This window comes from Lissotriton helveticus, chromosome 4_1 (genome assembly GCF_964261635.1).
Source record: "Lissotriton helveticus chromosome 4_1, aLisHel1.1, whole genome shotgun sequence".
Lineage (NCBI taxonomy): Eukaryota > Metazoa > Chordata > Amphibia > Caudata > Salamandridae > Lissotriton > Lissotriton helveticus.
Window position 1 is genome coordinate 399414059 of NC_136063.1, and position 144179 is coordinate 399558237.

Here is a 144179-nt window from a genome sequence, read left to right on the forward strand (position 1 = left end):
TGTCTCAATAGTATCTTAATGAGTAACTACATATGTTTTAATCTAGTATATGTCAGTATTGATGTATATAAGTGATTATATATGACAGTGACAGATTGGAAGAGTTGCTGTATAAATAAGTATGTGTTTCTATACCTGATTGTTTAAGAGAGTAAGTATGTGAACGTTTCTGTAGAAATAAGTGTAGTGGTGTGTGTAGACCTGTATATGCAAGTAAATGGATATTTGATAGTTTATTCCCATGTGTGAGTATGTGTGTGAATAACTCTATGTATAAGTGTAGGTGTGTAACAGGATGTATACGTGTATGAGTACATATGATGAGTGAGTACATGTATGAGTGACTATATACAACTACTGCTGAATGAGTGAATGTCTATGTAGATGCTGGAATTACTAAATAAGTTGCTCTAACTGGTATTAGTATCTCAAATTTTTTGAAAATGTTAGTTCCTATTTTTGAATGTGTGTATCAAAGGTAATATTAGGGTGAGAGGAGGTCTGTCACTCAGTGATGTCATCAGTGATGTCATTTGATATGTAATCAGCGATACAAAAGGGGAACCCAGATCAGTTGACTGGGGGTGAGTGTTTGATTTGTTCAAACGCTCCGTCCATCATCCCCTTTTGTATCGCTTTGTTCGCCCTAAGTGTGGCAGGGTATGCTCAGACATGAGTCCCTTGTTCACTTGGCCACTGGATTCAAGATAGCCTGGCTGATGAGGATTATGAATCCGAAACCAGTCCCAGGATGCTTGTTTCCGGTCCAGGGAAGACATGGCTTGGCAGTTCGGGCTGGACTGTTCCCATAAGGCACAGGGTCAGACTGATTTGCATATAGCCATGTCTGAACTGGGGTGGCTGAGTGAACTAAAGAATGGTGATGGATTAAACCCAGATCAGTTGACTGGGGGTGAGTGTTTGATTTGTTCAAACGCTCCGTCCATCATCCCCTTTTGTATCGCTTTGTTTGCCCTAAGTGTGGCAGGGTATGCTCAGACGTGAGTCCCTTGTTCACTTGGCCACTGGATTCAAGATAGCCTGGCTGATGAGGATTATGAATCCGAAACTGGTCCCAGGATGCTTGTTTCCGGTCCAGGCAAGACATGGCTTGGCAGTTTGGGCTGGACTGTTCCCATAAGGCACAGGGTCAGACTGATTTGCATATAGCCATGTCTGAACTGGGGTGGCTGAGTGAACTAAAGAATGGTGATGGATTTAACCCAGATCAGTTGACTGGGGGTGAGTGTTTGATTTGTTCAAACGCTCCGTCCATCATCCCCTTTTGTATCGCTTTGTTCGCCCTAAGTGTGGAAGGGTATGCTCAGACGTGAGTCCCTTGTTCAATTGGCCACTGGATTTAAGATAGCCTGGCTGATGAGGATTATGAATCCGAAACCGGTCCCAGGATGCTTGCTTCCGGTCCAGGGAAGACATGGCTTGGCAGTTCGGGCTGGACTGTTCCCATAAGGCACAGGGTCAGACTGATTTGCATATAGCCATGTCTGAACTGGGGTGGCTGAGTGAACTAAAGAATTGTGATGGATTAAACCCAGATCAGTTGACTGGGGGTGAGTGTTTGATTTGTTCAAACGCTCCGTCCATCATCCCCTTTTGTATCGCTTTGTTCGCCCTAAGTGTGGCAGGGTATGCTCAGACGTGAGTCCCTTGTTCACTTGGCCACTGGATTCAAGATAGCCTGGCTGATGAGGATTATGAATCCGAAACCGGTCCCAGGATGCTTGTTTCCGGTCCAGGGAAGACATGGCTTGGCAGTTCGGGCTGGACTGTTCCCATAAGGCACAGGGTCAGACTGATTTGCATATAGCCATGTCTGAACTGGGGTGGCTGAGTGAACTAAAGAATGGTGATGGATTAAACCCAGATCAGTTGACTGGGGGTGAGTGTTTGATTTGTTCAAACGCTCCGTCCATCATCCCCGTTTGTATCGCTTTGTTCGCCCTAAGTGTGGCAGGGTATGCTCAGACGTGAGTCCCTTGTTCACTTGGCCACTGGATTCAAGATAGCCTGGCTGATGAGGATTATGAATCCGAAACCGGTCCCAGGATGCTTGTTTCCGGTCCAGGGAAGACATGGCTTGGCAGTTCGGGCTGGACTGTTCCCATAAGGCACAGGGTCTGACTGATTTGCATATAGCCATGTCTGAACTGGGGTGGCTGAGTGAACTAAAGAATGGTGATGGATTAAACCCAGATCAGTTGACTGGGGGTGAGTGTTTGATTTGTTCAAACGCTCCGTCCATCATCCCCTTTTGTATCGCTTTGTTCGCCCTAAGTGTGGCAGGGTATGCTCAGACGTGAGTCCCTTGCTCACTTGGCCACTGGATTCAAGATAGCCTGGCTGATGAGGATTATGAATCCGAAACCGGTCCCAGGATGCTTGTTTCCGGTCCAGGGAAGACATGGCTTGGCAGTTCGGGCCGGACTGTTCCCATAAGGCACAGGGTCAGACTGATTTGCATATAGCCATGTCTGAACTGGGGTGGCTGAGTGAACTAAAGAATGGTGATGGATGAAACCCAGATCAGTTGACTGGGGGTGAGTGTTTGATTTGTTCAAACGCTCCGTCCATCATCCCCTTTTGTATCGCTTTGTTCGCCCTAAGTGTGGCAGGGTATGCTCAGACGTGAGTCCCTTGCTCACTTGGCCACTGGATTCAAGATAGCCTGGCTGATGAGGATTATGAATCCGAAACCGGTCCCAGGATGCTTGTTTCCGGTCCAGGGAAGACATGGCTTGGCAGTTCGGGCCGGACTGTTCCCATAAGGCACAGGGTCAGACTGATTTGCATATAGCCATGTCTGAACTGGGGTGGCTGAGTGAACTAAAGAATGGTGATGGATTAAACCCAGATCAGTTGACTGGGGGTGAGTGTTTGATTTGTTCAAACACTCCGTCCATCATCCCCTTTTGTATCGCTTTGTTCGCCCTAAGTGTGGCAGGGTATGCTCAGACGTGAGTCCCTTGTTCACTTGGCCACTGGATTGAAGATAGCCTGGCTGATGAGGATTATGAATCCGAAACCGGTCCCAGGATGCTTGTTTCCGGTCCAGGGAAGACATGGCTTGGCAGTTCGGGCTGGACTGTTCCCATAAGGCACAGGGTCAGACTGATTTGCATATAGCCATGTCTGAACTGGGGTGGCTGGGTGAACTAAAGAATGGTGATGGATTAAACCCAGATCAGTTGACTGGGGGTGAGTGTTTGATTTGTTCAAACGCTCCGTCCATCATCCCCTTTTGTATCGCTTTGTTCGCCCTAAGTGTGGCAGGGTATGCTCAGACGTGAGTCCCTTGTTCACTTGGCCACTGGATTCAAGATAGCCTGGCTGATGAGGATTATGAATCTGAAACCGGTCCCAGGATGCTTGTTTCCGGTCCAGGGAAGACATGGCTTGGCAGTTCGGGCTGGACTGTTCCCATAAGGCACAGGGTCAGACTGATTTGCATATAGCCATGTCTGAACTGGGGTGGCTGAGTGAACTAAAGAATGGTGATGGATTTAACCCAGATCAGTTGACTGGGGGTGAGTGTTTGATTTGTTCAAACGCTCCGTCCATCATCCCCTTTTGTATCGTTTCTGAGGGACTTAGTTTCCCTCCCTATCTCGACTCCACCGAAGCCCCTTTTTCATGACATGGGCAAATGCTCGATTTCAGACATAGTTCGCCTCCGCCCTTTGCTGTTCTGGGTGCGCCTGAGAAGGACAGCAGAACTGGCAAAGTACGCCTTGGTGATGGACGAATTGATCATTCTGAATAGTGCAAATAAGATACAGTGGCTTAACAAATTAAGGCAGCTGGTCATGAAGTTGGGATTGGCTGAATTTTGGATCTCCCAGTCCCCACCTCCCAAGCAAGTTGTTAAAAAAATCTATTGGGAGTGGGTTCAAGGCGAGGAACTAAAGAGCACAAAGTGGGGAACTCTAACCACTCAATTTTTGGAACATAAGCCCACTAGGAAGCTTGAACCATTCTTAGATTTCATCCAAACTCCTAAAGATAGATCACTTTTCCTGAAAATGAGATATGGGACACTCCCTCTTAATAAATTTACGGAGGGCTGGAAAGGAACGCGGGTTCCACACTCTACCTGCCCTAGCTGCTCATGTGTGACTGAATCCTTACCGCACTTTTTGTTCGCCTGTAAAGCATACAAGAGGGCTAGATCAAGATGGTTAAAACCAGTATGCAGGGAGCTGGGAGTTAGTGACTGTAGGGTTGCCCTACGCATCCTCTCATCAGATACAACATCTCTGTTTATTGTATGTGGGGTTGCAAAGTATTTAACAAGTGCCTGGCTCACACGTACTATGCTGATAAATAAAAACAAAGCCTAGATTTTGCCTGCATTGAAAGTCCATATGTATACCACTGCCGTTGCATTTTAATTCCTGCTATCAGGTTTTTAAAATTGTATATAATACTTTTATATTTGTGAATTGGATACATCATTTTAAAAGCGATTTTAGGTTTGAAATATATGTACTTTTATGATATAAAAATATCGAATAAAGTAATTCATAAAAAAAAAATAAGATGTTCTAACTGGTATTGGTATCTCAATTTTTTTGAAAATGTTAGTTCCTATTTTTGAATGTGTGTATCAAAGGTAATATTAGGGTGAGAGGAGGTCTGCCACTCTTTCACAAGGCTCATGTCATCAGTGATGTCATAAGTGATGTCATTTGATATGTAATCAGTGATGTCATGAGTGATGTCACTGACCATGTCATGAGTGATGTAATATGTGATGTCATCAGCAGTGCATTGCGGGTGCGCGAGTTATAGTTGGCTGAACTAACTATAACGGGGGAATTTCAATGGTTTTGTATGAGAGACATGTCCAGCTAACTATAACATGGGTGAAGCCTATGGTTTTTTCAGTGAATTTCTAAGGTTTTTTAAATGCTAATTCCTAACTATAACATGTGTGAAACCTATGGTTTTTTTCAGTGAATTTCTAAGGTTTTTTAAATGCTTATTCCTAACTATAACGTGGCTGAAACCTATGGTTTTTTTCAGTGAATTTCTAAAGTTTTTTAGGTGCAAATTCCTGACTATAACGTGCCTGAAACCTATGGTTTTTTCAGTGAATATATATATGCACTGGAAAACTAAACACCCACTTCCTTTTCAAAGAAATGGAAAGTTTGCATCTCTACAACCTCTCTAATTTTTCAAGTTTTTCATCTTCCACTCAATCTACACATCATCCACACATACACACATCTAATTGCTGCATTCCTTAACTGTGATTATCAACTATTCTTCTATTTTATATTCATATTCAAAGTGCAAGCCCTTTATCGAGCCTTGTTGTTGTAAATACTGTTCCAGGAATTCTGCTCATACACAGAACTGTGCATAAAGACTTAGGACCTCAGTGAATGACGGTGTTCCAAAACCCACCTTACTACACAAACAACCTACCAGACTTGCAATCAGTGACTCATTGGTTCTTCGCCTTAGAGCTGTGTTTCCCAAACTGTGGTCCGCGGACCCCCATGAGTCCCTCACACATTCCCAAGGGGTCCGCAGGCAGCAGTTTTAAAAGCACTGCAAAGTATCTTGTTTAATTAGCAGTTTTCAAAGAACAATAAAAATGTCAAGATAACAACAGTGATTGATTTCCCTGCTGGAGAGACATGAGAGTTTTGTCCAGTGACAGCTGTGACTGAACTAATGTAACACAGAGGGTTAATATGCCTACTGCAAAGAAGTGTACCATACATTTTAAAAAACAGTATTGAATATGCATCGGTCAGTGGGTTACTGCTTTTGTCACACAGATTCTTTTGTTACACTGCAGTTCATAAGTGACAATCGTAATCTAGCACAGTGACCAAAACACTGTCATCAAACAACTGCTTGCAAACTGCAAGGTACAGTTAGTGACATGCTTTTTTTCAGTCTTTCAGTATCCTGATGCTTCTAAAGAGGTTTCTTTGGGTGGAAATACATTTTTATTGTTAAAGTCAATGCTAACCACTGTGTTATGTTCTGAATCCTGAGTTTGTGCTTCTCCAGACCAGCACTCCTTTATTTTGTGCTTCTCCAGACCAGCCTCCTTGGCTTAACAACACACTCTACTACTTCAGAAGCGCAAGGCTGCACCATATTTACAAGAATATGGTGCAGCCCTGTCGCTACATTTAGTTGGGGAAGATTGTTTATGTGCAGGAAGCTCCCCCTTCCTGCACATAAACAATATTGAAATGTCATTTTGTCACTTCTATGTGTACTGCTTAATGCATCACACATAGAAGTTACAAAATGTCTTTTTTTTTTTTAAAGATTGTTTATGTGCAGGAAGGGTCACCTTCCTGAACATAAACAATCCAAGGCGTTTTACAAAAACGAGGAGAAATGAAGCATTTCTCATTGTTTCGCCAAGTTAAGACCAGGTTTTCCCTGGCCTTAATTTTGGCGCTGCTTCCCATTTACGCTGCTCTTGTAAATAGGCGGCAGCGTCAAAATCAATGGATGTCGCAGAGGAAACGCCCACCACAACACGCACTGCCCACCGCTTTCACGCTAAGCATTGTGTCAAAGGGAGTCTTATTTACAAGGGACCGTTAAGCCACGTTAAGTGGCTTAACGTTGCCTTGTAAATAAGGCAAAGCCCCTATCGCCACAGAAAACTCTCAGAAAGTGATGTTCCCATGGTGATAGGGGCTTGTAAATATGCCACTAAAATCATTAGTAATTTGAGTATTTGTTTTGTGCGCACATATGTGTTAATTTTTTCCGAATTACGGTTTTAATGTTTGAAATTTAAATCCTACAAATTGCTTGGGGGTCCCCAGCTTCCAGTGGTGACTCTATGGGGGGTCCTCAGGAGTCAAAAGTTTGGGAACCACTGCCCTACAACAAAAACACCAATGACTAGTCAACCCAGAACATGCCACTTAGATTACATAAAGTAACGTGGATAACAATAGCACTCTTTCATTATAGTCTTACACCAGTCCAATACAAGATGTAAATAAAGAAACGTGCAACTTTGAAATGTTTATTTCTAACGCCAAAATCTCATGCACAGTACCTTAGATATTACAACCAAACATATTATCACAAACAAGATTCTCAGCATTGTTACTATTCTATAAGATACAAACGGAAAAAGCATCCTATAATACTAAAGGTAAACAAATTTAAAATATACCTACATTTCACCCTCCCTACCTAGCAGATTAGTTTATAACTACAGAAAGTCTCATAGGATTACATGGTCAGACCCATACCTCTGGTACTCAGCAGTAATAGATCACATTCAGTGCTCCACAAACTATCAAGTTATGAATGTTCTCCAACTGTGTGTAACTTTGCCTCCACAATGCATTATGAAAAGCGCAAGTATCAAAGGTGGACACAACTACATATGTATTATGGCTCGAACTTCTGAGGATCATTCTGAACAGACACAGTATTCAAGATAACTTTGATGTTCCATGCTCTCACTATACACACAAAACTAGCCAGGCACTTTACAAATCTAGCATACCAAATTATTCTCATATAAAACAAAATACTCAGCCTTCTCTAAACAATATCACAAGTATGTGTCATGTGAAAAGCAGAGCAGGAAAGCAAAAATAGCGTGTAAGCTTCTAATAAACCCATGCTAACTTAACAGGGTGTCAGTGTAAGCCTCTGCCCCACGGCACCCTTTCTTCATCAAAGCATGTGATATAAACGTGTGCCACTTAGAAACGCACACTCCAAGACTAAAAACCAGAGTCAAGTTCACATTTCCAAAAAAAGTTATTCGCTCTTTGATGGAAAGCAGTAGCTAAAAAATAAAGAATACACAGAAAAATTAAAGAGTCTTAATCCAACAGCGTGTAAGCACAGTATGTAGCAACATTCTCCAACAGGATGTCATTGTTCTCATCTGAAAACATTTCAACCATCCAATTCAATAGTGAGAATGAACATACATGTTCCTCAACGACCGGAGCCTCTATCACCATCGGAGTAAAACTCGGGTCATCTTCAATGTACCTGCGTGCCAATAACTCATGCGCCGCTACAAAAACATTCCAACGTCCCATTATTCTATGTGTCGCTGCTAAGGCCATAATCCCTCCGCCAAAACAGAGAACGTCATGAACCACTAAAGGACTCATCAACTGGTCGTAATCTGCGTTGGGAGACACCGTACTGCAGACACAAATCCAGGGCCTAGTCGAAATCACAGCTCAGGCAATGGAAGACAGGCTGAACGCATGTGAAAAAGGAGAATCAACACGATAATCCATAAGCTGCACTCAACGTTGCAAGAGGCAGCGCGCCATAGTAACTAAGCATTCGGTTGCGGACCAGCAACAACTGAGAAATATTGTCGTCTGCTGCAAGGTGTGCATCTATTTTTAAGTAAACAAATTAATACAAGGACACTGGCAACTATTCTGACCATTAAGCACAATTCACTAAAGATGCTGCAAAAAATGCAATGAAAAAACACCGACAAGACACCAAATATACTTTCTAAAGAAGTCACAAGACCAATTCTTATAATTTTAAAAAAGTAAGCTAACCCCCTACTCGAGGACGCATTAAAGATAGTCTAAATTAACTCCCTAAAATTCCACGGCACGTCTGTATTTAACAAAGCATACACTTCTGTGCGGGTGCTTGCTACATGAAGGACAAATGTTTCTCTAGCAGATGTAAGAGTAACCTCTTTTTGAGACAATAGCGCTCTTATACGACTCATTTGGTTGACTCTGCTTTCAAGGTCGAAATCAACAGCCAGATGGAAACATCCAGCTTCCAATGCAGAGGAGTTAACACAACTTTTTTTTAAACAAACCACACGCTCAGTTACCGTAATCATGTAAGCATTGCCTAACATCGCACAATAGGACACACAGCTGAATCGGATCTCCAATAAGTGGCCACTTCTAACTATTCTCATAGCTCGCCCTGTGCTCTCATTTGACAGTGAGAGAGTGATCGCACCATAGTTTCTACTGCTAATCATTCTCAGCATACGCTACGAATACGATAAAACGGCGATAATTTTAACACCGGTCCTTGATAATATGGCCCGAATTTCGTAACGCGCCCTGCATAGCAAAATGCCATGCAGGGCACGGAACAAAGCGGCATATTATGAACAGCATAAGGCGATACATTATCGCCGCTTTTATCGACAGAAAACTGCCGATAAAGCGGCAATAATGGGCTTGATAATAGGCCCTTGTAAATTCCCATGGCAGCCCAGGTTCTGGTGTTAACCTGGGCTGCTATGGAAATACACAAGGGCATATTATTAAGAACATTATCGCCGCTTTATCGGCAGTTTTGTGCCGATAAAAGCGGCGATAATGTATCGCCTTATGTTGTTGATAATATGGCCCGAAATTCGTTTTATTAATTTAATTGTTTACTTACCTACAATCATCCAGATTCCGTTGTTTATCACCCACCACCCTGCCCCTGCCCCGCTCCCCCTGTCTCACCGCAACTCCCTTCAGGGGCCGCGTCTGGGCTTCATAATTCGCCCTTGTTAATTCCCCTAGAAGCCCATGTTAACACCAGAACATGGGCTTCTATGGGAATTAAAAAGGGCGTATTATCAAGACCATTTTTGCCATTTTATCGTCAGTTTCCTGCCCATAAAGCGTGGATAATTTTAACACCGGTCCTTGATAATATGCCCGTCAGTGCCAAATTATCAGTAAAGGGCGATACATTATTGCCGCTTTTATCGTCAGGAAACTGCCGATAAAGCGGCGACAATGGGCTTGATAATAGGCCCTTGTATGTTAACACCAGAACATAGGCTTCTATGGGAATTAAAAAGGACGTATTATCAAGCCCACCCTCCCAACATTAATAAAAAACTCCAGACAATGCAGGTACCCGGAGCTGGAACGTCATTTTACATATTACTGCCCCAGAAAGGTGGCGTTCCCCGCGACGTGTACGGTGAGAGAGGGAGGGAGAGCTCAAAACATATATTTTTTTTTAAAAGACCCGAGGGGTACCACTCCCCGAGACTGCGGGGAGTAGGACCGTAACCCTATCGCATACTTCAAAATAAAACCAGAGGAGTGCCGTTCCCCAGTGCTCGAGGCACCTTACAAGCCCGCATTATGCAGAAAAATTGCCCCCGTAATTCACCCCACCGGGACCTAATGAATAAAACAGGTTTCTACTTTTTTTTCCACCTTTTCCACCGTGTACAAGTACTGCACGAGTACCCCGCCATTTTTTATTTTTTTTTAAATAAAAATGTACCCTAAAGATCCATGTACCACCCCCTGACCAAGACTATAGGCTCAGAATGTTTCTACCCTGCCCCTTTCCTTATTTCTCAACTTTGTTTTACTGTTTTCTTCTGACTGGCTGCCAACACTTCCTGGTTTGGAGTATTGACAGCCAATCAGCATTCAGCTCCTGCTCGTAATTGTAGGTATTTACATGCGCGTACGCCGTGATTTTTCTTTAAATGAAATAAAATTTAAAAAAATAGAGCCTAAACATCCATGTACGACCCCCTGAACAAGCCTAGACGGTCAGAATGTCTCTATCCTACCCCCTTCCCTTATTTCTCAACTTTGTTTTACTGTTTTCTTGTGACTCAGTTCTAGCGAGGCACAAGATGGCCGCCAACACTTCCTGGTTTCAAGTGTTGACAGACAGTTCACAGCCAATCAGCATGCAGCTCACGCTCGTAATTGAACAGATTTCAGTACGCGTACTGAACTCTGACTCTAGATATCACTATAATTTTACTTACAATTTTCTCAGAAACTACTGAACGGATTTACACCATTTAACAAAAAGCACAATCTGCGAGCCGAACTCTACCTCTCTGCCAAATTTGGTGTAATTCCGTTCAGCCGTTCGGGCTGTAGCCCTGGCTAAAGGTCCCTATGGAAAATTGCATGGGGAAAACACGTTTTGGGACCCCCTTTTTTCTCGGCCCCCACTTGACGAATCACCCCCAAACTTTCAGGGAAGGAGCGGAACTAAGCAGGCCATTTTCTTGGAGAAATTCACGAAGATTTGTCCACCGGCGCCAAAGTTATTCCAAATAGAATGTTGTGTCCTAACTATAACTACTTACTGGCGACCGCCAGTAGGTTATATATATGTATATCCATATACTTTCACTTAGCTGTGTGGGCTGACATTCTTTCAAGAAGGGGAAGGACGTGCTATTTTGATATATATATATATATATATATATATATATATATATATATATATATATATATATATATATATATATATATATATATATATAAATATATATATATATATATATCTCCCAAAACAACACGTCCTTCCCCTTCTTGAAAGAATGTCAGCCCACACAGCTAAGTGAAAGTTTCTCCTTTTATTGCAGTGCAAAGTAATGATCAGCATGATGCATTTCAGCCTAATAGCCTTCCTCAGACGCCTTTGATCGAATGGTGATTCACTGTTCACTTTTTAAAGCGCCTCACTCCGATTGGTAGAGACACTCCCACATGTTTTCAGGGACGGGTATTCAGACTAATGTCCGAACTTCCACAGCTGCAGCACCACCTGCGTAAGTACTCGCCCAAGTGGGCGGTGTCTGCAGCTACACCACTGAATCCTGGATCTTGTAGTGAAAGGAACAGGAACCTCCTCCCTTCATCCAGCCGCAATTCACCACAGCGAGCCCAGACATACACCACTACAGTGAGCATGAACATAGCCACGCAGTCATGGTCTAGCAAATCCTGGCTCAACAGCTCACTGCGGAGTGTGGGAGTTCGGCGTTTCCCCAGCGCCTTGAGATTTTCCACACATTTGCCACTGACCACCGAACTCTTTTGGATGGGGGCTTCAAAGAGCTTGTGGCTAGCTCCTAACACCAAAACAACACGTCCTTCCCCTTCTTGAAAGGATGTCAGCCCACACAGGTAAGTGAAAGTTCCCCCTTTTATTGCAGTGCAAAGAAACAATCGGCATGATGCATTTCAGCCTTATAGCCTTCCTCAGATGTCTTTGATCAAATTGTGATTCACTTTCCACTTTTTAAAGCGCCTTACTCCGATTGGTAGAGACACTCCCACAAGTTTTCAGGGGCGGGTATTCAAACCAATGTCTGAACTTCCACAGCTGCAGCACCACCTGCGTAACTACTCGCCCAAGTGGGCGGTGTCTGCAGCTACACCACTGAATCCTGGATCTTGTAGTGAAAGGAACGGGACTCTTCTCCCTTCATCGAGCCACAATTCAACACAGCGAGCCCAGACGTCAACCGCTACAGTGAGAATTAATGTAGCCACTCAGTCATGGCCCAGCAAATCCTGGCTCAACAGCTCACTGCGGAGTGTGGCAGTTCAGCGTTTCTCAAGCGCCTTGAGATTTTCCACACATTTGCCACTGACCGCCGAACTCTTTTGGATGGGGGCTTCAAAGAGCTTGTGGCTATCTCCTAACACCAAAACAACACGTCCTTCCGCTTCTTGAAAGGATGTCAACCCACACAGATAAGTGAAAGTTCCTCCTTTTATTGCAGTGCAAATAAACGATCGGCATGATGCATTTCAGCCTAATAGCCTTCCTCAGATGCCTTTGAGCGAATGGTGATTCACTGTTCACTTTTTAAAACGCCTCACTCCAATTGGTAGAGACACTCCCGCATGTTTTCAGGGGCGGGTATTCAGACCAACGTCCGAACTTCCACACCTGCAGCACCATCTGTGTAAGTTCTCGCCCAAGTGGGCAGTGTCTGCAGTTACACCACTGAATCCTGGATATTGTAGTGAAAGGAACGGGACTCAATTCAATTCAATTCAATTCAATTCAATTTGTCTTTATTCGGTTTTTTATCACAGAAAAAACCATAAAAGCATTTGTCATAAAAACAATTCATGACACAATTATACAGCTAAAAACAATTCATACTAATTATTATTAAAAGAGACCATAAAAACATTTGTCTAAAATACAGCTAAAAATACAATTTGTGATGCAATTATACAGCTAAAAGCAGTTCATACTAGTTGTTAATAAAAAAAGGCCTGAAAACGGTTTTATAGGTTCCTCACATCCCCCTTTCCCGGATCCCTGATTCCAAATATGTACAGTGTGGCGATGATTGAACATTAAATATTTCCCGCAAAACGCCTCCTAGGTTTCCCAGCATATTTTTAAAGATTCGACCGATGTCGAAATATACATTTGAAAAATTTAACAATATGCCTCGATATCCCCTCCTGTTCCAGAAACTGCAAGTATAACAATGCCGGGCGACATCTTCTCATGCCTATGAAACGTAGTATTGGGATCAGCCAGATCTTTCTATGTTCTACGTAAAATTTGCAGAATAATACAGTATGCATTGTTGTCTGCACCGATGTATCGTCATAGGGACAAAAAGGTAAATCTGTAGACCATTTTTTGCTTTCTGGAAATGCAACTAAACGATGGAAAATATTAAGCCTGAATCTAACCAACAAAAATCTCTCAAAAACAGTAAAGTTATGTGTTAGATACGGCTGAATAGAAAATGACGTTTGGATGGCTATGGAGTGTTGTACTGAGGGTTTAATTACCTCCCTAGCCAGCCTTACTTCGTCTAGGTGTGCTAAGCACATAGCCTTCAGAGTCTTTCTTGGTAAGGAACGTATGGAGGACAGGATTAAATAATGTTTTTCTAAACCTAGATCTGTTAGGAAACGTTTTACGTAAAGCAACCATCCGATCTTGTGGTAATGGTCAAGTGACATGCAGTCTAAGATAATCCCCTGGGTAAAAAGGTTTATGTCAGTTGACCAGATGCGGTGCCACAGAAGGAGTGGTTCTGTTTTTGCTATATCGGTCAAGTAAGGAATACCCAGTTCATTATGGCAGGAGTAAGTGGAGGTAGTCTTGGGAGCTACCGAGAGGAACCTCAAGATTGCATTCTCAACAGTTTGCAACATGATGGTATTTGTGTATCCCCATACTCCAGACCCATACAACGCAACTGATTGGCATTTAGCCTTGTATATCTGGAGCAGTTCTAGAGGGGGCCTTTTTCCCAATTTTTTTCGGAAATTGAACCAGGGCCATCGTTGAATGCATTAAGAGAAGTTTTCTGGACTCAACCGCGGGTTTCCAGTTGAGTCTATTATCTATTAAGATGCCCAGATATGGATACTGGTCTGTATTGTCTAGTTTCTCCTTTCCTAAATATATATTGTTATGCCTTTTTTTCCCAGGGCCCACAGTCATGATGAAGGTTTTTTTGACGTTTATACGTAGGTCCAGGTTACCCATAAATTGTGCGTATCTGTTTAGGGCCTTCTGTAATTCAAGGGGCGTTCTGGCGAGTATCACAGCATCGTCGGCATAGAGGAGAGCGGGGATTGAACGATTTTTTACTAAAGGTAGGTCCCGGCTCTCATTGATCATATCCCTCTCCAGCCCGTTGGTATATAGCGTGAAGAGGAATGGGGCCTGGACACATCCTTGTCTCACTCCTCTCTCTATGCCAAACGATGCTGTTAGCTCACCTTGTGTCCCGAACCTCACCCTAGCTGATGCGTTCGAGTACAATTCATGAAGGAAATTAAGTAATGGTAGTTCAACGCCCATTTCCTCTAGGATGGACCATAATTTATCATGGGATACACAGTCAAAGTCTGCTGAAAGGTCTACATACACCATATAAATAGATCCTCCCTTTGCGCTAACATATTTGCCCAAAATGAGTGACTAATTCAAGGCCTGGTCTGTCGTTCCTAATCCTTTCCTGAACCCATACTGAAGGTCCGAGAGGATCGCACCCTCCTCTGCCCACTGCTGGAGACGTTCTAATATCACTCTACCTGCAACCTTGCCCAGGGAGTCCAGCAATGATATGGGGCGATAGCACGAAACATCCTGACGGTCCCCCTTTTTAAAAATGGGGACCATAATAGACTTGGACCACAAATCCAACAGACCAACCTCACAGGATGCCGTGATTACTCTTGTTACCAAGGGGGCCCATAGATCTAAGTTAAATTTAAAAAAGTCTATTGGGACCCCATCCGGTCCCGGGGCCTTTCTGCTCTTACTAGATGTTAAAGGTAACCTCACCTCCTCAAGGGTAATGTTTAACGGGATTGGGTAAGGTAATCTAGCTTGCGCTTCCTCTTCTCCAACGCCTGCTAGTTCTATTATGTTCCCGTGACCTTTTGTAAAGATTTTTGAAAAATGGCCTACCCAGGTCGTTTCGTCAATAGCAACGTCAATACTTGGTGCCATAGTATCCTCTGTTAAATATGGAGATTTGACCACGGCCCGGAATGCAGAACTATCCTTCTGTTGATAGCTATTGTGCAATTGTACCCAGAGCTCTTGTTTTAGTTCTTTTTTCCTTTCTTTTAGGGCAGCATTATAGTCCCTCCTTAGTTTTGCAATTTCGTCAGGGGCCCTATCTGTTCTATTGAGTGCCTTTTTCAGTTTAGAATGGGCAGCAGTACATCTGTGGTTAAACCACCCACGATTTTTCTGCTCCGACTTTTTCAATTTGACAAATAGCTCAGTTTTTATAGTCACAAGTATCCCCGTGAAATTGGTCAAAACGTCTTCGTTAGGGGTAGCCAGGTCTAAACATTTATATACTTCGCTAGCGGCATTGTGTAAAACTCTTTTCTCTATATCCAAGGGGTCAATTTTCTCCCACTTTAGAGGGAACCCATTTATTTTATCCAGGGTTAAAGAGTCCTGCTTTAAGGCACTCATTATAGAGTCCGTCCTAGAGTTCTGAGATGGACGGAATAGTATACTAAGAGCAGAGTGGTCGCTCAGTGTCGTGGTATGCACTGTAAACTCAGTTACCCGCTTTTCTAATACAGTGGATATAAGAATAAAGTCTATTGTAGTATACCTCCCACCTCCCAAAAAGGTCAGATCATAGTAAGGGGAAGAGGGTTTCCTTGGGTTTACTATACTAAGCCCCAGATCGAATAGTATAGCATTTAGAGAACTTCCATTTCTGGAGTGGGAAAAATGCGCAATCTGATCCTCCTTTTCATCGATTAACCCACACCTAGTGGGAGTATTTAAATAACATAGATGGTGGTTAAAATCTCCTACCCAAATGACGGTGGCCAATCTTACAGAACCTCTCGTCAAAGAGGAGAGTTCCTCATGTAGGTGGAGTAACGTGGTCATTAGCTCGCCCTCTGGGAGGTTGTTATAGAAGTTTACCAATATTACTGTTTCCACCTTATTAAAATGAAGTATAAGTAGTTGGAAATTCACTTCTGATTTTTTTGAAACTACTTCTAGGGCTCCTAATATGTGTGAAATATAAATTGTTAGACCCCCCTTTAGCCCTACCTGAAGATACTGCAGTTGCTGGCGGAAAGAATGTCTTATAGCCCCCGAGATGGATAGGCACAGTGGACCAAGTCTCCTGGAGACAAATTATACCATAGTTTTGCACAAAGTCCCGCCAAGTGACAATATTCTTCTTGTTTTTAAGTCCCGCTATGTTCCAAGCCAGTAACCCAATTGGCAAATGGCCGCTGGCACGTTTACTACCTGCTAGACCACTGTCATCTCTTATACAGGGGTCCATTATTGGATACGTTATCTGATTTTCCCTTCCGATACTGGTGTATTCCGTTACTTTTTGCCCAAACCGTCTAATCCCGGAATCTGTATCGTCTCCACTATGGTCTGTGGTTTCTGGTCCCTCCCCTAGGGGCTCTTGGTCCAGTGTCAGATCCTGATCGTTTTGCAAATCGTCCTTTGGAGAACGCCTGTATTCTGTTAGCCCCTGAGTTAACTGGGTCCCTAACGGCTGGTTAGGGAGTCAATCAACACCTTCTAAACCCGAGAGTGCTGAAAATCGATTGAAAATGGGAAGGTTAAAGTTTTGATCTAGCCCTTGAGTTACACGATCTGTTTGCAACCTCGATATTAAAGCCTGTGGGTAAAAGTAACTAAGGTCTCGTGGTACAATTCCCTCCCTACCGTTCTCGGTATACCAGTCCACAATATAGCTACTGGCCCTGTGATCTCTGAAATTGATGATGATTATGTCTCCCCTTATATCCTTTGGCCTTTTCCCCATCCAATCTAGTCTTCTAACGTGGAGAATCTGTCCGTTGATGTTCGGTGGTAATGGCCTATTTTACTTCAGCCAGTATATAACCTTGTTTTTTAGTGCTTGGTAGTGTTCAAACTTTCCTGGCTCAAGTTTCGGCACCCCTGTTAGTACTACCACAAGGGGTGCAGCTTCAGGAGGAAGGTCGACTTTGGGAAAAAAGGCTCTAGATTTCTTCGGGGATAGGGGTTTCCTTGCAATGCTAGGTTGAGTATTATCTGGGTTCCTACGCAATTCCCCCACTACAGGTCTGCTGACTGCTGCCACTGCTTTGTCTGATGGCTGTTGTGGTGGCTGTTGTAATTGTGGTCTCGGAACGGATGGGGTTGGAGGAATCTGATTTTTTGGCACATTTGATGTTTTTAACTTTGTTGCCCCCGAGGGCACTGGAGACTGTGTGGGGTGGTTCTGTTTAGATGCCATTAATTCCTTCACTAGTTCAGTATTAGCTGTAATAGCCTTTTCTATCGTTCCCAAGTGTTCTGACAATCTCTTCACCCTCTCAACCAGGGGCAAGAAAAGTGATTTAAGCAGTTGCTCAACGCCGCCCAGAATAGCTTTAATGTCAGTATCGCGATGGGAAGTGTCGGTCCACCTAGAATTCGCTACCCCGGTCCCTGTCTTATACGGGGATTTCACAGACATTTTTGGCGCTTTGGCGTTTCTACCGTTATTGGTGTTTCCCCCACGCTTCCTTTTCTTTGTTGACTGCCCTGCTCCACTCACTATTTTGGGTGCTTCTTTATTTGGCGACTGTGTTAAGGAGATTATATGTAGGTCTTTGTTAACAAGTAAGCCTAGTGAAACATTAGTATTAGTTGATGTCATGAGGAGATCCCCTGCTGTTGCGCTTAGGACTGTTAAATCTTGTAGTAAACGTGGGATGCCACAATCCTCATTACTATAATTTTGAGTGTGCACTCGTGCTGGACTTGGTGTCTGTGAAAACGTCCCCGGGGCTAAGCCTTTCCTCTGTGTTAGGCCCGAGGACAAGCACCGTTCCGCGATTTCTATCTCATGTTCCAGCCTTGATGTTTCCCTAGTTAGATATTTATCAAGGGTCCTACTGGTCAGCCCGTCCCTCCGTTTTATCTTATCGGTATTTTTACGTGCACTCATACTCTTATTTAGCTCTAGCCTAAGGGTGCAATGCAAACACCAGGGAGACGTAACAAGCGATCTGAATAAGGAATCAGATCCAGTTACCCCAAATTATGTCTACCAATGTCAATGTTCGCAGAGTAACACAACCCGTTCATGCATTAAAGGTCCATATCGTCTCATGCAGAATATATATGTCAATGGGAGCCACAGCCTTACTCTCCGGATCCGTTCTCCGATGTATGGGGAGTGGCCCAGCCCAGTCTCCTCGAGCCTCTGAGGGCCAGCCCTTTGCCCGGGCTTAGCCCGGCGTAGACCCGCGCGCGATCCCGCGACGCGGGGGCTGCAGGATCTTTAAAGGGCCTCCGGTCGCAGGTGTTACGTCGTCAGGCGGCGCCCCACCAGAAAGGATCCTGGGAAATGGAGTCCCCCGCTCGGCGGCCGCGGATGTCAGGACGCGGCAGCGGGGGGACTCTCAAGGCCAGGGGAAGCGTCCAGTAACCAGCGCCAGCAGCAAATTCAAAATCAGGAGTTAAGTGTGTCCAACAGCAGAAAGAGCAGCACCCGTTCCACCGAGGCTGCAGGATCTTTACAGGGCCTCCGGTCGCAGGTGTTAAGTCATCAGGCGGCGCCCCACCAGAAAGGATTCTGGGAAATGGAGTCCCCGCTCGGCGGCCGCAGATGTCAGGACGCTGCAGCGGGGGGACTCTCAAGGCCAGGGGCAGCGTCCAGTAACCAGCGCCAGCAGCAAATTCAAAATCAGGAGGTAAGTGTGTCCCACAGCAGAAAGAGCAGCACCCGCTCCACCGAGGCTGCAGGATCTTTATAGGGCCTCCGGTCGCAGGTGTTACGTCGTCAGGCGGCGCCCCACCAGAAAGGATCCTGGGAAATGGAGTCCCCCGCTCGGCGGCCGCGGATGTCAGGACGCGGCAGTGGGGGGACTCTCAAGGCCAGGGGCAGCGTCCAGTAACCAGCGCCAGCAGCAAATTCAAAATCAGGAGGTAAGTGCGTCCCACAGCAGAAAGAGCAGCACGGGACTCTTCTCCCTTCATCCAGCCGCAATTCACCACAGCGAGTCAAGACGTCCACCGCTACAATAAGCATGAACGTAGCCACGCAGTCATGGCCCAGCAAATCCTGGCTCAACAGCTCACTGCGGAGTGTGGCGGTTCGGCATTTCCCAAGCGCCTTGAGATTTTCCACACATTTGCCACTGACCGCCGAACTCTTTTGAATGTATATATATATATTTTACACATTGCAAGGCCATGGCCACCACGTTTGGTCTGCAGCACGCTTTCTTTCTTACTTCTTCTTATTAGTGTTTGAGTGCGTAGGACATAAAGTCTTGTAAAGAAAAACAGGAGTGTGACCCATAAACCAATCGGGATTGGGGTTCAAGGTTATAAAGGTAAAACAATATCCCAAAAGGTATAAATGAAAAGGCCAATTATATTGCATGCACAAGGCATTACATAGGTCAGAGAAAGGAGACACTTATTCAAAGTCTTTCAATTCAAAATTAATTTTTGTATTTTAGTATGCAAAATCATGAAAGGAGAAATTCATAAGGGCATAGTTATGTACAGCACACAGTTCAAGAATTTGAGTGACAACCGAGAAAACTTGGTGCTCAATATATACAAGTGGTATGTGGCAACGCAAGTGCAGGAGTGAGCAGCGGCGGACGGCGCAAGGTGAGCAAGGTGAAATATATACAGTGATTAGCTCAACATGTGACACAGAATTCAGTGACTTTATATTACACAATTCGTAATTTCAATGGAGTCACAACACAATGCACCTATTGTTTGCGCTGTTGAGTCGACAGCGTTTCGGTCCTTAATCAATGTGGACCATCTTCAGGACCGGGTTGTCTCGTTTGGGGTGCTGTGGGACAAAAGGGAGAGGTAAGGGTACCAAAAAAATGGGATAAGTCATGGGTGAGGGGAGGACGGAGTATACGAAGGGAGGGGGGGAGAGACGAATGGAGGGGAAGGGAGGGTGGAGCCAAGGAAGGGAGGGGGCCAGAAGGCTAATGGCGGGGCAGAGATGACAAGGACGCAATTAAGGGTAAAGAAAAATCAGCATCTGCTAGACAATTTTGGTATGAGCCCAATGGGACCGGACAATAAAGTCCAGAAGAGAAGGTTCCAATATATTCCCTTAAACTAACGTATAATGGCACAAAAAGTTGTAAGTTGTAAGGTCACCCAGTAATTCACAATTGATTCAGAGGGGGTACCACTGTGGATTGTATACGAGGGCAGTAGATAAGCCATCGTATGTAAGCCCAACCTCGAGGACTGGTCTTCAACGGCCAAAAGCACGGGGGCATGCAGGGAACTTACGCGGAAGACCAGAGCTTGGTCTTACCTGTAGGCGGTTCCAATATCGGCCCCAATCCAAGGGATCCAGCGGGGAACGTCTAACCACCTGGGGACTACCAGAAAAAGGAAGGAAGATTAAGGACGCCAAAACCCTCTTGAATACAAATGGGACCGGTAATAGCTCGTGATAGGTACCTGATGTCTTGGTGGACGAATGAAGCGTCACTGAGCGATCGCGGCAATTGAAATGTTATAGCGGCCAGGGACCTGTAACAGAAAGGATCCGTAAGGTCCCGAATTGTATATCGGATCGCGGTTCTTAAGAAAGGCAAGGCTGGGACGTAGGTTACCTGAAGGGATGCAGGAACTGGGCACGTAATTAATCCGTGTAGGCGTCACAGCAGACAGTCAGGAAGCCTGCGGTTAGCGTATGAGTCGCTTACCGAGTGAAACGCTAGAAGTGAGGGGAAAAGTACAAGGGGGCGTGGTTGGGTGATGGAGGTGGGTGGGGTAAGGGGCGGGTAGGCGAGGTCGGGCAAAACGTAATCTACAGGGTAAGAGAGGTAATCGCGGCCCGGGTGTTGGTGCCCGCTAGACAAAGCATAGAAGACACACAATTATTTCATCATATTCGAATGTATACATCACATCAAGAAATCAAATATTGAGATAGAAGCAAAACGCTTGCATGTATATTTAGAAAGTACATGTATCAGTATACACACTATATACATAATTTACAGTAATTAAACAGATTCAACCATATGGTACATAAGGAAAAAGTTTGTAAATGTTTAATTGAAATAATGGCAATTCCATCATTAGCACTGAAAAGTCAATAAGTAACACATGAGGTACGGTCCAGAGGAGGTCCCTAGGGCTACAGATACGGGGTATTATAGAGATCCAGAGGGCAGTGACCTATGTGGGGGGAATAACTAGATGATAACCGTATTATTCCACTCATCAAGGGTGTTCAACCCGGAAGTAATAGAGTCACATAAGGTCATCCATTTACACTCAGCTTTATTCAGGAGAGTCTTGATGTCCCCTCCCCGGGCAGGGAGGGAGGGTTTATCGATCACTAGCTACCTGATGTCAGTGTCTAAGTGGCCAAGGTCCAAAAAGTGTGACACCAAAGGAGCAGTAAGTACTTTACAGTTGATCCTGCTTTTATGCTGGATGATCCTTTGTTTTATCATTTGTGTTGTCTGCCCTATATAAGTGAGATCACAGGGACAGGTGATAGCGTAAATGACGTTTTGCGTCCTGCAATTAGTGTGACTTTTCAGTTTGTATGTGCGATCCTTGTTAGTAAAGACCTTGGTGTTTTGTGTCAATTCACAGACACTACAATTTTGGCATTTATAGTGTCCCACTACTGGATCCAGACCCCAAGCAGCTGTGATAGTGTGTCTGTCACTGGTCGATTGTGGCCATGTAATAGCGTGCACCAGATGGCTGGCGATGTTACGGCCACGTTGATAGGAAAACAAAGGTAATTCCGTGAATGGTTCATGTGTTCGTAGTATTGGCCAGTTTTTTTTGATGATTTTACTGACTTCATTGCTGTGCGGGTTGAACTTGGACACGAGGGGGATCCTATTCATCGTCTTTTTTGGTTGTGGTAGAAGGAGTTGTGCTTCAATAAGCCATCAAAAAAGCCAGGAAATTACATCATTCCAGGACATAGCCACTGAAAAGGGACTGTCGTCTGACCAAGAATCAAGGAACGAAAGAGAAAGGGGACTAACCACAAGAGTGGAAACAAAGAAAGTCTACTCCTGCACAGAAGAACAACAGATACAGTAAGGCGGACATCTTGTAACGGCCAGCCCCACACAGGACTTATCAGAATAAGTGATAGGCAATTTAATTTCCAGTGATATGGTAACACATATATAATGTTTTAATTAGGGTAAAGCAGAGAAAATATACTTACTACAAAACATCGATATATGTTATATTCTCCATTCCTTTACTATTATGGCACACTAGGAAGAGATCAAATAAGACCAAATCATCATAAGACGCAATACTGGAAGGGAAAATGGAGGAAAGCCACAGAGTGATGTCTGGTTCCAATGCACAGAGAATAAAATACCCTTCTATGATATCCAAAAATGGCGCCAAAAAGTTCAAACATAACACCCTTAGAAAAAACCCAGACATATTGTTCGCAGATCCTTATATTGATAGAGTGAAAGGCACTATATTGAACGACCTAATTTTCTACACGCATAAAACAGCTAAATGGCGAAATGCGCTCACTGAATTGCTGCCCATAAAAGATATGAAAAACATTCCACATGGCATAAAACTACTGACCTCACTGTCAAAAAGATGCAATGCAGAACTATGCATCACCTTATATAAAACGGAAATAGTGCTGAAACAAGCGGCCTATAGAGACCTTGAGGAATTTGAGAAATATTTCCTATTATTAAAAGATTCCCTAGACAGACCAAGACACCAACTACCCAAGACCTCAGCTGATGCCACTCCTGATAACAATGTTACTACCATTAGAGACGCCAACCAAACGGGGGGTCATTACACTCAAAATTCCTGCTCTGGAGGCATTATTGAAACTATAATGGCAACACCAGAGAAAGAGGCAGAAAGGACAGAGAGTTACACCAATCCTGCTAACGAAGATCAGGTCCAGGTACAAAGAGTAGAGTTGATGTCGCCACAACTCGGGGTGAATTTATTGCAAGAGGGTACCTCAGTACCTAACGAGTCACCTGTTGACCCGCCACCTCAATCGAATACACAACCAGAGTCCCATAGATCCTCACCCACAAATCCACTAATAACACCACACAACAGTGATAATACTCATGACCTCTCATATAGAGTTGAAAGTGGAAATAAAACGAAGGATACGAAAGAAAGAATTGTGGGAGCGAGAACAAATCAATCATGGAGAAGAGCAAAATGCAAAACTTGGTCTAGCAGATCAATCCTCACTAAGAAATCACCTCGAAACCTGAAAGTAATTAAGGAGCTCCTGAAAATAGTAGACAACCTCACACGAGGCTCGCTGGAAATTGCAAAAGCAATTGATAAAATGTGGGAGATGACGATAAGCACGCACTCAAAGGTCTCTCATATTCAGAATCTGGTACTATCCTCACAAAGATGGAATGACGAGATGGCCTGGTCTCAAAAAAACAGGCTCAGTAGACCAGATAGGACAAATCCCCTTTCAGATGAAGAAACACTAGCCTTACTCCGAACATATGAACAACCGGAACGGGGAAGTGCTGAGAGAATCAAAACAGTACCAATAGATGCTAACAGAACATCCAAGAAGAATGACAGGAAAGCTATCCACCTCAACCTACAACCTATCCAATTAACAACAACTGAAGCTGAAAATGGGAACCTCAGAAACTGTGAAAAACCTCTGAGTTGCCTTCTACTCAATTGTCGTTCGGCAACAAAACATGCATCAGACATAGCAGCCCTCATCCTCAATAAGGAAATTGACCTAGCAATACTTACGGAAACATGGCTCAATTAATCATCATCGCCCGCCATTGACCTCTTAGTACCACCACAATATAACATTGTGAGATTAGTAGGAGGAGGAGGTAGGAGGAGGTATAGCCTGCATCCACCGATCAGAGTTAGAGGTCAACCAAATCCAAGCCGACCCCCTTGAATCCTGTGAATACTTGGGTCTGAATATAAGATCAGCAAGCAACCAGAAATGCAATTTGCATGCGTTTTACCATCCACCAGGAGATAACGCAAAGTTTACAGAGCAACTAATAGAGATCATAACGGCCAACTCCGACTCTGCTGCCATCAACATTTTCTTGGGGGACTTTAATCTTCACTGGGACGACGCAAATGACAAAACGGTTAACCTGCTTAAAGAGTTCCTCGCAGAACTAAACCTTACACAAGCTTGCACCCAACCCACACATGTGCAAGGAGCGACGATTGACTGGATTATTGCAAATAAGAAAGAGACATCAATACTCGCTATTGATCCTTGTGATTGGTCGGACCATCACGCCATAACATTCGTGATTCCCACAGTGAAAAAGGGTAGGACTGTGCAACCCCCCAGGTCCAAAAAAGCGATAAGAGATACAAAAGTGGCGAACATTGAGTTACTGGTCGAAAGATGCGAGAAGGATTTAAAGTCACCTGACGACATGAAGAATGTAAATGAGTTGACTGATCACTACCTTACCTCAATTGGAAATATCGTCAATGACACCATGCCACTAAAAATGAAAAGAGTCGCAGAAAAACCAAAAAATCCCTGGTTTAATGGTTCACTGAATGAGGAAAGGCGCAAATTGAGAATGGCCGAAAGAAACTGGAGACGACACCCTTCCTCTCCTGAGCTGAAAGCCCTCAGGATCACCAGAAGTCAATATAACAAATAACAAAAAGATAATCAATTCGAAGAAAGAATATATAAGAGCGGAACTTGACAATGCCAAAAACAGACCGCGAAAAATTTTCGAGATCCTAAAACATCAATCAGACAAATTGGCCAAATCAGCACAAGAACATTCAAAGACCCCCCTAAGCGGCGAGGAATTCTCCACATTTTTCACGGAAAAGACCAAATCGCTAGAGGTAGAGCTCGCAAAGGCCGCGGCTATCCTCCCGACCCAACATATGCCGACGAATGCGGCCCCTATGACAACTGAGAGGATTAAAGCTAAAAATAAATAAATAAATAAAGCGAATTGGGACACATTTGAATTATATGACCAGATCGAGATCGCCAAAACGCTCTCGGAAATTAGACCGAACAACCATTATCATGACCCTTTACCGGCAAAGTGTGTAAGAGAGATCAGCCACATCCTGGTCCCAATCTGGACCAAAATAATAAACGCGTCACTTGCGCAAGGGATCCTCCCAGACTGCTTAAAAACAGTAGTGCCAATAATCAAAAAACCAACCGCAGACACAACAGACCCGAATAACTATCGTCCAGTAACCAACATCCCTTTATTGGCCAAACTTATTGAGAAATGCGTGCAGAGCCAATTGAATCAACACATCACCAAGTTCTCCTTACTAGACGAATGCCAATCAGGTTTCAGAGCAGGGCACAGCACGGAAACAGCGATCCTGCACATTGTCGATGATGCCCTACAAGCCCTAGACCAAAAGCAAGCTTGCCTACTGATTCTTTTAGACCTATCAGCTGCATTTGATACGGTAAACCATGAAGCTTTATTGTCCAGATTACAGGACAGGATGGGATTGTCCGGAATTGTACTGAAATGGTTCAATTCTTTCCTACGCAACAGAACCCAACGATTCCTGGTTAACCAAGCAATCTCACCCTCATGTCCTAATACAATTGGGGTCCCGCAAGGATCAACGCTATCCCCAGATCTATTCAACCTATATGTCGAACCTCTTACAGACATTCTACGGAAATCACAGATCTCCTACCACATGTATGCAGACGACACACAAATATACTTGAAGATCGCCAATCTTGAGGACATTGACCTAATGAATGAGACGCTAAAGTTGGTTCTGGAATGGTTAACCTCCAATCATCTGAAACTAAATGCCCATAAAACGGAATTCTTGCTAATTTCACCACCAAGGAGCAACGCTGAAATAAAGGAATGGACCAAACTGCTTACGGCACTAAACTGCACCCCAACGCTAGTCAATTCAGCGAAATCACTTGGAATTACCTTAGATGAAAATCTTGACATGAAAGCGCATATTAATTCAATGGCGAAAAGTGCCCGCTTCCACTTGAGTTACTTAAGAAAATTAAAACCATTCATCTCGGAAGCAGATTTAAAACTGGCTATTCAATCTTTAGTTATATCAAGGATCGAATATGGTTGCTCCACATTAGCCGGCCTACCAAAAACTTCCACAGCCCCATTAAAAGCCTGTCTCAATGCAGCATCAAGACTCATCACGGGGTCTAGGAAATTTGATCATATATCTCCGCACTTGAAAGTACTAAATTGGCTACCGTATGAGGCTAGAATTCAAATGAGGATAGCATGCATTACTCACAAAGCGGTGCACTATAACACACCAAGCTATCTAGCCAAGAAAATCAAGCTATCGGGTGGAATCAGACCAACCAGAAGTGCCAAGGAGCTATTGTTGCGGCCAGCCATCTTCCGAAAGATAAAGTCTTATGACCGATCATTCTCTGGAGCCGCCCCTAGAGTCTGGAACTCTCTCCCTCCAAGCATCAGGAAGATTCAAAATATTGTTCAATTCAAACGGGAATTGAAAAGTCATATGTTGAGGAAATACCTTGACTAGGGAAGCTAACGGAACTCTAAGACGAATATTCTTATTCCGATGTAGGGCGGCCATCTTCAGGAACAATATCATCGAGAAGTGAATGACTTCACCCAATAACCGGAACTGAACTTTATCCTCACTGCCATCTCCTTACTAGATGAACCGATAACTGTTCTATAGCAGAAAACTATATAACCTCTACCTCTTCTTATTTATCGATATAGATAGGGATATAAGCTAGCCTTAATTGCACATGCATGTGGAATATATATATTTATGCACTCCCTCATAACCTTAAGTTCTTCTACCTCATATCTGTTTTGTTCTATAATTATTATTGTACTGCCAATTTGTAACCGATCTCGATGTTAAGCGCTCTGATACCCATGGGTCTTGTTCGCGCTATACAAAACATTAATAAATAAATAAATAAATAAATAAGGAGCGTATCTCTATGACAGTACCATGCCCGTTTTCTGGCTTGAAACACCAAACGTCGTGGGTAGCATCTATGGATAAGCTTTTTGGTTAGGACAACCAGAAAACGGGCGTGGTACTGTCATAGCGATACGCTCCTTCTACCACAACCAAAAAAGACGATGAATAGGATCCCCTTCGTGTCCAAGTTCAACCCGCACAGCAATGAAGTCAGTAAAATCATCAAATAAAACTGGCCAATACTACGAACACATGAACCATTCACGGAATTACCTTTGTTTTCCTATCAACGTGGCCGTAACATCGCCAGCCATCTGGTGCACGCTATTACATGGCCACAATCGACCAGTGACAGACACACTATCACAGCTGCTTGGGGTCTGGATCCAGTAGTGGGACACTATAAATGCCAAAATTGTAGTGTCTGTGAATTGACACAAAACACCAAGGTCTTTACTAACAAGGATCGCACAGACAAACTGAAAAGTCACACTAATTGCAGGACGCAAAACGTAATTTACGCTATCACCTGTCCCTGTGATCACACTTATATAGGGCAGACAACCCAAATGATAAAACAAAGGATCATCCAGCATAAAAGCAGGATCAACTGTAAAGTACTTACTGCTCCTTTGGTGTCACACTTTTTGGACCTCTGCCACTTAGACACTGACATCAGGTGGCTAGTGATCGATAAACCCTCCCTCCCTGCCCGGGGAGGGGACGTCAAGACTCTCCTGAATAAAGCTGAGTGTAAATGGATGACCTTATGTGACTCTATTACTTCCGGGTTGAACACCCTTGATGAGTGGAATAATACGGTTATCATCTAGTTATTCCCCCCGAATAGGTCACTGCCCTCTGGATCTCCATAATACCCCGTATCTGTAGCCCTAGGGACCTCCTCTGGACCGTACCTCATGTGTTACTTATTGACTTTTCAGTGCTAATGATGGAATTGCCATTATTTCAATTAAACATTTACAAACTTTTTCCTTATGTACCATATGGTTGAATCTGTTTTAATTGCTGTAAATTATGTATATAGTGTGTATACTGATACATGTACTTTCTAAATATACATGCAAGCGTTTTGCTTCTATCTCAATATTTGATTTCTCGATGTGATGTATACATTCGAATATGATGAAATAATTGTGTGTCTTCTATGCTTTGTCTAGCGGGCACCAACACCCGGGCCGCGATTACCTCTCTTACCCTGTAGATTACGTCTTGCCCGACCACGCCTACCCGCCTAGCGTTTCACTCGGTAAGCGACTCATACGCTAACCGCAGGCTTCCTGACTGTCTGCTGTGACGCCTACACGGATTAATTACGTGCCCAGTTCCTGCATCCCTTCAGGTAACCTACGTCCCAGCCTTGCCTTTCTTAAGAACCGCGATCCGATATACAATTCGGGACCTTACGGATCCTCTCTGTTACAGGCCCCTGGCCGCTATAACATTTCAATTGCCGCGATCGCTCAGTGACGCTTCATTCGTCCACCAAGACATCAGGTACCTATCACGAGCTATTACCGGTCCCATTTGTATTCAAGAGGGTTTTGGCGTCCTTAATCTTCCTTCCTTTTTCTGGTAGTCCCCAGGTGGTTAGACGTTCCCCGCCGGATCCCTTGGATCGGGCCGATATTGGAACTGCCTACAGGTAAGACCAAGCTCTGGTCTTCCGCTAAGTTCCCTGCATGCCCCCGTGCTTTTGGCCGTTGAAGATCAGTCCTCGAGGTTGGGCTTACATACGATGGCTTATCTACTGCCCTCGTATACAATCCACAGTGGTACCCCCTCTGAATCAATTGTGAATTACTGGGTGACCTTACAACTTACAACTTTGTGTGCCATTATACGTTAGTTTAAGGGAATGTATTGGAACCTTCTCTTCTGGACTTTATTGTCCGGTCCCATTGGGCTCATACCAAAATTGTCTAGCAGATGCTGATTTTTCTTTTCCCTTAATTGCGTCCTTGTCATCTCTGCCCCGCCATTAGCCTTCCGGCCCCCTCCCTTCCTTGGCTCCACCCTCCCTTCCCCTCCATTCCTCTCTCCCCCCCTCCCTTCGTATACTCCGTCCTCCCCTCACCCATGACTTATCCCATTTTTTTGGTACCCTTACCTCTCCCTTTTGTCCCACAGCACCCCAAACGAGACAACCCCGTCCTGAAGATGGTCCGCATTGATTAAGGACCGAAACGCCGTCGACTCAACAGCGCAAACAATAGGCGCATTGTGTTGTGACTCCATTGAATTTACGAATTGTGTAATATAAAGTCACTGAATTCTGTGTCACATGTTGAGCTAATCACTGTATATATTTCACCTTGCTCACCTTGCGCCGTCCGCCGCTGCTCACTCCTGCACTTGCGTTGCCACATACCACTTGTATATATTGAGCACCAAGTTTTCTCGGTTGTCACTCGAATTCTTGAACTGTGTGCTGTACATAACTATGCCCTTATGAATTTCTCCTTTCATGATTTTGCATACTAAAATACTAAAATTAATTTTGAATTGAAAGACTTTGAATAAGTGTCTCCTTTCTCTGACCTATGTAATGCCTTGTGCATGCAATATAATTGGCCTTTTCATTTATACCTTTTGGGATATTGTTTTACCTTTAGGACATAAAGTCAACACCTATTGGCTTTGTGAATGCTTGTTCATGTATTACGCTACTTTAGCAGATATTTAAACATATCAGCATAAACAACGGACTTGGTTTCCAAATGCAGAGGTAGGTCCAGGAGAACAAGAGAGAAGGGGGGCTGCCAGTGTTTGCATCCTCCCTATCTAGCACAAGAAAATAAATGGAAACAAGACCAATCTCGAGCAAAACAAAGTGAGGACTCACTAATATGGAATTAACCATTGTGCAGGAGCCCTTCTTGTTCATGTCATGTCTCATAAAATGTAAAGGAACAACAGAATTCTCAAAAAAGTGATAGGCATGGCCTCCCAACCCCGTGGGTGCCATGCTTCATCATTTGCTGTGACTCATTCACCAGAGCAAATTCTAATGGTAAATGGGCTTCTCGTTGTTGCTGGGAGCACTTTTTGGGGTGGGTATCCATGGAACCAGGACCTAGAACATGTAAAAATCTTTAAACCCTAAAGTTACAAATGTCTTTGTAAAGATGGTGTACCTAAGAGATGTTTAAAAACTATGGGATGTATGGGGCTGAGCATTATCCCTGTATCTGAAAGGGCCGACACATTTCAGCCTTTAGAACAGTCCCACTTGGGGTCCCATGCTTTCTTCACCACCTAGATTCCTACCTTCCTAACTCCTTTCTATAGTGGTGCATTCATCCATCAGCAAGCATCCACACTATGTCAATGAGTGCAGTACTGCTGGAGAATGTTTGCTGAGTCTGCAGTTTACAATGATCCCTAACGTAAATTATTGAGGGCCCATTTAGGGGTTTGTGGGGAAACCCTTTTAGTCATGCTTTTATCAGAGGTGTTTACCTCAGGATTACCTATATGATGCTGAAGGTCCTCTAAGTATCTGCCTCATCCCTCAGGAAAACAACACATATCAGAATAAAAAAGGAATATGATAGTGTTTTTGCTGAAATTGTGTTGTCTTTGGGATTTTCCATTTTACAACATTATATCACGCTACGTTGTGTGTTATACTTTGTTGAGTTATGTTTTTCTATACCCGATTCTATTATGTTACCTGTTGTGTTATATATCGTTGCGTCATATGATTTGATGTGGTGTAGTGTGGTAAGATGCATTGAGTTCCATTTATTTAAAAAGTTCTGAAATATACCACACATGTGCTGTCAGTGACGTATTGGTGGTGGACTTCACTGCCGTTAGGTAGTGAGTTATTGGTGTTGTTAGACCTGCCTGCCTTAGGGTGGTCTTCCCCCAAACATTTTGCCTCTCCTCCTCAATTTTGCTGAACTTATTTTTGTTGGCCTTAAAGCTCTGTGTACCAGTGCTAACCAGTGCTAACCAGTGCTCATCCCCTAAACATAGTTAAATTGGCTTATTCTCAATTGGCATATTTCATTTACTTGTAAGCCCCTTGTAGAGTGGTATATCATATACCCAACGCCAGTAAATTAAAGGCCACCAGTGGACCTGCAGTACTTATTATGCCACATTCTTAACTAGCACCTTAAAATATGTCTCAGGCCTGCCACAGCAGCCTGAGTGCTGTTTTAAACTGACATGTCAACTTGGCATTAAAATCACAATGTCAAGCATTAAACTCCCATTTTATTATATGTCCCCCCTAAGGTAGGCCTAGGTGGGCCATAGGCAGGGGGCAGTGTAACAAAAAGGTTGGACATGTACTTTTAAGTTAAATATGTCCTAGTAGTGAAAAACTCTAAATTAGTTTTTCACTACTGTGAGGCCTTCCCCTCCAATATGATAAAACTGGAGATTCCTTATTACATTTAATAAATGGTTATTCCAATTGGGAGTAGGTAGCTTTGTTATGTTTGGTGTCTTTGGAATTGTAATAAAAAAACTCTCTTTAATGGAAAAGTCAGATTGTTTTGCAGCATGATGTGGGAGCGGAGCAGAGCACAGCTACACTTTCAACTGAATAGGGAGTGCACACACAATGGACTTAACACCTACACATTGTCACTGTAGCCAACTTGGAATCTTAGGGAGCTAAGTCTGCTTTGCACCTCTAAGTGCCTCTGGCGCTCCCCTCTCATTGTCCGGAGGGTCTCACAGTGATGCGCTGTCTCGTTTTTGAGCGGTAACTGCAAACACAACAATGATGGACAGAATGTGGATCAATGTCACACATTCACCCCAGTCCAAAGATCTGGGCCCAAATCCATCGTTTTTCCACTCCACACCACCCTGGGTTAGACAATGGCGATATGCAAATCAGCGCTGACCCTGTGCCCCATGGGAACAGTCCAGTCCGAACTACAAAAGCCATGTCCTTCCCAGAACGGAAACAAGCATCCGAGGACCGGCCCGGTTTCGAGGTAACACCTCTCATCAGCCCGGCTAGCTTGATTCCAGTGGTGTGGAGTGCCTGGGACTCACGTCTGAGCATCCCCAGTACACTTAGAGCGGTAACTGCAAACACAACAATGATGGACAGAATGTGGATCAATGTCACACATTCACCCCAGTCCAAAGATCTGGGCCCAAATCCATCGTTTTTCCACTCCACACCACCCTGGGTTAGACAATGGCGATATGCAAATCAGCGCTGACCCTGTGCCCCATGGGAACAGTCCAGTCCGAACTACAAAAGCCATGTCCTTCCCAGAACGGAAACAAGCATCCGAGGACCGGCCCGGTTTCGAGGTAACACCTCTCATCAGCCCGGCTAGCTTGATTCCAGTGGTGTGGAGTGCCTGGGACTCACGTCTGAGCATCCCCAGTACACTTAGAGCGGTAACTGCAAACACAACAATGATGGACAGAATGTGGATCAATGTCACACATTCACCCCAGTCCAAAGATCTGGGCCCAAATCCATCGTTTTTCCACTCCACACCACCCTGGGTTAGACAATGGCGATATGCAAATCAGCGCTGACCCTGTGCCCCATGGGAACAGTCCAGTCCGAACTACAAAAGCCATGTCCTTCCCAGAACGGAAACAAGCATCCGAGGACCGGCCCGCTTTCGAGGTAACACCTCTCATCAGCCCGGCTAGCTTGATTCCAGTGGTGTGGAGTGCCTGGGACTCACGTCTGAGCATCCCCAGTACACTTAGAGCGGCAACTGCAAACACAACAATGATGGACAGAATGTGGATCAATGTCACACATTCACCCCAGTCCAAAGATCTGGGCCCAAATCCATCGTTTTTCCACTCCACACCACCCTGGGTTAGACAATGGCGATATGCAAATCAGCGCTGACCCTGTGCCCCATGGGAACAGTCCAGTCCGAACTACAAAAGCCATGTCCTTCCCAGAACGGAAACAAGCATCCGAGGACCGGCCCGGTTTCGAGGTAACACCTCTCATCAGCCCGGCTAGCTTGATTCCAGTGGTGTGGAGTGCCTGGGACTCACGTCTGAGCATCCCCAGTACACTTAGAGCGGTAACTGCAAACACAACAATGATGGACAGAATGTGGATCAATGTCACACATTCACCCCAGTCCAAAGATCTGGGCCCAAATCCATCGTTTTTCCACTCCACACCACCCTGGGTTAGACAATGGCGATATGCAAATCAGCGCTGACCCTGTGCCCCATGGGAACAGTCCAGTCCGAACTACAAAAGCCATGTCCTTCCCAGAACGGAAACAAGCATCCGAGGACCGGCCCGGTTTCGAGGTAACACCTCTCATCAGCCCGGCTAGCTTGATTCCAGTGGTGTGGAGTGCCTGGGACTCACGTCTGAGCATCCCCAGTACACTTAGAGCGGTAACTGCAAACACAACAATGATGGACAGAATGTAGATCAATGTCACACATTCACCCCAGTCCAAAGATCTGGGCCCAAATCCATCGTTTTTCCACTCCACACCACCCTGGGTTAGACAATGGCGATATGCAAATCAGCGCTGACCCTGTGCCCCATGGGAACAGTCCAGTCCGAACTACAAAAGCCATGTCCTTCCCAGAACGGAAACAAGCATCCGAGGACCGGCCCGGTTTCGAGGTAACACCTCTCATCAGCCCGGCTAGCTTGATTCCAGTGGTGTGGAGTGCCTGGGACTCACATCTGAGCATCCCCAGTACACTTAGAGCGGTAACTGCAAACACAACAATGATGGACAGAATGTGGATCAATGTCACACATTCACCCCAGTCCAAAGATCTGGGCCCAAATCCATCGTTTTTCCACTCCACACCACCCTGGGTTAGACAATGGCGATATGCAAATCAGCGCTGACCCTGTGCCCCATGGGAACAGTCCAGTCCGAACTACAAAAGCCATGTCCTTCCCAGAACGGAAACAAGCATCCGAGGACCGGCCCGGTTTCGAGGTAACACCTCTCATCAGCCCGGCTAGCTTGATTCCAGTGGTGTGGAGTGCCTGGGACTCACGTCTGAGCATCCCCAGTACACTTAGAGCGGTAACTGCAAACACAACAATGATGGACAGAATGTGGATCAATGTCACACATTCACCCCAGTCCAAAGATCTGGGCCCAAATCCATCGTTTTTCCACTCCACACCACCCTGGGTTAGACAATGGCGATATGCAAATCAGCGCTGACCCTGTGCCCCATGGGAACAGTCCAGTCCGAACTACAAAAGCCATGTCCTTCCCAGAACGGAAACAAGCATCCGAGGACCGGCCCGGTTTCGAGGTAACACCTCTCATCAGCCCGGCTAGATTGATTCCAGTGGTGTGGAGTGCCTGGGACTCACGTCTGAGCATCCCCAGTACACTTAGAGCGGTAACTGCAAACACAACAATGATGGACAGAATGTAGATCAATGTCACACATTCACCCCAGTCCAAAGATCTGGGCCCAAATCCATCGTTTTTCCACTCCACACCACCCTGGGTTAGACAATGGCGATATGCAAATCAGCGCTGACCCTGTGCCCCATGGGAACAGTCCAGTCCGAACTACAAAAGCCATGTCCTTCCCAGAACGGAAACAAGCATCCGAGGACCGGCCCGGTTTCGAGGTAACACCTCTCATCAGCCCGGCTAGCTTGATTCCAGTGGTGTGGAGTGCCTGGGACTCACATCTGAGCATCCCCAGTACACTTAGAGCGGTAACTGCAAACACAACAATGATGGACAGAATGTGGATCAATGTCACACATTCACCCCAGTCCAAAGATCTGGGCCCAAATCCATCGTTTTTCCACTCCACACCACCCTGGGTTAGACAATGGCGATATGCAAATCAGCGCTGACCCTGTGCCCCATGGGAACAGTCCAGTCCGAACTACAAAAGCCATGTCCTTCCCAGAACGGAAACAAGCATCCGAGGACCGGCCCGGTTTCGAGGTAACACCTCTCATCAGCCCGGCTAGCTTGATTCCAGTGGTGTGGAGTGCCTGGGACTCACGTCTGAGCATCCCCAGTACACTTAGAGCGGGAACTGCAAACACAACAATGATGGAAAGAATGTGGATCAATGTCACACATTCACCCCAGTCCAAAGATCTGGGCCCAAATCCATCGTTTTTCCACTCCACACCACCCTGGGTTAGACAATGGCGATATGCAAATCAGCGCTGACCCTGTGCCCCATGGGAACAGTCCAGTCCGAACTACAAAAGCCATGTCCTTCCCAGAACGGAAACAAGCATCCGAGGACCGGCCCGGTTTCGAGGTAACTCCTCTCATCAGCCCGGCTAGCTTGATTCCAGTGGTGTGGAGTGCCTGGGACTCACGTCTGAGCATCCCCAGTACACTTAGAGCGGTAACTGCAAACACAACAATGATGGACAGAATGTGGATCAATGTCACACATTCACCCCAGTCCAAAGATCTGGGCCCAAATCCATCGTTTTTTCCACTCCACACCACCCTGGGTTAGACAATGGCTGATTTGCATATCGCCATTGTCTAACCCAGGGTGGTGTGGAGTGGAAAAACGATGGATTTGGGCCCAGATCTTTTGACTGGGGTGAATGTGTGACATTGATCCACATTCTGTCCATCATTGTTGTGTTTGCAGTTACCGCTCTAAGTGTACTGGGGATGCTCAGACGTGAGTCCCAGACACTCCACACCACTGGAATCAAGCTAGCCGGGCTGATGAGAGGTGTTACCTCGAAACCGGGCCGGTCCTCGGATGCTTGTTTCCGTTCTGGGAAGGACATGGCTTTTGTAGTTCGGACTGGACTGTTCCCATGGGGCAACAGGGTCAGCGCTGATTTGCATATCGCCATTGTCTAACCCAGGGTGGTGTGGAGTGGAAAAACGATGGATTTGGGCCCAGATCTTTTGACTGGGGTGAATGTGTGACATTGATCCACATTCTGTCCATCATTGTTGTGTTTGCAGTTACCGCTCTAAGTGTACTGGGGATGCTCAGACGTGAGTCCCAGACACTCCACACCACTGGAATCAAGCTAGCCGGGCTGATGAGAGGTGTTACCTCGAAACCGGGCCGGTCCTCGGATGCTTGTTTCCGTTCTGGGAAGGACATGGCTTTTGTAGTTCGGACTGGACTGTTCCCATGGGGCAACAGGGTCAGCGCTGATTTGCATATCGCCATTGTCTAACCCAGGGTGGTGTGGAGTGGAAAAACGATGGATTTGGGCCCAGATCTTTTGACTGGGATGAATATGTGACATTGATCCACATTCTGTCCATCATTGTTGTGTTTGCAGTTACCGCTCTAAGTGTACTGGGGATGCTCAGACGTGAGTACCAGACACTCCACACCACTGGAATCAAGCTAGCCGGGCTGGTGAGAGGTGTTACCTCGAAACCGGGCCGGTCCTCGGATGCTTGTTTCCGTTCTGGGAAGGACATGGCTTTTGTAGTTCGGACTGGACTGTTCCCATGGGGCAACAGGGTCAGCGCTGATTTGCATATCGCCATTGTCTAACCCAGGGTGGTGTGGAGTGGAAAAACGATGGATTTGGGCCCAGATCTTTTGACTGGGGTGAATGTGTGACATTGATCCACATTCTGTCCATCATTGTTGTGTTTGCAGTTACCGCTCTAAGTGTACTGGGGATGCTCAGACGTGAGTCCCAGACACTCCACACCACTGGAATCAAGCTAGCCGGGCTGATGAGAGGTGTTACCTCGAAACCGGGCCGGTCCTCGGATGCTTGTTTCCGTTCTGGGAAGGACATGGCTTTTGTAGTTCGGACTGGACTGTTCCCATGGGGCAACAGGGCCAGCGCTGATTTGCATATCGCCATTGTCTAACCCAGGGTGGTGTGGAGTGGAAAAACAATGGATTTGGGCCCAGATCTTTTGACTGGGGTGAATGTGTGACATTGATCCACATTCTGTCCATCATTGTTGTGTTTGCAGTTACCGCTCTAAGTGTACTGGGGATGCTCAGACGTGAGTCCCAGACACTCCACACCACTGGAATCAAGCTAGCCGGGCTGATGAGAGGTGTTACCTTGAAACCGGGCCGGTCCTCGGATGCTTGTTTCCGTTCTGGGAAGGACATGGCTTTTGTAGTTCGGACTGGACTGTTCCCATGCGGCAACAGGGTCAGCGCTGATTTGCATATCGCCATTGTCTAACCCAGGGTGGTGTGGAGTGGAAAAACGATGGATTTGGGCCCAGATCTTTTGACTGGGGTGAATGTGTGACATTGATCCACATTCTGTCCATCATTGTTGTGTTTGCAGTTACCGCTCTAAGTGTACTGGGGATGCTCAGACGTGAGTCCCAGACACTCCACACCACTGGAATCAAGCTAGCCGGGCTGATGAGAGGTGTTACCTCGAAACCGGGCCGGTCCTCGGATGCTTGTTTCCGTTCTGGGAAGGACATGGCTTTTGTAGTTCGGACTGGACTGTTCCCATGGGGCAACAGGGTCAGCGCTGATTTGCATATCGCCATTGTCTAACCCAGGGTGGTGTGGAGTGGAAAAACAATGGATTTGGGCCCAGATCTTTTGACTGGGGTGAATGTGTGACATTGATCCACATTCTGTGCATCATTGTTGTGTTTGCAGTTACCGCTCTAAGTGTACTGGGGATGCTCAGACGTGAGTCCCAGACACTCCACACCACTGGAATCAAGCTAGCCGGGCTGATGAGAGGTGTTACCTCGAAACCGGGCCGGTCCTCGGATGCTTGTTTCCGTTCTGGGAAGGACATGGCTTTTGTAGTTCGGACTGGACTGTTCCCATGGGGCAACAGGGTCAGCGCTGATTTGCATATCGCCATTGTCTAACCCAGGGTGGTGTGGAGTGGAAAAACGATGGATTTGGGCCCAGATCTTTTGACTGGGGTGAATGTGTGACATTGATCCACATTCTGTCCATCATTGTTGTGTTTGCAGTTACCGCTCTAAGTGTACTGGGGATGCTCAGACGTGAATCCCAGACACTCCACACCACTGGAATCAAGCTAGCCGGGCTGATGAGAGGTGTTACCTCGAAACCGGGCCGGTCCTCGGATGCTTGTTTCCGTTCTGGGAAGGACATGGCTTTTGTAGTTCGGACTGGACTGTTCCCATGGGGCAACAGGGTCAGCGCTGATTTGCATATCGCCATTGTCTAACCCAGGGTGGTGTGGAGTGGAAAAACGATGGATTTGGGCCCAGATCTTTTGACTGGGGTGAATGTGTGACATTGATCCACATTCTGTCCATCATTGTTGTGTTTGCAGTTACCGCTCTAAGTGTACTGGGGATGCTCAGACGTGAGTCCCAGACACTCCACACCACTGGAATCAAGCTAGCCGGGCTGATGAGAGGTGTTACCTCGAAACCGGGCCGGTCCTCGGATGCTTGTTTCCGTTCTGGGAAGGACATGGCTTTTGTAGTTCGGACTGGACTGTTCCCATGGGGCAACAGGGTCAGCGCTGATTTGCATATCGCCATTGTCTAACCCAGGGTGGTGTGGAGTGGAAAAACGATGGATTTGGGCCCAGATCTTTTGACTGGGGTGAATGTGTGACATTGATCCACATACTGTCCATCATTGTTGTGTTTGCAGTTACCGCTCTAAGTGTACTGGGGATGCTCAGACGTGAGTCCCAGACACTCCACACCACTGGAATCAAGCTAGCCGGGCTGATGAGAGGTGTTACCTCGAAACCGGGCCGGTCCTCGGATGCTTGTTTCCGTTCTGGGAAGGACATGGCTTTTGTAGTTCGGACTGGACTGTTCCCATGGGGCAACAGGGTCAGCGCTGATTTGCATATCGCCATTGTCTAACCCAGGGTGGTGTGGAGTGGAAAAACGATGGATTTGGACCCAGATCTTTTGACTGGGGTGAATGTGTGACATTGATCCACATTCTGTCCATCATTGTTGTGTTTGCAGTTACCGCTCTAAGTGTACTGGGGATGCTCTGACGTGAGTCCCAGACACTCCACACCACTGGAATCAAGCTAGCCGGGCTGATGAGAGGTATTACCTTGAAACCGGGCCGGTCCTCGGATGCTTGTTTCCGTTCTGGGAAGGACATGGCTTTTGTAGTTCGGACTGGACTGTTCCCATGGGGCAACAGGGTCAGCGCTGATTTGCATATCGCCATTGTCTAACCCAGGGTGGTGTGGAGTGGAAAAACGATGGATTTGGGCCCAGATCTTTTGACTGGGGTGAATGTGTGACATTGATCCACATTCTGTCCATCATTGTTGTGTTTGCAGTTACCGCTCTAAGTGTACTGGGGATGCTCAGACGTGAGTCCCAGACACTCCACACCACTGGAATCAAGCTAGCCGGGCTGATGAGAGGTGTTACCTCGAAACCGGGCCGGTCCTCGGATGCTTGTTTCCGTTCTGGGAAGGACATGGCTTTTGTAGTTCGGACTGGACTGTTCCCATGGGGCAACAGGGTCAGCGCTGATTTGCATATCGCCATTGTCTAACCCAGGGTGGTGTGGAGTGGAAAAACGATGGATTTGGGCCCAGATCTTTTGACTGGGGTGAATGTGTGACATTGATCCACATTCTGTCCATCATTGTTGTGTTTGCAGTTACCGCTCTAAGTGTACTGGGGATGCTCAGACGTGAGTCCCAGACACTCCACACCACTGGAATCAAGCTAGCCGAGCTGATGAGAGGTGTTACCTCGAAACCGGGCCGGTCCTCGGATGCTTGTTTCCGTTCTGGGAAGGACATGGCTTTTGTAGTTCGGACTGGACTGTTCCCATGGGGCAACAGGGTCAGCGCTGATTTGCATATCGCCATTGTCTAACCCAGGGTGGTGTGGAGTGGAAAAACAATGGATTTGGGCCCAGATCTTTTGACTGGGGTGAATGTGTGACATTGATCCACATTCTGTCCATCATTGTTGTGTTTGCAGTTACCGCTCTAAATGTACTGGGGATGCTCAGACGTGAGTCCCAGACACTCCACACCACTGGAATCAAGCTAGCCGGGCTGATGAGAGGTGTTACCTCGACACCGGGCCGGTCCTCGGATGCTTGTTTCCGTTCAGGGAAGGACATGGCTTTTGTAGTTCGGACTGGACTGTTCCCATGGGGCAACAGGGTCAGCGCTGATTTGCATATCGCCATTGTCTAACCCAGGGTGGTGTGGAGTGGAAAAACGATGGATTTGGGCCCAGATCTTTTGACTGGGGTGAATGTGTGACATTGATCCACATTCTGTCCATCATTGTTGTGTTTGCAGTTACCGCTCTAAGTGTACTGGGGATGCTCAGACGTGAGTCCCAGACACTCCACACCACTGGAATCAAGCTAGCCGGGCTGATGAGAGGTGTTACCTCGAAACCGGGCCGGTCCTCGGATGCTTGTTTCCGTTCCGGGAAGGACATGGCTTTTGTAGTTCGGACTGGACTGTTCCCATGGGGCAACAGGGTCAGCGCTGATTTGCATATCGCCATTGTCTAACCCAGGGTGGTGTGGAGTGGAAAAACGATGGATTTGGGCCCAGATCTTTTGACTGGGGTGAATGTGTGACATTGATCCACATTCTGTCCATCATTGTTGTGTTTGCAGTCTCGTTTTTGAGGGACCGAATGTTCCTCTCCCAAGGGACAACTCTGCTTTGCAGTGACCGGTCCACCCCCACTGAACTGACCAAGGCAGTGCCACCGGACAACTGCCTTTATGGCATCCCATTTAATTTTGGCATGAGTGGCCTATGTGAGTTATTGGCAAAAATAATCCATGATTACATCGGCCAGAGGATGTCTGAAGGTGAGCTCACTCAGATAGTTGGGGATGAGCCACCAAGTGGGTATAGGTAAAATGTTCTGCCCCCAGTTCAGTCTGGCCTGCAGGAAATTGTGGTCTGACATTGTGTGCTCCAAGTGAGGTTAGTTCTGTCATCTCCTGAGGCGGAAGCCGGGAGAGCATAGCTCATTACTTTTTAAAATAAAATTTCAGTGGTTTTTAACTTTTTTGCACCCCTACCTGCACGCACTGCTCCTGACGAAATCCGGCCGACTTCCCAGCCGATTTAGGTGCTGGGGGGGATCGGAGGGACACGCACGCGCCACTGACACAAGCAGGCAGGCAGCTTTGGGGGACAGCGCGGTTAGCGCTCTAGTCTTCGCCCAAAAGGAGGGATAAAAGATGAGGCCAAATAGGATGCGCAGCGGACGCGCGCAGCGGGCACGACAATGGTGCGCCAAAGGAGAGCCCGTCTGCGCCCGTCCACGCCTGACCGGGGCCGGGGGCCAAGACCTGGCTCCGGAAGATCTACGAAGTCTGGCCTATAACACGGTGCCTCTCAATGCTTCTACTGTTGATATACTCAGATCACACAAATTGTTCAAAGCCCAAAGGGGAACTATTGCACACAGGCTCAATGTTCCTCCTCCTAAGTCACCCCAAATTCCTGTACCATGGGGAACCAGGGGAACCTCCCTCAAGACCCCTTCTTTACAAAAACACAATCTTGAAGTTTTCTCCTTCCTGCAGGATAACACCTTAGACCTCCTTGGCATTACGGAAACCTGGCTTGAGGAGTCCTCTACTCCTGATATTGTTGCATCCCTGCCTCCTAACTATGCTGCCGTCTACCAAACCAGACGAGGCAGCACCAGGGGGGGAGGAGTAGCAATTTTATACAAAAAGGAGTTGAAGGCCGAACTAATTTGTGCTGAAAGCATTGAGGGGGCAGATGTGTTGGGGGCGAAATTTTGTTCTCCAACTTCCTGCCTAGCCATTTTCATAATATATCGACCCCCGCATACACCCCCCAAATTTGTGGAGGCTTTTATTGAACTTGTCTGTGATATTCGTACAGGCTACCACTGCCTATTAATATTGGGAGACTTTAACTTCCACTGGGATCAGATTCCTATGGATAGTCAGGCCTTCCAACTCAACGAAGCACTGACCTCTCTGGAACTTAAGCAGGTGGTACATGTTCACACACATGAAAAGGGTCATACCTTAGATTTAGTTTGAACATCGCACCCGTTTGTTCATCCAATAGACGTCAGTCCGTTTGCCTGGTCAGACCACTATTCAATTAGTGGCCAGCTACTATCTACTAAGCGTGTAGCTAACACTGCTCCCGAGTGGAAAGAACTGCGAAACTGGAAGAAAATCCAAACAGATGATCTGGTTAACACTTTAAAAAATACAGCTCCTTCAAAGCTTATTGGGGGAAATCCGGATACTGCCAGCACTGACCTGTCAACTAGGTTGAAGCAGGCCTTAGACGTAGTTGCCCCCATGCAGAGAGTCATAATTAGGGACAAAGGCAAAGGGGCTCCATGGTTCAATGACTCCCTAAGAGCCTTGAAGCAACGTCTTCGCCAACAGGAGAGAGCATGGCGGAAATCTTATAATGCAGATTCCTCGAGGGAGTACCTGCTAGCGCTTGGAGCCCATAAAAAAGCCATCCTCACTAGGAAAGCAGAATTCTATGAACATAGGATTACTTCAGCTCAGGATATTCAAAAATAAACTTTTTGGGTACTCTCTGAGTTAAGGCAAACAGAGACTGTGAGGCAGGTACATAGTCCAGAGGACTGCAACTTTTGCAATCCTTCTTCCTCGACAAGGTCAAGGATTTACTCAATGTAATTACCACCACTCCTACTGTACCCTGTTTTTCGTCACCTGTTCCCTTGGCACCTCTGATTGCGACACCACTTACTGTCTTTCCGACTCTGACCGCTGACTCTCTGTCTCACCTAAAAGGACGGGTTAAGTCTGGCTCTCCAGCAGACCCATGCCCACCAACCATTTTTAAGATGGCGCTACCTGGGATTTAGGATGAGGTGCTTTCACTTCTTAACCAATCCCTGGCACATGGCAGTGTTCCTGTTAACTTCAAAGAAGCACGGGTCATACCACTTCTGAAGAAGCCAGGAGCGGATGTGAAGAATTAAAAAAAATGTAGACCTTTCTCCCAACTCCCTTTCCTGGCAAAGGTGTTGTAGCAACACGTGCTGAAATCTCTCTCTTACCATCTTGAAATAAATAACCTTCTGCAGCACAACCAGGCAGGTTACAGGGCCCATCACAGCACTGAAATGGTTATGCTTGCTGTGCTGGATGATCTTAGGCTCCAAGTTGACAAAAAAAAGGCAGTGTGCCCTGGTCCTATTGGATCTGTCCACGGCATTTGACACGGTTAATCATAACCTTCTTTTGTCGCGGATACATGATCTTGGATTCCAGGACACAGCCCTTAAATGGCTCACATCTTTCCTTAGCGGCCGGACACAGAGAGTACAGTTGTCATCTCATATGTCTGTTTCGGGTAGTCTCTCCTGTGGAGTCCCGCAGGGATCGGTTTTGTCCTCTCTTCTCTTTAATGCCTACCTGCAGCCCCTGATAGGCGCGTTAAACACCATGGATTGCCAGATCTATAATTATGCGGATGATACCCAACTTATCATCCAGATCGACAATTCCTCAGTCTCCCATGCTAAGACACAGAATATTCTTACATTTATCACCAACTGGATGACAGCCAACTCTTTAAAAATCAATCCGGGTAAGACGGAGGTTCTGGCCATTACCACTGTCTCTAATCCGTGGAGCAACCTCTTCTGGCCTCAGGAACTGGGCGCTGACCCAGTCCCGGCGACAGTCGTGAAGAGCCTGGGAATTAAGGTAGATGTTGACCTGTCCATGACTCAACAGGTGTCTGCAGTAGTGGGAGCCTGTGCCGGCCTGATGAGACAGCTTCGCAAGCTCGATCCCCTTTTGAGCTTCTCTGCTCTCAGACTGATCGTGTCGGCAATGATAATTTCTCGTCTTGACTATGGCAATGCCCTTTACATTGGCCTTCCAGAGAAGTTACTTGGCAGACTTCAGGTCACCATGAACGACGCTGCCAGGTTGATTTTCAAATTGCCCAGAGGAGCCCATGCCACCCCTCTCCTTCAACACCTGCATTGGCTTCCAGTAAAGAAGAGAGCCAAGTTCAAGGGCCTCTGTATTACGCACAAGGCCATTTATGGTCAAGCCCCTCTTTATGTTAAAGATCGCCTAGCACTTTATGCTCTGAATCGGGCGCTCCGGTCATCAGAGGCCTGTTTACCGAAGTGTCATCGTTTCAGGCTTGTCAACAAAGGAGGTAGAGCCTTTTCTATCACCATCCCCCCTCTGTGGAATACACTACCAGAGACATTGAGTAAAGAGCACGCCCTTCTTCCTTTCAGGAAGAAGTTGAAAATGGTTCTTTGCCAAGAGGCGTGGGGGTCGGATTAATATCTGCCCCTTTGCGCCTGTAGGCTAGTCCGTGTCTCTTTCTTTCTGATAGCCCTTAGAGACCTGTTGGTGATAATTGCGCTCTATGAATGGAAATACAAATACAAATACAAAAGTGGTCAGCTCGCCAAACCTGGACTACCAGTTTCGCTGTGCATTGGTTCCTAATTGCAGATACAGGTAATAAACATGAGAGTAAAAGGAGTATTCCCTCCACCCCAGGTTGTGACCCGTACACACATACCTGAAAGCCCAGTTGTCTTGCAAAATGACACAGATCCTTCAGGCAAATCTTTCCACTGGTGAGTCTGCCAAGGATGGGATGGACCTGTCTAATAGCATGCCTACATCCCATTGTAATCATCCCCCAGTAACATCAGTATATCACGATGATATGAGAGGACTCTGGAAAGCTTTGTGAAATAATGCGCTTGGCCCACATTCATTTGTATATGCTGCCTACCAGTGACCCATTAACCCTCCTCACCAAGATCGCGTAGCGTCCCTCCCTATCAATACACATCTGTTCAGTCTCTAGTTGGGTTCCCGGACTGTTCCAGACCAATGCTCTTCTGGAAAAAACATAGGGCCATATTATCAAGAACGGCGATAACATTATCGCTGCTCTAGCGGCAGGAAACTGCCACTAAAGCGGCGATAAGGGGCTTGATATTATGCCCTTGTGAATTCCCATAGAAGACAAGGTTCACAGCAGAACCTGGGCTTCTATGGGAATTCACAAGGGCATATTATCAAGCCCCTTATCGCCGTTTTAGCGGCAGTTTCCTGCCACTAATGGTCTTGATAATATGGCCAAGAGGACTCTGTCGCTAGAACCAGACCCCTCCACCTACTCTGTAGCCGGAGTATCTCAGGCCCTGTCAAGTGAGTTTCCTAAAGGACAGTCACAGAAATATTTATATATTTAAAAAAAGAAAGGACTTTATATAATTTGTGGATGGAGTCCAAACCCACAAACATTCTATGTGAGAAATATGTAGTGCATCAACTTCTCAATTGTGGTGGAATCAAGTATTTGTAGTTGTAGTCCTGTCTGCCCCTCACGCTTTCCTCTTCGGGAGTCAATAATGTGGCCATTTTTACCCATTGAGCTTAAACAGTAAAACATTCCCAAACGTTTCCCCCCCAGTGCACAGTAGCAACGGCCCTCCAGACAAAACAAATAAGCAAACATAGGCGTGAATGCCAAAACCACAATACCAGTCGACTGTAAGGAGGTATCAACAGGGGTGTGGAATTTAATAAAATATCTACTTGTCAATGGTCAGGTTATTTCATATATCTACTTGTCCTGTAAAAATAATCCACTTGTCCCTTTGGTTCCACGTAGTGCGGCGACAAATTATGGCAGCAATAAGAGCTCTGATATAGCCTCTCTGATTATGCCAGGGCTCGTACCTTAGTACTGTTTGAATACTTGCAATCCCCTTATGTTGCCACGTTTCTGCAGAGCTACATACTGGGGCTGAAGGTAGTGGTAAGCAATAGTTCCAGGGTTAGAATGCCCTTTTGAGTCTGTGCAAGCCTACTAACTTACATGTTTTAAGGGTTTTCAACAATCTTCTTTAAGCTTTTCCCATACTGAGAAATGTTGGAAATGTACTCTTGACAATGGCAGACATAAACCTTCTTCCAGAGTTTGGGAAAAAAGTGGTTGGAGGAAAAGTGAACTTGCAAATACTCAGATTTTGGAATGAGCATATCTTCACATGCATATTTGCTCATTCAAAAATCCAGTTCGCAAATATTTTCTAGGAGTACTATTTCTTGTCCTATTTCTCTGAATTATTGGGAATTCACGAAAGCCGTATAGCTGCATTTAATGCAAGGACATATACCATGGGTGCACTTTTGAGACTTTCTTTAATAATTGGGCCCCTTGGTCAAAAGCCTTCTCGGCGTCTAGTAATATAAGACTTAGGGCCTCACCAGTGCCATTAGCGTGGTCTATTAAGGCTATCACCCGATTGACGTGGTCTATTGTTCCACGTTTAGGAATGAACCGTTCTGCCGTATTGACACTAGTGGAGAAATCACTGCTGCCAACCTTGATGCCAATATTTTTTAATACATTTTACCATCTGTGTTTGACAATGATATAGGGCGATATGAGGCTGCCTGATCTGCAGGTTTTTCCTTTTTTCTAAAAACCACTATACTGGCCTCTTCCCATGACTTAGGATATACACCAGTCTGAGCCCGCCTGAAAATTACTAGCATATCGTCCTTTAGAACTTTTATAAATCTCCAGCGGGAGTTTGTCAGGCCCCGCCGCCTTACCTGCGGGTAACGCCTTGATAGCCTGTTCAAGTTCAAGAAGCGTGATAGGGGCCTCTAAGTTCCCTGCTGCCTCCGCACCCAGATCTTGTTTACAATACTGCTGTAGTAATATTGTAGCTTTTTGACTGTCATAATCTTCACTTGAATATAATGTTTCATTGAACTGCTGGAATACTTCCAGTATTTCAATCTCGCGTTCTACCAATCGTCCAGTGGAGTCAACAAGGGAGTTAATTCTTTGCGCAGCTTCCTTAGATCTAATTTTTTGGGCCAAGCACCTGCCACTTGCCTCTCCATACTCATAGTTCAACTGTCGCTTGACAGGGTATGTTTTGGCCGCATCTTGACTCCACTGGAGATTTATTTTTGCCTTACACCGAGCCACTTCCGCTGTTGAGTCTTGAATATCGCTACCTGTGTGTATATCTTGCACAAGTCGCTCCTCGGCCATTCTGAGTCCTTGGTACAGCTCCTGTAGTTTTAACCGCAGTTGTTTCTGCGCATGTAAACCAAAACTGAGAACCTCCCCCCTAAAAGCGGCTTTGAACGCATCCCAGACATAGCCCATTTCAGTACTCTCTCTATTGTTTCTGAAAAATTCTGTAATCCACCCCATCATATAATCATGGAACTTTATGTCCAACAGCAATTTACGATCAAAGGAAAAGTCCCTGGGCTTACTAGCTACACCTATAGTATTTAGAGTCAAAACCACCGAACCATGGTCAGATGTGACCCTTGGGTAGACCTGGATACACGCATCAGTTAACAGATGTTGTCCAATGAACAAATAATCTAACCTCACCAGCTTCTGATGAGGCGAAGAAAAGAAGGTGTATCGCTGCCCCTAAGATAGGACCAAGTTTCCTGGGGTTTTTTATGGGCTGTGATGAGAAGCCGCGGGTTCGGGCCATAGTTCATAACAGCCTTACAGACGCTATATCATCAACCAATAGCCAGGATCTGTACTATGGGCCTACAATCGGCAGCTGTGTCTATACGGAGGGGAACAAGACAAGGCTGCCCTTGCTCCCCACTTTTATTTTCTCTATATATTGATCCATTTTTAAAGATGATCGAGAACAACTCTCGGATACCGCCAGTAATAATACATCAACAAGAATATCGTGTCTTCGCATATGCCGATGATGTGGCTGTTGTTTCTCCAAAACCAGCAGTAGCAATGCTGGAGATAGCGCACCTAGCGGCGGTATATGGGGCAGTATCTGGTTATAAATTAAACACCGCCAAAACTCAAATTACACAATAATGTGATTGTCATCCGCGTAAGAAATACGTGAAAAACCATAGGATCTTAAACAATGTGGGGCTGAGCGAGGACCCGTGGAGGACCCCGCAAGGCCAAAAAAAGAGTTCAGAGACAAACAAGTCAAGTGCTACGGATTGTTCACGTTCCGAGAAAAAGGAACACAACCATTTAAGCTGGATTTCTTTGGCTTCATGTGTAGGCGGTGCCATTTTGGATTATTAAACAACCCAATCCAAGATGGCGTCTCTACTATTATTTCCCATGGGGAAATTCCCAATCTAAGATGGCAGCTATTTTCTTCCTGTGGTTTGCTTCTTTTTTCTTGTTATTTAACAGTATATAAGACTGCCAGATTTTGTCAAGGGGGCGTTGGAAATGTCCTCAATCTGTGTACACGCTACTAGTTAATTCCTTGTGTTCTTACATGTCTTTCTGCTTTTTTGTTCGAAATCTGTTTTATTTTCTCAACAAGTAAAGTGGGGAAAAGGCCCCCGTACACACAGCTTTAAGCCTACAACCCAGTCTGGGCCGGCCGCGTTCTTTTTTTGAATAAGTGCCTATCACAGAGAAGAGTCAATGGAAGGTTAAGTTTAACACAGCGTATTGCCTACAACCCCTGTAGGGCCGGCGCGCAAGTTAGCGTATGGAACAATAGCCACGTATTGTAGAGTATCTTGAGGCCTTTTCAGGAGCAGCCGTATTAGGAAAAGAGCTGTGCGGGTCCCTGCATGCACAGCAATGAGCTCGTAGTCCATGCAGGACTGGCTGCGTTGACTGCAAATGCTTCTCGGGGGGTGTTCAGGCAACAGGGGCCCAACGATGAGGAGATATCACGCCTACTGCGCGTGGCAACAAACTGTATACACTATTTGATATATCAACAAGTTCAGGGTGTGGTACATTGCAGGACCCAATAAGAGAAGAACAAGAACATTATGAACATGGGCGACCAGCCCCTATAAAGTGGATAGCAAGGGAAAGACAGAAGCGAAACAGGGATACAAAGAGGGGAGAGAGATTGGTGTCAAAGGCGGCTACCTAGGTGAGCAAGGGATCCGGACTTGGGTGGCACGCAGTAATTGCTTGTCAAAGGCGCTATGGGGTCCACGGTGGGCGCACTGAGGTCTGGGTGGCTATATGTAGTCTGGACATGGAGCAAGTTTATTGAGATTGGGCGGGAGCAGAGTATCTTCAAAGAGACGCAGCGCTCTAAGCTTAACAGGCAGGTATCGCGCGTGTTCTATTTGACAGAGGTGTTGGACCAGGGGGCGCCACACAGCATTAAAGCGAGTCTCCCGCAATTGCAAACGCGCAGTAAAAAGTTCCATAGTTAAAACATGCCACAGTCGCACAAACCATGCAGCAATCGGGGGCGCCTCTGCCTTTTTCCAGTAGAGTGCAATGAGTTGTTTAGCTGCCCCCAGCATGTGCAAAGCTATAGTCCAGTCGCTGTTTATAAGTGCTTTCAAGGTGGCAGGTTTGATACCCAGGAGAACCGTGGCTGTGGAATCAGGCAATGGGAACCCCAACACCTCCTTAATGTGGCTAAGGACCTCCTTACATAGCAGGGACAGGAGCGGACAGGCCCACCAGATGTGAATGAAGTCGCCAGGTGCATTCGAGCATCTCCAACATAAGGGGGACGTTGCAGGGAACATACGATGTAGCCTGACCGGCGTATAATACCATTGCGTCATGATTTTATACGCATTTTCCCTCTGCGGAATGCTGCGGTAGACCCTAGGGATGTCACGCCAGAGTCGTTCCCATTGTCCAGGTGTGATGTCCGTGCCCGACGCCAGGTGCCATTGGCGTCGGTACGGGAGTAGCGTCCGTGTGGGTGAGTGTTGAAGGATCTGGTAGGTTCCTTTGGTTTTTCTTCCTTCAGAAGTGACTCCTTTTCCAGGGCATCCACTAGCTTGGGATCTTCTCTCTGTTGGCTTCAAGAAGGGATCACCCTTCAACGTCAAGATCTCCAGGACTTGAAGTCTTGAAGTGACTGGTGATTGACAGCTGTGCATAAATAGTAAGGTCCCCTATGCACCAGGGCCTCAGTTGGTTTCCCTCGTTTATGGGACTTCGCTGCCGTTCACCTGTTGTCAGGGAGCGAAGGCACGGCCAAGTGATTCCAGAGGTAATACTTAGCAAGGAGACAAGGCAAGGTAATAACAGGCTACTCCGAGTAACCGGGGGCAATAAACAACATAGGCATGAGATAGACAAGGATAAGGTGTGATCAAAGTTAGGGGTGTTCTGGTATGTGAACAAGTGTTCTTTTGGTAGTTTACGGAACACCCTTTGGACTGACACCAACAGATTGCTCTTCACAGTGGTCAAACAGCAAAGTTCTAGTAGGGCCTGCTGTAAAGAGACTGTTGTACAAAGTGCAAGGTGGACCAAGGCTGACAACAACACAGAGACAGGTAAGACCTGGACACAAAAACAGAAGTCTTTCCTTTACCTGATTGGAATGGAGACCAAGCCAGAGGTCACACTGTAAAGGGAAACATCCTTTACGACGCAACTTTTACCACGCAGTGCCTTTACAACGCAGGTTTTTCAACGCAAGTCATTACAACAAATTGCGCTGGGGGGCACTCTAATAGGTAATAGTTTAATTTACTATCCAACACCTTCCCTACTATCCACGGGGACTGGAGTTGGAATAGTAAATTAAACTATTCACTATCCAGCGCCCCCAACGCAAGTCGTTGTAACGACTTGCGTTGAAAAACCTGCATTGTAAAGGCATGCATAGTAAAAGCATGCGTTGTAACAACGTACATCCCACTGTAAACGGATATGAACTGCAACAAAGAGTGGACCTAATTTGGTATGGAACAGAAAACCAAAGTGAAAAGAATAACCAGAATATAGGACAGGCGGGATAGCAATCAGACAAGGAGAAAAACAAGACAATGAATTATGAACAGGGCTTTAGAAATCAAGAACTGGAGTACAGGAATCAAGGGAGGGGTAGGCTGTGCCCAACAGGCCCTGGAACGAGTAATGACCCGCTGGTCCAGGGAATTGGAACTAGGATTCTGTCAGGCGAAGTCTTCCTCAGGGTCTGTCGTGAAGTAATAAGGACCCACCTCTCGATACCTCCAATTCCGAATGTAATTATTACACAGAATCTTGGAGTGATCAAGCGGGGGGGAAAAGGGAATTAGGAAGGGAACAGCAGGGAAGGAGATCTGAAAAGGAAAAGTTAGTAACAAAATACTCCGAAATCCAAAGTTGACTAAAGACCTTTAAAACCAAAATTGGGAATTTTCTAGAACTCAAGCCTCTTATCATAACTCTCTAAGAATCCAAATAGCTTCTTGTAAATATGCATTCATAAATCACAGTTCTATTCACTAAGTTGTGTATTCTCTTTTCTTGTGAATTGCGACAGATTCTTCTTTCTAAGTAATAACACCACTCTTTAGTAAATAAACTCCTTTACCAAAGTTTGAAGAGCAAACTAATAAAGTATCACAATGTTGTATTTCACATAAGCTCCAGAAAGAACCACCTTTTGGCCTTTTCGCCAAATATCCCAAATAAAGAATTGCGCCAAAATATTCTGTGATTAAATAGAATTAACGCGCCATTAATTAGCTTTGCGCTCCTCAGAAAACATTAAACCATTGCCAGCAATGAGATGCATTTTACAGTTCAAAAGAAAAAACATAAAGTGATTCAGCCTTTCTGTGCATTTTAATCATCAATGGTTAATTAGCAGCCTAATTGTCACCTTTAAAACATGAAAGTAAAACTTAAGACAATTTGCGCCATGAACTCTGATTTCTTAACCCCTACCTGTAGAGTACAACCTACTCTACTTCTCTGAAGGACTAAACGTCCCTTCTGGGCACTCAGAACGACTCTTCTCCCCTGGAATCCTGAAAACGGGGAAAGCTGGAAACTGCCACGCCCCCTGGATCGATCTCCGAAAGCCTCCGGTGATTTCTTCCTCCAAAACGCTGGATCTGCCAAAAACAAGATGAGGAGAAAGGAGAGCCCACAGCCTCTCCCTAGAATCGTCCAGAATAGTGAGCACAGAAGACAGGGCACGGTCGCGTAAGCTAGCGTGCTTACGGCGCTCACGCATGCGACCAGTCTACTAAACCTCACGCATTAGGCGGACGCTTCCGACATGCCAAACCTCACGCATTAGGCGGAATAGCATTAAACAGCAGTCTAAGGACAGGCAGCCTGCACAGACATTCTAACAGGGATGCAAGACAGATGTACAAGCAGGCCTAGAGCACATCAGCCACCAACGTCCTCCCAAGGACGACAGATGCATTTTGCCACACGGGAACCCCCGAATGCTGAGTGGGGCGGGCCCTAGACCGCAAGCCACCCTAGCCCTGACAGTACTCCCCCCTCCCAAGAGCGGTCTAGGGCCCGGCTTCAGAGGGTGAAGGAGGTGGAAACGGCGTAACAAGCGAGGGGCATGAACATTGTCAGCCGGCTCCCAGGAATCATTCTCAGCACCGTACCCCTTCCAGGAGACAAGATACCACAACCTGGAGCCCCGACGTTTAGAATCCAAAATGTTCTGCACCTCATATTCCCAACTGCCATGAACTAAAACTGGTGCTGGACGAGGAGCCAGGTTTTGATTAGCAGGCTTAAGAAGGGAAGTATGAAAGACCGGATGAATGCGCAGGGACCTGGGCAACAACAGTTTGAATGTCACAGGGTTCACCTGACGCAGGACTGGATAAGGACCAATGAACTTAGGTTGAAACATACTCTTGTGTTTAAAGTTCAAGTTCCTTGTGGATAGCCAAACTTTGTCTCCAGGGGCATACTCAGGACCTGAACGATGTCTTTTATCATACTGCTCCTTATACTTTCTTTTGCTTTGTAATAAACGATCTTGAATCTGACGATGAATAGTCTGCATAAGCTGCACAGAGTCTCTAACTGCCGGCACACCACTCCCATCATTGGGTAGAGTCAATGGAATGGTGTTAGGTACATAGCCGTAAAGAGCCTCAAACGGAGAGGATCCGGTTGACGAATGAGGCGAAGTATTGTATGCAAACTCAGCGATCCAGAGTAGATCTAACCAAGATTTCTTAGAGTCCGTAACGTAGCATCTCAAGTATTGCTTCAAAGTTTGGTTCAGTCTTTCAGTCTGCCCATCAGTTTGAGGATGATAACTGGTGGACATATTGGAAGTAATCTGTAGATTTTTACACCATTGTTGCCAGAACTTGGAAGAGAACTGAGAACCACGATCTGAAAGCAAAACTGAAGGCAAGCCATGTAAGCGCACCACATGTTGCAAGAATAACTGCGCTAATTGTCCAGCAGAAGGTAATTGCTTACAAGCAATGAAATGTGCATATTTGGTTAAACTGTCCACAACTACTAGAATCACAGTATGCTGATTGATTGGTGGCAAGTCAGTAATGAAATCCAATGAAATATGTTTCCATGGTTCAGTTGGTGTTGGTAAAACCTGCAAAAAACCTTTTGGTTTCGTGTGATCGGATTTAAATCTTGCGCAGACCTCACAATCATTAGCCATCATCATTACATCCTTCTGCAGCGTAGGCCACCAAAACATCTTTTGTATTTTCTCCACAGTCTTTCTGGGGCCTGGATGTCCTGCCATAGGATGCGAATGTAACTAGTTGAACACAGTTTCCTGTAATTTCAAAGAGGGTAGATATACTTGTTTTCCATGGAAAGGTATTCCTTCTTTGATAGTTTGATCTTTTTTGGGGTTCAACCATAGTTTCCACTGAGAAGGAGGAAAACTTTCATGAATATTCTCCAGAAACTGATCTGCTGAGAGCACACTGATTACTTTGCCAGGATCGATTATAGGTTGTGGTGTCCCTTCAAAGCGATGCAAAGAAGAGTCTTTTCTGGACAAGGCATCGGCTTTCTTATTATCTTGTCCTGGGCGAAAAGTTACTATGAAATCATACTCGGCAAAGAACATCATCCATCGGAGTTGTCGCGGGGTTAACATTCTAGCTGAACTCATAAACTGAAGATTTCTATGATCTGTATAAACTGTTACAGTAAATTTCGCTCCCATTATGTAGTGTCTCCATTCTTTGAAGGCCTCGAGTATAGCAAGTAATTCTTTTTCAGCTATAACATAGTTTTGCTCTGCGGGATTTAGTTTTCGAGACATGTAAGCAACTGGATGCATTTGACCAGTAGTGTAATGCCTTTGAGAGAGAATGGCTGCAATGGCTACATCAGAAGCGTCAGCTTCAACGATGAAAGGTTCTTCTACGTTGGGATGCATAAGAACGGGTGCTTCAGTAAAGGCCTTTTTTAGCGTCTGGAACGCATTTTCAGCTTCTGAGGTCCATTCAAATTTCACCTTCTTCCTCAACAAACGTGTAATAGGAGCCACCACAGCAGAAAAGTGATCAATGAAGCGCCGGTAAAAATTCGCAAAGCCCAAGAAGCATTGTATGTCTCGAACTGATGTCGGAGTAGGCCAATCAGCAACTGCCTTAATCTTCCTGTCAGTCATTTTCATTCCAGTTGGAGTGAGGAGAACTCCCAAAAATTCAACTTCTCGAACATGAAAATCACATTTAGATAGTTTACAATATAAGTTGTGAGACTGAAGAGTGCTCAAAACCTTTTTGACGTGACCTTCATGTTCAACTTCAGAATCGGAATAGATCAAAATATCGTCTATATAGACAATAACAAAAAGATCCAAAAATTCTTTCAAGGCATCATTCAGAAAAAACTGGAAAGCCGCTGGTGCATTGCACAGCCCGAATGGCATTACCAAGTATTCAAATAATCTGTATCGAGTTTTGAAAACAGTCTTCCATTCATCACCTTGCCTGATACGAACCAAATGGTAGGCCCCTCTAAGGTCCAATTTAGTGTAGATTGCGGCCTTCTTAACTTGGTCCAACAGTACAGGGATGAGTGGTAATGGATATTTATTTTTGACAGTGATTTTATTCAACGCCCTATAGTCGATACAGGTCCTTAATTCCCCATTTGCTTTTGGAATGAAGAACAACGGAGATGCTGCCGGGGACTTGGAGGGGCGGATGAAACCATTCTCTAAATATTGATCAAGATACTGTCTTAAATGTTGGTTTTCTTTTTCAGACAGAGCATAGATGCGGCAATTTGGGACACTAGAACCTGGTACGAGATCAATTTGACAGTCATAGCTACGATGAGGAGGAAGGAGGGCTGCTTTAGCTTCACTGAACACCTCTGCGTATTCTTTGTACAATTTAGGTAAAAGTGTTTCTTTTTCTTCTGCTGTGGCCAATTGACTTAGAGTTGGTTTTGAGGTGTTTAGACAAGATGAATGGCAAAAGTCAGACAGAAACACCAGTTCTCTCTTCCGCCAATCTATGGTTGGATTATGTAAACAAAGCCAAGGCATTCCAAGAATAAAACCATATTGAGGTGCTTGGATAACATCAAATTGGAGCTCTTCCTTATGTATTTGTTGCTTAGCATCTTCACAGAACATAACGACTTTAGAAGTTTGCATGGTTACTGGCCCTCCAGCTAATATTTTTCCATCTACTGCTTGGACAATTTCTGGAGTCTCTTTTTGTTCACAGATGATTCCTAGGCGTTGGGCAGTTTCTAAATCCACAAAATTACCAGTAGCTCCAGAATCAACTAAAACCTCCATTTGGCATGTTTCTCGAATTAACCTGATTTGCACTGCTAATCTAAAATGTGCTTTGTAGTTAGAGACACATGAGTTCACAGAAGGGAAGGCAATGGTTCCCAAGAGATCTCCCTTCAAACATCTTGGGCCAGCTAGTTTTCCGACTTTTGATCCGTTTTTTCCAGAGCTGCTGACTTACTAGGGTTAGGAAATCTTCCTTTAGGCTTAGTTAAACAGTCCTTTACGAAATGACCTTTTCGACCACAATAAAGGCATTGTCCATTCTTTCGTCGATTGTCTTTTTCTTCTTTTGACAAAGGTTGTCTTAACGTTCCAATTTCCATTGGCTCAGAACTAGCTTCAGAGTTTGAGAATTGAGGTCTAGATTTAGCTTCAGATCTCCAGTTAGGTTTGTCAATCCTTTTTTTATCTGATCTTCGTTCAGAGAGTCTGTGATCTAATCGCAGAGTTAAATTAATCAAATCAGAGCAAACAGTTGGTTGAGGGTCTATTTGCGCCAAAACATCTTTTAGATCATCTTTTAAACCTTGATAAAAAAGAGCTGCTCTTTTTTCCTCTGGCCAAGAAGTTTCGGCGATCAATCTGTTGAAGTGAGACAAATAAGAAACAAGGTCCCTATTTCCTTGTTTTAACTGAAGCAGTTCTAGATCTGCTGATAAGGTTACAGTACGTCGATCGAAAACCTTTTCAAATTCTTCCACAAAGCGTTTCCAGTTATACAACAGGGTGTCATCTTGTCTGACCAAAGGAACTGCCCAGTTTGCGGCATCTCCGGTCAAATACGAAATTAAAAACGCAATTTTAGACTGAGGGGTTGGAAACGCAGCTGGTCTACAAGCGAAATGTAACTCTATCTGGGTCAAAAAGATTTGCACCTTGGAAGAGTCCCCAGAAAAACGTTCAGGAGCTGCTAAAGGAATCTGGGGGGGCACTGTAACAGCTATGTTAGTAGTTGCCCTACTAGCACCAGTTTCCTGAACGTCATCAGGAAGAGGAGTACCCTGCAATTGAATGTTGTCTACCTTAGCTGCTAACAAAGCAGTTGCATTCATGGTTTCTTTTAAGTCTGATTGCATACGCATGATTGCTGACATTATGTCATTGATGGTAGTCATTATGACTTCACGTTCAGACCGGGAGGAAAATAATTCGTGGGCTTACTATTCTGTCAGGCGAAGTCTTCCTCAGGGTCTGTCGTGAAGTAATAAGGACCCACCTCTCGATACCTCCAATTCCGAATGTCATTATTACACAGAATCTTGGAGTGATCAAGCGGGGGGGGAAAGGGAATTAGGAAGGGAACAGCAGGGAAGGAGATCTGAAAAGGAAAAGTTAGTAACAAAATACTCCGAAATCCAAAGTTGACTAAACACCTTTAAAACCAAAATTGGGAATTTTCTAGAACTCAAGCCTCTTATCATAACTCTCTAAGAATCCAAATAGCTTCTTGTAAATATGCATTCATAAATCACAGTTCTATTCACTAAGTTGTGTATTCTCTTTTCTTGTGAATTGCGACAGATTCTTCTTTCTAAGTAATAACACCACTCTTTAGTAAATAAACTCCTTTACCAAAGTTTGAAGAGCAAACTAATAAAGTATCACAATGTTGTATTTCACATAAGCTCCAGAAAGAACCACCTTTTGGCCTTTTCGCCAAATATCCCAAATAAAGAATTGCGCCAAAATATTCTGTGATTAAATAGAATTAACGCGCCATTAATTAGCTTTGCGCTCCTCAGAAAACATTAAACCATTGCCAGCAATGAGATGCATTTTACAGTTCAAAAGAAAAAACATAAAGTGATTCAGCCTTTCTGTGCATTTTAATCATCAATGGTTAATTAGCAGCCTAATTGTCACCTTTAAAACATGAAAGTAAAACTTAAGACAATTTGCGCCATGAACTCTGATTTCTTAACCCCTACCTGTAGAGTACGACCTACTCTACTTCTCTGAAGGACTAAACGTCCCTTCTGGGCACTCAGAACGACTCTTCTCCCCTGGAATCCTGAAAACGGGGAAAGCTGGAAACTGCCACGCCCCCTGGATCGATCTCCGAAAGCCTCCGGTGATTTCTTCCTCCAAAACGCTGGATCTGCCAAAAACAAGATGAGGAGAAAGGAGAGCCCACAGCCTCTCCCTAGAATCGTCCAGAATAGTGAGCACAGAAGACAGGGCGCGGTCGCGTAAGCTAGCGTGCTTACGGCGCTCACGCATGCGACCAGTCTACTAAACCTCACGCATTAGGCGGACGCTTCCGACATGCCAAACCTCACGCATTAGGCGGAATAGCATTAAACAGCAGTCTAAGGACAGGCAGCCTGCACAGACATTCTAACAGGGATGCAAGACAGATGTACAAGCAGGCCTAGAGCACATCAGCCACCAACGTCCTCCCAAGGACGACAGATGCATTTTGCCACACGGGAACCCCCGAATGCTGAGTGGGGCGGGCCCTAGACCGCAAGCCACCCTAGCCCTGACAGATTCAGAGCAAGGAACTCGAGGATGTACCCAACAGGCACGGGAACAAGTAATGCCCTACTGGTACATGGGAAATGGAATTGGGATTTTGAACAAGGAACTTGAGGATGTACCCAACAGACATGAACAAGTTATGCCCTGATGGTACAGGGAATAAACACAGGAATTCAGAACAAGGAGAGAACAGAAATTCAGAACAAGGCAATAAAGGGAACTGCTGCCAACTCAGCAAATTCTTGGTCAGAAGCCCAACAGGGAAAACACAGAAATCAGGATATCAGGCTAGATAGGAATGTGAGACTTAGAAACAAGCAAAGCACAATACTGCTCAGGGCAGACACAGATAAGAAGGATACTGCAAAAAGCAGTAGCAGGAATTAGGGTTTCCTCTCAATGTTTCTAGGATTCAGCAGTGCAGGCAGAAAACAGGAGTTAAATACACAGAAAAGGTAGATACGGGTCAGAGGCCAGAGTTTATAGACCAACTAGAACATGCAGCCCACACAGACATGTAAATACAAAATATGTTCTAGCGTCTAGGATCTGATGGAACAAAAGGAAACAACAAACTCAACAAGAATCAAAGTGTGGTTTAGAAAAATACATAAAATCTTATGTGTGCGGATTCCCATCATACACCAGAAACGGTGATCAGCTTCATCATTTGGGTATCCTTTGTCTATAAGAGTGACAAATATGCTCTATAGAGATCAGAGCTTGCCAGTGTCACAAAGGTATAGAAACCAAAATGAGCAAAGTAAGGTGTATGGGAACAGATATGGTGCAGTGCAAGTGGTGAAGTGCAAGGGCTAAAATTGGTGCGTGAACAGACTGTGAATTTTTATTAGTGTCTGTCACGATCAAAAGTTAAAAACCATGAATACTAGGACAAGTTTTAACAAATAGCTGTCCTAAATAAAAGTGGTCAACATGTTTCAGCACGTCTGGCCAAAGTTTAAGCCAAGTGCTTTCGTCAGGACCTCTAAAGAAAACTATTATTACTACCAATTAGTCATAAAGGATATAGTGTGAGATAGAACTCTCACAATCCGATATTCCTCCTTGTATCAGCAAGTTTCTGAAATAGATAAGAAAAAACACACAACACAAATGATTCTTGAAAAAGAAAAATGAATCGATAGTACCATCAACACATGTGGGCAAACTATTTTATACCATCATGTAAGCCCATTGATTAGGGCAGAGCTCCATCTTACCTCACTGGTATGGAGGACCAAGCCTCACCCTACCTGGCAACAGCTCAGGATAAAGGAGGCACCGCTCTAAAAAAAGAATAATACACCAACCTAAAGTTCTTGTAGTGTACCACAATTTAACGTTTAAAAACAAAATAAAGTGTCCACAGCACATGGTCAAACACGACCCAACGCGGCGTGAAATACATATACACTATTAAAATAACACTACTAGGTATTATATTATATAAATAGTGTCTCCACAAGTTGTCAACTTCTAATACATCGAAGCTGTGTAATTAAATCACATTAGGAAAATACATTGTCATGTGCCACCTATATCAGTATTATAACAGTGGACAAAGTTCAAAATTCACTTCTTGCTACAGGGTGGGCAATAATAATACTCCCTCGTGAGCGATCTAATTCTCAAAAGTACAATGCGCTGTCCCTCAATCCCAGGACCCACGTGTCTTGAACGATCTTAATCTGAACTGGTTCAAGTACCATTTTTTCAGAATACAGAAACGGACTGCGCCGATGATGTAGCGCGATACACTCACCTAACCATCAGTACCTCGGACGGTCTTCAGAGCCGTCGGGGAGGTACCGATCGGATTGTAATGCGCTGTTATCTGTCCTCTGTCTTCTGCAAGACGCTTCCGGGTTCAGAATGAAAACCTGGAAGTGAATCAATGACACGAGGTTGCGCTGAACTACAAAACAGGTGGAACTTGTAGTTCCAGCGCGGGCTGCTAATCAGTGTATCAACCAAGAAGGCTAACGAGTGCTTCTTAAAAGTAATGTTGGACTCTGTTAATAAATACGAAGTTCAATCACAAAATATTATTACAAAAATGTCCACATTAGTTAAAATAAGCAGATAAATGCACAAATAATATCATTGCCTGTGGCTTGACAGCATGATGGTTAGAAATTATTTCGATAATAGATAATGCTCGGAGTACATCTCAGGGTAGTTACATTTGCCTGTGGCTTGGCAACATGTTGATTAGGAATTATTTCGATAATGTAGATAATGCTGGGAGTACATCTCAGGGTAGTTACAGGTGCTGTGACTCTCCTTAACTTGGGATATACGGATTTCTAAATGGACTCCTCCAGTATGATACGGGAAGTAAACAGTATGCCACGGGAAGTAAACAATATTCCACTAGTTCCCTCACCAAATTACAGACTTGCCCAGGGGATGGAATCATTCAATCCCTGTGTATCACTTTTTAATCTGAAAACCCATTGTTGATCTCTTAAGAAAAGGAATTTGGTGATATCTGTAATATGCTGTGGAATATAAGGTTGTTCTAAGATAGTCCATGTTAAATCCTCGGGTTTGTGATTTAACTCTAGAAATGAGCTGTTGCTCATGAGAAGTGGCTTGTTTTTTGCATCTCACGGTGCTCATATGCTCCATGATGCGCAACTTAACCTTCCGTATTGTCATGCCCACGTAGTTAAGCTTACAAGGGCAGGAAATCAGGTATACCACTCGCTCACTATTGCAGTTGGTCATTTTCTTCTGCACCCAAGGGCGATCTGTGCCAATGTCGACGGTTTTAGATTTCTTTGTCAACGGGCACACCTTGCAGGTGCCACAAGGAAAATGTCCCTGCAAACTAGGGGTCCCCCAAATGTTCTCCTGTGTGGTTGTTTCAATGGCACGTGGTCGTGTGTGTACCAACTTATCACGTAAATTGCTATTTCTCTTAAAAGCAAACAATGGGGCAGGCAGGTTGTCACCTTCAATGTTGAGAATTTTCCAATGCTTCAACACAGATTTTTTGACATCGTTAGACACCGTGCTGTATGTGTTAGCAAAAGTCAACCTAGGGTCACTAGATGGTTTTCTGTTAACTTCAAGCAAGCTCTCTCGATTGTTGTTGCTAGCTCTTTTAGCTGCTTGCTTGACCACTCTTTTCGGATAGTGTCTGTCAATCAAATTGGACGACAGAATCTTGGCATGTTTTTGGAAACTGTCTTTGGTCGAACAGTTCCTACGAATACGTAGGAACTGACCATATGGCAGGTTGTCCCTGAGAGCTACCGGGTGATGACTGTTGTAGCTCAACAGGGAGTTTCTAGCCATAGGTTTAGTGTACAGCTCTGTTTCAAGGCCATTTGGTGAGGCAGTAATAAGAAGATCCAGAAATGGCAACCTGTGTTTGTCCATCTCCACCGTAAACTTTAGAAAATTGTTCCTGCTGTTAAGCCCTCCTAAAACTCATACACACTGTTGGTATCACCTCTCCATACAACAAGAATATCGTCGATGTAACGCCTCCAAAGGCGAATGGAACCTCGATGCGGGTTGTTGTCATTGAGGACGTGTTCCTGCTCGAACACGTGGATGTACAGATTAGCCTTGCACTTCACCACTTGCACTGCACCATATCTGTTCCCATACACTTTACTTTGCTCATTTTGGTTTCTATACCTTTGTGACACTGGCAAGCTCTGATCTCTATAGAGCATATTTGTCACTCTTATAGACAAAGGATACCCAAATGATGAAGCTGATCACCGTTTCTGGTGTATGATGGGAATCCGCACACATAAGATTTTATGTATTTTTCTAAACCACACTTTATTTCTTGTTGAGTTTGTTGTTTCCTTTTGTTCCATCAGATCCTAGACACTAGAACATATTTTGTATTTAGAAAACAGGAGTTGTCAGCAACCGCAGTCAAAGCACAAGTTCTAAATGTAGAATCCAGGCTTACATCCCTCCTTCCAGCTCACAGCCACACCGGGGGATTGGATTTAAGAACAGGTGTGAGCAGACTGCAGCACAGTGCAGGTGAGAGCAGTCAAAGTCCCTCCTCCAGCTCTCTGCCTGAAGGAGTGCACAAAGATTCAAGGAAACAACTATTGGATAGAATACAAATCTGGAGTGGAACATAGATCTGATTTAGTTTATTAATATGTCCAGAATTCATGCAAGGGAGCACATGCACATATTGAAAGAGGTATGATAGAGTTCGAAATATAATATGATTCACCCGAAGTCTCCTCTTCAGCTCTCATGGTGAGGTAAGGTATACATGTACCATAATGCATTAGTGGCTGGTAACTAAACTCTGTAATGGAATCAGATGCGGATCTTATTTGCAAGAGAGTTTGAACACTGAAGTTCAGCACAGGTTCCAAACTAGTACTCATGATGGCAGCAAGCTTGCAGAAGGTCTTCAAGTAGCGCCATCCAATGGCTGGATCGCAGAATCCTGACCCCTGATTTACCTCCCCGCCACTCCTGCCACGCGGCGCGGGTGGGGTGGCTTAATTTAGCTGCGGGCTGCACTTAGGAAACCGCAGGCAGGTGCCACCGATGATACTGTCATCCACCGGCACCATCAACATTTGTCCTGCGTACTCTGCTCGCCGGGTCCCAGGCGTGCCCAAAGATCCCCTTGAAGGATGGGCCTGGTAAACACATTTTTTATTCCGTGGATTAACCACTGCTCTGTTCAGAGTCATGCTGACAACTCCAGAAACAATAGAGGAATTATAAATGTGCAGGGGCAGTTGTGCAGCAATCTCTGAAAGAATCTTAAAGATACCAGGTGAGCAAGGATTCAACACATTGACTACTATTGAGCAAGAGAAGAGATTGTTGTAGGTTCAGACTACAGAAGCCTTGTATTTTGTTGGCCATTCTGTGCCTCGGTAAATGCAACATGTTTTGTTTCAGAGTCAGCTTATATGGCTTTGAGGAGTGGGCTACATTAGAGTTATCCCCTTTCTTAAACTGTATAAGAAAAGAAGGTTAGTGATTATCTTTGAGTGCTTCAAAGTGCACAATATAATAATGTAATTTGTTTTCTACTTGAACATTGCAAATACAACATACCTATTTGGATTGATTGGCGCAGTGATTATATTGTGTTTTAAATGTGCAAGTTTGGGTCTATAACATTATGTAACTAACTCCATCTCCTATTTTTTAATTTTTTTTTACAACCGGATTTTATTGATTTTCAAAGGCACCAGCTACAATCATGAGTATTGTGCTCCTTCAATCTAGTACATTGTCCATACTGTTGGCATTCACGGTGCATTGGTTTAAAACTTAACCCTAACAAAACTACCACCCTCCCCCATTGAGTTGCGCTTATGTGGATACAATCTGAACAACTCCATCTACCTTTTTAGCTCATAGAAGGTTAATTTTCCCTTGGCTAACTCCAACCTAGATTGCATATTTTAATGGAAATGAGACAACTTTTTAAAGCGGGCAGAATATCAGAGCTTTTTGTGTTACTTAGCTTGTTTAAGCCTGAAAACAGCTTGTTTAAGTCAGGAACAGAAATGGACGCAGCCAAAAAGTGAGCAAGAGCTGTTGGAAGATGATCTAAAAAAATAACTTGAAGGGGACACACCATGAGAATGAACAAATGAGTGATCGGTAGAAAATATGTGTTGGGATGGATTGCTGGACACTTCCTCTCCTTCTGTAAAACTGAAACCTAATGTGCATGTCAGTGTATCTGATGACATTTGTCAAACGTCTAAGTCGCCATGTTAGTAAGAAATGTTGCAAAAACTACTAACAAGGCCTGATCTATTCAGAAAGCAAAATCCCAATTTAAAAATAAGATATTGGTTAACAGGAAGAGGGAATGGACTGGATAAGAAGAGTTTGAGTAGGAAGATGATAAACCAACTTCCTTATCAATAATGTGTCCTGGAACCAACACGTCACTGTCAATGAATCAAATGATGTGTTTGTTTTAGCTCAATTTTGCGTATTAGAAACCCGGGGCCCACCAAACATTCCGCGCCCTCAGCAGTGGGCAAGCCACTCCTCCCCTGCCCTAGAGCAGGCCCACCCCCAACCAAACACTTCTGATTTCTCACAGTGCGAGAAGCAGAAACATAAAATTGTAGTTTTACCATTTTATGTTTCTGCTTCTCGCACTGCGAGAAAGCAGTGGGGTGACGCTCCTCTGCCCTAGTGTAGGTACCGCCCCGGTGGGCTATACCACAAATGTGATACAACCCTGGTGCAAAATCATAGTAGATCTGGCCCGAAGAGTGGCCAAGGAGTGATGCACAGGCAAATCTGTTAATTGGATGAATTGGACGAAAGGGGGGAGAGGGAAAGTTTGGAAAGGGTGTTTGGGAATCCATGGTAGTTGGAGTGGTTTGAGATGAGTCTGAGAGTGGTGGTACCCGTAGAGGTTGAACAGGAAATTATTAATTAACACCCCCATTGATAAAAAAAAAAAAATATATATATATATATATATATAGAGAGAGAGAGAGAGACATACCCACACACCTAAATACACAGCGATACCTATACATACACACAGACATAGAAACATTATAATTCTGCATTTTATGAACAAGGCACAAATGTCACTATGTAAAAACCCATATGTGTACATATCAAGTAATATTTACATGCTCAGACATTCACATGTGTTGACAGAAATAAACATATAAATGATGATTTGTAAGTGAAATAAAATATGGGGCGTTCATTTTCACTTATCCAGGAGGCTTCTTTCCAGAGAGAAGTACACTGAAGGCACACTGGACCCCGCTGTGTGAAGTGATACATATCGAAAAAACACAGGTTAAAATGACGCTATAGTAAGGTATGGGAAAATATCCTAATTTACTTATGCAAAAAAAACTGAAAAAAACCCCAGAATTCACTGAAAAAAGCACAGGTGCCGTTATAGTTAGTTGATAAAGTCACATTAAACATAACACTTTGAAAATACCGAAATTCGACAACTATAGTTCAGTGAGCCAACTATAACTTGCTTCCCTGATGTGTATTGCCCATGAACCCGCACACCACATCACTCATGCCATGTCAAATGACATCAATCATGACATCTCTACTGACATTGTCACTTTAATCATTTCTAGGTTTTTTTTAATGCAAGTTGAGTTTTTTTTTCCAAATGTAACTAGAACGACAATAACCTTTGGTATAAATATATATATATCTCAAACAAATCCATTTGGGGGTTAGAGTGCTGCATAAATTATACAAAAAAGAAGCAGAGACCTCTGGGTAGTTTCCAAGTTTAGGTGGTGAGCATCTCCAGTATAGAGCTCCCTAAAACAACAGCAACATTCTGAATCTGCTCACCTCAAATGTCTGTTTTTCTAGCAAAGTTTTTAAGCATAGGATTAGGACAATGCCATCCACACCAAGCTTGAAAGGGACAAAGTCTTTTGCCATTCCTACAGCAAAGTCTTTAAGCATAGAAAAAGCACAGTGCCATCCACGCCGAGCTGTAAAATGACAAAAGCCTTTTAACACTCCAGGCACAGTATTACAGCTTTGGATTGGTAAAATTACCATCCAAGCTAGCCTGGAATTAATAAAAGTAACCCCTGACACGTTGCACTATCATTATAGCTCTTCAGAGAGGTTTAGCTTTGTCTAGACACAAAGGAGAACCCAGTATAGGTACAAAAAAACGCTTTTTGGGTTAGATGCCACATAAATTATACAAAAAAGGAAGCAGAGAACTCTGGGTAGTTCCCAAGTTTAAGTAGCGAGCAGCTCCTGTATAGAGCACCCTACAACACCAGCGACACTCTGAATCTGCTCACCTCAAACGTCGGCTTTTTAGCAAAATGTGATGCTCTCCACCTAAATGTGGGAGCTATCGAGAGTTCTCTGCTTCTTTTTTGCATATCTATATATATAGTGATCAAGGGAGGGATCTCCCGAAACGTGTCATGGCGGCATAGGCAAAATAAAATAATGCACTTACCAAACTGGGTCCACGCTTGTCTGTTCGTTCTGGATTAAGAAGTTGAAGGCGAGTTGGAGTCATATATATATATATATATATATATATATATATACACGCACACCACACACACACACACACACACACACACATATATATATATATATATATATATATATATATATATATATATATATATATATATATATATATATATATATATATATATATATATATATCATACCAAAAAGTTGCCCACAAACGGAAGAGCCCACACAGGAGAGATTTGCCTCGTGATTCTTTAATGAAGACTGCCGCATGGGTAAGTTCAGTATGCCTTCAGCATAACAAAATAAGCAAGCCGACGCGTTTCGTGCTGTTGCACTTCTTCAAAGGCTTAATTTTCGTCCGATGTGCAGCGACTTTTCCCGGCACCTTCATTCAAATTTAGTCCCCGCCCCTGTAGGCGTGGCCGATGGCAGGGCCTCCTGGTATTTGTGGTGCCGATATTTTACTCAAGTGAGTTAGCCTGCACATCCAATGTCATTTAAAATCAAATGTCCCAAGTGGGTTGTCCAAGAGTCATTCATTGTCACCCTGCACACTCTTGCAGATTTTCATTACTGGCGCCTGTCCCTATGTGGATTACGCCGGTTGACGTTTGCCTTGGGTCCGCTTCGCAGCGGGGCTCATTCCACGGCTTAGGCTAGCCGTCCAATTCCATACCAAAAAGTTGCCCACAAACGGAAGAGCCCACACAGGAGAGATTTGCCTTGTAATTCTTTAATGACGACTGCTGCATGGGTAAGTTCAGAATGCCTTCAGCATACCAAAATAAACAAGCCAACGCGTTTCGTGCTGTTGCACTTCTTCAAAGGTTTAATTTTCGTCCGATGTGCAGCGACTTTTCCCGGCACCTTTATTCAAATTTAGTACCCACCCCTGTGGGCGTGGCCGATGGCAAGGCCTCCTGGCACTTGTAGTCCGCTTCGCAGCGGGGCTCATTCCACGGCTTAGGCTAGCCGTTAAAATTCCATACCAAAAAGTTGCCCACAAACAGAAGAGCCCACACAGGAGAGATTTGCCTCATGATTCTTTGATGAGGACTGTTGCATGGGTAAGTTCAGAATGCCTTCAGCATAACAAAATACGCAAAGCCGACGCGTTTTGTGCTGTTGCAATGCAATTCAAGGTAACACAAGGCAGCACTATCCACTGCATTGGGTTACTTTGTATTAACTAAATCACGTAAAGTAACATAAAATGATTGTGTGTGGTTTAGTAAATGCCAAAAATCACTTTTTAATAACTTATTACAGTTTAGCTGCTATGTTATTTCTTAATTACAGGTGACTAGAGATGCCACAAATCACCTCTAGTAAGGAAATGAGAGACAAGTTTTTTATACAGAGATTGTAGGCTCACATTTACTATATTTAGATATTAATGCTTAGATGTACTTATTTGTGATGTTATGTTGTATGCGATGTAGAAACGCTGATAAAATGGTACTGAAATCATCCCTGCAATGTAGTGACTTTTTATGCAGTGACTGCAATGTAGTAATACCCGATGTTATACATAAGGAAAAGGGCCTAATTACGAGTCTGGCGGTCAACGGACGGGGTGTGGCAGTGGCGGTCTGCCCCCGACATATTACAATTAGGACACTCGGACCTCCATTGCTCCGACGGAAGCGAACCGCTGTTCCTTGGCAGTGTTGCAGCAGTCAGGAGGCCACAATATGCTGGGCGGGACTGCCGCAGTCCCACCAAGCATATTATGAGTTACCTCTCCACCACGGTTTTCATGGCGGTTCCTCCTTCATGAAAACCGCGGCGGTGAGGAAACAAAGGAGGCCCCTATGGGCCCCCTTGTGCCTCTGCGCCATGGGGTGCATGCAGGGAGACGCAACACGTGCCCCCTGTGTGCATGCACCCCAGTTCCTGCACAGCACGGACTTCACAGTCCATGCCATCAGAAACTGTTTTAGGCGTTCCCATTGCGGTGCCCATTTTCAGGGCACCACCATAGGAACGTAAAAAAAAGCCTGCCAGACACGAGAAATACTCATAATCTGGCGGGCTGCCTGACCATGTGTTTGCGGTGCAGCAGAAGGGCAGGCCTAGTGCCGCACCACCAAACTCGTAATCAGGCCCTCAGTGTGGGGTACATCAGAATGCCGTCGCCCAGCTGATTGCTGGCTTGCACAAGTGAATACAGCTCTCCTGCCAGGAGATTCATATGCGGGCTTTCTGTGAAGGACAGTATTCATTTCAAGCTGGGGGACATGCTGTTATTCACGTGCAACCAGAACCTTGCGCCTCTTTTAATGTCCGAAAGACTTTCAATTCAGTCATTACAGCTGTTAGCTTATGAGGTAGGACAAGCTGCTACTCTCCACACAGCTCCAACCTAGAGATGGGAGAGAGTTTTCTTTCTCCCACCCCCTCTGCTGGAAATCCTTGCTCTCTGAAATCATACCTGTCCAAGCTCTCTCCCTTTAAGGAAATCACTAAAAACCCCATACTCTAGGTAACTTGTTAAGACCCGCACTTTGTGACGTATCATAGGCAGGGCACAAGTCCTAAAAAAGGAAGTGGGGGGACTAACCGAGTTAATCAGTATGCAAGTGGCATCGCAGCGCGTGACATCACGTCGCGCTACATCACAGCATGTGACATCACATGAACTGGCATCACAAGAAGTTCTATCAGATCTTAAGCCCTCACATATATGTTTAGCAGGTGTATCATGAGTACATTTGAGCACATTTCGAGTATACTTGCAAACCCTCCTGAGTTAGGCAGAATATTCACACTTTTGTACGCTACATATAAAACAATATTACCTTTTGTCAGCGTTAAGCTTTCTGCAGCCATAGTGCTTTTAAAAGAAATAGTGATATTTAAATTATTACAATGCCTCCTCAAGGGTAATAAGCGTATATAAATGCAATTTATTTTGTGCAAATACTGGGAAAGATCAACACATTTGACATTCTAACAGTGCATGCAAATCTCCTAAACAGACTCTTAAAAAGGGAAAAGCTGCCTCTCCTAAGTATATGTGAAGTACTAACAAGGTGGGAGCTTTAGTTTCCCCTCTGCTGCATTTGCATCAGGTGTGAGGCTCCTGACTGCTGCCAGCCAGGAAACTCCAACAAAAGGAGGCTTATTGACCCCTGAGACTCGGCCTTTGTTATGGCTGAGTATCCCAGCAGGAGTCAGAAATAAGAGAGCCCCATCCCCTCCTGCACCTTGTTCAGGCCCGGACTGGCCGTTGCGGGCAACGGGCAATCCCCCGGTACGCCGCAAGGGTGGGGGCCGGTTTTGAGCCCCTGGGGGCCGTTTTTGTTACAGGGCCGTTTTTGAAGCATAGCTGCAAAATCGGCCCTGTAACAAAATTGGCCGAAAACCGGCCCCGGCAAAGAGCTCGGCGGCACCTCCAACCCCCGGGGAGGGGAGGGGGGGGGGGGGGGGCGAGCACTTTGCCAGGGCCGGTTTTGGTTCCCAGTCCGGCCTACCTTGTTGTGATGGAAAGCAGACAACAACTTGCAGGTGCTGCTGAATGTGTCCAGGTGTTTGGAAATTACACTGGACGAATTCAGCATCTTTTTTAGTGGGGCCCAATTTCTTGGCAGGGTGGAGGGCATCAACCCTTTGAAAGAAGTGGGGTGACGCCGTCCACCCGCATGGATCCCCGACTCATGCCCTGATCATAGGTAATGGATGGTGCAAGTGTACTAATTAATGAATATATTCTTGCATTCATCCATTTATTCATGCATTCATTATATACTGTTCACTTTAGCATTAGCAAGTTGTATTTTTTAAATAAAGTTCTGAGAGGCAAACTCCTTTACTTCTGCTCACGCTTTTAATTGCGGCTCGCGCTTCTGTCACTTTAGGCGGGAGTCTCCAGGCACCCAAGGAACCCACTGTAGCTGATCTGGCGTAGCAGCAAACGTTTTAATGAACAACTTGTGCTCTATTACTGTCACAGTCGTGAGCGCTGAGAACAGTCTCGGGTCTCTCGAGTCTACGCTGAGTAAGGCGCAGCTGCTGTCTTTTTTATGCAAAGAGAAACACATGCACACATGCACCGAGAGGGGCTTCCGATGGGCGCGGTGAATGCACCGTGAGCACATTTGACAAGCGCCCAGGGCAAGGCACAGAGACAGACACCGAAAGCCTCGTCAAGAGAGAGACTCACATTTTAAGGTCGGGTTGAGCTGTCACTGGGACCTGTCTGTCTCTCACACTTGATGAGGAAGCCTAGAATCTGCAATCCAGAGATTTCTTTGCCCCGAAATATGCTGTATTTAAAGCAGATCCTGATAACCCAAAAGGCTGCAGAAACCCCACCAGAGGGGAAATCCACCTACAACGCCTCTTCCTGAGGAAAGGAGCTATTCTGCATACAGCAGGCCAGTGCTACACAGTTTGGCAATAATACATTTTCCATATCTCACCTGAACACTTATTTTGAGTGGATATCAGGCCTTTCTCAGAAATCCTTTACCCATCAATTCTTTTCTCCACAGTTTTTACACTGCGTACCTTTACTCTGCAATTGTATTTTAAATAATGATAAATTAATTTACTCCACAAGTCTTTACTCTGCGTTTTTATCTTTTCTTCACATTTTTTTACATGATCGAATATGAATGATTTGCGACCCATGTATAAATTACATTTTCTAAATCTATATTAAAATAAAATGTTTTAAAACATTTTTTTTATAAGAGCCCACCCCAAGATGGCAGACATTAAGCATGTAACGTACGGTTGACCCTCAAATTAAATTTTTTTATATTAAAAATAAATATTGGTTCAGTCAGATGCTTTAAAAAAAGACATAGATTCTAATAGTAATTTTGAATTAAATTAACGTTAACACTTCGAAAACCAATGAAAAAGACAGCCCACCATTTTGTGAACACTTATGTGTCTGCCTGTGAGGTGAACGGATGGACTAATATAGAGCACAGCCATCTGCCTGGCTAAAAAAGTAAGTGAGTTCAAGTTAAAGTACTTAGATAAACCTAGACATTCTAGTATATAGTCTGTACAGAAATTATAAACAAAATTATTTGTGTCATCCATATCTTCATTAACTGATACCATTTTGCCTGCAAATGGAAAGTTCTCACCTCGAAAACCAGAAAAAAGATAGTTATTTTTCATAGAAATTTCTATGTCTAGTTATCTTTCATGGGAAAAGTGCATAGGTAATTACTATATGTTAAATATTTTAATATTTTGTTTGTTCCTTTTTTTATTTTTTTATTGATTTTTTCAATCAATCAAAAACATTCAAAGTAAAATACTTGTGAATTTAAGTACATATTTGTAAAAATAATATATTACTAAAAAACTGTCTATTCATCACATTTTGTATTCCAGTAACAGATGCAATACTAGGGGCCTTATTACGAGTTTGGCTGTCCTCCCGCAGCATCGCCACCTCTGCGCTTACAGGAGGTCCACCGAGCCCGTTTAATACAGGGTGGATGGCCGGGCGGGCGGTGCTGCGTCAGTCTCATGGCGGCAGCTGTGTTAGGCTAATAGGAGAGCCTTAACAGCAGACTGCCACTGTGACAGTGCCTGCAGCACGTTCTTGCATGGTGTGGCATGCACCATGTCGTGCATGCCGCACCATGCAGGAATAGGGGTGCAATTCAAGGGGAGCAAAAATTGTGCGCCCATCCCTCCCGCATGCACCCCCATGCCCAGAAGGGAAAGGAGGCCCTTTTAGGGCCCCCATAGTTGAATCTCTGCCCCCCTTTTCTTGGTGGGCTCAAAGACATGAAATTGGAGGTGGAAAAGCAACTCGGAATATGCTTGGCGATGTCGCAGCAGCACCACCAGCATATCCCTGCCCCTTAGAGCTGCGCCACCACCGCAGGATCCTGGCGGACGCCAAGGTACGTCCACCACACTTGAAATACTGCAGGCGGACCCACAGTGGTAGAGGTCGTAGGACTGCCGTACTCGTAATAAGTGCAAAAACAACAGTTGATGGACAGAATGCAGAACAATGTCATACGTTCAACCCAGTACAGAGATCTGGGCCTAAATCCATCGGTTTTTTTGCTCACCATGCCATTCCAGTTTGAACCCAGCCATATGCAAATCAGTCTTGACCCTGTGCCCCATGGGAACAGTCCAGCCCGAATTGCCAAGCTAGTTCCTCCCCGGACTGGAAACAAGCATCCTAGTACCAGTTTCGGGCTTTCAGCCCTCATCAGCCAGGATAGCTTGATTCCAGTGGCATGGAGAGCACGGGACTCACGTCTGAGCATACCCGTCCCACTCGGGGTGACAAATGCAAAAACAACAGTTGATGGACAAAATGTAGAACAATGTCATACATTCAACCCAGTACAGAGATCTGGGCCTAAATCCATCGTTTTTTTGCTCACCATGCCATTCCAGTTTGCACCCAGCCATATGCAAATCAGTCTTGACCCTGTGCCCCATGGGAACAGTCCAGCCCGAGCTGCCAAGCCAGTCCTCCCTGGACTGGAAACAAGCATCCTAGGACCGGTTTCAGGCTTTCAGCCCTCATCAGCCAAGATAGCTTGATTCCAGTGGCATTGAGAGCACGGGACTCACGTCTGAGCATACCCGTCCGACTCGGGTGACAAATGCAAAAACAACAGTTGATGGACAGAAGGATGATCGATTAAACCCAGATCAGTTGACTGGGGGTGAGCGTTTGATTTGCTCAAGCGCTCCGTCCATCATCCACTTTGGTATCGCTTTGTTCACCCTAAGTTGGCAGGGTATGCCCAGAAGTGGGTCCCTTGCTCACTTTGCCACTGGATTCAAGCTAGCCTGGCTGATGACGGCTGATTAGCAAGAAACCGGGCCCAGGATGCTTGTTTCCGGTCCAGGGAAGACATGGCTTGGCAGTTCGGACTGTACTGTCCCCAGGAGGCACAGGATCACAATGATTTGCATATGGCCATGTATGAACTGGGGTGGTGGAGTGAGCTAAAGAATGATGATGGATTAAACCCAGATCAGTTGACTTGGGGGTGAGTGTTTGATTTGCTCAAGCGCTCCGTCCATCATCCACTTTGGTATCACTTTGTACTCGTAATAAGGCCCTTAATAACGCAAATAATCTCTTAAATTATAGATAGTTCAAATATTGTAAGTGAATTATCCATTCTTTTATTAACAGGTACTATTTATTTCAACAGCTAAAGAAATATTTAATATTTCCCCTTGCAGAATATCACTAAACATTTGTCAAAAAAACTCAAATTAACATTGCTGAAAATATTACTTCTTCCACAGATTACACAACACCAAACATCTCAACTTCAAAATGACAAAAATAAACTTCAACACCAAAAGAATATCATACTCCAAACACAAGAAAGGTAAATACATAAAAAACAACAATAAACATTGAAATCTCACTAAATTAACCACTTTAGTTGCAGCCCATAATAGTCAATGTCCTTTTTTTTTTTTTTACAGAAATCAGCGAACATAAATGGTTTATTAATCAAAGCATTAATTACCTTTGTTTTCTCCAATAGATGTAAGAATTACAGAACCATGGAGAACATGCCATTCGCTACATGTGTTTTCAAAATGTGGAAATATGCTTTTAATATATAACAGGTATGTTTATAGTAAGGACAGGAATACTGAACTAAGGACTCACCGGATGTATGTAAATTACTACTCAATCTCTTGCAGAGCAATTGCAGTAAGGGATCATATTGAAAAATATATAGAACACAATCACTCTGCCTATGCAACAGATCTAGAGGTAAGGGACACTGTCCAGAAAATAAATCATTAGCTGGCTCTTCTACTGAGCCCTGTGGTTGATTACTATGTGAGGTTTCAAAAACATTCGTAACAATGTAGCTGGAGAACTTTGCACAATGCCAAATTTTAAAAACATGGTAATTAGAAAAAGACAGAGTAGTAAATCTGTTCCAAACCAGCCTAAAACTTGCAGCAATATACTAATGCCTCCTAAACTGAAATAAAAATACATATATTAACCTTTCCTGCTCTATGACTATGACAAACACCTTAAAAAATACTAATCATTATTACTGTGCACAACCTAGTAACACTAGAGAATAGTGATACTTGGATGACGGATGGGACATTCAAAACAATATCCCATCTATTTATTCAAATATACACTTTTCATGCTCCGACAAGGAATCTTCTGCTTACAATGAATATCTAAATAAAATAAAATCAAAAAGGTTTAAAAGAAAGTCCTGTGAATACTATAATTGATCTTGCTTTGGCTATGATTCTACAATAACAAAATGTTATCCTAATACACAAATACAAGGTTGTTTTTTTTCCATTCTGCGTGTGCAATTTGGTGAAAAAACAAAAAACATCCTTAGCAGGGGATTGATTACATGTCAGATAACAAATTGCAGTTTGAACTCAAAACTTGTGTGCATTAGCTTTTGTACCCTCTGAACATATAGATGAATCCCACACTGCAATTATTCAATCTACATACTTTAACCATAATGAAGAAAACTGGCCATGTTACTAAATTATTTTGAACAAAACTGGATTGGTCATCTAAACAGGTCGTGATGCGGTTAGCTTCCATGTTATCAAACTGAGTGGTGGAACTGCTACTCAATCTGTTTAGAAGGTTTAGAAGGGGTGCAAGAACTAATAATACCACAGGGGGATGGCATAACTCTTTCTCCAGTGCCGTAGGCAAAACCAATCCCATTTCTGGACATTTTGCGAAATAGCAAACTTTCCAGGAAATGAGACATGCAAAATATTTTGTAAATAGTCTACAACCCAGAGTTTCAAAAGAAACATATGAAGGAATAACTCATTTCAAAACTTTAGCAATTTAACAAATGCAGGAGACTATTTGAATAATATTGTTATATTCTCAATTACTGACTTCTAATTACTTTCTAACAAGAATAACAATATTTATTTTCATTTACTCATCTCTCAACAAAATACATTCATTTGGATATTTTAGATTTTTTCAAATAATTTACAAACATTTCAAAAACATTGTACCTGGATATGTTTTCTTTATTCAAGACCTGGTACATTTTCCCCATCCTTTACCAACTCTCAGTGGTAATCCAAAAGTGATCCTTCTGGTAAAACCCTTCAAAAATCTAAAAGGTATCTTGCAAAAAGGCTGGGTGTTTAAGCAATAGAACTCAACACTACAACTCCCTTTCTACAAAGGGTATTTCTTTTTTGTCCCATTTTGAAAATATAAAAAAAACAATTAATGAATTCCACTGAAATCAATAAAGAACTCAAAGCCCTGACTAATGTTGACAGTCAAAATGTGACTTATTTTTTTAGCATAAAAAACACAATGTAATACCAGAAAATAGTAAAGAGTTACAAACAAACCACTTCAAATTCATGGTATTTAAATTATTCTGTAAATAATGTTGATCTCAATTGAGATCTAAATTAACAAAATCTTTGTTGTTAAAAAGAAGCCACTTCCACAAACATTTGACATCTGATGCACGTAGGCTTCAGTAACATGTGGGAATGAAAAAATAATCAAAATCCACAGCACCAAAATAATTGTCAATCTGAATCATCTCATACACTGACCTTACAATAAATGATACTCTATTACCACATTTCATATACAAATTTTAATTACTTAACACCAGAACTCTGCTTCAGGCCTCCATTCTTTAGGAAGAACTCCAACTGGATGTAGAAAATGATGCATAAAACGTTTTTTTTAAAATGGGTGCGGAAAAAATAGGAGTTCTATTATTTCCTTACAAAGGGAAAGTAGGGCAATTTATACTTAAATGTATTCTAATAATTATATTTAAATGCTTAAAAAATCTAAAAAAGTTTATATTTTTCTTGAAATGAAATAATTAAAAAAATTATATTCCTGATTCATTTGTATTAAATATTGAAAAATTAATGATAAAACATTTAAATTATAGACTGCTACTTCACGTGTTTTATTTTAATTATAAAAAATGTAAACGGTTATTAAAATTAATATTTTCAAAAGTTTAACATTTTAATAAATGTAATGTACTTTTTTCATTATTAATAACTATTTTTAAAAAATGTAAATAATTTGTTCTATATTTATTGCCTGAGAACTAAATCATTCCTCGTGCATCTCCCCTATAAATCTAATATCCCATCCCATTAAATTCAATTTATTTAGTATTTATCATTTAAGCCTGGAAGTTAGTCCCCTGTCCCAGTACCAAATGAAGAGCTTGTAGGCACAGTACAGTTGTGATATAATTTGTGTCACCCCTACAGGTTTAACCAAGAAAATCAACCAATATGACACATGTACCTCAGATTTTGCAATATCTGTACTGACATGCCCTTGTGACCTAGACTATGTATGGAGTACTAGGTACCCAGCTAAGAAAAGAGTACTAGAACATGCATGAGCAATAACTAGCTTGGACCAACTGTACATTGTCAGCAGCATTTTAACACATTTCACAACAGAGATTCATCTAAACTCAAATTCTTTGCATTCAATCAGTACAAAGAAGAGGAGGAGACAGGACACGTGCCTATAGTAGGTTGGAGTCTAGGTACATCCTAGAACTCAACATCAAATCCCTATAGGGGTTGAACTTAGATGAGGAAATGCACAGCCATTTGGCATAGCCACACTATTCTGATCACAGTTTTACGAGTTTACTATAGGACTATGCCAGTAGAACACTATCATATCTTATTTGTTTGTCATTACCTTGTTTACCTAAGTGCACCTACTGTAGTATGTAACTGATAGAGTTTTTTTTAACCTTTTCTTTGTACACAATAGTCACAATATCAGCTTTTTCTTCTCTTCAGAACACAGCACTTTTCACACATTTTTTTCTTGCGCTGCATTGTTGCAGCATACAGGAGATGAGTACCTGTCATTCTCGGGTGACCATGAAGATTAGACCTTATATTGTTTAATTTGCTAATTAATTCTTTTTTATATTTCCTTATAACCTTATGCATCTTACATAATTTACCCACTGGAGCAGGATTGATTTTAATAAAGCAACTGTATTGCAAGCTCTAGGTGTAATCCTCACCTATTAATATGTTCTGTAACTGATAATCAAGATGTCAATTGCCTACATCATTTGCTGTATTCCACGTATGGGTATCACATCTATAAGCAAATTGACAATACAAATGATATACTAAACCATTCTTGTTGATCTTGCCATGTGTACCCTAATGGCCGGAGGGTTACTGCATACTATTTGCACATGCTTTGATTTTCAGCGTTTTGTTATGTATAATCATGTAATATATTGCAGCACGTGACTAGGTATTTCAGGTTGGATTTCCAACTTTGCCCACTGGGGCTTAATTTGATGGCACTGAAATGTGTGCCTACTGGGACTTTTCTGCATGTTCTGACTATTTAAGAGATATATTGTCTATGATTTTACCATTACAGTGAGTGCATATAACAAGTGATTTACTTTATTTTGTTTCATGATTTAGCTTTATTACTTCAAAATGGTCGCCGTGTAAATAGACGTGTATGTGTACCCTGCAAGTCCTGCAAGTCCTTCTTTTATTGTACTCATGTCACATGCACTGTTTAAATACCCACAGAGAGAATCGCTCTTCACCCATGAGCAAGGAGACAAGTTTTCCAAAACGCGTTGGGCGTCTCTTGTATCCATACGGCTGATGTTTGAATTTATGCATTAAAATCTACTAAGCACACTTTTGGATTGCCCTATTGGTAGGCCGCCTCGCCTGAGTGCACACCGCTGCTGTGCAGACTCCAGGGCAGGAGACCCCTTGCAAGCAGTAATGTGTGTTTGTGTGTGTGTGTATATATATATATATATATATATATATATATATATATATATGAATATAAATATACACAAACGCATACATATTTATTTACATCAGGCATCAGCATGTGGGGCAAAGGCATGTGGGAAAAATACATGTGAGGTAAAGGCATGCGGGATAACCGTGCCTGCGACCAAAGGCTGAGGGTTAAAAGTAATTGGGTGGGGTAAAAGTTATGGGGTAATGGTAACATACTACTTTGAGTGTGATTTCTAATTTGTGTGTCCATTTTTGGTGGATAATTGGTATTATTTTGAGAATTTCTATTATGACAGATTTTATGAACTAATCAGTTTCAAAGGTCACGTGGTATCACTACATGTCATGTACGATATGGAGCCTCATTAGGTCCCCAGTCAAACTGCAAAGCCATATGCAAACAATATTCTGGTACGTTGAAAGTGTTTAACCAAATTATCACACTATAATCTTCTTTTTATCCATGTTTTGTTCCTTTTTATTCTCCAAATTTTCATAAATTCTTCAATTCATTTTACACATTATTTCCAAAAATTGCCCATCTGGGCATTTTACAGTAGCACGAGAAAGTTTGAGTTTTCACAAGTCATTGTATCTTTGAAAAGTACCCAATGCATTTCGGTATAATTTTTTGGAGTTACAATAACTCAAGATATATATATTCTTCACTTAAATACACACTGATCATGGTTGTCTAGCCTTAAACTACTAACAATTTAAAAATAAAAACAATATATTGTCAACAACATGCCCACTTAGCTCATCTGGGCAATATTCTGGTACATCTTCACAACACTGACCTCCCGTATAAAAATTTTGTGACATAAAGGGGCAAATGTATAAGAATTTAACACCAGCACAGCGTAATTTGTTTGACGTTACGGAGGTTTTTTTTATCGACATATTTACAAAGTGCATCTAGACCCCTCTAGCAACACTTTTTCACCGTTAGTGGTGATTGGAAACAATGCCAGTTCAGCTAGCGGGACTTAGCAAAGAAGATATGCAAGGTAGGCGTTCCCACGGTAAAACACCCACAAAACACACAACCCCATACATACAAGGATTTTCCCGAACATTGCTAAAAATTAAAAAGTGGTGCTAGGTCTCATTAGCGGCAGATTTTTACTGCTAGCAAATAGCTGGTCCTAAACATGATTCTAACACACTGGTATAAAAGTAGAACAGACCCACATCAGCCTTGGCAAGCTCAACTACACCATGGATATTCTGCTATTGCAGCTAGGAGCATTGAGGCCACTACTGCCACCATCACCAAGCCAACGCCAGAGAAGGGAGCAGATATGCCGTCAGAGGATCACCCTCATTGACCTCAGGCAAGAGGAGGTCATTGCCCATAACAGCATTACAGGCTCAAGAGGGGGTCCATTATCCGCCCCAGAACCAGATTGTGCCAAGACTGCAGCCTACAACCCAGCACTGCACCAACATCCCTCAGCAGGCCTAGCAACTCACTGTCCTCCACATCATGGCATCAGTAACTTTCCAACTCACCACCGCCAGAGTTCCAGGAATATCCCAGGCATCCTTCTCCAGGTTCTTCCCCACCATCCTGGATGACATCATAAGCCTTTCGCAACAGTACCTATAACACTGTGCAGCAACAACAGGTCAACAAGCAAGGCTTTTATGCCATTGCTGGATGTCCACATGTGTTGGGGGCAATGGACTGCACCCATGTGAAACTTGTGCTCCTGCACAGCACACCTCTACCACAACAGGAAATACACCTATTCAATGAGTGTGCAGCCAATTGTGGACCAGCTGGGCTTATTCATTAATGTACTTGCAAAGCACCCTGGCGGTGCGTGCGACTTCTGCCAATCTGCCATCAATCAGTGTTTCCAGAATGGGACCTATGGGAAGGGCCTGCTTGTTGGTAAGTGCAACTCAAACTCACGGCAGACCACAAGGCACTCAATCATATTGGAAATACATTGTCAAATTGATCATGTATTAAATTCCACTGTGCATACATTGTTGCTGTCACCCCATTGCACTTCAAATATAAAATGGTTGAAGTACAAAATATGGTTAACATGCTGACACTGAATAAGCCAGTGTGGCCCACATAAAACAGTCTAATGGGATGAAGGATTGTCACCTATCATGATGCTATGGTGGAGCACATGCCCATTTCATGTCAATGTAATGGGAAATATGTCTGCATAACATTGGAAAGCCTCAAATGTATGTTGTAAGGCAGGCCTCTACTAAGTATATCGTACATTTTTCTGATTAAAAAATGTATACCATCGACAATGTGCTACCGCCTCCCAGCCAAGAACAATGTAGACTACAACATTAATATATACATATCCAAAGTACAGGTCCATGTGTCAGTGTGCAAGTGGTGTGACACCCTTGGGAACCACAAAAGAGGATACATAAGCATTAGAGTCATACTTATTTCCAAAAGGATCTTGATAATTATCCTGTAACACACATTGTAAAAGGGAGAACCACAGATACTATGACAATCATTTTGGAATCTGTAAATCTAAAAAGAACTTCATGTCCAGACAACTAGATGTCACATGCACAATGGTGCAATGGTGGCTGGTCCTTTTGCCAATACACAACATTATGTCATAAATTGAACGTAGATCCCCATGGATGTGCTGTATATCAAAGAAAGCTCAGTCTTTTACACACTCATCAATGTACAGTGGCTGTAAAACAATATGATGATCAATGTGTTCATATGATTCTTTCCTACGACACTCACGTAACAATACATCTTAATGATCAGGAACAAATACACACTGAGAAAGCAAAGCATTCCCTTTGTGAATTCTGTGTCCTACAAGTCATTCCCATGGCCAAGAGGAGAGAAGACGTCACACTTCTGTGAGATTGTGAAACATGGCCATAAATAAATACTGCAGTAGTTTGCCTCAACAATGCAGCATCGCATCACAAATCAAAGACACACATCACATCCAATGTTCACAACATGTAAACAATTATGTTGACTGAATTACTACAGCTCTCATTCAAGGGCCCACACCTTGCAACTAGGTGCCCCCTCAGGCACAAATATCCTCTATGACAGCTACCAACAACGTTTCCAAGGGCACATCGTGAGTGTCATAGAGAAGAGCTGCACTGCCACTGCCAGCGCAGAAACACAAAGAGCAGATACAGATTACTGTTAAAGCTATGACCTACACTGTCCCCAAGGTGGCTCGCTTTGTAGTGTATGCAGTCTAGATGTTCAAATTTTCTGACCAACCTCACAACACATCTACTAACTTCTGTATAGTGTCCCCATAATGGGCTCGGTGCACCACCATGTGTACATTAACATGTCACATACATCCACTTTCATTTTCATGCCTGACACATAGTAACATGTAGATGCAATTAAAATTGTATCAGTAATGTGTGCCTGAAGGAAGATGCTCCAACAACGACTGCCATGTGTCATGTAATTTTGAGGATGAGAGTACACATTTTAGAATGGTACCCATATATCCACTTAAGCAAAGCTTGCTAGACTATTGCCTAATAAATGAAATGTCAAAGTAAATATTGTCATTGGTGACTAATCTAATTCTACAAGGCATTGCCACTTAGCTGAAATTCAAGAAATGGAGGCATCACAGAGAACATAGCATTTGGCTGTGTAGTAATGTGTAAGCTATTACAAACCGACTCTTGTATGTAATGGATAAATGTTGGTGGCATCTATATGACCGTGTGCAATGTGAATGTAGAAAGCAGGACACAGGACACAATGGTGACTAATGTACTTCTCACCCACATCATGATTGCTGACTATTGTAACACCCTTTTTCTTTCTTTCACCTGACCAAGGGTATGCACTGATGCCATGAGTAATGAAACCAGTGAAGAATCCCCAAACCCAGGCACAGATGACCTGCCATCAAGCTCTCAGCTGCAACAGGTCTATTGTGGAGCACACTTTTGGTGTCCTTTAGATGCATCTGGGGGTAGATTACTGTACTCCCCACCCATGGTTTGCAAGATCATCTTGGCATGTTGCATCCTGCACAATATTTGTGTCCAGACAAATGTGCTCTTGCCAGAGGACAATGTAGAACCGAAAATACCAGTTGCTGGAGGGAAGGAGACGAGGAGCCTGGGCAACCTGCAAGTACATCAGCTCTACCAAGTCGGAGGGATACCATCATAAACAATTCCTTTACAGACTAACATGTAACATAGTTCATGAATAACAATTGTGGAATATTGAGAAATGTTAGTATGTATATAAATAAACATTCACAAACCTAACATCTTGTGAGTATTAGCACATTACACTTCTGGCAAACAATTTTCAATTTACTCGTCTGTCACACAGACTAATCATCTAGCAGAGTAGAACATCATTTGTTACCAGTAAATTTGTAGTGCTTGCCAACTACAAAATGCAGATGAGGCACCACTGTGAGCAACTATTATCTTGGTGTTGTCACATTGATGGTGTGCCGCAACTGTGTGGGTGCCACTCCTGATGCTAGCCATGTGTTTGGTGTCATTCTTGTGCGTACCAGTAGAGCCAAGTAATATTTGGGGTACATCGCAGTATACAAATAGGATGTGCATGGAAACCCACTCACACAACTGCAGTCAACATATGCAAATTAAATAATATTTGGTGACCAAACTATCAGATATTTTATTCCATTAACAAAAGACAAAAAATATCAATAAAACCTTGCCTATGCCACTGTTTTGTACAGTTACTACCAATGTGGGAAATGGCTTGTGGATGTAAATGGTACTCATGCAATCAGTTACATAGCCCCATCAATAGACACCCTTGTATGTGTGTGGAGGCACTAGTTGAACACCTACATCTCGAGACCACTACCTAAGGCCTCAAATGTGCTAACAGTGGCAATTAGCCCTATACAAAGTAGTGGAACATGTATGTCAGTGTGGATTTGCATAGGTTGACTTGTGCATCATTGAGTCTACCATATAAAAGTAATATGCGCATGGACTAACATCTGCATATACCACCCATGGAGAAAAAAATTAGCAAATGTCTTTCCATTCTGTTGGATAACTTCTCAATATATGTACGATGACATGGATGTTCACACACGTGTATGAGCAGCGACATACATCACACACATTATCTAACAGTGGAAACAGTACAACAACACACATCACATAGAACACAACATTCATTGTCATTAGGATCACAAACGGCACATCATTTTGAATTAGCATTGGATATTTCATCTCTAGCAACATAAACATATCTTGCTAGACACATTTGCTGGAATTTTCAACCCACCGCATCCCCCAAAAATGCCACTCTGTCCCCTACGCGACATTTCTACTGTGAAATCATAGAAAGCCTCTAGTGTCATAGAGGTCAAGTGTGCTAAGCAGGTAAATATGTCATGCATAGGTTTAAAATGTCCCACTTTCACACAGGAAATGAGGTAATGCTGCAAAGGAAGTGATGCAATGAATAATGCATGCAGGGAAACAGGAACTGCAAAATAACTTTCACAATTACTCACAGTTTTACTGTCTGTGCTTGAGAGTAGTGGTGTTTTTGAGCTTGGGAGTGTGGATTGCAGTCTCAGGTGTTGTTGTGGTGTGTCTGCCAGGGCCGGACTGACCATAGCAGGTACAGGCCATTTGCCTGGTGGGCCAGAAGGGTGAGGCTAGTTTTTGACTCGAGGGGCCAGTTTTGGTACTGGGGGCCGGTTTTGCAGCAGCGCTGCAATATTGGTCCCCATGTAAAAAAAAGGGGGGGAAGCGGTGCATGACTAGCACCTCCCCCGTTCTTCGTAGTAGCACCTTCCCCTCCAGGGCTGGTCAGGCAAATTTGCCAGGGCTGGTTTCAGTCCCCAGTCTGGTTGTGGTGTCTGCTGTCCCTGTTGTGTATTTTTGGTCTATTTGTGTTTGTATTTTGTATAGTATATTGTCAGGTTTATAGTAAAGTCTTGGGTGCCAGTCTTTTGGGGTTATTTGTAGTTGTGGTGGTGTTAGGGGGTTTTAGGGGCTTATATGTAAGTTTAGTGTCATTTTATAAGTGGGTGGGATCATGTCGATCTTAAAGCGCAGTAGCTGCATGGACACCAAGGAGTTTGGCACATTCATCTGGCGGGTGGTGCACAACCTGCCCAGGAAGTTAGAGGTAGGTGGAATAGTGATCCAGGGGTTACCAGTGAAGGTCTGGAAGTGCAGATGGGAGATGATCCAGCAGCAGATCGTGCGTGTCCAATTGTATCATCGCTGGCAAGTTCTTATGAGCTGGAAGTAAGACCTGCTGGACTATGTCGGCCTCACTGTTGTCGTACCAACGTGTAAGTACAAATAGTTTACTGCAATGTAAAGTGTATTATGCAAGGTTTTAACTATTTGTGACCATGAAGTGAGGGCCACAATAATGTACATCAGTAAAATGCCATGTGCAATATAAAAATAGGTTACATACCATGGCTATTGTGCATTAACATATTGTGCACCAGTGGTTTACCTGTTACAGTGTGACCATCACTTTTGTCACTATGATCATAGGTGAGTGAAAGGCATTACTTATAAGCATAGAGGAGACACTCTTCACCATGCATGTACTGAAACGCAGCTTCAACCTTAAAAGGAGTCAACGTCATCAGTACATCACATTTTTCTGATGCTCTGGTGGAGTTCAATCGTTAACTGTATGTTGAAGTGAGCATTATGCAAATTAATGTAGAGTCACGCCTGCTTGTAAATAATGCCCCTACTCACACAGCACTTTGCGTTAAAGAGGCGTGAAAGGTGTGCTGCTGTGGGTGTACCACACATAGCAGAATGATGCAGCCGCATCTTTGCATGCTATGGGGCTCTGCAATATATTCCTCTTGGAAATATTTACAAAAAAACTGTCAGAGTGCAGTGTTAAGCCAAGAATGCTAATGCTGCACTCTGACAGTTTCCAAATGCAGGGATGAGCCATATTTACAAGAAAGCGGTGCAACCCTGTGTTTCCCCTAGTGCGTGGGCCTAATTTAGCTGCCTAGCGCCAACACAGGCACACTTGTACCAAGGGTGCCTCCATTGCAGGCTATGATTGTTCATGTGCAGGAAGGTGTCCCTTCATGCACATATACAATCACTAATAGTGATTTGTAACTTTAATGCGTGCTACTTTGTGCAGCACACAGAAGTTGCAACTTGTCATTTTTTAATGATTGGTCGCATGGCAAATAGTGTAGCATTTGTACTGTGGTCAACTTGCATTTCATGTATGTGTAGAACAGTCTGTTGATGTCCTGTACATATTATGTCTTGTAGATGTTCTAACCTCTTATACCAATGCAGAGGTGGCCAACTTCAAGGACCCTACCATTACCAGTGGGTATCTTCATCTCTGCCATAAGTGTTTTCCAAGCAGTGAGTATCATGTCTGATGTGTATGCAATTGTATGATTCATTGTTCAACATTCTCATCAAATGAGTACTTGAAGAGGTGAAATAGGTAATGGATAGATGTGGCCACATGTGGCCACATGTTGCATTTGTTTCACCTATTGACTAGTATTGGTGATGAGTAGTTCCCTATCTTGACATAAGATAAGATGTGTTTGTGAGGTGTGCACATTTTACAATTGTCTGACAATTGTCTGACAATGACAATTGGTTATATTTACAGGGGATTTTTGCCATCAGAACATCACATTTTATGAAGCTCTGGTGGCAATAAACCCTTTGCCTTATTTAGAAGGTGCTGTTAAGCCACTTAAGGTGGATTAATGCCACCTTGTATATAAGGCTTCCTTTCACGCTCCACTTTGCATGAAAGGGGCATACAATGGGTGTTGCAGTGGGCATTCCGCCACAACACACATTGCTTTTGACATTGTCCGCCAATCTGGGGTAACCCCCAAAAATAAGACCAGGAAAAATCTCATCTCAACCTGGCACCACTAGGAAAAATGATTAATGTCTCCTCATTGTGCTGCATTGAAAGACCAAATTGCCTATAGTGATTGTTCATGTGTAGGAAGGGACACCTTCCATCACCTGAACAATCATTCCCTGCAATGCAATAGTGCAAGGGTGCCTGAGTTGGCCCTAAGCAGCTAAATTTAGCACCAGTGCTAGGGGAAATGCAGGGGTGCACCACATTCTTGTACATCTTACGCATCCCTGCATTTTGAAACTGTTAGAGCTAGGCTTTACCAATTTTGTAGTATCACCGCACTCCACCAGTTTCTGGTAGTTATGCCCGATGTATGTTGTGTTTGTTTGACAAGAGATCCTGAATAGGTTGTGATTGCTACAGTATGTATGTCAAGCATCAAATTTAGGTAACTAGTCAACATGTATGTATGGTTGGTATGGTCCCCTGTAGAATGTCTTCATGTAATAATATGGATTTGTGTACATGCCGCTGTCTGATGTGGTGTACATTTCCTGCATCCATTGTAAATTCACTTGCTTACAAGGTCATCTGTGTAGTAAATAAGTATTCCATTAAATGGTTGTGTAACATCTTTTCTAAAATACTGTGATGCAAGTAATGAGCTGACATTACATGACACATCTGATAGTGTAAATAGCCAGTAGTATTATGGGCATTGCAGGTTGACCAAGGTATACCTATTCACAGACAAGGTAAAACTGTTCAACAATCAATGGGTACAGACATCTATATGTGTCTATACGTACCTTGTATGGAGATAGTCTTCATAACTTCTGCCTATGAAGTAGGTTTTTCATAGTTTATGCTATGTTAGCTTTACCTATGGGCCCTTATACATTTGATTTGGTAGATGTAGGTATGTGTGTTGGCAATCAAATATTCAAGTTGTATGTTGTGATGTTAACCTTGTCAGCCTATGACTGACATTTGAGGTTCACTTTTTCCAGACAGCATGACTCCAAAGGAAAAACAGAATTTCCATAAGCGAATAGTTCACTATGACCACTTGAGGAAGGTTGCCAGGGCATACTGGGCCATAGGACATCGGTTCCTAAGGGAAAAGGTTAAAGGACAGTGGGCTGTCTTCCCCAGGGGTGCCCCAACAACAAGCCAGTCAAGTGTTGGAAGCCAGCAACAGCTGGACCATCACAGGCACAAACTCCTGGAAAATCACAGAGTGGACTATCGAGAACTGTGCTAGCCACTCACGAACCCACAGAAGGGCAAGGACAATTTGAAAGGGACATTTTGAAGTAGGTATCTGACATCAAAACGAGGTTGGCAATATTAGAACATAAAGCCGACCAGTCCTTGTCCCTGCTTCAGGACACTAAAAAAGCAGTGGGGCAGGGCAGACGTTAGTGGACACCAGGTCCCGCACAGACTATTCTGCGTGTTGGGGAGGCACCCTTGTTGGTTTTTAGTTGTTAGGGTAGCATAGATTTAGTACAGTGTTAAGGTAGTGTAGATGGGGTTTTTGTTAGGGTGAGATGGTTATTATTTTGATATAGGTTTCATTTGGGTTGTTGGGGATAAATGTATGTTATATGTTAAAAAATAGAGAAAAAACTAAATAAAATCAAACATATTTACAAATACCTAAAATATATATATTTATTTATGTTAAATGTTTATTTAGTATATGTTTAGGTATAGTTTCTGGTCTTCACATGTGCCTTATGGGGGGTTGACGTGTAGTATTTGGTGGTAAGTGTGTAGGAAAAGATAAGCTGAGTTAGGGTAGTGTTAAGGTTAAATAGGATAAGGTAGTGTAGTATAGGTTAGGACTTTATCATAGGGTAGATAGGCTTATATTTAGATATTTTCTATTTAAAATAAACTCACAACTTTTCTCCGTTGTGGTACAAGTAATGTTTAATGTGTTTCAGAGATATATTGTGCTATGCTACGTCTGGTTTTAATCAGTTGTCCTAGCTTGTATTGTGCACAACATGTGCGAGTAGTTTCCTGATCTGGGGACAGGGTACTGTCATACTGCCCATTGATTGCAATGATCTGGTATGCATACAATGTAGACCTCAATATGTGGCTTTTCTCATTGCATGAGGATAACTTGCTAAATAAGTTATCCTTTACATGATTAATGTGCGTTACCAAATCAATAGGTTTTGGAGGAATAGTGTGCCCTATGACTACTGTACATATAGTTGGTATGTGGACTGATACACTGTTCGCTGCCTCAGGGCCTTTTGCACTTGCTACATATACTTGTCACCCCAACGAGGGATGTTTCACTAGTTACCATGGATGGACATGACACTTGTAGATAGATTGTTTTCACCCTTCACATTGACAGCACTTTACCAGTTACACCTTGATTTTGCTCCCAATGTATATCAGACATTATGTGCTTTACCTACCGAGGGGCCTGTTCACAAAAGTTAGACCAAACCTGGCACAGCAGACACTTCAGCTATGCAACCCAGCATTCTTGCACATACACAGGACAGCACCAAAGTCAGAAGAGTGTGCCCTCCCCTTGTGTTTACCCCTGCACTGCAATGATGAAGTCAGTCAAGCACCAACACAGACAACCTTGATCCATGCAGCAAGGATGGCTGCGTTGCTGGACAGCTGACCTTTTTGCAGCAGCGTAGGGGTGTACACTGGGATGGTACATACTCCTGTGTATGTGGCACTTCCATGCATTTGTAAAAGGATGCATGTTGGCGCAACCAATATGTTTGCATTTGCACACTGCCCCTCTTAACTTTTACTCTGGTCCATGTTCCACAAGTGTAGATAGGTTGCATTCATCCCCACACCCAGTCCTTTCTGTGTTGAGGAGAGATGTTCAGGTGGACCCTGCCATTGCAGCTGACCAGTGTGTAGAGTGAGCATGCATGGCCTGACAGCTTTGTACCATTTAGTCTGCTCTTGTTAAGATTTGTACTGACAATGTCCATATCCCCAGGTGCAGTTACCAGCAATAGCCCACAGATACCCCATCCCTCAGATGTTTAGTTGATCCTGTGAGATGCCATTATGCCAATATGTATGAATAATAGTACTTCATGTGCATTGGTCCAGGTGTGATGGATGGGTAACATTCATAGACATGTCTCGTTATGCTTCGCAGCACAGCAAAACTATTTTGCTGACCCTACCTGTGTGAATAGGGAAGTGCAGGGTTGCACTGAGTGTAGATCAGCAAAACGCAGCCCTGTTCTTTGCTTTGTGTAGATGCACATTTAGCTTTTTGGGACTTACACAGGTTCCTATTGGACGACGGTGCTAGGGTTCTGCCTTGGTGTCCATCTGCTCTATGTACCCATGTGCATGCAGTTACTAAATGATAGTACAGTGTCAACAATGCACATGGCTGCTCTTACGATGTGTTCGTGTAGCCCAGCTGTGACACTAGCAACGCTGTCCTATGCAAACATTGGTGCAAAACACATATGGGTCTATACTTGTTAAATGTTTCTGCGCATGCAGTAGCCAGGTGACTTGCGTTTGACCTGCACACAGTGTGGGGGAGCGCTGAGACATAGGTGTCTGGACTTGACAACATTACGCATCCCCCCCCCATTGTCCTCTGTTGGTACTTACCCTGTTGATCTTGTGGTTGGTCATATTCAGCACTATCCTGTCCCTCAACTCCAACCACCAACTCCTCACAGATGACTGTGGACACCTATTCCTCCAAGGGATTGAGCTACTCCTGGGGTGCTGGACTCCCACCTCCGGTCTGCAATGCTGCCTGTGGATTGATTTCCAGTTTCTGCTTAGTTTTGTGCTTGGCACCGTGCCAGTGCTTCTTACAATCCAACATGGTCCTCTAGACCTCTGTGATGCAGTTCACCTTGTTTACTATGGACTACCATATAGCCTTTAGGTCCCCAATGACACCTTGGAGCTGACGAAGAGCTGGTGTTGATGCTCTGTCACCTCCACAATCATTCTCCTCCTGACTGAAACTGCATTTCCTTTTCCTCTTCCCCATGCTCTCTGGCTGGTCATCCTGGCTGTTTTTTTGGTTTCCTGTGCTGAACTTTGTCCTGGCTGCTCCATTCTGCTTGCAAGGCAGTTTTGTTTGGAGGCCTCCTTAGTGGCGTTTTTTAGTGCATTTTTTCTCGCTAAATGCAGTTCTATGACGTTCAGCTGGCTAGTGCAAGTTTCTTGCCACTAATTGGCCAAATGTCACTTTTTTCATGTTTGCGTCTAGTTTTTTGCACCTTGACGCTCACATTAGCTGCAGTTTTTACAGCTGCTAACTGTTCCTAACGACACATATTACCGATTGTAAATACGATGCAAACATGTCATTTGGAATTGGCGTATGGCAGCTGTAAAAGAATTGCTGCTAATCAGCGTCAATACTGCAGAGTGGTATTGTTTGTAAATATACCCCAAAATCTCTTGATTAGCCATAAGCCAGTCTCCACAATAAGGAGGTCTCTTATTACTGTAAATTATTTCCACATTTTTTTTTTAAACTGTGACATTTGATACATTATTTGTTTCTTATGAACCCATACGATACATTTCCAGTATCCACGTTTCTAACTGTGGGCAATTAACAGTTCTCCACAGCCACAGTATACAATGTTTTAGCTACTGTCATCAATGTGGCAAACCTTCCACCATATTGGGGTGTGTTTTCCAGATATACATTAGTATCATGGAGCAAAGTCGAAGCTTCTATCACCGCCCCCGAAATATTCAAGTATGGCCCTCAACGTTCTCCAGGCCCCCTCCTAGCAGCCATGAAGATGGGTACATTCCCAGATTATATGTATAAATCACAGTTGACCTGTTTACATATTCAACATACAGTATTAGGACACAGATGCGCTATCCCTAATCTCTAGGGGTTCGGTGCCAACAATGTAGTATTTTTTAATAACCCAGTTTCAACTGGGCTTCACACAAGTATTTGTTGTGCGAGTTTATAATCCTGAGACTACCGCCTTGTGTGTGCCATGGTCTGTCGGTATCTCAGGAGCTTGGATTTGTGAAGCTGGATTGGTTGGGGACCCAGCAGTGCGCCAAAAGAGAATGACAGTTGCCAGTATCTCAAAATTGTACTTCTGTCAATACAAAATTAGCCTTGCTTCTGTAAGTGTTTTTGGTATTTTTGAGAGAGAGTTCACTCCTTTTCTCAGAAAATCCAGCCAATTGATAACTTTCCCCGATCTGTCTCCTCCCACTACAACATATTGGTGCCGCTTTATGTATCTTGCTATCTTCTCCCATTACGGCGTTTGCTTTATGCTGCGTGTATGATGTGGCCTGAAACACTGGTTGATTACTTACATGAGGCCGCTTCTTCAATGCATTAAGTGAGTGGATGTCTCCCATTATAGCACTTTCTATTTTGACTCACCTTGGCTGTTCTAAAATGACGTATAGGAGCCAACTGAAAGGAGAGCCAGTACAATAGAAGATGGGGTAGTCGTAAATCCCCATATTTTGGGGCTGCACACAGGTTATTTATTTTCAGGTGTGGTTTCTTTTTACCCCACACATGTAACTCCATCATCCTGGATAGTTCATCTAACATCTTTTCATGAATTTTAAGGGATTGCATTGCAAAGATGTAGTTGAATTGTGGATTAGGCTACGTTCATTTTTATCACTTGAGTTCATCCCCACATTAACAGGTGAAGGGCCGACCATCTCGTTGTATTTCTTTTTACCTTGCTCCTTATGAGATGTAAGTTATCTTCTCCATGTTGTCATGACCCCTGTTTAGAAAAATCCCTAAATATTTCACTTTGGATTCTTTCCAACATATCTAAAGGACACCGGGATCTTTTAAACCAAGTAAAGGGTTTAACATTCCAGGAGGAAATAATGTGCCTAGTTGGACTCGACGTAGAAAGTCGATACACTAGTCTACCACAAGAAAACACTCCAGGCGATTGATGACATCCTGTACACACAACAGTGGGAACATAAAACACCGAGACATTTTGTATTAGAATGCTGCCATCTAGCTCTAACTGAGAACTTTTTTTAGTACAATGGAACGCTGTTCATACAGTCCCACGGAACTTCAATGGGAAGCATGTTTGCTCCTAGTGTGGTAGGGCTGTATGTGAGTAATTTTGAGACCAACAACATCCTCAACGACACCAACCCATACAGAGTATCTTAACTTTTTTGGAAGTGCTACATCGACAATGTGGTAATAATCTGGAAAGAGACACCTGAAAGTTTACCGGACTTTCACAAATGGAACAATTCCAGGGACCAATTCCTGAAATTCACATACATAGCAGATAAACAAAAAGTGGATTTTCTTGACATAACAATCTACATAGAAAATTAAACCATCAATACTAAAATATAATACAAACCCACATCAAAAAACCGCCTCCTTTCATATAATAGCTTCCATCCATGTCCTCTGAGGGAGAATCTCCCATACAGCCAGTTTTTATGAATCAGGAGAAACTGCAGCAAATTAGAATACTACAAAACACAAGCCAAGGACCTAAGCCAGAAACTACAAGCAAGAGTCTACCCAAACAGAGTGATACAAAAATGTCAAAAGAGAGCGAGGAATCAGCACAGGGATATCCTCTTGTAGACAACAACGAAAGGAGAAACTGCAGAGATCATCACCTGCGTGACAACCTACGACACAGCTTCCAACACTGTGAAAACAATCGTGAACAGAACCTGGTGCATCCTCACGTCAGGGTCCTTAAATTGGCCAAAACCCAGATTTGCTAACTAAAGGACAAAAAACATCAGAGTCATACTAGTACATACGAGACCACCCCAGGTGAAACCCAGTGCAGAATCAATTACAAATGCGCGGAACCTAGTACCCATAATGAGTCACTACCCCTGCGGTCATGTTCTGTCTGCAAATTGACCAAGGCAACCAAAATCTCAAGACTGACGATGGATCTGAATTGGACTTTACGACATCATACAAACTGTTACACTTCCCACGTAATCTACATGATTACCTGTCCTTGCGACCTTAAATACATAGGGATGACCTAACGAAAAATAAAATAAAGAATCGGGGAACACAGGAGCAATATTAAATGTAAAAAAACCACAACGAAAATGAGCACACATTTCATTAATACCAAGCACACTGTCGAAGACTGGACTGGGCAATCCTCGTGACCTTGACTACAAAAAACCACAATGCAGAACGAATCCTGTATGAAAAGGAACAAAGATGGGTGTACCGTCTCAAGATCGATGAAATAGGGCTTAACGACAATATCCTGTGGCACACAATACAGTGTTGGTGAGGGTCACAAGCACTAAATAACCAATAACAAGTACAGTCATCATGAGACCTGGTGTTTATCAACTGTTATTAACCATCTAGACCAGCTGTGGGTACATAAAATATAAAATTGGAGTACCAAGGTGAACGAGCAATGAACATCTAGCAAATTAATATTAGTGCCATCCCGAAATCTGAGATGAGGAAGCACCCCGGAAATGAATCATCTTCCCTCAACATTAAACAAGACAATCACCACAGGAAGACCCGATAGGTTGAATTTCCACAATTTTCCCTAACAGTATTGTAAGACACTCGCAAGAGGAGCCACATATTATCCATTTTTAGTTACCTAACCTAGAATAAAATTCGAAATTAGCTAAATTCACTATTCAGCATGAGAACGCTGAGTCTCTTTACCATGTCCATCATAGGTAATTTATCTGTTGTTCTCATTCAGAGTAATGTCTGGCTTCACGCGCGAGTAATATAAATTCTGCACCATAGAAACACAAGCATGACCGAAAAGTACTTCTTATTGTCAGTTTCGATAACAGTCCCTCTCTGCATTAGGCCTACACCTTTAAAGCAATAAGGCAATTGGCTAAATTTCGAGCATGTAAAACAATGACGTTTCCAACCCTTGACTAACACGCCATTAACAACGAACATAGCAGTGTAAAATATAACACAGTTATATGTACAAATATGTACAATTCTAAGTGTACCATATATACTAGAGCAGTCCCTTAACCAAGGAACTGCACCAGAGGCCAGATGTAGGTAGCTAAATACCGGTTGGTAACGGCCGATTTCGGCCGTTACTGACCGGTATTTGGCTTTTGAGATCTAGGGGCCAGATGTAGGTGGCCAATTACCGGTCGGTAACGGCCGAATTCGGCCGTTACCGACCGATAATTGGATTTTGAGATGTAGGGGAAAGAAAACAGGCATTTTCGGTAATTTTACCGATTCGGTAAATATACCGGTCGGTAAAATTACCGAAAATGCATTTTCGGTATGTAGGTGCCAAGTTGCACATTGACACAGGGCTTTGAAAATCGGTATTTTACCATGCAATACAATTGCATGGTAAAATACCGATGCAGGTGTACATGCACATCTGTGCATGTACACCTGTGCCATGTGGCACACATACATGCCCTTAGGGCATGTATGTGTGCCACATGGCACACAAGCCTAAAACAGGGGTGCCAGAGGGTGTCAAAGTGACACCCCCTGCACCCTTGCCAAAATCGGTATTTACCGATTCTGTAATTACAGAATCGGTATTGCCCATTGATTCCTAGCCCATAGGAATCAATAGGAAATACCGATTCGGTATTTCCAGATTCGGTATATACCGAATCTTAACGATTCGGTATTTCCACATCTGGAAATACCTACATCTCCCCCCTTCATATTTACCACTTCTTAAATACCGAATCGGTAAAATTCGGTATTTAAGAAGTGGTAAATATGAATTACCTACATCTGGCCCCTAGTGGGTCGTTATTTACAGAATCGGTACATTTACCGATTCGGTAAATTTACCACTTCGGTATTTTATCGAATTGGTAAATATACCGATTCTGTAAATCCATATGTAGTTGACACTCCTAAGAGTGCCACAGGCCCTTAAGAGTCGGTATTTTACCACACAATCCTATTGCGTGGTAAAATACCGAATTCAGGTGTGCATGCACATCTGTGCACGCACACCTGTGCAATGTGACACACAGACATGCCCTTAGGACATGTATGTGTGCCACATGTCACACAAGCCTGTACTTGGGGTGCTAGAGGGTGTCAAAGTGACACCCCCTGCACCCTTGCAGGATTTGGTATTTACCGATTCTGTAAATACCGAATCTGTATTTCCCATCTATTCCGATGGGCTTCAAGGCCCATAGGAATCAATGTGAAATACCGATTCGGCATTTACAGAATCGGCAAATACCGAATCGGTAATTGGAAAATAAGATTTACCTACATATGCCTCCTTCCTATTTACCTACTCTAAAATACCGAATCGGTATGATTCGGTATTTAAGAGTCGGTAAATAGGAATTACCTACATCTGGCCCCAGATGAGCAATCCGCTATTACTAGTAACACAGATAAAAGAGGGCCATTCAAGATTTACCGCTCTCGCAAAAGATAACATCTCCTGGGACAGCGTGAAGTCATGAGTTACCAACCAGACAATACCGGGCTTATATTTTTATATATTTATACATGGAACTACATATTCTGGCTGACTGTACAGCACTGGGCGTATAGCACTTTGAGAGAGGGCCACGTCCAATTTATTAATGTCTAAAAGAAGGCCTGTACAAAATCAGGAGGCCCCAACCACGTGCGCAGTAATCATTGTGTGTTCCCCCATCTCTTCCCAAGTACAAAGTTCATCAGTGGTGATTAACTATTGTTTTTACCATCCTCTTAGACAGACCTTAATCACAATAGATCAAGTTTCATGCACAATAGCGTGTTACCTTGTTGTTATGGTCTTTTTTCATTTTATCTTTTCTGTTATAGATACTATGGACCCATAACATCAGAGAATAAGGGTAAGTGCAATAACTTACCTTCGCACACCATCAACTTGCTTCTGTGCACAACACCGGTCCTGATGAAAGTCCCCCGACCCTCGTGGGCACCAAAGGGGCTGAAACATGTCGACCACCCACTCTTTTAAAGTAGGTGCTATAGAACAGTAGCCCTTCTAGACACCCAACGGCCCTGAGTTTTTTATCCTTGTCCCTCCTCCAACAGAATAAAACACGTTGTTGAGAGATGAAGGTAATTTTAAATTCACTTTAATCACACCTTCAAATCATGGGTCACTACTGTAATCACCAGGAGGAGGAAAGCATACTGAAAGACCCAACTATGATGCTTTTCACATAGGTAAGGAGGCAGAAAATTAAGATATTCCGCCATAGTATCAACTATGTGAATGAGGGTTTTTTAAGACAGCTAATGTAACAATACAGGACAAGTGATCCATTCTCCTATGATCACTTGCCTTTCTTTCTTCCCCACACGTAACTCCATCATCCTGGATAGTTCATCTAACATCTTTTTATGAATTGTTAGGGAGTGCATTGCAAAAATGTAGTTCAATCGTGGATTAGGCTGCGTTCATTTTTATCACTTGAGTTCATCCCCACATTAACAGGTGAAGGGCCGACCATCTCGCTGTATTTCTTTTTACCTTGCTCCTTCCGGGATGTAATTTCTCTTCTCCATGTTTTCATGACCCCTGTTTAGAAAAATTCCTAAATATTTCACTTTGGATTCTTTCCAATGAAACCGGTGGTCACCAAGGACAGTTAGAGCAGTAGATTTGATGACAGGTGGTGCCTTCTCAGGTTATCCTGAAAATGTTGTAAATCTCGACATAAGAGCGGTGAGTTCTACAGGGTCCTCTCACCAGTATGTCGTCCACATAGAGGAGGACATTATACTCCCCCACCAGGGTTTGTATCCCTCTGATTCCATGCTCCTGTCTGACGGCAATAGCCAGGGTTTTGGGGGCCAGCACAAAAAGCAGTGGGGACAGAAGCCAGCCCAGCCTTGTGCCTCGAGTAATCTCAAAAGGTGGTGATATATAGATGTTACATGTAACCACTGCCACAGGACTGAAATAAAGCCACTTTACCTTCTCCAAATATTCCAGCCCATTATTCATACGCAATAAGACCTGAAACAGCAGCCCCCCATTCTACCCGATCAAATGTCTTTTCAGCGTCTGGTGAGAGCACTACCTTTTCATCTACATCAACACTTACCTGTAAAAGGACATGAGCCAGTGATCTAAAATGGGACGCCGAAGTGTGTTGTGGAACAAAGCCAATTTGATCAGGATGGTCAGTAATGGCAGGCCAGTTTTCAGCCTGTTGGCTAATACTTTTGTCAGTAGCTATGTACGCTTAGGTTTTTATTGAAGAATAAGCAAATGATAATACAACAAAAAGTAAACCATGTGACAATCTCCTGGAACCACAATTTTTAAAAAAAAGGTAGTCGAACCTATCCATAGAACTTTAAATATCTTTACAAACCAATCGACCTGTTAATACAATTCCATTGGGTTTCCTCTCAGTTTCAGAAAATCATTTGTGAATGAAGGAAGATCAGACCTGCTCCAAGGTATGTTGGCATAACCCCCACCAGGGACTTCTCTCATTGGGAGCACATGCATATCTTCATCCTCCTCTGCAGTTCCAGTTGAAGGCAGCTCTAATCTGACTTTTTCTGTACTTTTTTCTCTGCTCACCTGCTTTCCCATCTATCCAGCTCACTCCATTTTCTAAAAAAGGCAAGTAATTCCTTGATCTGTAATTTTATTCCTGATGGTTTCATTTTAGCAAGATCATGGTCATTAAAGCTTAAACGGTAACACCTCTGCAAAGCTTTGGATTTCTGCAAGTCCATTTCATATCTATGAGCCAATTCAGACAACCTTTCATGAGCTTGTCCAGCACATCTAGTAATAACTTTACACATGAACAAAAGCTCATCATCTTGGTAAGCATTTCATTGGGACATGTCAACATTTCCAAGTCTCATTTTGTCTAATTCTAGTTTCAATTTGGTCACATCTATCGTCTCTTCCCTCTCTGGGGCTTGAGTATTCTTTCCAGTTGGTCCAGGATTCCCACTACCAGTTGGGGTGTCTATCCCTTCAAACCAGTCATCAAGTTCTCAGGCATTCGGACCAGGTTGTTCTATTGGGGTATTAGGATTTATCTCTCCAATAAAGGAACCATGATTTGCGTCAGGGAGTGAGTTCAAAAGAGGCATGTCAGAATGTGGCGAACGCGGAGGCATTTCTGTTCTTGGGGTACTATTATTAACGCTTTGAAGCACGTTCGTGTTGGGCATGAAAAAGGGTGTTGATCTTTGGGAAAACCTTCCAGTTGGGTCCAACTCTGTCCGATTTAGTATCGGTGCCTGTACTTGCGGCACATGGGTATTCCCTTGTGTCGGAACCAAAGGACTTTGAAGAATGGGTCTCATTGTCAAGCCCACAGGATTGCTTCCTGAGGTACGCATCCCAGTAGGAACAGTCAGGGTATGTGTAGTATTTCCTACCACTCCAGGTTTGTACAAAGCAAGTATAGGACCAATTGTGACAGGAACAGTCAATGCACCTGTGGCATTTAAAACATTTAAATTTATAGGGACTGTCATCCATGAACTCTATTCCATCGAATTAGAATGTACATCTACGGGTGCCGTAGGCACATCAAAATTATCACAGGTATTTGCATTACTCCCTCCTCCAGTTTGGGTCACATTGTATGGGAGTGAATGGTTTAATAATAGTTCAGTTAAAAAACCCTTTGGAATCGCTATCACTGTCCTCATCTACGTTTTCTGTATCATCTGCCTTGTTCTTCTTTTTCTTATCCTTTCGTTTACCTTTCCCATCTTTCTCACTCATTAGTGCAGGGTATAATCTAGCTCCCGCGATCATATCAGTTCTTCAGGTTTTTTGTTCTGCTACCCATCTAGCATCTGCACAAGTGAGAATGGCTTTCTTGACCCTAAGGTGGGCAGTGTGTTCCCAGCCATTAAGTGCTTCGTATTATATAGGTCTAGGAGGCAGTTTCATGTCATACAACGTCCTCCTTAAATGTTCAATGATTCTGAAATTAAATGTGTCATTACTGGGAAACATCAAGGGACCATCTTTCTCAATGATCTTATACCATTGTTCAAGCAAAATACAGATATGAAGACCCATGTCTATTGTCATATGATTACCTGGCATACAGTGGGGTGGTGCCTCTTCCCCTTTATAACAGGCACAGTCACATCTCTTCTCATTAGATTTTGTAATTCTTTAAAGAATTCAATTTTCAATCAGATTATGCAAAATTGAAAAACGAGTTTTTGTTTAAAGCAGGAATTGATTCTTCACCCAAAATTCTCTGTTCTGTGTTCACAACCAATACCAGTGCGGCGCTCTAGGACATATCTACACCAACCGACCAATACAAGCGCAGCAAACTGTGATGAAAATCTCATTTTTGGCAGCAGCTCACCCTCCTTTACAATTCTCCACGAACTCGTTCTCTCAGCAATTTACACTTTAATAAATGCAAGCAATTTCAACATCCAACTTTGTCTGCTCCTCTAATGAAATGTTAGCTTTCAATCACACAAGAAATGGTCTAGAGCAACACTTTCCGACCTACCATGGAATCCACATCAAATGAAACCTCAACCAGCAGAGTTTCACCCGGTATGATATAGTTACTCCATGTGCACTGAGATTCACTATACCAACCAAATCTCACAATCATGCAAAGATAAAGTCCCTATCTCAATAGCCCTGTCGACGACGTCTCACAACAATCACCAAAACACAGCAGACTGTCATCTACACTGATAACGTATCTGTTAATGCCTTTATCTTAGGTCACTTCGGATCCGATATCCATGTCAAATTCTCTACTTTAAGCGCCACATTTACACAATCACTTCAAAATACTGCAAGCTAAGCATAAGCAACTACAACACGCAACCCTATTAAAATTCACACCTCCGCTGCTACAACTTGTTTCCAAACCTCTGGAACTCCATCAATCCTTTAAGCGAACCATGGGCTTTTAGGGTTTGGACTGGGCTTGGGCAATTTCTGAATGGGAAACCCTAACTCCCTCACTTCAGTGACGAACCACCTGATAGGCTAACAAGTTGTTGCAGCACTGGGCCAACCCTCTTCCCATGGGTGATCTGATAGACCTTTTCTTTGCCGATTGAGAGGTAAAGGGAGTTAGCAAAAAATCAATTTAATGGACAGTGCAACCCATTTAGCTACAAAATAAGGACCAGGAATCAGTGACTATAGTTAAGAGGATTTATTACAAGTTAACAATCAGGTTAAGATAAACTAATCTTAGTACAATGCTATAAATATGCAGAATAACAACCGGGTAACCGAACCTCCTAAAGAAGTTCAGGCGTACCAGTATAAGGCAGACATGAAATTCCATCATAGCAGTACTAAAGATCAGTAACAGACTTTGGTGCTCTGAGAAGAGTTTCTGATTCTCTCTTCTCAACATGAGGGAAGTGTTGGAAATTGGATTATTAGTAGGGGCAAATGTATATCTGCCACTGCCAATAGGGCCACTAGCACAGTATAGGGCCAATTTATAAACATAGAACATATTTGTATCTTTAAAATGACACCAAAATGTCAAAAATCCAATGAAGGGAACCGGAGATATGAATTTTCAAAGATGTAGCATTATGTAGCACATAGAAACTTATAACGCCTTATTGGGACATCTGATCGCAATAGACCGGGTCAAGGTCAAAGTTTCCGGCTGACTGCGATGGAGCCCTAGGCGGCTACCCCTTGTGGTAGGTATCAGTCAAAGTTTTTACCTTCTGACTTAGAAACTTTTCTGGAGCTTTTCATCCTGGGGTATCTCGAAGCTCTCAGCCAGTCCACAATCGGTCAGGGTTCGCTGGATTGCCATATGGAAGTCCTATCTCCGGAGCGTTCCAGCTGGACGAACCAAGGATACAGGCCGACACGCGGTTGAAGGCAAGCGGCTTGGCTTTTGCGGTTGCTGCCGGTCACTTTTTCTTCCTTCTGATTTAGAAACATTTACGGAGCTTTTTCTCACGGGGTCCCTCAATGCTCTTTACCAAGCCGGGTTCGGTGAGGGTTCGTCGGCCTCGGATTTCGACTACTCCTGGTCAAACTCTGAACACAGGACCTATGGAGCTTTTCAGCGGGACAAACCTAGACGGCAGGCCGACTCGCGGTTGAAGGCAGGTGGCTAGGCTGGCCAAGTTGACCCGGTCCTGTTATGGAGCTTTTTCCAAAGTTGCTCCTAAGTTCTCCAAACTTCTAGAACGTCTTCCTGAAGTTCCCCAAAGGGTCCCCAATTGTCTCATACTCACTCCAAGGGTCTGGAAGCACCAAGATGGTCCTTGAAAGTTGAGGACTTCAGTTCCCACAATCCACTTAGACAAAACCCTTAAAAATCCAGATGTATGTAGTACTCCAGGTTGACGATTCTTGGTGGTGATGTTCCAGGTGAGCTCTGTTAACCTGTAGCTTGCAGGGAATCCACTTTTTAGTGCTTTTACAGCAAGGTAGTCCACAGGGCTGTAGTTCCAGATGGTGCAGAAGGTGCAATCTTCAGAGTGCAGGCCTTAGGAAATGCACTTCAAACTTCTCAGCATGGCCCTTCTTGCTTTCTTAGGTTTCAAGCAGCAGATCTGGGAGGCTCTGCCCCTCAGATACTTATTCCAAGCTCTCTGGGTCAAGCAGGAGGTCACTCCTGTCCATTGGGGTATAGTGTACCACCACAAAGTATGGCCACTTCCTGCAGAGTGTGGCACTGTTTTATCTCAGAGTGCACCATTTCTTCCAAATTCATAATGGCTCATTTTCCAGAAGGGCGAAAAGAGCTGGCTAAACACACCCCTAAGATGGCTAATCTCCATAGTTTCTCCCCCTTGCATCTGCTCATTCCTTCCTTGAGCCTAGCATCTGGCTGGGTTCAAAAGAGTAGAGTTGTAAATGACACAGGTGTCTTCCCCTTCCCTTGAAGTCCATTGTTTACGACTCCTCCCCCTGCTCTGGTATTACTGTGTAACAGAAAACTGCCCTCCCAGCAGAGCTGGTCAACCCCAGAGGATCTTTATCACTTCTTCAAAGAAGCGTTGCTAATCCACTTAACTCTGACTAATCAGGACAGACCACTAGAAGTCTGAATCTGGGTTTACAGACATGAAAGTCTTATAACATATTGTCTGTATATTTCAGGAGAAATTCAACAATATCATATTGTTGAGTTTATTAATACCATTCTGGGAAGTCTTTGAATGATATAGATAGCCTTCTCCTATCAAGAGTTAGTAGTTAATAACTTCTTGCCATGTTAACCTATGTAGCAGGGGATTTGCAATGGGGAAAATGGCCATGTTTCCAGCACCAGGGCATACAAAAGCATATTTTTTAAGTACTCTGCCTAGATCTACAGGACACCCACTCCTGGAACACCTTGGGGAGACTTTAGGGGTTTGGGATATGTAAAACTATTGCAGATCCTCCCTCCACAGTGCTCCTAGCACCAAAGTCAATTTTGTGCAGCACCTCATCACAATGTGGGGAGAGAAATGTGAAATTTCACTTACCCCAGGGCATATGCAACTCATTTTATAAGGGTCCGCCTTATGAATACCTGACCCCCCCATCCCTGGGACACCTAAGAGTACCTAACATGCCCAAACATTGTAGATTATCCCTTTTAAGTGCCCCAAACACCAAAGTGGAGTTTTGGCACAATTTACTTTTTTAAAGCAGTCCTGCAACACAGAAGTGCAGAAAGGGTTGCTGGCCTCTAAACTGCCATGCCCTATTATAGGATAGGGACTTAGAGGTAGTTTCAAATCCCCGGACATAAATATGTACTAAGGCCTTATAGGGTACGTCAAGCCAATCACAGGGGTACCTCAACCCATAGTGTACCCTAGAGTATGTAGGTGTTGTCATAATATTCCAAGTGTCTTTCAGCATAGAACTGGCTCGGGGCCTAGTTAGGCAGAGCCCAGGGTCAGTTAGAGTCAGTTACCACCAGTACCAGTCAGCCAAAATTTGGGAGGTGCCCAGGGCACAGGATAACTTTGCAACAGGAAGTCTAAAATAATCCAAGTAAGGTCCAACCCAAGTATGATGGTTTTAAAACCTAAAGGATATAAAAAATCAAGGAAATGCAGGAACATGGGATAATGTGGGAAAGTATAGAAAGATGTCAGCATATTGGTCAAGAGTCTTTTTTGGGTCAGAGTAACGAGTGTAAGCCTAAGCCACACTCTGCAAGAGTCAAAGGGAATAAGCATAGAAGTCAAAACTTTTCAAAGTCCAAAGGAAGGTGAATAACCTCCAACAGTATGAACTCCAGTTATTTGCACAAAAATCTCCCAAATAACACCCCTCAGTTCACATTATCAGGGGCTCCATTGTCTTTTCTATTCTCGCGCTGTAAGATGAAACATCAACATTTTCTCCCAGGCCAGACACGGGAACAGTATTGTCCCTCGTCGCCTATGAGGCTTTACAACATTAAGAAGTGGACACTTTCGGTTGACACTCTGGCCCTCCATGTTCCTTGCAAGGTCTTCTTCTCAGGCTCCCTCTCTATCAAAAATACAGTATCGCATCTTTTCTCAAACTAGCAAACCATGTGACTTGCACTGCAAGGAAGACACACAAGCAAAAAATGGAAAACAGCATTTCATGCATAACGAAATACAGGCCTAGTTAGGACAACTTAAAGTATTAAATCAATGGTGCATATTTAATATGTGTGTGCACGTTCAAACACAAATGATTGAAACTATCAGTATATTGAACTCATGTTAAAGGTTCATAAAGATAAAATAAACATTGAGCACACAAGTATAAGTGTGACTAAGAACTACATTATAAATGCAAAGGTGAAATAGTAATGTGCACATTACATAAGTCATTTGGTTTCTAAGGCAAATCGATTTTAACAGTGTGAGTCTGGTTTAACCCCATCGCCTAAACAGTAAATGTCATTTAATAAATTGAGGCATACCGTATATATGAATTCTCGAATTCTACAGTGAATGCACTTTAATAGTGATGTGAAGTTTAACACTTATTAGAACATTGGAATGTGGAGCACTCCATTGAAGACAATGGGGTGCTCCGTGCTTCTACGGGCCTGTAAAGGCCCACAAAGCAACATTCCAATGTTGCTTTTGTTCACAGCTGTGAACAAAGGCCTCTCGTAGCGCGAGGGAATTTAAAACCTCTTGAACTCCAAGAGCTCTTAGTTTAATTTGTTAAAACATTCTGGCCTCTAGTGGCAGAATTTTTTAATAGCCTTTAAACATTCGTAGCTGGGCTATATTCTATTAAAGTCCCGCTCCCTTGTTAAAGTCCCTCTCCTTCGGCTTTGGACCTTTAATGCTGGAGCGGGCCTTTAATAGCAGGTATAGCCCACTGCGGCGGGCTATAAGGCTATATTATTAGGACACACAGAAAACAAGCTGATTGCATGTTTATATTGCGTTTTTGTGATGTGTAAAGGTGAAGCCAAAACTGCGCTGTTCTAGTAATGGTAACCTGTACACATTACATTGGAGCCCTGTTGCTTCTCTGCCTCTCCACTTGCATGTTCCAGTCGAGATACGTTTCTGGTGAGGGGAATGGAATGTAGAAATTACAGCCACGCTTGTCTGCTGGACTTTTCTAATGTTTGCTGCTCCTAATACCAATCTCTGCTGCTCATTCTGCCTAACCCTGTAAGCGCTCCTCTATCTCAGCCTGAAGCAAACTTACCACCCATCTGGCTCAGAAGAAAGGGGTATAAAGGATGGAATCTGCATCTGAGAGTGGTTAGAAGAAAGCTACATTACGTTCTCAAATCAAATACTCCAAATACCACATGGAGCTTATCCCGTTGTCGAGTGTATCCAATCTATCAAATCCACGTTCCTAAGTAACCAGAGACGGTCTTCAGAAACAGCAGCAAGAGATGCCACAAAGTCCACCGGAGCTTCATCAAAACCTCAGGAAAAAGGATTCTGTCTTCTCATGCCCGAGTTAAAGACCAGCCAATGTACATTTGTGAACAGAGGAACTAGGGGAACATAATACTGCTCTCTCCAGAGTGTTTTTTCTTCCTCCTGTTTTGAGCGTATATTTAGGCCACAATACTAAGCCCTAACAGACTCCCACTTTTCTTATTGGATCTTAGCTCTGTCCATCTTCTGATACTAGAACATTTGTTCTGTGTTTATTTTGATCTGATTCCTCTTTGACTTTTTCTGACCTTGTTTCATCCCCTCCCAACATTGCAGTTTCCTCCCCCATTCGCCAGTTCTCAGCTCCCTATTTCTCCCTTTGATATTTTAAACATTCCATCTTACTCTGTGACTAAGCCCACTGTTCCAAGTCTGGGAGGTCAACGTGTTGCTGTTTAGCATTAGTGCCTGCCTGTACAAATTCAAAAAACTTTCAACAAGCAGATGAAGTCAGCCAGCCGGATAACGTTCCCTCTCAGCTCCCAAGGACCTAAAGACCACTCCATAATCCAGCAATCCTACATCCAGGGTGCTGAACTGTTATTCGGTCCCCTCTGATTTTCCTGTAATTTGTTCAACTTTCCCAGTGATACATAGATGTATCATGTATGTGTATCTATCTGAAATATTTAATGTGCCCAGTGTGGTACATGGCATTATGGCCTTTTAGAGTTGTACGGTCTTCACTTAGTCTTCCTTGATTCTCCATGTAATCACCTTATGATATTTACTGTTCCACTTCTGTCCCTGATGCGTATCATTGATGCACGCGCCCCGAGTTCCATGATCATGTTGTTGTTTATTTGAGAAAAGGCGTGAGGGACAGATGTAATAAAAGCTTGACTGCTAAGGGATTCACATTGTCAATGATCTTACCTTTGTAAAATGTAATACCAGACCCCATGTGTAACACCCAACCCAAGTCTGAAGAGAGCATGACGTACTGCACTGTTTACCCATAGATGGTCCGAAACCCAGTGCACAACATGGTGTCTAGGTTGGAATCCACTGCACCACAAGTAGCCTACTTTTTAAATGAAGTAAAGGAGTTCTTGTCACTGACAAGACTCAGCAGTAGTGTTTAAATATTATACTTTAGAAAATAATGATGATTACACTGATTTAGGCAAATTATGTTGCAGTTCCCAACTTAAAGATGGAGGCAACATATCTCCTATCTCATTGGATGAATGAACCCTTTTAAGTTCTGTAGTCTGCTGCACCCCTGAAACAGCGAGGCCAAAATGTTTAGGTTCGCCTGCATATACCAAAGAGCAAGTAGGACGAAAGCCTAGCAAACACATAAGTAATTGTTGCAGTAGCTTTAATACAAACGGATACATTTTCCAGGCTGCTAAACCTTTGCACTATTAAAAAGTAAAAAAGGGCCGAGCAGTACAGATATTACGTTTAAAGAGCACCCTGCATTGCAGAAAGATTGTGTAAACCATCACAGAAACAGCATATATTGTGTACTCGAGCCGCAATAAACACATAGCTTTTTTATACTGGTCAGTGGGAGGAATAAAAGAGAAATAAGCATAATCCTCACATCTAGTCCTGCCATAGAATTTATCGGAATTTTCTACCTCGGTAAGTATGCGTTTCCGTAGCCAGCACATAATGTTCTCCTCACCCCCAGCTTGAATGTAAATCCCATCCAAAGGAGCTAAGGAAAATCAAGTCTGAAGTCAAATCTACTCTTGTTTTTGTAGAGTTACAGCAACCTAGGATTAGCCTTTTCCCCTGTAATTAGTGTTCTTACTTACCAAAGTTGTTTTAATTTATTTGTCTACAAAGTTGAGATTATCTGGTGTGCTGAGAAAGATTAGTTCTGGAATACTTACAGCCTGTGCTTTGCTTAACACACACGTTATTTGAAAAACTTCCTGAAGTGTTTTTAAAATATGTGCTGTATAAAAGCCATGTTATGATGATGATGATGAAAGGCTTGGGGATAGTGAAGATATGAAACTCCTTTAAAAGTGCAGCATTTTCTTTACTTTGTTATGACACATTTTATTGCTTTTAAGGTTAAGCAACAAACAGTACAAACATCGTGCTCGACCTCATGGTCCGCAATATAAACATCAAGCAATCCGTACAAATTACTGACAGTTACACAGAGTCGGAAATGGCGGGATCACCGCAGCTGAGGTGGGAGCACACATCACCGTGACGTTTGGCCATAACATCAACAGTCGGACTTCTCGATCCACGCACCCCAGATACGGTTGAGTTTCCGTGGAACGCCCCTCGCCTCATGCACCAATTTTTCAAGAAGTGCACAGAAATCCATGCCACAAATCCACTCTTGTGTGAAGGGCCCGCCTCATCTCTCCAGTGTCTGGCCAGGTCTCTTTTGGCCACCATATATGCCGTCGCGAGGAGTGCACAGATTGCCCTGCACCCTCACCCCCCCAGAGTCCATCTTCCCCAATAACACTCTATTAGAATCGAGTTCCAGTGGGATACATGCAGGGGCGGCCTTAGGCATGTGCAAGCTGTGCACCTGCACAGAGCCACCAAACTCCAGGGGGCGCCTCGCTAATATATATCCTTAATATAATAATCCTCTGAGGATGGATATATATCTGCGTGTCGGACCCTGGCAGGGATTTGGCAGCCTGTGGCTCCGTTCCACTTCCAAAAACCCTGACGACCCCCTCTTCACTGCCCTCCGCGCTCCGCCCCGCCCGGACCCCCTTTTCCGGGGCCCCCTACCTATGCTCCCTGCCCAGGGCCACCATGAGCCTAGAGGCGCCCCTGATACATGTCACGCAATCCATGCGTCAGGCGATCAGTGCACAATATGTCTGTGCCTCTGGGCACGGCCAGATAGTGTGGTAAAAGGTACTCGGCCGGACCCACAGCGCAGGGTTACTGGCAGGGTAGATTGTCAGGGCGGGCAATCGGCTGGTGCCCAAGGGTCATGTGGCAGAGGCCAGCTTGTGAGCTGATTTTGTTTGTGGATCAAGCAGATCCATATACATGGGCTGATTTTCCCCCAGAGAGCTGCAGCTTCAGGTGGTAGGTAGTCTGAGAGCCACATATTAGGCCCATAAGTTGTTATTTGCAGAATGTCAATAGGCCGTCAGGAGGACGCGCATCATGTGGTGGACCTCCTTCCATCGCAGGCCGCAGAGGTGTCAGTGAGCCTTTGAGAGCGGTGTGTCTTTTGAGCAGTGCAATTAACAATTCGTTGGTGTGGGAAGGAGGCATTTTGTCCTCCACAGCAGGTCACAACGACTAGACAGACAAGCCTCAGGTGCCTGCTGCCAGTTTTCTCGTATTGAGGTTATGAGTTTCATTCAAATACCGTGCAACGCAATGAGAGAATAAAATAGGAAACACCAAAGTTTTAAATAACTTTGCAAAACAAGTGAAAAAATTCAGATCACATAACAAACAAGCATTTACAATGCAATGGTCTCGGCATTATTAAAGGTAGAGCTATTGGCATTGCTCCTGACTTTTTTTTTTTAAATCATAAATAAATGGCATTGTCATTTACATTGCCAATAGCTTAATCGTTTGCATATGCGAGACCTATTGCATTAGCACCCACACACAGAGTAAGTAGTAGAATGAGTAGTTGATAGTGAGTAGGAGAGAGTTATTAGTAAAGAGAGTATTAGAGAGCGGGTAGTAAAAAGTGAAAGAGTGAGTATTATATAGTGAGAGAGTGAGGCAGGCTATAAGTCCCTTGTAGGTTTATATTAAACACAATCGCTTTCTCAAGCACAGTGCAAGTGCTGTACAGGTGAAACCTAAAATGAGTACCAGGCATTAGCAAACGATCACCTGAATGGAAATGTACAGATTTGTTTAATCCTGCACTTTGGCCCTGACAAATTTGGTGGAAACCGGATACTGTAAAATATTTAAAATATATATGTTCACAAACCGACGCACTTACTGCCCTCAACACTCTGCCCTCTGCCCTCAACACTCTGCCCTCAACACTCTGCCCTCAACACTATGCCCTCAACACTCTGCCCTCAACACTCTGCCCTCAACACTCTGCCCTCTGCCTTCAACACTCTGCCTTCAACACTCTGCCCTCTGCCCTCTGCCCTCTGCCCTCAACACTCTGCCCTCAACACTCTGCCCTCAACACTCTGCCCTCAACACTCTTCCCTCTGCCCTCAACACTCTGCCCTCTGCCCTCTGAACTCAACACTCTGCCCTCAACACTCTACACTCTGCCCTCAACACTCTGCCCTCAACCTTTTGCTTAGAATTTTGCCGCATGTCCTGGCTTTTGATAGACACGGTGAGCCTAATGGGTGTTGCGCGCCTGGTTAGTATCATACAACGATCACACAGCGAACTAAGTCAGTTAGTTGGCACCAAGGCACAGTAGGAGCCGATAATCTAAAGGACATTGTCAGAGACTTTTACTGGGAGGAACAGAGGCCAGCCGTCCTCCATAAAGCGCCAAGTGGCTTCTAGGGCATGGTGTCCTTTGAGCCTCAATGGAAGTGAGTGCCAAGAACTCTTGGAACCTTCGAACGCCTCCCGGTTTTTAATTGGTTTCGCAATCTGTAGGAGCCCTTGGGCATGTGACCCCAAACTCCTGGATGGCGTATACATGGTGGACTGCACAGATGGCAATCAAAGCCTTAGTTTACACGGACATGTGCTATTTGTCGCGCTTAGAAACAGTACAGGATGACAATATTAATAATGATTGTCAAGTCTTGTAGATCTATTGAGGTCTTATAAGTAACATTCTTCTTCAAGCGCCAAGAGGCTATTATGGTGGTGGGGGCACAATATAAATAAATAGAGTGCTGTATTATATAGCACAGACAAACCCCAGGGGGCGGTCTATTCTCGCTCCCTGTCTTCGGGCACATATATTTTTCTTTTGGAAGGGGCGGTGGGGAACTAGGCTGTCAGCAGCATCCTGAATCAGCAAAAAACTGAAGGCAGCGCAGCCCTAAAAAATCCAAAGAGCTGAAATCTGCGTGTGTGTGGAGGGGGCAGGGGTGGTGTTTGAAACAATCGTGAATTGAATCTTTGTTCCAGACACACACCTCCCTCTCTATAGAGGAACCTGTGGCACCGGCGCAGGACTTACTCATTGCACGATGGGCTTTGGCCCGCGCAGCCTGTGCAAGGACTCCTCCGGTGAACAACTTCAAGGGCCAAAGGAGGCCTGGGTGGAGGGGGGATGTAAACTATTTATTATCTTGGCACCTCACACACCCCCCACAAATGCCACCAGACCTCGGCAAAGCCTTTCATTCACACATTTGTGTTTCAAAGTTACCTCTTCTGCCGGGCGGATTTCTAGATTTCTGCATTCACCGCCCTCGTAAACATCCCTTGCCTCCCGGTGTGAATGTACAAGCCGTTAGCACGTTGGTTTTTTTGTCATTGCATCGAGGCTGTATTAAAATAAATAATAGACGTATCCATACAGATTGAGGAGCGATGTTGCGTCTCCTGTTTAAGTTTTTTAGTAAAGAAAACGCACATTAGGTGCTGCCGTCGGCCAACGGTCGTCACGGGCACTACCTCCCCAGTGCTGCGTGCGACCGCTGGACGTCCAGTTCAGCACTGGATAATGGACAGCGCAGCACTGGAGAGGTTTGTTTACGAGCTCCTAAGGTGTTAAAAGCGTGGGATCTAATTCCACGTTTTTTTTGTTGCAGTTTTATATAGCCTGAACTTAGAGCGCTTCACATGAGCACCTGTTATGTTACACAAGGACACATTTATTTCTTGGTAGGCGCAGGGAGATTATGTAATCACAGAATGCTGAGCCGACACTGAGGCTCGAACCCGGTTCCCCAGCTTCAAAGTCGGCAGCTCTTGCCGTAAGGTCACATCCTCTTCCCCAACGCTTCGACAACTGACCCATGATGATTCTGGACGAGTCATGTAATTCGACCACTGCGCCAACTTGCCATGCAGTTTTGCCTCCCCAACTCCCCCAAGAAATGATGTTTGCAGCTCTCATGCGTTAGATGCTTTTGCTACATGACTCAAGTTTTCTGTGCAACACTACAATGCTTCTCGGGGCCATGACGTCCACATATGAAACTTCATTATTCACAGCTACGTACAGGGTGATCTGAAGCAAGGCGAATCCTTACTGTTAACAAATATACCCTGAAAATGCATCAGCCCAACTTTTTATTTGCAACGAAACAGGCAGCCGGACTTCCGTATATTTTGCAGCGAGCTCCGGTTATGTTAACTGTTTTTCCTATAAACAACCAGGCTGACACGGAGTATATCACAGATATAATACCTTCTTTATTGAGAGCCTGCAGTCTCCTAGCCACGATTCCCAGCGGTTATTACGGAGCTCCTCCGAGTAATGGTAAGCAGAGATGTGGCGGGGGAGGGGCTGGGGGAGAGAGGGCACTGTGTATACCAATGCAGAGGGAAAAGAGGCGGAATGCGGCATGAAGGCAGCGTGATCAGGCACATCTCCTATCCCGGCAGGCACGCATTGTGCTGAAAGTGCTGCCTCAGCAGACAAGTCACAGGCACAAACCAAACAAAAAAGCATTGGAAATAAACGGGGGCAGAGGCAGAGGCTCGATGCTCACCGTCACTGCGGTGAAACAAAATGGCGGCCGAAAGCTTCAGATTTTTTCGGAATTGGGGGCGTGGTTTTGCTGTTTTGAGTGACAGACAACGTCACTGTCTAAAGAACAGCAAAACTTACGCCCCCAAATCCGAAAAAGATGGAGCCTATTCGGAGGGACAGCTCTCTCCTCCAATGGCTGGCCTCCGTTTAGGAAGCCAGCCAATGGAGGGAGAGCCAAAAAGAGGGAGGGATAAAGCAGCCCTCTTACTGACAATAAATCTCGGACTTGCGGTCTGCCTTCGGCAGACCGGATATTACCTCGACCTAAAAACAAAATCTGACTACAAACGGATAAAAAAGAAATCACCTTTTTTGTCATGAATGGTTGTAAACTGAAATTGTGGACCACATTTTTTTGGGTGCCCGGGCCAATTTTAAACCTAAATCTGACCCTGGTTACAAGCCCAGCCCGTGTCTTAGGCGTTCAGGGAGTAATGGGTCCTCCTGTGAAGTAATTTGTATTGGACTAGGTGTAGTCGCATTGATATCACCTTGGGGACATCATGGCCTCCACCCAGTCATTGTCTAGGGCCCCAACATCCTCCTCCCACCCGGATCTCCGTGCTCACAGGGGGAAGGATGTGTTTGTGACCAGGGATTTGTAAAGCTATTTAATTGAACAACAGGGAGGGATTTCGGAGAGGACAATATTTAGAGGGGTCCAGTGTACGTGTTCTATCTTAAGCAGTAACCAAGAGGTGTACAAAGTTCCCCTAGGGGTTAGTGTTGCTGGAGGGTCTCTCTCTCTCTCTCTCTAGAGTGAAGGTGTATAAAAGCGTCAGGGAAGAGTAGCCCCTTGTCGGAACTGGGGATGCCTCACACAACTTACTAGCTACATGACCGCTGTCATTTTGCCAGAAGGTTGTCTCGTCTCATCATCGGCTTCCTGCTCCGTCGTCAGGCCGGCGCTGCAATGCCTGACGGGTAGCACACAGTGCTACGCTCTTGTGGAGTTCTTTTGTTCCTGGCCGTTGATCGAGTGTGTGTGAGGGGCCTTAGTGATGGAGTGGTGAGCGTGAGGGGGTGTGAGTGTATTAAAAAAGGTCAGTGTAGTCTACTAAGACACCTTTATTCATGTAGCTAACTACCTTGTTAAAAGAAGTGAAGGGAGGGGTACCGGGACTCAAAAACCATTGAAGTTGGTCTCGTTCCACCCTCTCCTTGGGTCAGGTCAACATGTTTCATGCCCTATCGGCAATTCTTCAGGACCTTAGTCGTGCTCAGAAACTCGTATTCAGCCCGCGGGGGGCTAGGAAGTGCGTGATATACAACCTGGGGGGTCACACACAGGAGCCGGTAGGTATCCTGCACAGGAATCCACCCTGAAATGGAGGGAAAAGAAATGAGTAGATCAGTAATCTCCAAGGACGCATACATGTTGAAGGTCAATGTTGTATATATAAAGAAAGCGAAGCACAAGACCCCTAGAGTGAGGCGTTAATTATCATCCAATGGGGTCATGTGAATCTGCTAAGAGAGAGAGTGTTTTGAGAGGTCATCCATACCTTTAGTATTTAAAGGCGGTCACTTATGTCCACATTGGGTGTCTAACAGCCATTCCGTAACTCATGTGTATATCGGGTAATAGTTGTTTGTGTTGTGAGGAATGTGCTGTCAAGTAAGCTCAAAAATTCAGCAGTGTGGGGCAGCAAAAAGGTACACATAAAGCGGACACAGAAAGGGTATTCACTGACGTTCTTACCCTCAATATTTTGATGTTGGTCCACACAGTCTGTTCTCGTGGGATCTGCACTGTCAGGTCAGTATCTGCCAAAGAAAAACGGGGGAATTTTGGGGAAGAAAGACGGGTTCAAAGTGGCAGGTGAATAACCCGGGGGGTAGGAATGTGTAAAGGTTGACGCGTCCGACCCCGAAACCATCTCCTGGTCTCGCACCCCAGCAGATGGTGCTCGTCAAAGTATGCCACTCAGCGCAGGCTATAACGGGGGCGGGAGACTCCCGGTAACCGGCCAGGCCCCCAGGCCAAACACCGCGCCAGCCCAGGACCCAAAACCCGGCGCATCCCCACGGAGTCCATGTCTCCGAAACGGGAGGGGGGCGGTTGTTTTTTCTTTTTTTGTCTCTTTTCGCCGACAAGTCTCTGGTAGTGGCCGCCGCAGTGGCCGGGGGCCCAGGGGCGCCGCGCAGGCCGCGTCCCCATCACACACCCGGGTGAGGGCAGTTCACGAGCACCCCCGGGTGGCGGAGTCGAAAGATATAAGGGTTTCGTTCGGTGGTCCGAAACGCCCGACAGGGTTTTCTTGGGTCCGGGCTTACTGCCCGACAAACCCTTTTGCCGCATAGTCCCCCCTTACCTTGGCAGCGCGAGGACTTTTCCTCTCGGCACCTAGATCCGCACACCGGCGTGTCGCTCGGCCCGTAGAACAGCTGGCAAGGTTCAACGGTGCCTGGCGCCATTAGGATAGGTTGTCTATAGGCGTGTCCTGCCGTTGGTTGCTTAGCAACACAGCTACGCGGACCCGGAGCCGTGGTGCCGTGTTATGACGTCTATGCGTCAGTATTTTCGATTAGCGCGCCATCTTGGAGTGGGGTAGGTGCGCAAAGTGAGCTAGTGATCTCTATGTTGTCCCTTGCGGCGGGGGGATCGGCCACAATGATCTTTGTGATGGAAGGTGGGGGCTGCATAGACGTCGTTCTGGTAAATGACAACACCCTCAATGAAGGGTTAATAGCTGTCATGGTGAGCTGAGAGTGAGGTGACAAGGAACCTTAGCCCAGTCTAGAAGGATGGTGAACTCTGTGGAGGCTGTCAGGGTTTGAAATCCATGTCATGCCATGATGGGTTGATGCATGTGGATATGGTTGGCTTCAACCAGGGAATCTGTCTCGTTGGCATTAGTTTATTTGGCTAGCATATTCCAGGGAACAGAATCATTCAGTCCCTGGGTGTCTAGTTGCAATCGGTGCACCCATCTCTGTTCTATTCTATATAGGGCCTGTTGGTTTGATGAGGGATGCCATTCCAGAATCACCCATTGCATGCTTTCCGCGGTGTGGCCTCGTTGTTTGCAATGTTCATATAGGCGGGTGTGAGTCTTGGTGCAGCGGATATTGCTGTTATGTTCCATAATGCGAACTTTGACTATGCGCATCGTCATTCCGACGTACTTCAGCCCACATGGGCAGGTCAGCATATAGATGCATTTATTGCTATTGCAATTCATGTGTCTGTTCAGATGCCACGTAAAGTTGTCAGATAGTTGGACTACTTTTGTTTGTGTTGTTTGTGGACAGACAACACAGTTACCACAGCGTAAATGTCCCACAACTGGGGGCAGATCCCATAGAGTGCTTTGAGTGCAGACATTTGTCTTCTTTGGTCGGGTATGGACTAATTGGTCCTTGAGATTGGTAGTTCTTTTGAAGGCAAAGCGGGGGCGGGGGATGTCCAAATTCACAGAGTTCAAGATACCCCAGTGAGTGTTTACTGTTTTTTTGATGAACGAGGAATTCTTAGTGTAAGAGGTTACACAGGTGATGATATCCTCTTTCTCTTTCGTGTGTGATTCCAGGAGAGATTCTCTATTATTATTGAGTGCTCTCTTCACTGATTGTTTCAATAGTCTGGTCGGGTATCCTCGAACCTGGAGTTTGTGTTGTAGGATGTTTGCCTCACGTTGGTAATCAAGGGACGAGGTACAATTCCTGCGTAGTCTCAGGAATTGGCCAAACGGCAAGTTATCCCTCAAGGCCCTGGTGTGGTGGCTGTTGTAGAGGAGGAGGCTGTTCCTGTCAGTCTCTTTTTTGTAGAGAGTCGTTGTGATTCCTGTCGGGCCCGGCATGATAGTCAGGTCCAAGAAGGGTATTGCAGATTCTGCGATGGTCCCTGTGAATTTCAGGAATGGATCTTGTTGGTTGATCCACGTACAAAAGGCGTTGCAGCTAATCCGATCCCCTTTCCAAAAAATCAGGATATCGTCGATGTAGCGACGCCATAGGGTGAGGTTCTCAAGGAATGGGTTATGTTCTGGAGAATAGATGAAATATTTCTCAAAGGCGGCCATGTAGATGCAGGCCACGCTCGGCGCGAAGGTTGAACCCATAGACGTTCCACGGATCTGATGGTATAGTTGTGTCTCGTATTTGAAGAAATTTTCCGTCAGGGCAATGTTGGCTAGTGCCATGACAAACGAGATCGGAGTGGAAGATGTTCATTCCATTCCGGGGTCGGACGCGTCAACCTTTACACATTCCTACCCCCCGGGTTATTCACCTGCCACTTTGAGCCCGTCTTTCTTCCCCAAAATTCCCCCGTTTTTCTTTGGCAGATACTGACCTGACAGTGCAGATCCCACGAGAACAGACTGTGTGGACCAACATCAAAATATTGAGGGTAAGAACGTCAGTGAATACCCTTTCTGTGTCCGCTTTATGTGTACCTTTTTGCTGCCCCACACTGCTGAATTTTTGAGCTTACTTGACAGCACATTCCTCACAACACAAACAACTATTACCCGATATACACATGAGTTACGGAATGGCTGTTAGACACCCAATGTGGACATAACTGACCGCCTTTAAATACTAAAGGTATGGATGACCTCTCAAAACACTCTCTCTCTTAGCAGATTCACATGACCCCATTGGATGATAATTAACGCCTCACTTTAGGGGTCTTGTGCTTCGCTTTCTTTATATATACAACATTGACCTTCAACATGTATGCGTCTTTGGAGATTACTATCTACTCATTTCTTTTCCCTCCATTTCAGGGTGGATTCCTGTGCAGGATACCTACCGGCTCCTGTGTGTGACCCCCCAGGTTGTATACCACGCACTTCCTAGCCCCCCGCGGGCTGAATACGAGTTTATGAGCACGACTAAGGTCCTGAAGAATTGCCGATAGGGCATGAAACATGTTGACCTGACCCAAGGCGAGGGTGGAACGAGACCAACTTCAATGGTTTTTGAGTCCCGGTACCCCTCCCTTCACTTCTTTTAACAAGGTAGTTAGCTACATGAATAAAGGTGTCTTAGTAGACTACACTGACCTTTTTTAATACACTCACACCCCCTCACGCTCACCACTCCATCACTAAGGCCCCTCACACACACTCGATCAACGGCCAGGAACAAAAGAACTCCACAAGAGCGTAGCACTGTGTGCTACCCGTCAGGCATTGCAGCGCCGGCCTGACGACGGAGCAGGAAGCCGATGATGAGACGAGACAACCTTCTGGCAAAATGACAGCGGTCATGTAGCTAGTAAGTTGTGTGAGGCATCCCCAGTTCCGACAAGGGACTACTCTTCCCTGACGCTTTTATACACCTTCACTCTAGAGAGAGAGAGAGAGACCCTCCAGCAACACTAACCCCTAGGGGAACTTTGTACACCTCTTGGTTACTACATTTGTAAAGCTATCCCACCACAATTCATAGCATCAGTAATTGTGAAAAACGAGAATCCCTCTGAGATTATGGTTCGCGAGATAGTTCAAGTATATTAGTATTTTATATTCTAATGTTTGAAAATAGTGTTCTATTTTTCAAGTTGGTGCCAGTAGCTTCTTTTTTTCTTTTCCTTTAGGTGGTGCTTGTTTTTCAGTGCTTAAACACTACCCTACATTGCTGTCTACTAGACTTTTTGTAGGAGGCAGCATTAAGCCTCTGACGATTTACATAAATGTGGTAGAGTCCAACACAGAATCATCTGCCCTTGTTAGTTTAATGAAATTGTTGATATGTAGGTCCCACTTACTGATTCAGCCGAATTAGCATCTCAATTGTTTTTGGGGTTTCATCTGGATGGAGATTGATTACTCAACAGTTCACTATGGAAAAGGAAGTTTTAGGCCTTATATAATATTCCCATTTGCAGACCAGATGTGCAATTTGTACACAGACTGGTCTGCTGTCGGGAATGCAATTTGTGATATGAACTATATACTAATAGGGGCCATGACCAATTGTTCATTAGCTGGGGGACGCAAATTGATCTAATGACTTTTAATTTGTTAGGTTGCTGTTTGTGACCACTGGTCCCACACTACAGCTTCCTCTTAGTGGATAAGTTGTGGTAGGTAACTGATACATTTGCAGTCACAAACCATTGATTCATTCCATTGCAAAGGAGACACCCTTTTCATGCCCCCTTCCTATTTGCTATCCATAATTGATAGCAAATCCCATTTTAAGAGCAGGAAAGACTTTTCTTACTTGTAAGTAGTCTTTCATACACGTTAAAAATGTGGCTGCCCGAGGCCACCGTTGTCTGCTTCGCCGCTTTTGGGGCCTGCTGTTTTGCCATAGAGGTTGTGGAGCACGAGGTTAGTTAAGGCGGACCTGGTCTTTGGACCTTCAACCCCCCCCCCAGCCCCACACTCTCACAGACCTAGCAGGGGTCCCCTCATGCGGGGATCTGGCCCCAAGAGGCACCGTTTCAGGTCTGGCCCTGTGCAATTTTGCGTATATTGGAGGCCAAGGGTGTTTATAGGTCGGGGAGCTGGAATTGGGTCGGGGAGGGTAGGGTTAGGGCCCGCCGGTGACAGCGGCATCTTGTTTATAGGCAATTGTTTGGTTCCGCTACCCCCCCTGTCGTGTCTCTGAAATAACGACAGACAAATCTCTATGTATGCTTATAGAGGAGCTTTATTAATCATCTCCTTCTGTGTCCCTGTCCCTACTCTAACTAACCACTTCCCCTCCGCACTCCTCCTCTTCCCTTCCACCCAGCTAGCTCCACCCACCCAACTACCAGACTGCTGACTACATAACATCTCCCCCTTTCTTAACAAAACGACAGAACAGTGTGCTAAATCACATTTCTTCAATGAGTCTCTTTGGCCGTTGAACATCTCGGCGGGGTCGCGTGGACGTGGTTCCAGGAGTACCATCAATCAGGGGTCCACTTGGCTGACTCCTGCTCTCTTGGTCAATATGGTTGGGCTCTTCAGGAGGGAGCATGTCAGTCACGTTCATCAATGGTCCTTCCATGTCACGTGGACATTTCTTAAAATGTGATACATTCCTGGTGACTCGTCGTTGATCTGATTCCGCAGTTAACATAGTGCCTTTCTGTTGGGTAACCAGCAAAGGTTCATCTCGGAACCGACAGTCAGTCTTTCTTTGTTGATCTTGCTTGACAACAACGTGATCTCCTTCATGCAAGGATGGTGATCTTGCTCTCCTTTTTGTGTCTTTATAAAAAGAGAACCACACTTCGCAGTATTTCAAAAAGTATTATTCTAATTGAAATGATAAACAAAGCCTAATATGTTTATCTTGGCAATCAATTGCGCCTTTTATTCATGCTTTTTTTTAAAGAAAGAAAATTACTGTTTTCAGCAAGAAAGGACAATATCCTTCACATACATAGCCAAACAATCTTGCTGTCTTAGTGATACCAAAACATATGTACAAAAAAATAATTAATGAAAACATACAATTATTACAAATCATTACATTCCACAAGACATAACATTCAAAATAAAAGGAACAAGTGAGAAATGTCAAATTCTTTCAAATAACATCAACAAAGTACTGGAAATTAGGTGCATTTCATTCCTAAATACTGAATCCTAAGTATTTTCAAAGAATAAGGCTTAGTTCCTTATTATCAAAAAAAGCGTTTTCAAAAGGACTTAATCCCATTTGCCGACGCGTTTCGAGTATGGGTTCCTTGTACCTCAACTCTCATCAGGGCCAACTTAATCCTTTTCCCAACCTTTATCCTATTAATAAAAAAGACAAAAATGATTTGTACACGCTTATTAAAATTGCTTCCCTCAACCTACCCAGGCTCTACGTTATGTACCAACTTAGCAAATAGGTGCCATACCTCAAAACTGTAGAGGTAAAGGTCACTCTTTGAGTTCGTGAATGAAGCAGTATGCACGGTTCTGAAACAAGAATCGTTATGTATTTGTTAACTTAAAATATTCTGCGTTTATTTCTCTTCAGTTTGAAAGGGGTAAGGGCAGGATATTCATACCTTTTTTTTCAGTGTCACAGAAAACGGGTGTGTGTGCTGATCGCCAAATCGAATTGCGTGGCACCACTCGTGTTTTCAATTATATTTCTTTCTGTTAAAAGAGTAACCAGATGGCCCTGTTGTGGTTATCTTTGCACGTTATTATTTAAAGATCATTGGTTACATAAGTGTACCGCCGCCTTACTCACCGTGAGCTTCCTCATGTTGAACGCGGTGTCTCCCATTAATCAGGTTGTCACTAACCGATCACAACTTGCTGCGAATCTAGAATGTGAAGAAAACCCATTAGGGCTGTCCCGCCGGTAGCACAGAAAGCGAGCGTTTGAGTTCTAAACTTAAATCAACGCTTACCGCTATCTTTTGCTCGCGTTCTTCACAACACACTCCTCGTTTATGGTTCACCAGTCATGGTCAATTGGGCTGCTGTCGGTCAGTTACTTCAAAATTCCTTGACCAATCAAACTTGATGAAACCACGGAAGTGCATTCTGGTAGTTGTGGTGACTTGAACGACTTGTGAGAGTTTCTCATTAGAGTCTGTTCAACTCACTCATGGAATTGAGTCCCTTGCTAATACTGTCGAATCTCATTATTAAATATGCTTCCTTGCGGAGCAGGGCTTGTTCTACATTAGGTGATCTGTGTTTCGGATCTATACTTGCTAGAACAGTCCATGTGAAATCGGTTTCTTTGTGATTTAAAGCCACAAAGTGATCAACCATTGGTGCATTCGGTACTCTTTTCTTCAGTCTCGACCGGTGCTGTGAAATTCGAATATTCACTAAGCATGGGCGGATTTTGCGGATCCACGATTCACGAATTTGCGGATTCACGGATCGTGGATCCGCAAAATCCGCGGATTTTGCGGATCTGCGGATTTGGGGGCGGGGCTTCCTCGAGTGTGTGGGCGGGGCCAAACGGACGGGGCTTCCATGCGAGCGCACATGCCTCTTGTGTGTATAAAAGGTCAGAGACCGATCAGAGCAGCAGATTAAGAGACAGAAGCCCCTGGTCACAGGAACAGCACGGGGATTGTGCTCTTAGAAGTCAAAGATGCAAATGCCACGATTTTTTTTGGGCTGATGAATGAGTCACCGCATTTGCGCTTCAACTAGTTCCAGCAACCAAGTGTGTGTTAATGCAATCGCGCCGAAGTGCGCAGGGGTCCCTTGAGTGAAATGTCCATCATAGTGGGTAAATGGCGGGAAGACGGTGCACACCTCGAGTGTGTGGGCGGGGCCAAACGGACGGGGCTTCCATGCGAGCGCACATGCCTCTTGTGTGTATAAAACGTCAGAGACCGATCAGAGCAGCAGATTAAGAGACAGAAGCCCCTGGTCACAGGAACAGCACGGGGATTGTGCTCTTAAAAGTCAAAGATGCAAATGCCACGATTTCACGATTTTTTTTGGGCTGATGAATGAGTCACCGCATTTGCGCTTCAACTAGTTCCAGCGACCAAGTGTGTGTTAATGCAATCGCGCCGAAGTGCGCAGGGGTCCCTTGAGTGAAATGTCCATCATAGTGGGTAAATGGCGGGAAGACAGTGCACACCTCGAGTGTGTGGGCGGGGCCAAACGGACGGGGCTTCAATGCGAGCGCACATGCCTCTTGTGTGTATAAAAGGTCAGAGACCAGCATCACAGCGGATTTCCGATGGTATATTTGGGAACAAGGCACACCTGCAAGTGTTTCCTGTTGAGGTTTATTTTTTGTGCCAGGACCGTCGTGCCAGAATGAACCCTGCCCTTCAAATTTATGCAAGAAGACACTGTAAATAATTTACGATGGCGCCGGCAAGCTGCCAGCGCCATCCTGCAAAAGTTACTTAATTAGCTTCAACAGGAAGCTCCAACTGATAAAATAAAGCAGGCGCTCGAGCCCCTGCTTTATCTTATCTGTTAGAGCTTCCTGTCGAAGCTAATTAAGTAACCATTTGAGGATGGCGCTGGCAGCTTGCCGGCGCCATCGTAAATGCATTAGGCTTGAACTTTTGACCGCAAAATCCGCTCCGATCGCGGATTGCGGATTCTCGGTAAATTCGCGAGAGTTCGCGGATCGCGGATTTACCGAAAATCCGCAAAATCCGCGATCGGAGCGGATTTTGCGCTCATGCTTAATATTCACCTGCTGGCATGTTTTGCCAATGTATATTTTATTACAAGCACACATTACTGCATAAACGACGTTCTTGCTTTTGCAATTTGTATGCATGTCGTGCCTCCATTTAATGCCATTATGGATCAATTCATTTCCCTCTACAGCACTACTACAGGCTACACACATACCACATTTGTGGTGTCCGGTAATGGGTTTAAGGTTCCACTGTGATATGAGGTCACTCTTAGTTTTAGGAATGTAGCTGTCTGCCCGAATAATTTGCTGGCCAATACTGGGATTTTTTCTCATCGCGAAGATTGGTCTTTCCAAGGGGTGCTCAAGTCCCTCTAGCAAATGCCAATTCCGCAAAATAATCTGCCTAAACTTATTGGTGTGAGCCCCATAAGTAGTTACACAGACCAGTTTGTTTAATTCCCTTTTCGGTTTAATTTTTAGAAGCTCCTCTCTAGGAGTGTATCTCGCTCTTTTCTTTGAATGTTTCAAAAGTTTTCTAGGGTAACCCCTCATATCCATTTCATCACAAAATGAATGTCACGATCGCTCTCGCCGCTACGGTGGGAAGAAGAAGAAAGGACAAAATAGCGCGATCTCTCTACACGGACTACATGTCCCAGAAGGCTAAGCGACTCTGGAGAGCAGGAAAGAAGGCTGAGCCTATATAGCTCCTCCTCTCCAGCGGGTCAGTGCTTGACAATTGTTATGGTGTTTTTGGTAAGTGGCGGATGGTGTTGTCCCCGCCGGATTAATACCCAAGAAACCCAGCATAGCCGACGAAGAGCCTGCGTGGTCAGTAACTCAAGCCGACTCAAGCCGATGCCGAAGAAGAGCCTGCGTGGTCAGAGACTCAAGCCGACTCAAGCCGACGCCGAAGAAGAGCCTGCATGGTCAGAGGAGTGAAGTAATTCTTCCGACAAGTCTCAAGTACCCTGAAAGAAGAACGGGATCGTTCTTCTTTTCCTGTATTTACTTTTCTGCCAAGCTACCCGCGTATTCCGTGTTCAGATAACATTTTACTTTTCAGAAGTTCCTGAGTGCGATAAGATAGAGTCTTACTCGGATTGCTTGTTTGGAGTGCCCCATTACAATACGATTGTTCCCAAGAGTTATTGAGAACAAGGGTCTAAGAAGCATACATACTTTTCTGCATTTAGGAGTAGTAGAGCCTTACAGAGGAAGACGGCAATAGAGGAAGTGAAAGGAACTTTCTCTTTGCCTATCAACTCATCTCGGATTGAGGAACAGATTGTTTTCGTTTGAAACAGAGAGAGTGTTATCTCTGTACGTCCCTCCACCGAGTTCTTGCGGATCGCCCAGACCCAGACGACAGCATTCTACAACCTAGCTCTCCTACACCCTTATTTCTCCCGGCTTCTTGAATACTCACTCAGACGGTGATTTCCACGTCACCGCTGGGTGTGGTGTTTAAACAAGTTGAGAGGACTGTGCATCTCATCGTTCCTGCTGGCCAGATTCTTCAGGTTAGTGGCGCGTGACTGTATTTGCGCCGCTTGCAATCCCGACAATGAAGTTGCATGTGTGTCAAAATCAGTTATTTCAGAACAGTTTCTTCTTATTCTCAATAACTGACCGTAAGGGAGATTTTGTTTCAAACACTGGGGATGCACACTATTGTAGTGTAATATAGTGTTTTTGTCCGTCTCCTTTTTGAATAGGGAGGTTGTGAACCTATCTCCTTCGATGCCAACTTCCACATCCAAGAAAGTCATTCTTTTCGCACTTGAATCCATTGAAAATTTAATGTCTGGGTGTCTTGCATTCAACCAATCAAAAAACTTTGTAAGGTCCACCTGGCTCCCCTGCCACAGGAGCCAGATGTCATCAATGTATCGTATCCACTGTTTTATGTTGTCACTGTATGGATTGTTGCTATGAATAAATCGTTCCTCATACTGGGCCATGTACAATACCGCCATCTCCGGCGCATAAGGACAACCCATGGCCGTACCTTTGACTTGAATAAAAAATTCATTTTCAAATTTAAAATAATTGCTCCTCAAGGAGATTTCGGCCAGTGATATAATGAAAGCAGTGGGGACCCTATGGGGTCGCTCCCGTTGCTCCAAATATAATTCCATCACTTGTAGGGCTTCATCCTGCGGGATCTGTGTATATAACGAATTGACGTCCAGTGTGACCATCAATTGAGTTTCCACGTCAACTGTCCTCTCCTGTATCTTATTGATGAAATCAATTGTATCTCTCAAGTAAGATTTTACTTGTGGTAGAAAGGGTTTCAAAAAGAAATCGATATATTTGGAAACAGGTTCCAGTGCTGAATCACAACCAGAGACAATCGGTCTTCCAGGGGGGATCTGATGGTTTTTGTGAATTTTTGGCAAAAAATACAGAACTGGCGTTCTTGGTGATTTTTTATTTAAAAACTCAAATTCTTTGGGACCCAAAAATCCTTCCTCCAGTCCTTCTTTGGTAAGTTTGGCAATCTTGCTTTGAATTTCAAAAACAGGGTCTTCCTTGACTGGCCTATACCATTCCTGGTTATCTACATGTGACCTTCCTTCTAATAGATACATAGGTCGTGGCCAGATTACCACTGCACCCCCCTTGTCTGCCTGCTTAATTATGATTGAAGTATCTGCTTTAAGATCCTGGATGGCCGTCAATTGGCTCTTAGTGATGTTATGATGAATAAAGCTTTTGCCTTTCTCCAATTTTGTCAATGATGACAGTACTGCCTGTTCGAAGGCATAAATCTGTTTTGGTATGTTTGTTGTTGGCAAGAATTTAGATTTAACCCTAAGTCCAGTGGTTTCAGTACTTGAAGTGGGTTCGGCATCGGTGAAGAAGGTTTTTAATCGAATTTTTCGGCAAAAATCAAGTGCCTCCATCTTGAGTTTGGTAAAATCAGTTCTTTTACTAGGGACACATTTTAAGCCCAGTCCACACAAATAGCTGCGAGGAGACCAACATGTTTCAGCCACTAAAGGTTAACTCCTCAGGCTTTCGTCAGGGTCTCTGTTCTATAATTATACTACTGCTTAAATGTGATTAAAGTGTGAAAAAATATAGAAAAAAACACACAAGTGAAAACCAGTAAAGGATATAATGTTCCTTCGACTGTGTCAACTCCTCTCTTCGGCACCTGGTTGAATATGTACTGTGTAAAGAGGACAAACGTACAGGAAGATCACAATCAACTACACTGGTCTGTAGAAAACATAATAAATTGTTTCACAAGAATAAATCAGCTTGCTTACTCACCCAGAGTGTCCGGGGAGTGGACCTCACCTCTTCCTGGACCTGGCTCAGGATATGTGAGACCCCGCTCTACAATAACAGAAACCGACTGCGTAAATTACAAAGACCAGAAGGTCAGACATTAATCTACTCTGGTGATGTATGTTCTACGTAATCCAAGGTCTTCTGTATATGGAGCTAATTAACAACCATCAAGAGATTCAACAAAACACCCTCTCTCCACCTCACTGTCAACTACAGGCTAAACAAACAGTGGTGTTCAAACCTACTTTAATCCAGCATATAGCTGGCAAGATGAAGAAAAGCCTGGTATAAGGCTAGTAAAGCAGGTAGACCTGTAATCCTACCTGTCCGTCGTTGTCTCAGGCCGTGACTGAGTCAGGGGGAGGCACAGTCACTCCTAACCTCTGACTACTTCACTGTTCTGGTAAACGACACATAGCCAATCGATACCTGTGGGGGAGGGGCTGGCCCGGTCGCCGCCTACACAGGGATCGCTGCCCAGATCTGCCAGGGTGACTCCTCTAACGCTTTCATTAGCAATAATGCCCACCGCTGAAGTCAGGACTTGATACTCGCCCAGTCCTTGCCAGTACTCTGTCCAACACTCATTCCCGGCCTCGCGCTCGTACTCTCGCGAGACTTGCCGGTATAAAACTACAGAATGACGTCACGTCACCCGTATTTGTAGTTTCTAATTATGACTTCCGCATTGCGATCTTCGCCGAGTCCGCTATCAAAGAACAATGTCTAACAGATGACGCAAGCCTGCGTCCATCGGTAGTTCTGCCGCGATAGAAACAGCCTACCCACAAAGAGTTTTCTCAACCAGTACCCAAAAACGAATGCAGACCCTGAGATGGGGTCGATTCATACCGGGACCGGACGGGGAATATTGGTCAATTAACGGACCCCAATAATTTCTAAAGTTAGTTAGCAATACCCAACTTGCAAGGTGCCAAGGCTCACATTGATATCAGCCAGGAGGCGCAGGGGGTGTCTCCAAATCACCCTGCCCTAAGGGCATAACGGGGAATAGATATTACAGGTTAGAGTACTGCAGACCAAAATCAAAGTTCAATTTAGCCAGTCATTAAGTGGTGGGCTTAAGATGGTAGCTAGCCCCCAGACAACTCATGTATTTACATCATAGAGAGAATACTGTTATGTACAAGGTCAGATCATAATTGGCTCTGTCAAGTGTATATCCCACGCATGACCCTATACTCACACATGTATTGCAGAGAAATCAGGACAAGGCGGACCACGGAATGTCATCGTTCAACCCTTGTCTGTCTGTCCCCAATTTGAAAACCCACTTTTGTTCACGAATGAAAAGATACCTAGACACATCACTCACATGTGGTGGAATGTATGGTTTCTCCAAAACATGCCATTTGAAGTCTGTTTCGGCATGCTTGCGTGTGATAAAGTGCTTAGTGAGTTTAGAGATGTCTTTCTTGCAGCGAAAAGTGCTTTTATGTTCCTGCATCCTCACACGCACCTTTCTCGTGGTCATGCCCACATATCGTTCATTGCACGTGCAAGTGATGAGGTAGATCAAGTTGTTACTATTGCAGTTTGTAAACTGCCGCAGTTCCCATGGCCTATCTGTACCAATGTCCACACTAGTGATTTTAGTAGTTAGAGGGCAAATAGAGCAGCCTCCACACGGATGGTGCCCTACCACCGGAGGGAGATCCCATAGCGTGCCTATCTCTCTCCTAGGTGTAGCTTTAGGTCGAGTGTGTACCAAACGATCCCTCAGATTGGCTGAGCGTTTAAAAGCGAAAAGTGGGAAAGGAATTTTGTCTTTACCACTGTTCAGAATTTTCCAATGCTTTTTAATCACTTTCTGAACGTAGTTCGATTTAGTGTTGAATGTGCTCACTAATGTTAATCGATCCAATGGTGGTTTCTCTACACGTGGTTCCAGAAGGGCAGCACGATGATTATTTGCTGCTCGTTTGTATGAGCGCTGGACCAATTTTTTAGGGTAATGCCTCTCTCTCAACTGCTTAGAAAGATCATCTGCATGGCGTTTGAAAGTTTCTGGGGTAGAACAGTTCCGATGAACTCGAAGAAACTGTCCAAAGGGCAGATTATCCCTCAGTGACTTGGGGTGTTGACTTTCGTACAGGAGAAGGGAATTCCTTGCCATCGGCTTCCTGTACAGTTCGCTCTCCAAACCCCTCGAGGTGCTGTAAATCGAGAGGTCCAAAAATGGAAGTCTATCTTTACTCATTTCCATAGTGAACCGGAGATAGTTGTTCTGACTGTTAAGCCATTGATGAAACAGTATGACCGATTCACTAGTCCCTCTCCACACCATCAGGATGTCGTCAATGTATCTTTTCCACCAAATAATAGATGGAAAGAAGGGGTTGGTGGGGTGCAATACTGTGCTCTGTTCAAATTGATGGACGTATAAGTTCGCCAGCGAAGGGGCAAAAATACTGCCCATGCTGGTCCCAGAGACTTGGTGGTATATCTGGTCCTCGTACATGAAAAAGTTTTCTTTCATGGCTATGGTAGCCAAAGCCATGATGAACGGTACTGGAGTGATGGAGTCCAATTCCGATTCTCCCAGGATGGATCTGATAGTATCCAGAGTCGCATCCTGGGGAATGGAGGTATACAGGGACTCAACATCGAGAGAGACAAGATAATCCGTCTCTCGATCAAAAACTATATCAGGAATCACTCTCAGGACATCGGTGGAGTCCTTGAGAAACGTGGGCATCGTGTTGACCAATGGTTTGAGAAAGTAGTCAGCAAAAGCTGAAAGGGGTTCAAGAAGTGAACCCTGGCCTGAAATTATAGGCCTACCTGGAGGCGGTCTCTGTGGTTTGTGCACCTTAGGTAAGGTGTAAAAATAAGGCATAATAGGATGTTTGACCTGCAGGAATAGTGCCTCTGCGGGAGTAATCCAGCCTTCTACTAAGGCTTCTTCAACCAGGACTTTAATTTCACTCATCAATCTTGGAGTAGGATCAATAGTCAGTGGACGGTAAGCATTGCTGTGAGGCACTATTCCTGTGAGGCACTATTCCTGCAGGTCAAACATCCTATTATGCCTTATTTTTACACCTTACCTAAGGTGCACAAATCACAGAGACCGCCTCCAGGTAGGCCTATAATTTCAGGCCAGGGTTCACTTCTTGAACCCCTTTCAGCTTTTGCTGACTACTTTCTCAAACCATTGGTCAACACGATGCCCACGTTTCTCAAGGACACCACCGATGTCCTGAGAGTGATTCCTGATATAGTTTTTGATCGAGAGACGGATTATCTTGTCTCTCTCGATGTTGAGTCCCTGTATACCTCCATTCCCCAGGATGCGACTCTGGATACTATCAGATCCATCCTGGGAGAATCGGAATTGGACTCCATCACTCCAGTACCGTTCATCATGGCTTTGGCTACCATAGCCATGAAAGAAAACTTTTTCATGTACGAGGACTAGATATACCACCAAGTCTCTGGGACCAGCATGGGCAGTATTTTTGCCCCTTCGCTGGCGAACTTATACGTCCATCAATTTGAACAGAGCACAGTATTGCACCCCACCAACCCCTTCTTTCCATCTATTATTTGGTGGAAAAGATACATTGACGACATCCTGATGGTGTGGAGAGGGACTAGTGAATCGGTCATACTGTTTCATCAATGGCTTAACAGTCAGAACAACTATCTCCGGTTCACTATGGAAATGAGTAAAGATAGACTTCCATTTTTGGACCTCTCGATTTACAGCACCTCGAGGGGTTTGGAGAGCGAACTGTACAGGAAGCCGATGGCAAGGAATTCCCTTCTCCTGTACGAAAGTCAACACCCCAAGTCACTGAGGGATAATCTGCCCTTTGGACAGTTTCTTCGAGTTCATCGGAACTGTTCTACCCCAGAAACTTTCAAACGCCATGCAGATGATCTTTCTAAGCAGTTGAGAGAGAGGCATTACCCTAATAAATTGGTCCAGCGCTCATACAAACGAGCAGCAAATAATCATCGTGCTGCCCTTCTGGAACCATGTGTAGAGAAACCACCATTGGATCGATTAACATTAGTGAGCACATTCAACACTAAATCGAACTACGTTCAGAAAGTGATTTAAAAGCATTGGAAAATTCTGAACAGTGGTAAAGACAAAATTCCTTTCCCACTTTTCGCTTTTAAACGCTCAGCCAATCTGAGGGATCGTTTGGTACACACTCGACCTAAAGCTACACCTAGGAGAGAGATAGGCACGCTATGGGATCTCCCTCCGGTGGTAGGGCACCATCCGTGTGGAGGCCGCTCTATTTGCCCTCTAACTACTAAAATCACTAGTGTGGACATTGGTACAGATAGGCCATGGGAACTGCGGCAGTTTACAAACTGCAATAGTACCAACTTGATCTACCTCATCACTTGCACGTGCAATGAACGATATGTGGGCATGACCACGAGAAAGGTGCGTGTGAGGATGCAGGAACATAAAAGCACTTTTCGCTGCAAGAAAGACATCTCTAAACTCACTAAGCACTTTATCACACGCAAGCATGCCGAAACAGACTTCAAATGGCATGTTTTGGAGAAACCATACATTCCACCACATGTGAGTGATGTGTCTAGGTATCTTTTCATTCGTGAACAAAAGTGGGTTTTCAAATTGGGGACAGACAGACAAGGGTTGAACGATGACATTCCGTGGTCCGCCTTGTCCTGATTTCTCTGCAATACATGTGTGAGTATAGGGTCATGCGTGGGATATACACTTGACAGAGCCAATTATGATCTGACCTTGTACATAACAGTATTCTCTCTATGATGTAAATACATGAGTTGTCTGGGGGCTAGCTACCATCTTAAGCCCACCACTTAATGACTGGCTAAATTGAACTTTGATTTTGGTCTGCAGTACTCTAACCTGTAATATCTATTCCCCGTTATGCCCTTAGGGCAGGGTGATTTGGAGACACCCCCTGAGCCTCCTGGCTGATATCAATGTGAGCCTTGGCACCCTGCAAGTTGGGTATTGCTAACTAACTTTAGAAATTATTGGGGTCCGTTAATTGACCAATATTCCCCGTCCGGTCCCGGTATGAATCGACCCCATCTCAGGGTCTGCATTCGTTTTTGGGTACTGGTTGAGAAAACTCTTTGTGGGTAGGCTGTTTCTTTCGCGGCAGAACTACCGATGGACGCAGGCTTGCGTCATCTGTTAGACATTGTTCTTTGATAGCGGACTCGGCGAAGATCGCAATGCGGAAGTCATAATTAGAAACTACAAATACGGGTGACGTGACGTCATTCTGTAGTTTTATACCGGCAAGTCTCGCGAGAGTACGAGCGCGAGGCCGGGAATGAGTGTTGGACAGAGTACTGGCAAGGACTGGGCGAGTATCAAGTCCTGACTTCAGCGGTGGGCATTATTGCTAATGAAAGCGTTAGAGGAGTCACCCTGGCAGATCTGGGCAGCGATCCCTGTGTAGGCGGCGACCGGGCCAGCCCCTCCCCCACAGGTATCGATTGGCTATGTGTCGTTTACCAGAACAGTGAAGTAGTCAGAGGTTAGGAGTGACTGTGCCTCCCCCTGACTCAGTCACGGCCTGAGACAACGACGGACAGGTAGGATTACAGGTCTACCTGCTTTACTAGCCTTAAACCAGGCTTTTCTTCATCTTGCCAGCTATATGCTGGGTTAAAGTAGGTTTGAACACCACTGTTTGTTTAGCCTGTAGTTGACAGTGAGGTGGAGAGAGGGTGTTTTGTTGAATCTCTTGATGGTTGTTAATTAGCTCCATATACAGAAGACCTTGGATTACGTAGAACATACATCGCCAGAGTAGATTAATGTCTGACTTTCTGGTCTTTGTAATTTACGCAGTCGGTTTCTGTTATTGTAGAGCGGGGTCTCACATATCCTGAGCCAGGTCCAGGAAGAGGTGAGGTCCACTCCCCGGACACTCTGGGTGAGTAAGCAAGCTGATTTATTCTTGTGAAACAATTTATTATGTTTTCTACAGACCAGTGTAGTTGATTGTGATCTTCCTGTACGTTTGTCCTCTTTACACAGTACATATTCAACCAGGTGCCGAAGAGAGGAGTTGACACAGTCGAAGGAACATTATATCCTTTACTGGTTTTCACTTATGTGTTTTTTTCTATATTTTTTCACACTTTAATCACATTTAAGCAGTAGTATAATTATAGAACAGAGACCCTGACGAAAGCCTGAGGAGTTAACCTTTAGTGGCTGAAACATGTTGGTCTCCTCGCAGCTATTTGTGTGGACTGCGATGACGATACTACACTGTTCTTGTTTTTATTAGGGAAGGGGCCAACAATTATTAAAAGTATTCTTGGTTGAGCTCCCTATCCCTTTTTTAGACCACCACTCATTTTTTGTTTACACTGCACTTCCCATCATATCAACATCATGTGGTAGTACCGAGTGATTGTGGGTCGCTACCCCGTATCTGGTTATCTGGGTATGCCGGTCTCAATGATCTAGAGACACAATACCCGATAAGGACTACCAAATGATAATATTGATCATTACAAGACCGTTGATGGGAATCCTAAACCAGGGGTGACTTACGTTACTGGTTCTTCACATCTTGTGATCTGGTTTGTTAGTGTTACTGTCATCGTACCCTTGTACCATTGATAAGGTTACTATGAGTAGAGGATTACTTTTGAATCCCTAATTAGACCCCTAAGTTTTTAGTTGTTCATTGATTCTCATGGGGGATAATACTTAGGCTTGGTCTATAAACATCCCTCTAGCACTGCAAGAGAGTGTGTTTTTCCATATTCATCAATTATGGCTACCACGTATTTTCCGGATTGTAGCGGTCCGTAGAAGTCCATGGCAATTTCTTGCCATACTCCACTGGGTAGGGTGGTCATTTGTAGTGGGGCCGGTGGATCACCTTTGTTGGTCAACTGGCACAGATGGCAATCCTTCAGAGTAGACTCTACCATCTGGTCGAGGAGGGGAAACCACACGCGTTCCCGGAGAGCTCGCTTTGTTGATACTACTCCTCTGTGGCCTTCATGGGCAAGGTTGATAACTCCCTGCCGTAGTTGACTAGGAACCACAATCCGTTGACCTCGCAGTATTACTCCATCTGTGGTAACTGACAGTTTGTCACAGACGTGACGAAATGCTTGCATCTCTTGCTTGACAGCCGGGTCAATGTCTTCTTCTTGAGGGTCATGTCTCCACCGGTTGGTCTGAATCCGACGGAGTACCTTCTGCAAGACAACGTCTTGTGCGGTGACCTCTCGAATGACTTTCATGGGAATGGCGGGTGGCAGCGCCTGGTCGGCCACGAAATGGATGTACTCCTCAGCAATCGATGGTTTGGAGTCTGATGATGCATGAGGGTGTCGGAACATATAGTCAGCCGGGTTCTCCGCCTTCCCGGGTTTGTGAACAATGGTAAATGTGTATTCCTGAAGTCTGAGACCCCACCTCTCAATCCTTGGAGGCTTTTGGATCTAGGGTTGCCGTAGATGGTGACCAGCGCCTGATGATCAGTGATCAAAGTAAAGTGTTTGCCGTAAACAAAAACATGAAAGTATTCACATGCCCAAACCACCGCAAGACTTTCCTTTTCAGGTTGCGAATACGCCTTTTCAGGATCAGACAGACTGCGACTGGCATAGGCAACGATGCGTCTCTGGTCAGAGTCATTGTCAAATTGTGCCAAAATAGCCCCCAACCCGACAGTGCTGGCGTCCACAGTGATCTCAGTCTTCCGTCGAGGATTGAAGTACGAGAGGTTGTCAGCCGATTCCACTGCCCGCTTGATGTCTCTGAACGCTTGTTCACACTGGGGGGTCCAGTCGAATGGTTGGCCTTGTTTAGTGAGGTTGCGAAGGGGATGACTGATGGTCGCATAGTCTCTGATGTAGCGGGCACAGTAGCTGGCCATCCCCAGGAATGATCTCAGTTCACTGACATCTTGTGGGCTCTTGGTGTCGTTCAGAGCCACTATCTTATCCGGATCAGGCTTCATTCCTGCACCCGAGAAAATGTGGCCAAAGCGCGATGTCGTGCACACGAACATCGGAGCCATACACAAGAATGTCGTCGCTGTAGTTCAGAGTGTTGGGAATGTGCTGAATGATTTGCCGGATTGCCTCCTGAAAAATTTCCACGGCTGATGAGACACCAAAACTTAGTCTCTTGTATCTGAAGAGCCCTAAGTGAGTTGCAAACGTCGTAATGTAGCGGGATTTGACGTCCAATTCCAGCTGGTGATAGCCTTTGTTTAAATCCAGCTTCGAAAATACCTTCGCTCCGTTCAACGCAGAGATCATGTCGCTCAGATGCGGCCCAGGGTGACGCTCCCTTTCTATCGCTGTGTTGGGTAGGCGCATGTCAACACACAGTCTCACCTTGCTGGGAGTCCCTTTCTTTGGTACAATGACTACTGGGGATACCCATGGGGTTGTTCCATCCGTTCGTTCTATGATGTCTGCAGACAGGAGGTCTTGAAGTTCGTCCTCAACCGCTTTTTGAAGATGGAATGGAACACGTCGAGGTTGCTGTGCCACAGGCTTAATCTGTTCATTGATATGTAGATGTATTTGGCATCCCTTCAATTTCCCCAGGCCTTGAAACAGCTTGGGAAACTTGCTGACGCTGTCCTGGTTATCACTGACCTTAAATAGGATTTCAACAAGGCGGAGACGCTCCGCAGTGGGCAGACTAAGTAAGCAGTCGGCCTCAGGGCCTTTGATAACGTGTATGACCGCTGGCATGGTGATGTTGTCGTGCTTGAGAGTTGTGGGGAATTTCCCCAAACAAGGGAGTGGCTTCTTGAACATCCAAGTGAAAACACGGACTGGTGCAAAAGTCAGTGGGGGCTTAGGATTCATTTTCTCATATTCTGTGACTGGGATATAGTTCAGCAAAGCTCCGCTGTCCAGTACGAATTTAGTGTCATGGTTCCCTACTTTTATATCCAAGCGTGGATATTTCTTGAGTTGGTCAGGATCCGCGATCATGTTCACATATTCTACTGTGTATTCTGAATCTCTGGACGATGATCTGGAGTCCCGGGAAGGTAATCTACGTTCCCATCGAGATCTACGCGACTCTCGGCTGGAATGTGACGAGTCTGAGGACAGTGAGGATTTTCCTTGGACAGCCCTTATGTGATGTTTGCTGGTGTCAGAGCGAGATGACCTCGTCGTTTCGCTTCGCCTCTCCTTGTGATAGTCCCCACACATCGCTTCGAAGTGGTTCGTCCGCCCACATTTCCTACATCGCTGACCCATGGCAGGGCAGGTATCGGCATGAGGATAGTCATATCCACATCTGTAGCATCTTCTCGTCCTTTCCGGTCCCCTGTCTCTCCGCCCAGGTTCTCGCCTCCTGTGGTCTGGACGTCTTTTACGAGATGACGTCATGGTTTCCATTGCTTATCTCTCAAATTCCGTCGACTGCTTCCTTTGGCTTGGACACGACGCACTTGTTCATGGCTTACATTGCGCCCCGTTTCAATGGTGGTGGCATGTTCCTCCGCCTGGTCATAGACGCAAGTAATTTCTTCAATGTCGTCTAGTTCATGGGGTTTTCGTAGCAGCCGCCTCCTGAGGGCTTCCGAGTGACATCCGTCTATGATCTGTGACTTGATGGCGGCATCTGTTGAGAAGGTGTCGAATTCACAGTGTCTCGACAGTCGCCGCAGTCGGGTGATGAACGCGCTCATCGCTTCATCCTTTCCTTGGCGTGCCTGATGAAACGCATGACGTTCGTAGTCTACATTTCTCTTGTGGAGGAATTTTTTGTTCAATGCCTCACGCACCTTGTCATAGGTTCCAGCATCTGCAGGAGGAAGATCCTTGATTATCTTGCTTATTTCTCGACCTGCTAGGTTGCGGAGGGCAATCAATTTTTCTTTATCTACTGTTACTTTGGATCCCTCGATGTAGTCTTCGAAATCTTCTAGCCACTCTTGCCACTTGGGGCCCATGCTCCCTCCGGTGGTTAGGGTTAAAGGTTCCGGGGCCCGCAGATGGGACCCTCCTGCAATGATGGGCTTGACTTCATTTCGCTGTTGGGATGTATCTGGGGTCACCATTGTGATATCACGTGCTTCTCACCCCTTTCTCCGACTCCGACTGACCTGTCGCTGTTCGTTCGCAAGTGCTTTGGTTGGGTAATAACAGTCGTCTTCAGTCAATGTTCTTTAACTTTGCTCATGTTTGTTTAGCTTTGTTTACTCAGGTTAATTCAGACTTGCTATGCCTCTTCGTGGCTCGTGCGTGTCGTTTCTCACTGGCCACTCACTATGCCTGACCTTAATATGGCCGCCTGCACTCCACACATAGAAGATGTCCCAAAAGCTGCCTGACTTCAAGATGGCCGCCGTCACTGAACTCTCACTTCCCACGAGGTTTCACTTCCATTCATTCTATCTTCAGGACTCACCGGCAGCCGGCCTCAGGGGTAGGACACTCCAGATTTCAGTTTTCCTCCGCAGCTGCCACAGTCAGGTGAGGTTGGGGTGGGCTCCCACGTTGCTTCACCAGGTCCCGCGCTGAATCGGCGACAACGTGCCGAAACTCACGTATCGGGAGTGAGATTCCGATGTCGGGGCCCGCTCGAGCTCTGTTTTCACCGCGCTCAACGGCGCTTACCAGCAGGCCTTCTTGAGGGCAGCGTCCTCCGCCAAGGGCAGTCTTCACCACTGTGAGGTGCTAGGCAGAGTCGGAGTGGGCTCCCGACTTCTGCTCTTTCGGTGCACGCCGACATGCACGCATCAGGCGTGAGTCGCGTTTTGGCGCGATCGAGCGCTTCTCTTCCAGACGCTCTGGTACTTGTTCTCTCGATTTCTTTTGGGCTCCCTCAGTCGTCTGACTCGGGGAGAGGATCACCTGCTGCTGGCCTCTCTCTTCAGGCGGCAGCTCCGCTTAGCACAGCAGCGTTCTTCTTTCTGGACGCTGCGTGGGACAGGACACTCATGCAGGGTTCTGTGGGCAATGGACATGCCATCCCACCCTCGTCGCCAGTTGTCGTGTCTCTGAAATAACGACAGACAAATCTCTATGTATGCTTATAGAGGAGCTTTATTAAACATCTCCTTCTGTGTCCCTGTCCCTACTCTAACTAACCACTTCCCCTCCATGCTCCTCCTCTTCCCTTCCACCCAGCTAGCTCCACCCACCCAACTACTAGACTGCTGACTACATAACACCCCCTCCCATCGGCACCACGTTAGGATAGCCCCCACAATTAAAGCTTCTGCATCAAGGAGTCGTGTTTGCGGCGATTATTCCCCGGACGGGTTGCGGGGGGATTGGGCCCAGCAGCCGCGCCATCTAGGAGGGTCGTTGCGGCTTGTCCAGGCCTGCTGGGGGGCTGGCCGGCAAGGGTTCACGCGGTTGTGTGCTACCCTACCCCTTACCTGACGCCTTTACTTGCTCGCCTGCTGCTTTTCCGGTCCTCGCGATCCCTCCGTGGGATCCGGGCTATGTTGTTGGGCTCCTGGCACCCAGGCTGCTCCGTGGGGTCCCGGCGGCCGGTTCCGGCTCCCGGGTCCCTTCCTATGTACGGGGGTCCTCGAGGTCACGTCCTCTTCATGGCCCCCTACAGCCTCCATGCCGCTGTCCCCAGGCGAGGCTGCGCCGTTGCGGGAAGGGAGTTTTTGGGCGTGGAGGTCGGAGCTGGCCTGCCTCCGTTTTAATCGGCCCAGCCCTGCCCACCCCGCTTCTCGTTCGCGGCAGGGTCGCGCCGCCCGTGGCTCCGCATAACACTTGGCCTGTTACTAGGACAACCCCACCTCCCCTTTTCAGTGCCCCGATAGAGAAAGATTGAAATAACACAGTGAGCAACAGGCCACGGACGCGGTACCGAGCTGCAGCGCTGTGCCTGGGGTCGTAGCTCAGCGTAGAGCTCAGGATTCGCACGATGAGGTCCCGGGCTCATATACTCCGGCATCTGCAGCGTTTTAAAGGGGAGTGTGCTTTGTGTAACGCCAGGGATCGGGCCGCCGACACTCGCAGGGGGGCTAGGAATCCCCACCCCCCTCCAATCACACACCCCCATGTCCGCTTCATGCTTCAGGTCACGGAATTGCTTACTAATTGACACGGTTATGCATACAGCAAGGGGACGCAGTTGGATCATTGCCACAGTGCCAAATCTTGCGGGTACATTAATTTATTAGAATCAGACAGTTTCGTAGATTACTCTATTTATGAAGCCCTACTTTGGAGGTCGGTAAATATGTACGGTCCACAGGGGGATTGCACACAAAGGCGCTGGCACTCCGTGGGTTTCAGAAAACTGTTAAATAATTATGGCATGCATGTCAAGGTATATGCGATCCACAGCGGCCATCGATGGGGAATAGGCCGTTCCAGCAGCACTATGCTGCCTGAAGCGTAACACGTTAATTAGGAGCGAGTGTCATGAGGCTTGTTGATGGCTCGGGCTGCGCAGGGGGGCATGGAACGGTAGCAGCATGCCCTGTTAGGCATGTAAGGGAGGCGGGGGTAGCAGCATGGGGCAATCGCTCTTCTCAGAAGGTCATTAATTTCCCATATCACAACAGAACTTATGAATGGTCATGCCTTCATGATTAATTACAATACCACCAGGTGGCATTGCAGGATTGCTTACAGCAGAGGCTCCTTGCCACCACGCAAAATGACTTGATTGGGGTAGTGCTGGGGATTGTGTTTGTGTTATTGATGTGTTTTGCTTTATCTGTGCAGGTCAAAGACAGAAGGCATTTCCCCCCTTTTTAAGGCTCTGCCTTAAACAAGCATTTTGCAGATAATGGTGAAGAGGGCGACGCACGCAGCGGGGGTCCTGCAACTGATAGATTGGGTGGGTCACTCTCATACTATGGTTTTCCGTGCAGTACTAGGCACGGTATGTGCCAATTTGGGAAGGGAACTAGCTCAGGTGTTTGGGCAAGGAAGACAGGTTTTAGGCATGAAAGCACCTGGTTTGAGGCCATCATAGGGGTCATACCTTGGAACCCACGGCATAATGTTATTCCTGGCTTTTCTCACGGTGTGCTGTCTTTGCTTTTCAGCCTCGTCTGTGCCCTCGGATACTCATCGCGGTTTAGGGTTCAGCGCGGTCCCAACCCACAGGAGGCGTTTTCTGAGGTAATACACAGGGTGGGTGTGGTATGCGGGTGAACAAAGCAGGGTGGGATAAAAGAGTATCAACAGTGGAGGGAGATATGACAGGAGAGGGCTAGCAAGGATTGTGATGTGCCAGTCACTGGGTTTTTGTGGTTAATAATTTTATCTTCATCCTCCACAGGCAGGTCATCGAGAACTATCCCCACTAATCCCCACCCTGTTTTTTAACGGGAGGGTCGTCAAGAAATCGTTGCAACAAACAGTGAAGTAAGTACAGTGTGGGGGACTAGGTCTGAGCACTCGAGGGGAGGGACAGGAAGGTCGGATTGACGCCTTCAGCAAGGGCACTGTCTTACAGTTCCAATTTTTTTTACAGGTGAACAGAGTCCGAAACGATCAATATGAATAGCCAGGGATCCCCCCCTCTTTTCTCGCAGATGTCCCAGGTGGAGGATTCCCTGCCAGGAACCTCCCAAGATGCGCAACTGGCAGCCGTTATGGAAGGGTTTAAAGGAGTGGCGTGGGCCACCGAGCTATTGAAAGCGCACAGTCCGGGTGACTCTGGAATTGCCATGTCTGTCCCGTCTACGGGGCAGGAGCCCGCCGATCAGACAGGCCCCACCAGGTCTAAAAGGGTTTGCAGGCCCACAGTAAAAGACTTCCCAGCAGACCCGCTACCAGCTAAGAGTCGGACCATGGAACATTCACGTGCAACAGTCGCACCGGTCGTTGCCTCTACACCACCCGCAGTCGGACCGGGGTTACCCCTAGCCTGCGCTCTGCCGTCGTCAACTTTTGCCACACGTGAGGATCTTGGTAAGCTCACGGACACGTTATCGAACTTTATGGCTGAAGTCAGAGCTGGCCTCCTAGCTGCCATCAACACCAGTGGGGTCGCCAACACGAATAGTGGTGTGGGGGTTGTGGCATCAGCTCCACCAGTTCAGGCACAGGATGGCCCATCTATCACGCAGGTATGGGGTGGAGGGGAAGATTCAGTTGGGACACAGGGAGGCCCGAGTTCACACAGCATCCCTTCAAGGGGTGAAGCGACAGGGAGTACCGCAAGTGACTTAGGCTGCCAACAGAGGGCAGAGTCTGTCTCGCCGTCCACAACAGTGTCTTCCCCACCCCTGTTAAGTGCCTCAGCCGCGACCCCGCCACTCGCACTCCCAGCAGCGAGCAATCCCACTCCCACAGTAGCGATGCGGACGGCGCTCGCAGCGCCTGGGCCACTAGTGACTTTGGCCCCCCTGTTGTCAGGACGGTGCTCCTTAGTGTGGGAAGTGCCACTTGCAGCCAAGGAAGTGATATGGCAGAGGGAGTTCATTGATATTTTTACATTACTAATGCATGGGGCAGAGGGTCTGGATACCAGGAAAATGGGCGGCAAGGATGAGGATAAGAAAATGTGCTTTCAGGCATGCCAGAGAAATCGATTAAGACATGGGGACAGGCCTTTGCCATCCTGGCAGCGGTAGTGATGGAGTGATACCCAGAACAGGGACCGGGTCTGTTTCAATATGCAAGCATCATCACCAACGTGGCTGAGACCAACGGGAGAATGGGTTAGTACAAGTACGACTGTGAATTTAGGAAGAAGATGGCCATGTGCCCAGAACTGGGGTGGGACCAGATGGAAGTGCGTCTTTGGATGCAGCATATGGGCAAGGGAAGAGTGGAGCCCGGCGAGAAGGCTATTACTAACTATAAGGAAGGGAAGACGAGCAAGGGACAGAAGCAGGACAAGAAGGGTAATTTTAGGCAGCCCTTTTAGGCAAGCCGTGGCTGGGGGCAGAAGCAAGGAACTAGAAGACCCTTTAATGGGACGTGCAGGCTCTATAACAGGGGGACATGCTCCTGGGGGAAGGCTTGTAGATTCTCTCACACCTGCAGCAAGTGTGGCGGTACACACCCCGCCACCTCGTGTGACAAGGGCGAGCTCTCCACGGGGTCCGCTAGACAAGACAAGAAGGCTCTTTGACTGGCCGACCTCGGCTAGGTCCCCCCCTTCTCGCCACCTTGGCTGCCCTTGCACGTCCCCCTCCCGCTAATATGGCCACCGTTGCAATTCCTCCCCCTGGTGCGCTTCCCGGAACTCTCCTGGCCAAAGGCCCATCACCTATCGACATTCTGAACTTGCTACCTCTGCTACGGGAGTACCCTAATGCTAAGGAGAACCTCAGGTCGACTAGGGATCACCCCGAAGTGGTAGGAGCCAAGGTTAGCAAGTGAGTGGCTCTGGGGAGGGTGGAGGGCCCCTTTCAGCAACCTCCTCTTCCGAACTTTGTGGTCTCTCCCTTGGGTGTGGTCCCTAAGAAGGAGCAAGGGGCCTTCAGGCTGATCCAGCATCTGTCCTACCCGGAGGGTGGCTCAGTGAACTTCTGGCTGGAGGAGTGCTCATGCTCGTTCTCATACTGTTCCCTTGACATGGCTGTAGACATGGTTAGGAGGGCAGGGAAGGGAGCATGGTTGGCCAAGGCTGACATCGAGTCAGCATTCCGACTACTGCCAGTCCACCCAGAGAGCCAGCACCTTCTTGGTTTCAAGTGGCAAGAGGATTTCTTTTTCGACAGGTGCATGCCCATGGGCTGTGCGGTGTCTTGTGCCTTCTTTGAGGCCTTCAGCTCATTCCTGCAGTGGGCACTCTCATGAAAGTTTAACGTGGAGGGGGTGACCCACTACCTGGACAATTTCCTGTTCATCTGGGGAGTTCGTACGCCGGAGTGCAGCAGGGGACTACAATGCTTTCAGGATTTGGTCCGACACCTAAGGATGCCGTTAGCACCTGACAAGATGGAAAGCCCTGCGCAGGTTCTCACTTTTCTGGGCATTGAGTTGGACACGGTGATAGGTGTGTCGAGATTCCCTGCTGAGAAGCTGCAGGCATTGCAACAGGACATCCGGTCACTGCTGGGGAAAAACAAGGCGCCTCTAGGTGTCATCCAGAGCCTCTTGGGAAAACTTAACTTCGCAGCCAGAGTCATTCCGGTGGGGAGGGTATTTGCCAGGAGATTGGCCAGGGCCACTGCTAAGGTTTGTAAGAAGCACCACTTTGTTAAGCTGTCATTAGGTCTGAAGATGGACCTGGCCATGTGGAGTGAGTTTCTGTCTCATTTCAATGGCACGGTTATCTGGAGGGCTCCGTGGGTTGACAGTCCTGAGCTTAGCTTGTTCATCAGGGAGGGAAGGCTGTGGGGCAATCCTGGGCAAGCGATGGTGTGCAGAGGAGTGGCCCAACACCTGGCGTAAGCACGGCATTACGTCCAAGATCACTGTCCTGGAGCTGTTCCCCATCGTCATCGCACTCCACCTTTGGCCAGAGATCCTGTCAGACAGAAAGGTCCTCTTCTGGTCTGACAACATGGCGGTGGTACAGGCCATCAATGGGCAGACAGCCAAGTGCCCGCTGGTGCTGGGTTTGCTAAGGGAGCTAGCCAGAGGGAGCCTCCACTGCAACATCGAGTGTAGGGCTAGACATATTGAGGGGGTCAAGAACGTGGCAGCTGACGCTCTCTCTCGTTTTCAGTGGCACCATTTCCGGGAGGCATGGCCGCAGGTGAAAGCAGAGATGACCCCTTTCCTGTCAACCCTCTGGCGAATCTTGGAGTGGAACAAGAGTTGAGAGCACTGGGGAAGCGGTCCTTGGCCCCAGGTACTAGGAAATGTTATTTAGCCCAGCTGGCTTCGTTCAACAAAGCGGTGGATGCTTTGGGCATATCTTAGATACCCATGGAGGGCAAAGTACAGGCTTTTGTAGTTTGGACGAAGAAACAGGGAAAAACCCACTCCTGGGTTTGTGGACATTTGGCGGCAGTCAGCCATGATGCTATGTTGAAGGGGTGGCAGGACCCAGCTAAGTCCTTTGTCATCAGGGCGGCCTTGAAAGGGTAGGCCAGAATGGAGCCTAGGGTTCCAGATAGCAGGTCCCCTATCGACTTTACCATACTACAGGCCATGCTGGATGTCCTAGGATTTGTCACTCACTTGCCCTTTGAGGCTTCCCTATTTGCAGCTGCATTCTACTTGGCCTTTTTTGGAGCCTTTCGCATTAGTGAGCTAGTGGCGCGCTCGAAAACTGACTGTTCAGGGGATGCCTTGTGTATAGCGGATATCGGTTTGGAGGACAGGCTGACTATCCACCTCAGGAAGTCTAAAACAGATCAGGCAGGGAAGGGCGTAGAGGTGGTGTTAAAACCATTGGGTGACCTCAGGTACTGCTTGGTCTTCAAGGTCAGGGAGTACATAGCGCTGCGCCCAGTGGCACCTGGCTATTTATTGATCCATGCAGACCGGGGGCCTTTAACTAAGTATCAGATGGAGCGTATAATGGGGGCGTGCTTGTCTAGGGCTGGCCTCCTTCGCACTGGCATAAAATATTCCAGCCATTCATTCAGGATTGGGGCCACTCTGTATTTAAATCAGGCATGGAACCGGCAGGTGTGAAGAAAGTGGGACGCTGGGAGTCCCAATGTTACAAACGCTATATCCACCCTTGAAGGAGTCTGTGTTGTAGAACGTAGTTTTGCAGTGTTGTGTAATATTATGGTTTGCTGTGTTTTGCAGTGTTTGTGCAATGGCATAATGGAGGTGATTAATAAAAATACTGAGTTGAAACGTGTCCTTTGTTTTATCAGGGTCCAGAGTGTGGGTCATTGGGCACTCGGCCAACTCCAGGTTAGCTCTTTGGGCATCGATCAGGAACTGGATGCGTGGATTTTCACAGACAAAGTTTGAGTGGTTGGGTTATTCGGGAATGCGATGGAGCAGCCTCATGAACAGACTTGAGCACTCGCTAGCTATGCTGGGAGCCCCACCCAATTGTTTAGTGATACATCTGGGGGGCAACGACCTCACTACCTCTGGGAGAACTTTACTGCTGCAAATGATGAATTCCGATTTGGGGGAGGTCAGCAAGCACATGGGGCAGTGTGAGCTCTGGTGGTCAGAGATTGTGCTGTGTAGGGTGTTGGCACGAGGCGGAATCCTGCGAGGCGGTGGAGTGCTCCAGGAGACACGTTAACAGCTCCATGCGCAAATTCACTGAGAAGAGGGACCTGGGTTTCATTAGGCACGAAATGATCCAAGAGAGGGTCAAAGGATATTATGAAGCTGATGGGGTCCACCTATCGCCAGTAGGGATGGACTTGTTCCGGTTAGACTTGGAGGAAGCTTTAGAGCAGAAGGGTTGCAGGTAAAAGACAAGAGCGGTTTAGTGGGGTGCACTGGCGGCAACGGTGGCCGCCTCCAGGGCTGTGGCGGAGTTACAGGGCGACCTGAAAGCATATGGGTACAGAAGGGTACCTCAGCGCGGCACATAGGGGTGCCAGAGCCTAACCCCAGGGGCCTCATGGGAGGTTCCTGGAACCTGTGTCGACGCCCCGTTAGTCCTTCGGGCGGTTGTGGGCCTGAGCAACTGGGTGCTTGCCTAGCTACGCTCTGCCACGAAAGGGGTGTGAGTATAAGGGACCAATGGTCATGTGATCCTGGAAGGGATTACCAGAAGGGGCAGTACATAGGTGGTTCGCCACGGTGCTGCTTGGCTCATCAGGCGGGCAGGGGGCAAGAATGCTGCCTGCCCTTGGATTGCCCGTAAGCGAACCCACAATGGTTACATAACGTTGTATGTAATAAGCCTGCAGCAGTTTTTCCCAAGTTGACACTTGTGTGGCGTGTATTTATTAGCGGGATGTATGCTAAGAGGGGTGGGTGCCTGTTGCCATGATGGTACTATGTGGCTGCCCGAGGCCACCTTAGGGGGCCACTCAGGAGGGCGGCCCTCTAGTGCCATTGGGCTTCCCCGCCCCTTCCCCTCCCCCTTTCCTGTCCCCAAGGGGGGGATGGTGAGAGGAGGAGTCTCTTCGGGGGTCGTGGTCGGGAGTGGACACGTAAAGGGATATGGCTAGAACTTTTTAATGTTTTACTTTTTCATTGCAGGCGGAGTTACAGGGCGATCTGCAAGCATATGGGTACAGAAGGGTACCTCAGCACGGCACATAGGGGTGCCAGAGCCTAACCCCAGGGGCCTCATTGGAGGTTCCTGGAACCTGCATCGGCGCCCCGTTAGTCCTTTGGGCGGTTGTCGGCCTGAGCAACCAGGGGCTTGCCTAGCTACGCTCTGCCCCGAAAGGGGCGTGAGTATAAGGGACCAATGGTCATGTGATCCTGGAAGGGATTACCAGAAGGGGCAGTACATGGTTGGCTCATCAGGCGGGCAGGGGGCAAGAATGCTGCCTGCCCTTGGAATGCGCGTAATGAACCCACAATGATTACATAACGCTGTATGTAATAAACCTGCAGCAGTTAACACTTGTGTGGCGTGTATTTATTTGCGGGATGCATGCTAAGAGGGGTGGGGGCCTGTTGCCATGATGGTACTAGGTGTTCTGCGGTCACAAACCCTGCATTTTTATGAGCCACAGGCTTTGCAACGGCAAATGCCTCTGTGCACTAGGCACACCG